Below are 144,179 nucleotides of genomic sequence, written 5' to 3' on the forward strand. Positions count from 1 at the left end.
CCGTCCCCTCCCTTCACCAGTGTGTAAGCACGCCTTGTGGCCATTTTAATTTGGGAGATTAAGTTAATTTGAATCCTGAGGGTCCCTAGGGCCCAACTAGCCCACTAGGTACCTCCAGTAAGCGCCACAGAGCTGCATTGCAGAGAGGTGTAAAAAGTTGCACGGCCTGGACCAACTCTCTGCAACACAGCACAGTGGCGCTTACTGGAAGAACCTGGTGGGCTAGTTAGCCCCCAGGGGCCCTCAGGATTCAAGGGGAATGATTAAACCAACTTAAAACGTGCCATAGTGCGTGTTTGCACACGTCACCTCAGGCTCCGTCCCCTCCCTTCCCCACCGTGTAAACACACCCGTGGCTGTTTTAAGTTGGGAGATTAAGTCCCCTTGAATCCTGGGGGTCCTTAGGGGCAAATTAGCCCACTAAGTATCTCCAGTAAGCGCCATTGCAGAGAGGTGTAAAAAGGGGCACAGCCTGCAACACCTCTCTGCAACACAGTGCAGTGGTACTTACTGGAAGCACCTGGTGGACTAGTTGGCCCCCAGGGTCCCTCAGGATTGAAGGGGAATTTTTTCCCCAACTTAAAACGCGCCACAGGGCGTGTTTGCACATGTCACTTCAGGCCCCGTCCCCTCCCTTCACCACAGTGTAAACGCGCCCTGTGGCCGTTCTAAGTTGGGAAGTTAAGTCACCTTGAATCCTGAGGGTCCCTAGGGTCAAACTACTCCACTAGGTACCTCCAATAAGTGACACAGAGCTGCACTACAGAGAGGTGTAAAAAGGGGCGTGGCCTCTGAACACCTGTCTGCAATGCAGCTCCCTGGCGCCATACGACATACGGTGACTACGTTAGTTATTTTAGCTTATTTTGTTGAAAGTGACTACATTGATTTTCCTCTTCTTTCTTTAATACTGTTTGAAAAGTTAAGGGACAACATACATTCTGTCAGATTTTGTTACATATATAAGATTTGAATTATTTAATTAATGATGGCTGCTTCAACAAGCATGTCTCAACCTCCACCCTTTCTTTCAGAAAAAGGTGACCCCATACTTCCATGGAAAAGGTGGAGGAATTTATTTGATTCCTACATTGTTGCTATAGGAGGGGAAAAGTTTTCAGCCATCAGAACGCAAGCTATTCTACTACATAACCTGGGGGTGGAGGGGCGAAATACATATGATAGCATGGATCCTATTCAGATTGGAACAGCAGAGGGAGAACCTAATGATGTTTATGAAATGTCCATGATGATGTTGGAGAGGTACTTTGGCCCTAGGCTAAATGTAGTTCTTGAGAGACATAAGTTTTTCACAAGAGTCCAGAGCAGCAATGAACGAGTGAAAAGTTATGTTGCTTCTCTTAAAACCCTGGCACGAACATGTGAATATGGAGATCTTTCTGACTCTTTAGTCAGAGACCAGTTAGTACGATGCACAAACAGCACCCGCGTGCAAGAATAGCTCTTATCTAAAAATCCTACTCTAGTAGAAGCAGTCGCAATCGTAGAGGGCATAGAAAACACCTCTTCTTGGGTGAAAGAAATGAAGAAAAACCATGAAGAGAAGAAGGAAACTAGTGAGGTCCATGTTGTAACAGAAACAGAGGACCTAGTGGATTCTGATAATGTGGCAAAAGTTTCTTCTCAAGAGAAGTCCAAGGTGCCTGGAAAAGACTTACGCACTCATAATTCCTATAAAAGTTTGCCAACTAGGAATGACAGGGAAATTCGTCCTAACACTGGTGACAGTGAAAAGAAAGCCATGGACCAATCTAAAATGAAGTGTTTTAGGTGTGGCAGTTTCTCTCATTTTTCTAGCTATCCTCGTTGTTATGCCAAAGAAGCCACTTGCATGAAGTGTGGGGTCAAGGGCCATTATGCAAGGGTTTGCAGATCAACTCACAACTCAGGCAAGAAGACTGAGATCGTACGCACAGTACTTTTGCATATTGATGGTGGCAATGGGGATATTGATACTGGGAGATTAACGATGCCTGAATGCAAAATCGGGGTGGATAATTTTGACTTCATAGTCCTAGCTGATTCCGGTTCTCCTTTCACCATGATCGGGAATAGACAGTGGGATGAAGTAGTGGGTTTTGACAATGTTGTGCTCATTCCACCTGACATTAGTCCGGTCAGCTATGGAGGTGCAAAAATAAATGTTCTAGGGTATATTGAAGCGCACATTACATTTAAGGATAGGAATACTGTGGGAAAGGTCTATGTAGCAGAAAGAGGGGACAACCTATTAGGATGGAGACATCAACGTGACCTGGGCATTATGCTTAATCCCAATGCCAAAGATCCTAAGGATCAGGTCATGCTGGTGGATCGTGAGGTTGACAAGGGGGCACCTGTTGACCAAAATTGTGTGTATTTTGACAAATTCCCTGAAGTCTTTACTGAAGAGTTAGGGTGTCTGAAAGGCTTTGAGCACCAAATCATTTTAAAAGATCGAGCCATACCTTGTGTGCATAAAGTGAGGAAAGTGGCAAACATGATGATGGAACCACTGAAGTCTGAACTTGATAGGTTGTTGAAATTGGGGGTTATAGAAGAGATAGAATCTTTGGAGTGGTTGGCCCCGATTGTTTTGGCCCCAAAGGATGGTGGTGCGGGTGTCACGATGTGTGTTGACCTGAGAGGCTTGAATGAGTGGATTTGGATAGATCGACAACCCCTACCGAATATTGCAGAATCGCTCAGTACACTGAAAGGGGCTAGATTTATCGTCTGCTTACCACCAAGTTCTCTTGCATAAGGGCTCAAGACATCTCACCTCGTTCGTGACACCTCTAGGGGCATTTCGCTTCCTGAGGATGCCGTTTGGCTTGGCATCAGCAGCAGCATGTTTCCAGAGGGTCATTAAGAAAGTTTTAGAGGGCATAAATAACATCATGTTTTTTCAAGATGATATCTTGATATATGGGAAGAATGATGAAGAGCATAGTCGGACATTACTAGAGGTTTTAGGAAGACTAAAAGAAAAAGGTCTAACAGTAAAAAAGGAAAAGTGTCGCATTAGGGTAGAAACTGTTTCTTACTTAGGACATGTGATCTCTGGTGAGGGCATTCAACCGAAATTGGAATTGGCACAAAGCGTGGTGAATGCCCCCACACCCAAGGACAAGGAGGAAGTAAGGTAATTTTTAGGCCTTACTGAGTTTTATGCTAAATTTGTTCAAGGATTTGCTTGTGTGACTGAGCCTATCAGAGCGCTGTTGAAGAAGGGAGCACATTTTGTGTGGTCTAGTGAGTGTCAGAAGGCTTTTGAGGCAATCAAAATTGAGATTGGAAAGATGCCTACTCTTGGGCATTTTGATGCTAATAAAAAAACAATATTGACCACTGATGCTAGTCTTAAGGGTTTGGGTGCAGTTCTTTCCCAAGTGGTGAATGGAGAACACAAAACAGTGGCGTTTGCATCCAGGGTTCTTAGGGGAGCTGAAGCAAATTATTCCTGTATTGAAAGTGAGGCCTTGAGTATTTTCTGGGCAGTGCAACATTTTAAGTTTTACTTGTGGGGGATTCCTTTTCTAGTAAGGACGGATCATCGTCCTCTCACCCAAATATTTTCTTGCAGACACAGTGAACACATCACTCCCAGGATCAAACGCTGGAGCGAAGGGTTGCAAGAATATAATTTTCAGGTGCAATATATACCTGGGTCTAGCAACAAGTCCGCAGACTGTCTCTCTCGGTTACCTTTGGTAGAAGCGGGTGATGACGATGATAGTGATAATGTGTGTTGGGTCACTGAGTCCTCTATGACACAAGAAGCATGGACAGATGGGGTAGACAAGGATAAGGAATTGGAATTGTTGAGGCTGTGGATTAATCAAGGTTGGCCGGATTACAAAACTTTGGAGCAGGAGATGAGAGGTTATTGGCCTGTCAGGGATGAACTTTCGTATATTAGTGGGAACCTGGTGAGGGGTGAAAGACTTGTTCCGCCTGTAGAATTCAGAAGCAAGATTATCAACACAGCGCATGAAGGTCACCTAGGAAGGAGTCTCACCAAGGCTCGAGTGAGAGAGAGATACTGGTGGCCTGGCATGGATCGTATGATTGAAGATGTTGTCAGAGAATGTGTGTCCTGTGCCTCAAGTGACAAGTCTCATGTGGTCAGTCGGGTGCCCTTATCTCCTGTTGAGGTTCCTGATGTTGTTTGGTCAAAATTAGGACTGGATATTGTCGGACCATTTGAGCTATTGCCGTCAAGTGAGTGATTTGTCATTCTTCTAGTTGATTACACCTCTAAGTGGGTAGTCACGAAAGGTGTCTCCTCTGTGAGCACGAGAGTAGTTATTGACTTTTTGAAGGATGTCTTTGTCTCCGAAGGTGTGCCTAAGTTTTTGATAACAGATAATGGAGTGCAATTTGTATCTCACGAGATGCGAGAGTTTCTTGAGGATCACGACATTGTACATCAGAAGACGGCGCTGTATGCACCTCAAGCAAATGGGTTGTCTGAGAGGATGAATCGTATAGTGAAGGATTGTGCAGAGCGTTCTCTTAACTCTAGAGTTTCATTCAGTAGTGTTCTGAGAGACACATGGTGGGCGCATCGTACGACGCCCAACGCACTCACTCAATTATCGCCTTTCGAGGCTTTGAGGGGAAGGAAAGCTATTTTTAAGTTGAATCCATCTTGGCTGCCTGTGAGCTCGAGTGTGGTAATTCCTGTAGAAGAGAGACATAGGAGGATTTTGAATTATCAACTTTCATCTTGGCAAGGACTTATTATTACAGTGTTCTATAAACTAAACTGAGAGCATTTTTTCTGTAAATTCACATTATCTTTCTCAGTCATGTGAGAATGAAGTCTGACATTCTCAGTAAAACATGTACATCCAACAAGGGCAGAGACTGTCAGTTGATTCCTTTGTGTTCTACTGCAGCTTCCCAGAGTGTTCTAAAGAACAACTAGAGCGCTAACAGTCCTACTTATGACAAACGTATTGCACACCTGAAACCATCTTGATTGGAAGAAAGTGGTAACTTTTAAAACATTTAATTTAAAAAGGAGCAAAATCAGGGGGTTCATTTTGCCATAGAAAGTATGATTAGTGCTGCAGAAAAAAAAATTAGGGCACATTTTGAGTGACTTCTCAAATCCTCTTCTATTTCATTAAACAATTCTGACATGCAGATTGAAACATAAACTTTCAATACCAGCAGCAGACTTCCCTGGTGAGCAGTAGCTTTACCACAGTGATCTAATAAGCAACTAGAGTACTAACATTCTGAATTTATGGCAAATGTGTGACACATCTGAATGCCTTCTTAAAGGAATCAAAGTAAAAAACTGAAAGTATTTCCTACTGAGGAGACTGTACTAAATAAGGAAATTAGGAAACTTCATAACAAATAAGTATCCCAAGATGGCCACCAGAGACAAAAGAGCCCAAATGTAGCCCAAATATCACCCAGATGTAGCCCACGTATAGCCCAATGACAGAATGTCCCAGAGTGTTCTAACGAACAACTAGAGCGCTAACAGTCTTACTTATGACAAAAGTATGGCACACCTGAAGCCATCTTGATTGGAATAAAGTGGTAACACTTAAAACATTTAATTTACAAAGGAACAAAATGAGGGGGTTCATTTTGCCGTAGAAATTATGATTAGTGCTGCAGAAAGAAAAATTAGGGCACATTTTGACTTCTCAAAGCCTCTTCTATTTCATAAAAAAATTCTGACATGCAGACTGAAACATGCACTTTGAATACCAGCAGCAGACTTCCCTGGTGAGCAGTAGCTTTACTACAGTGATCTAATGGGCAACTAAAGTGCTAACATTCAGAATTTATGGCAAATGTGTGACATATCTGAATACCTTCTTGATGGAATCAAAGTAAAAAACTGAAAGCATTTCCTACTGAGGAGACTGCAGTAAATGAGGAAATTGGGAAACTTCATGTGTGCAAATCACTTATTTTTTGTGTATTTGCAGTTTTATATAATGCAGACTTGTCAGGTATTGGAGTGCTTTACATGAGCATTGGTTACATCACACAAGATCAAATTCATTTTGGTTGTAGACATGGGGAGATTAAGTGATTTGACCAGAATCACAGAATGTTGAGCTGAGTAGAGACTCCAACCTCGTTCCCCAGTTGCAAAGTCTGCAGCTCTGGAAGTAACACCACATCCACTCCCCTAAGTACAACATTTAATCAAGTGGTGAACTGGAAAAAAAACCATAAAGATTACAAATAATTTAAAAGTTCTTTGTCGCTATTTGAAAACTCAGAAAATATGTCCACATTTTAGTTTTTTAGAGCACTAACCATAATTTTGATGCAAATAAGACCCTCTCATATATGTAATTTCTAAAGGAAATGCTCTAGTTATTACAGTTTTGATTACATCAAGATGACGTCAGGCGTTCCACACTTTTGTAATAATTATAGAATGTTAGCAATCTAGTTGTTAATTGGGATACTGTTGAGAGGCAGAGGCCAGGGGCACGGACTCTGAAAATTGAAGGCAGGTAGGAGAGTGCAGAGGCAACAATTTGAGCGCACTGGGCAGGCAGGAAGGGCAGTGGCAGCACAACAGACTATGGAGGGCAGTGGAAAGGGGGGCAGAAGCAACAAACCAACAACACAGGACTGGCAAGAGAGGCTGTGGCAATATAACAGACCATTGTGGGCAGAAGGAAGAGGCAGTGGTAGTACAACCATACATGCCAACAGACCCATTTCAGCCAGGAAACGTCCAATGTTTTTAAGCTCAAATGGGCTTTATTTGATCTGTCTCCTGTCTACAATCTCCTCTTTTTCAATGTAATTCAAAGGGGAAAATCAATACCCCAGTATTTTTTCAAAATCTCTCTGTTACCAAGTTCAAAATGTTCGCAAGTATGGTACATTGGATCATGGTAGGCAGGAGGAATTGGGGTAGAGACATGGACTCGGATAACAGAGGACACGAGGGACATGAAAAGGTGCACCAAACTAACCCTACAGGGCAGGCATCAGGGTTTGCAGCAGCACAATACACCACACAGGGCATGCAGGACGGGAGTGCAGCACAGCAATCCATAGAAAGCAATAGGGAGGGGACAGGACCATGCAAACAGAGAACAGAGGGGAAAGAGGCAATGGTAGCTAGCTGATCATAATGGACAGACAGGAGAGAAAGCTGCAGCATAACAGACCATAAAGGGTAAGAGGGACGGATCAGGGGCATTACAATGGAAAAGACAAGCCAGGAGGGAGGGAATAGGGGTCTGCACATGGAAACATAGGGATGGGGGCAAGGGGGCAGGGCAGGAGCAGCAAGATGACCATGGAGGTCAGGCAGTATGGAAACTAGAAACAAGACACACCATGGAGAGCAACAGTGAGACTATGATGGCATACACACAGACCATGGAGGAAAGGTGGGAGGGGGTCAGGGGCAGCTAGCTGACCACACAGGGAAGGTGGGAGGGGCCATGGCAGCACAGAAGACCATGCATGGCAAGCGGGAGGGTTAGTGGCAGCACAATGGCTATGATGGGCAAGAAGGAGGGTGCAGGAGCATGCACAAAGGTCCCTGGAGGATAGAAGGGAGGGTCAGGACCTGGGCACAGACAAGAGAGTTCAGGGGAAGGGGCACTCACAACAGACCATGCGGGGCAGGCAGGAGGAGCAGTTGCAGCACAACAGACCAGGGAGGGCAGAAGGGTGTAGCAGTAAAATGGACCATGGAGGACAGGAGGAAGGGGATAGGGGCATGGCATGTGGACAGGCAGGGTGGAGGTGGCAGGGAAAGGTTACAGTCATCTGAAAATGCTACGCAGGTGGGAGGGGAGTGGCAGCTCAACAGAACACTCAGAGTAGATAGGAGTGGCAGGTCTATGGAACATGGTGGGCAAAAAGGATGGAGCAGGTGCATGCACAAAGACATCGGAGGGCAGGTGGAAGGAGAATAGGGTCAGCAAGCTAAGCACAGAGGCTAAGCAGGAGGTCAATGATGGGCCATAGAATTGGGCAATGGAAGGCAGGAGGAGTGGACTGGTACATCATGCTAAATGGAGGGCAGTGGCAGCACATCAGACCATTCGTGGCAGGAGAGAGGAGGCTAGTCCATGGATTCAGACAACAGAGGATAGGGAGGAGGTGGATGGGGCAGCAAGCTAACTGTTCAGAGAAGGCGGGTATTAGGAACTTTATTGTTTTTAAAATGTGTGTCTGTGCGAACTACTTAAAATATGAACAAGTATGCAGCATAATCACACTGTTATTCAGGAAGAAGAGGACGTTTGTGACTGTGACTCCCGGCTCACTTGGCAGAAACACCCCCTAACCCTCCACCCCCATCGCAAAATGTAATGCCTGTGAAAAGGGTAGGTGGACGCAGTGTTATATAGAACATAGTCCTGAGTGCACGATTGAAAATGAAAACTAGATATAGTATATGGTATAAACTATGCACCAAAAAGTGTGATATAAGATGAACCGGGACGTGAAATATATTATGCAATACATTGTGCGCAATGACAGATTCATTGGAGAGCGCGAGATAGCACAGGCACTAGCGCGTGCTATGCAATATGCGCCTTGGAGTGTAATATGCACAGGGCTGTGTTGTGTAACCTAACTAGTCTCTAAAGTTGTAATATAAAATATGTGCTGGGGAGTGTAACGTTGCATATGCACTGTGACAAAGATATGGATCCCAGATTGCAATATGTATGGCATAGCGCTGTGCGTTATAACATAGGCATCGAGGAAGGCACGTTAGATGGGGCAATATAACCCGTGCGAAGGCAAGTGTGGCATGACATGTTCACGGGTGGTGTTACAGTGCACATGGGCTAGAGAGTGTCATAGCATACGCACTAGCTGGTGGAATACAACACAGAGGTGTGTGGCACTCGCCGGGCACTGGTGGGTGTAACACAGCATTGGGCTCAGCCAGGAGCACGCTGTGACTCTCAAGTGAGGTTTGTCTCCTTTCCAGAGAGTAAAATAAAAGTATTACACATCCGGCGATGGATGTGTGTTTTATTAACCGTGAGGGGTGTTTCTTGCATAGTTTGGTCGAATTTTTGTCGAATCCCCTTTGAATGGGTTGGTGTGCGTGTGTATTAAATGTGCCCGTCAATAGCTACGCATGTTTGTATAAATAAACGACAAGGGTGTCTACTTGGAGAGTACCCACCGACGGGGGCGCCGGGATTAGGCACGGTAGGGCGTCAGACACGTCAGAGCTTCACTAGTGGTGTAAACACATTCCACGTGGGTTCATTGTATGCATAGTCACCTTTTAATGAATATCGCACATATCATCATGGTGATAGGTACATACGGTTTGTCCAGCATGTCCTAGGTGTGTCTATAAATATATATTTTTATAAAATATTAAAAAACAAAGGCCGGCCCTGGGGGATGGGGTCCCCGGGGCCATAAGTGGCCTGAGGAGGGGGGCAACGCAGCCCCCCTCCTAATGAATAAAAAAAAAAAGACGATGACCCGGGGTTTGGGGTCCCCGGGGCCGATTAAGGCCTTGGGAGGGGGAGCATGGCACCCTTCCAAATTAATTTTTTTCCCCCCAAAAAAATTAGGGTGCAGGCCCTGGGGGATGGGGCCCCAGGGCCTATAAATTAGAAAAAGAAGGGGGGCCACACAGCCCTCCTTAAAAAAATAAAAAAAATAAAAGACTGGCATCGCACCAGAGGTCATGCCCCCTTCTTGCAGCAGTCTGCAAACGCGCCCCCTGGCCAGTTGTAAGTTGGGGAATTAATTCCCCTTCAATACTGAGGGTCCCTGAGGGCCAACTAGCCCAACAGGTATCTCCAGTATGCGCCAGGGAGCTGCGTTGCAGACAGGTGTTCTGAGGCCACGCCCCTTTTTACACCTCTAAGCAACGCAGCTCTGTGGCGCTTACTGGAGGTACCTAGTGGGCTAGTTTGACCATAGGGACCCTTAGGATTCAAGGGGACTTAATCTCTCAACTTAGAACGGCCACAGGGCGCGTTTACACAGTGGTGAAGGGAGGGGCCGGGGCCTGTGGTGACGTTTGCAAACACGCCCTATGGCACGTTTTAAGTTGGGTTAATCATTCCCCTTGAATCCTGAGGGCCCCTGGGGGCTAACTAGCCCACCAGGTTCTTCCAGTAAGCGCCACTGTGCTGCGTTGCAGAGAGTTGGTCCAGGCCGTGCCACTTTTTACACCTCTCTGCAATGCGTTTTAAGTTGGGGAAATAATTCCCTTTCAATCCTGAGGGACCCTGGGGGCCAACTAGCCCATCAGGTCCTTCCAGTAAGCGCCACTGCTCTGCGTTGCAGATTGGTGGTGCAGGCCGTGACCCTTTTTACACCTCTCTGCAATGGCACTTACTGGACGTACCTAGTGGGCTATTTTGCCCCTAGGGACCTGCAGGGTTCAAGGGGACTTAATCTCCCAACCTAAAACAGCCACAGGGCGTGTTTACACAGTGGGGAAGGGAGGGGACGGGGCCTGAGGTGATATGTGCAAACACGCCCTATGGCACGTTTTAAGTTGGGGAAATAATTCCCCTTCAATCCTGAGGGCCCCTGGGGGCTAACTAGCCCACCAGGTGCTTCCAGTAAGCGCCATTGAGCTGCATTGCAGAGAGGTGGTCCAGGCCGTGCCACTTTTTACACCTCTCTGCAACGCAGCTCTGTGGCGCTTACTGGAGGTACCTAGTGGTCTAGTTGGACCCTAGGGACCCTCAGGATTCAAGGGGACTTAATCTCCCAACTTAAAACGGCCACAGAGCGTGTTTACACAGTGGGGAAGGGAGGGGACGGGGCCTGAGGTGACGTGTGCAAACACACCCTGTGGCGCATTTTAAGAGGTAGTTTTAATACCCTGCACTATTATATACTAGGGGCTTACAGAGGAGGTCATGCTAATCACAGGGGGACCCAAACGCATAGTGTTCCCTAGTGTATGTAGGTGTTTTCACTGTATTCTGAGTGTCTTTTAACATAGCACTGGCTCTAGGACTGGTTAGTCAGACTCAGTTACCACCATTATCCGTCTGAAAAAGTTGAGGGTACAGGATGATTTTGCAACAAGGCTTCTTTCTGCTCTTCTTCTGTTTGTTCTTTCTGCACGTTATCCTTCTTCCTGCACTTTTCTTCGTCTTTGAGGACTTCTGTTGCTTCTTTCTGCATTTCTTTTTTTTCTTTCTGTGCATTTTTTCATCTCTCTTCACATTTCCTATCTCTGTAGGCATAGTTAGAAATTAGCATTTAAAAAACCTTTGAACTTCACTGAAAACACCATAGGTTTCAGCCACGTTATAGTTAGGAATTAGCATTTAAAAAACCTTAGAAATTCACTGAAAAAACCATAGGTTTCAGGGGCGTTATAGTTAGCTGGACTTTTCACTCGTACAAAACCATTGAAATTCCCCTGTTATAGTTAGTTCAGCTAACTATAACTTGCGCGCCCGCAATCCACTGCTGATGACGTCACTTATTACATCACTCATGACATGGTCAGTGACATCACTCATGACATCACTGATGACATCTCAAATGACATCACTGATGACATCATCCTTGTGATAGAGTGGCAGACCTCCTCTCCCCATAATATAACCTTTGATACAGACATTCAAAAATAGAAACTAAAATTTTCAAAAAAATGGACATACCAATACCAGTTACAACAACCTATTCAGTAATTCTAAGATCCACATACACATCCACTCATTCACCAACAGTCCTATACAGTCACTCATACATGTACTCACTCATCATATGCACTCATACACCTATACATCCTGTTACACAACGCCACTCATCCATAGAGTTACTCACACACATAGTCACTCATGCTAATAAAGAATCAAACATCCATTTACTTGCATATACAGTTATGCACACACCACCACACTTACTTCTACAGAAACTTACACATACTTAGTCTTTTAAACAATCACTTATAGGAACACATACTTATTCATACAGGAACTCTTCCAATCTCTCACTCTCACATATACTCATTATATACACCAATAGTCGCATATACTAGTTTAAAACATATGTAGTTACTCTTAAAGACACTATTGAGACAGTCATTCACTCACTAACACATCCATGCACACACTCATCCACCCATACAGTCCTACACACATGCTTTCTTCAACACATACAAACAGTGAGTCACTCATTCATGCACCTATGCACTACGTAATACCCCCCACCGAACCATAAAGACACTCAGACACTCATACTGATACTCAAAAAACCAACTAATAACCTATATAGACACTCATGTAGCTACTCACCAACCCATGCAGCCACTTATACACAAAGTGAGAGACTGATACAGATTTTTACATATTTAAACATTACTCACTAAGCCATATATTCACTAAGATACACTTAATCAGTTAGTTATACAATCAATTTTTCAAAAACAAATCATCCATTTAGACACTTATACACCCATTTATTCTTCCATCAACCTTGAGATATACATATATAAAACATATGTAATTTACAGAAAAACACACATTCACTGGATGATGTCATCAGTGATGTCATTTGAGATGTTATCAGTGATGTCATGAGTGATGTCACTGACCATGTCATGAGTGATGTAATATGTGACGTCATCTGCAGTGCATTGCGGGCGCGCGAGTTATAGTTAGCTGAACTAACTATAACGGGGGAATTTCAATGGTTTTGTACGAGTGAAAAGTCCAGCTAACTATAACGCCCCTGAAACCTATGGTTTTTTCAGTGAATTTCTAAGGTTTTTAAATGCTAATTCCTAACTATAATGTGCCTGAAACCTATGGTTTTTTCAGTGAATAGATATATATATATAGATAGATACGGATATAGATATAGATATACTGTTTGAATGCATGTGGGGATGCCCCAGCTGCACCCACCAGGCCGGCTCCGGCTATGTCCCAGGGTATATATATATTAATTTAAATCACAACTTCTAGACTCAGCCTAGTCTTCAAAAATTACATCTACTTATGATAGGTTCAGTAATCAACGTAGATCGTAGATTTATTGCAAATTTATTCAAATGCTTCTAGGCAGCATACACCCTCAGACAAACCCCATGCATTTCGGCAGAACACACACACCTTGCTCACGGCTTATGTGCTTGTCTTTTCATGCAAATTAAGTAGTAGAAACTTACATAGACATAAAAGAAGGTCTAAAAGGCCTAGAGTCACACCCATATTTGGTGCGGCCATCTTACAGTGTTACATCAAGTATATGCATCATGGGAGCAATCGATAAAAAACTGAAATGATCATTCTTATTCTTAACTTTTTTTCCTGCCTAATATATACAACATATATTTTCAAGTTTTCCACATAGTAATCATAATCATTATAACTCATCTGCAGTACAAATTCATATAATGCCAATGCTCAATTTATGGACACTATATAATTTAATATATATTTTGTGACCCCTGATATGATTGGCACCCATGATTGTTATATTGTAGTATGGCAAAAAAATATAACTAAAAATTATAACATAAATTATGTTCAATCACACACTCCCCATCCGGCCTAGTAAATGAGCTGCTATTTGGGAGCACTATTGTTACTGCTATTCAACTGATCATCAACCCGCACAAATAGAACAATGCCATGTGTCTGATAATATTCAAAGATAGGTACTGCTGATAAAGCACATCAACATTCAGCACAAGTGGGCATCTGTTCCAGCTAAAAAGAGTTTATGCGATGTTAACTATGGCTAAAATTTAGCCCCAGTGGGAAATGTATATAGCAGACTGATAATAATCGCAAAAATATACAATCGGCAAAAAAAAAACTCATTCAGCTCAAGTGGGCATACTTTCCACCGGGAAAGTGTTTACTATTGCGTCTAATATGATTACAATACAGCCCCAGTGGACAGTCAAGAACAATGTTTAAAGTGATCAAAGTACCACAAAAGGAGATCCACTCAAATATTAGAGTTGTTCATCTCCTACCACCAACCATAGTCTGGGTGTCATGAATAGAAAGTGATAGCTGTAAATAGATGCATGCTTCAGATTGTATATCATAGTGGCTTCCGGTAAGAACATTTTGCTTTTTATACAGGTGCAGAGCCTGTAGAGACAAAAAGATGAAAGACAGAAAAGCAAATGTGTTAATCTCACCCCAAATGCAAAAATATTAAACTTAATTAGGTGATGAACAGAGATCTTACTCCAAATGATACGGATCTGTCTTGAACATAATTATTTTATGTTTTATGACACTCTTTTTAAGCAGAGATGGGACTGCGATGGGTACCTACTTTGCTCCTAGTTTTGCTTCTCTCTTTATGGGATGGTGGGAGCAGCAGGAATCCAAATCCCATGCAGAATTCACTATCAAAGTCATGCTATGTGTACGTTACATCAACAACCTATTCGTCATCTGGAAGGGTACCCCGACAGAGGTGACGAGGTTCATCCATAAAGTCAATAAAAACTATTCAATATAAATCTTACAGCTCAAATGGACAGAACAAAGGTGGACTTCTTAGATATTACCGTTGAAGTCGTGGATAACAAACTAACTACATGACTCCACAGGAAGGAGACAGCAGGTAATGCGCTGCTACATGCAACTAGTAGCCACACTAAGGCCCACATAGCTAGCATCCCCTATGGAGAGTACTTACATGCTAGCAGAAATTGCAGCCCTGACAGTGCCTTCAGAGTGGAATGCAAAGTCATGACACAGACATTCCTACAAAGAGGGTACAAACATGATATTCAGAAAAAACCCAAGACTAAAGCATTGGCAATTAAAAGGGAGACATTGCTTATCTCCCAAACAAATCCTAACAAGGAGCCTATTACCGTAGGTAGATTCATAACCAACTATAGCAACAGTGCAGGAGAAGTCAAAAGGATTATGAAAAGACATTGGTCGACTTTGACGATAGGAAGAAGCCTGGCCGATTACATTGATGAAAACCCTAATATCACCTTTAGGAAAGAAAAAACCTTAAAGGATCGACTTAGTAAGAGTGATGTAGGAACTACAAACATCAGGGCATCGACCATTGAGTGTTTCTTTCCTTGTAGTTCCTGCAAAGCTTGGAAATATAGCTCGAAGGTGAGTGAATACAAATCACCCCTTACAGGCAAGACTACCAAAATCAGGTCGCATTACACTTGTTCATCAGAATTTACTGTTTATTTCCTGCAGTGCCCATGTGATCTGCGGTATATAAGCAGTACAGTGCATCCTACTAAGAAAAGATTTCTTGAACATGAAAGAGCCATCAAGCACTTGAATTTACAATATCTGATAGCTAGACATTATAATACCTATCACAACAGAGACATATACAAACTCATTTTTTTTGTAATAGATCAGTTTCCAAGAGGGGAGGCGATAGAAGCAAAACATTACAAAAGCTGGAATCTGAGTACATTATTAGTCTCAATACCAAGGAACCTACCGGTCTCAATACAAAAGAGAAAATATCTATACATCTGGGCTGAAATAGATTGGGCGATCTTTATCAATTAATAAAGTGTTTTAAAGTTTAAAAACTTGCTCTCTGAGAGACAGGGAACTGCATGTTTGGCAGCTCATTGTCTCTGAGAGGTTCTCGCAGACAGGGAGCTGCATGTTTAGCAGCTCCATGTTTGTGAGAGCAATGCCAGCTCCCACAGGAGGTGGGGAGCTGGCTGGGACTGCGGGGGCCTTGAGGACACCTCCATGGTCTGGAGGAAAAGAGGAGAAAGAGGCAAAATAAAGGCTGAAAACAAACACAAAGATGCAGGATATAGGTAAACAATTAGCAGGAAGAGGCAGAATAGAGGACAGAAACAAGCAGAAAGAGGCCAAATAAGGGTCAGAAACGAGCAGAAAGAGGGAGAATAAAGGTCAGAAAGAGGGAAAATAATTTTTTATCATGCACCCAATGACAGATCCACTCATGCATCCACTCACAGACACACTCATGCACACATTCACAGACCTATTCAGAGACTCATGCATCAATTGAAAGACATGCTCATATACTCAAGCACCCACTCACAGAGCGGTTCAAGCACTCATTCACTCCCTCACAGACCCACTAAGAGGCATTCACACTGACAGACCCGCTCAGAGACTCACACATATACTCACACACTCATGCAACCAATCACACATCCACTCACAGGCCCACTCAGACACTCACGCTCCCACTCACAGATCTACTCAGACACTCACATACCCAGTCACAGACCTACTTAGAGACTCTTACATGCTCTCCAGACATACTCAGACAGACCCCCCAGGATATAGCGGCATGGATTCGCAAATTTAGCGGCACAAATATGGAAATTTAGCGGCACAAATATGGAAATTTAGCGGCATTTTTGCGGCACTTTATTTTACTCATAATCATTCATTTTCAGCTTTAAATCAATGGAAACTCTTTTAGCAGAGTATTCCACAGTCCAGCCCGAACTGCCAAGCCAGGTCCTCCCTGGACTGGAAACAAGCATCCTAGGACCGGTTTCGGAGTTTCACCCCTCTACAGCCAGGATAGCTTGATTCCAGTGGCATGGAGAGCACGGGTCTCACATCTGGGCATACCCTTCCCACTCAAGGTGACAAATGCAAAAACAACAGTTGATGGACAGAATGCAGAACAAACTAAACTGGGGTGGCATGGTGAGCAAAAGAATGATGGATTCCGTCCATCAATTGTGTGTCTTTTACATAGTAACCAGTGACAGAGGCTGCAGTACTAAGAATATTTTTTTTCTTGTTTGTGGCACATAGATATGTCACTGAAGTATTTTGGAGTTCATTTTTAAATGAAACTAATATGAATAGAAAGAAAGCGGCAAATAAAATACGTCGCGAATCTGACAGTTTTAGATTGCCTTGCAGGGCCAGTAGTTCACACCCATGAAGGAAAAGTGAGAATGCAAAGTAGGTGTGGGTACAAAACTCGGACCAGACAAATGTGGTTGAAGGAAGGTCATTGGCAACGTCTACGTCTCACACCTTGACTTGCTACTTTTCGCTTGCTCTCCTAGGATTGGTAAGTCAGTCTTGACAGTGCCCTTGCCATATCCCTATCACTGGTGCATATATGTCCATCTCCAAAGGTGCCAACCTTTGAACATGATTAGATGGCAAGAAGGTACTTAGTCGACAATTGTGCTAGAATGTAGCTCATTCGTAACCAATATGCTGTTATTGCTCTGAGATGCTGTATTGAAACTCAACGGAAGGTGCAGCTGTAGGTAACACATACATAGTTGCACAGAGCAAACCGGAACTTGCTGGTAGAGAGGAGTTTATATAATAAAGTCCCTGCACCCGGACTAGATTAGCACTAACGTGTGTCTAATATTCTTGTTGCATGCCTTCGACCAACGCGCGACGTCCCCCTTTCTCTCTTCGATGCCTCTGCCCTTTGATTTGTGACGACAGGCGGCTGCGCTTAGCCCCAGCACCAGTCACTGTTCAGAATCAATGTGTGTGTTAATGACATTGTGCGCGGATGGATACGAGGGCAGCAGTCCAGGTCGCACGACAGGGCTTACAACACTTAACACCATCCCTGCAAATGGCATATTCTTGGATCGAGTCCGGAGACCTCGGTCAAAGGATGAACTTTCCCTGACTTCGCGATACGTTAACATCCGGGGCTGATCTGATTACATCATACGCACTCTGTAATCTACTTGGTACACGTTCTTTGCAGCAGGCCTATTAACCCTCTGCACTAACTCCAGGGAAGTCAAAATCTCAACTATAAAAAATGCTCATGTCTCTCCAGGAAAATTATTCTGGACATTGCCGATTCCGCAGGCACTTCTGTAAAAATTGCGGCATTTTTACAAAAGTGCCTATTTCGCGGGCACTTTTGTAAAAATCGCGGCATTTTTACAAAAGTGCCGATTTCGCGGCAAACCGCGAAATCGCGAAATCGCGAAATCCTGGAGGGTCTGCTTAGACACTAATGCACCCATTTGCAGACCTATTCAGAAACTCACGTTCCCATTCACAGACCCACTCAGAGACTCATGCACCCACTCACAGATCCACTCTGAGACTCATGTACCTACTCCCAGACCCAATCAGAGACTCACACATTCACTCACAGCCCCACTCTGACACTGACACACCCACTCACAGACTCACTCAGAGACTCATGCACCCAGTCACTGATCCACTTATAGAATCATTCAACTACTTACCGACCCATTAGACACTCATGCACCCACTCCTAGTGCCACTCAGAGACTCATGCATCCACTTACAGACCCACTTAGAGACTCATGTACCCACTCACAGGCTCACTCAGAGTCACACTCCCACCTACTGTCAAATTCCTACTTATGTTTCTGCAGGAACGCAATGCAAAGATGGGAAGTCCCAACCTTCCCTGGTCACATATCATACCCAAATGAGCCAAAGTAACAACAGTAAACCAGGGAAAGAAGGGAAAACAGGGAAGGTAAAAAATGTCCCACAACGTACCCCACTCTAGGACAGGACCAGACAGACAGGAGAAATCTTTGTCGAACAAAGACAGAAAGTGTAAGTATGCAAGGAAATACTAAATCAAAAAAGACAATAAATAGAAATATGTGTGACCCTAAGATACCTGAATAGTTCCCTTCTTCCACCTTATACTGACAGGTTGTTTGAGTGGGGTGTGATTTTTTGTCTGCAGAAGGTGGAAGGAAGGGCGTAAATAAAGAGTACAATAAAGGAATGAAAGAAACATAAAAGGAGAGTACACTGAAACCCACCTAAGGACTAATAGTAAAGACCCAAGATGACAGGACTCCTAACTCAAGAACTAATATTCTAATATCAATCTAATGTAGTGTAGATGTGAATGAGAAATAGAGCTTTGCTAAATTCCACCTTAACGTGAGGTAGAATTATACTTTCAGGAATAATCTTTTTAAGAAATTAATAGAGACCAAAACAGGAAAAAAACAGATCTCCAAGGTCCAGGGTCCCAATCAGATAATTGGTAAGTATTATCACATAGTATACATGTTCACCGCAAACAGCACTGTTAAGTTAAAGAAGTAATTGCAGCTTTCTTTTTGCCTTTTCTTTTGTTATGTATTACAGAGGACTCGTCTAAACTGAAGTCATTCGGGAGCTGAGGACTAATCTGCAGTGCAGCAACATGGGAGCCGATCCTGGAAGCCACCGGAATATTGAGGGAGAGACCAGGACACCGTGAGTAGGAGGCACGATGAGGAGAGGAGCCAAAACACCGGCAATCTGATGAAGGATGCAAAGACACTGGAGGAACGTGCAGCGGAAGTTCAGGTAAATGAACCGGAAGAGCATTAGCTGATCCCAAAGCTGGAACGTGAAGCGTTTCAAGACGGGGTCAGAGGAGCTTTATGTCCCTCTGCCGGTGCCCGCGCATGTGCAGCAGCAAGACTGGCATTCATGATAGTTTGCCAGTGCCTGCTGCGTTATGCACACGTAACCAGCATTCATGACACCTACAGACCCATTCAGACATTCAAACAGCCACTCACAGACCTCACTTAAACACCCAGCCATAGCCCCACTCAGAGAGTCATACACCCACTCACACACCCACTCAGACACTCACACACCCACTCACAGAACCACACAGAGACTCACACACCCACTTACTCAGATATTCACTCACCCATTCACTGACACACTCAGAGACTCATGCACCAACTCACTCACCCACTCAGAGACTCATGCACCCACACCAAAATCAACACAGGTACTCCTACACCCACTTACACAGCCATGTACACATCCATACAGTAACTCACAGTCCCATACAGTCACTCTCACACCCACAGACCCACTCCCACACCCACTCAGAGACTGATACAGCCACTCACACACACACTCACCTACCTATAGAGCCACTCACACACCCATTCTCAAAGGTTACAGATTACAGTTACAGAGATGCTATAGTTAGGATATAGAATTTTTTTAAACTGTATAAATACACTGGAAAACAACAAAGGTTTCAGGGATATTATAGTTAGAAAATAGAATTAAAAAAAAAATAAAAAATTCACTGAAAAACCCAAAGGTTATAGTTTGGTTCAGATTTCACTCGTACAAAATCAGTGAATTTCAGCAGTTATAGCTACCTGAACAAACTATAACTTATGCCACCGCAAGCCATTGCTTATGACCTCATATATTACATCACTCATGACATGGTCAGTGCCATAATTTATGACATCTTGAATGACATCACTGATGACATCACACAGTCTGAGTGTAAGTGTTTTGTAAACGTTTCCGAGAGTTAAAGATAAATACTAGGCTACTGCTTAAGTTAAATTACTATTCTGTTTGTACTACTAATGAGTGATACTGTTTATAATATATGTCATCTGAGTGGCACCTTGACTGTCTGTATCAGTGTGGGAGTGGGAGTCTGTGTGGGTATGTGAGTAGGTGTGTGGCAACTCACAGGGTTTTTAGGTTATTATTTAACAGCAAATCCGTTTTCAGACGTGCCTTTATCAATGCTGGAAAATGCTTTGATTATGGTACACAATGTTCAATTGGCTTAAATGCTGTATCCAACATTCCCATTGGTGAGTTTGTAGCTAATGAGCGGACTGTTATTCTTTTGCAGTTGTTTTTACGTCCACCGGGCTGTTGCAGTGTCGCAACCACATCCGCGATCTTATACGCTTCCATACGGGCCAAATTGCCCAAATGATACTTCACTCTGATGGGTTGAATCAGATGTGAGTGGCTACACCCCATACAGATCGCTGGCCATTTTGTTAATACAGTCCCTTCATTACTTAGTGTCCCGCATAGGTTGCCACACCAATGAATAGGGGAAACCACGTCTTAATGCACCCTATTAAGTCCTCGCCACAGCCTCTGTGCTGTGCTGCCATTTCTGTGGTCCATGGGAGGGACCGGGTGGGTATACATATACATGTACATATATATTAAAACTCAACTCCTGATGGATCAGCCTCAGTCTCACAATGCATCCTGCGAAGACGGCACAAAGCTGTCCAATTGCTTCAATACATTTTATTTACTTGTAAAGTGCAGCAACACCTCACACAGGAAAAAAACTCTTTTCTTGAACTCTTTAAGGGTTCTAATAACCGTAGATTTTTACACTTTATTTTGAAAAGGCCTAATTCCTTTATGGAACACGCTTGTCCTTTTTGCATCATTCCTGAATCTAGCCATATTTTTCTTGATAATTTCTGTAAACTGATTTATCTGACTTACTAATTGAATAAAAAGACAAAAAGATATTTACTAATCTCTTTATGAGAATAATGGTCCTAAAAAATAATCTTAAACTCTCATTAAATACTGAACTTAAGTACTGTTTTAATAGAAGATTGCTCAGTAATGATTTGATTTAGCTTCCATTCAAAAAATGGTGGCCAAGATCTGTGGCCTAGAAAAAGGGTCTGACGCAGAGTTGGAGCCCATACTTCTCCGTGACATGTTGAACGGATACTGTTATTTGGAGTTTAGACTCTTTCCACGCTATTATCGTCAATGATGTCAGTACAGTTATCATCAGTGATGGTATCAATAATGTAAGGGTCCATAGACAGTGTATGGCTAGCGTGTGAGTTATAGTTACTATTACCATTCCCATTCCTTATATCCTTTTTCTTATACCAGTAGCACTGATATTACTGCTATTATTACTACTATGACAGACATCAATATCACTGCTGGTGCTCTTACTATGAATAGTACTACTATTATTAATAATACTTCTACCATAGCAGTAGTATCAATATTAGAGAGATGACTGATAAAACAAATGTAATAGTAGTGTTAGATGTAGTACTACTATGTCTACTACTATAACCACCACAACCAGTGCCACTTCTAGTTCTACCAGCAACAAAATGTCATTGGGTTAGTAGTAAAATTGCTATGAAAATTACTACTTATAGTGACTCTACTAGTACTACGTACACAAGTGTTTGCGTTACCTACTAGCAATAATGCTGTTTATACTATTAGTACTGCTTATAATGATGTGATTTGTGTGACCAATACAGCAGCACTCTTGCTGTTATCTCATTCATTGTATTACTATTACTATAGGTAGTACTAATCTCTAGCCTCCTCATCACCTCCTTGCTAGTCATTTTCATGTGAAGTGTTTTACATCCCAGCCCAGTGTTATTGGTTTGACTGAACTGGTCTGCTCTCCATTACATCCTTATGGCCCAATTACCCCTAACCTGCATGGCCTGACTTGACTAGATACCACTAACTCTTCTAGTCCTTCGTCCTGAACATAAATGGTTTGAAGCGTTACATAGAGCACAAAAAGGTGCTATTGTTCCTAGTCTTAAAAACCCCGATGAAGTTATGCTACAGGAAACCCACCTCACATAGACTGAGTCTGAAAAATTGAAATGTGATTGGGTGGTGAGGTTATTAGTAGCAATATGCTTGTGCATTCCATAGAAACATCGGACACCGCTGATGCTCTGTACTCCCCCGATGGATACGGTGTGGCCTTGTTATTTTAAAATCATTGCAACTCAATTATTGAGTGGGCCCCATTACTTATTGAATGGTTTTACTCTGCTAATTGATGTCTGAGAGGGTGCCTTGGCATGCAATTTCAATCCATGGGAGATACACGTGGGGTAGATTTTGCACTAATTGCATTTGGCTGCCACAGCATTTGGCAGCATTGGAGACAGGTTGCTAAGAAAAAAGTTGACCCCCTACACAAGTGACTACAATGTTTGTGTACATTTGTTGTCTGGCATTTTGTTGTGCTGGTGATGTATTCTGTTGTGTTTTGCTCTGATGTGTTTTGTCCTGCATTACTGTAATATGTTTAGTATTGTAGTTCTGGTTTGACTGTTTAGTAGCCCCTGTTATCTTCTAATTCTAAGGTGACCTGAGCCCAGGACACCCCCCACGCCGCACGGCCCTCCAGCTGTAGCGTGTCCCTGCCCAGGGGCCACAGGCTCGCTCCTGGCCTCGGTGCCCCTCGCTGCTGATCTTCCGATCTCTCCCCGCTGTAGCCCCCAATTACTGTGTCTCGTGCTGTACTAAATATTTGCATTGTTTCCTTATTTTCCTTTTAGGTTAATAGAGATTGTGCCCTCATTAGTACTGTACCCCTGGTGTGCCTTCCCGCTACCCGCTCACCCGCCGCAGCTCCCTCGCGGCCCCACCCCCTTTTCATTTCTGTATCCCCATTGGCCGCCCCGCTCCCGCCTCCCAGCTGCTCCTCCCTCCCACTTGGCCTCATATGCAGCCCGCGCGGTGCAGGCGAGTGTGACCTGACCCCAGGACACCCCCCACGCCGCACGGCCCTCCAGCTGTAGCGTGTCCCTGCCCAGGCGCCACAGGCTCGCTCCTGGCCTTGGTGCCCCTCGCTGCTGCTCTTCTGACCTCTCCCCGCTGTAGCCCCCTATTACTGTGTCTCGTGCTGTACTAAATATTTGCATTGTTTCCTTATTTTCCTTTCTGTTAATAAAGATTGTGCCCTCACTAGTACTGTACCCCTGGTGTGCCCTCCCGCTACCCGCTTCCCGCCGCAGCTCCCTCGCGGCCCTGCCCCCTTTTAATTTCTGTATCCCCATTGGCCGCCCCGCTCCCGCCTCCCAGCTGCTCCTCCCTCCCACTTGGCCTCATATGGAGCCCCCGCGGCGCAGGCGAGTGTGACCTGACCCCAGGACACCCCCCACGCCGCATGGCCCTCCAGCTGTAGCGTGTCCCTGCCCAGGCGCCACAGGCTCGCTCCTGGCCTCGGTGCCCCTCGCTGCTGCTCTTCCGATCTCTCCCCGCTGTAGCCCCCAATTACTGTGTCTCGTGCTGTACTAAATATTTGCATTGTTACCAAGCCACCCCGTTACGCTCCCACGGACCCTTCTCCTGCTAAACCTGCAAATTCACCTGCCTCCGGACTTGCATTGCGCCCACCAGACCTAGCGCCAAGAACAACCATCTCAAATGCATCCTGCTCAACACCCGCTCCATCCACAGGCACGCCGTCGAACTCTGGGACCTCCTCGACACAACAGCGCCGGACGTCGCCCTTCTCACGGAAACCTGGATGAACGCCTCCTCAGCCCCCGACATCGCCATAGCCATCCCGGTTGGCTACAAGATCACCGGGAGGGACCGCGTCAATCAAACCGGGGGAGGCATCGCCATCGTCCACAGGAACACCATCCGCATCATGTCCAACTCCAACGACACCCTCACCGCCGCCAAGCACCTTCACTTCCAGATACACACCGACCCCAAGACCACCCTCAGAGGCACTCTCATCTACAGACCCCTGGGACCACGCACACAATTCAGCGAAGCCATCACAGACTTCATCAGTCCACACGCCCTCACCTCCACAGACTACATCCTCCTAGGGGATCTCAACTTCCACCTGGAGAACAACAAGGACCGCAACACTGCTGCCCTGCTGGACAACCTCGTCAACCTCAGACTCAAGCAACTGGTGACCACTCCCACCCACTACGCCGGCCACACGCTTGACCCCGTCTTCTCCTCCAGCAAGCACATCTCCTTCAGCCACTCCTCCGGACTACACTGGACAGACCACAGCTGCGTCTACTTCAACTTCAGGAAAACCACGACCCACCACCACCCGCAACAGGTTCCCCGCAGAAGCTGGAGCAAGATCACCACCGACCAGCTCACCACCTCCCTCAGCCAGAACCCTCCCACCGACACGTCAGACCCCAACGAAGCAGCCCGCAACCTAACGAGGTGGCTCACCAACTGCGCTGACGATCTCGCTCCACTGAAGAACCCCCTCAGCAGACCCGGCAGCAAGCAAGCCCCGTGGTTTACCAACGACCTCAAAAACTCCAAGAAAATCTACCGCACCCTCGAAAAAACCTGGCGCAATGACCAGACAACTGAAAACATGACAGCCCTCAAGAACGCCACCCGCAAACACCACCAGCTGATCCGCACCACCAAGAAGACAGCATTCAAAGAACGACTGGACAACAACGCCCACAACAGCAAGGAACTCTTCAGCATCATTAAAAGAGCTCTCCAACCCCAGCGCCGGCAACAACGACATCGCACCCTCGCAAGACCTCTGCGACTCTCTCGCCTCGTTCTTCCACCGCAAGATCGCTGACATACACAACAGCTTCAGCGCACAGACCACGCACCCAACCACCGAACCAACGCCCCTACCACCATCCTCTGCACCTGGACCCCTGTCAGCACCGAAGACACCACCCGCCTGATGAACACCATCCACTCCGGCTCCCCAACCGACCCCTGCCCACACCACATCTTCAACAAAGCCGACTCCATCATCGCGCCCCAGCTCCGGAACATCATCAACAGCTCCTTCGCATCTGCCACCTTCCCGGAGAGCTGGAAACACGCCGAACTGAACGCCCTCCTGAAGAAACCCACCGCGGACCCCACGGACATCAAGGACTTTCGACCCATCTCGCTCCTCCCCTTTCCAGCCAAAGTCATTGAGAAGACCGTCAACAGACAACTTTCCGCCTTCCTCGAGACCAACGGATCCCTCGACTCCTCGCAGTCCGGTTTCTGAGCAAACCACAGCACCGAGACCGCCCTCATCGCAGCCACCGACGACATCAGGTCCCTGCTCGACAATGGGGAAACTGCTGCCCTCATCCTCCAGGACCTCTCAGCAGCCTTCGACACCGTATGCCACCGCACCCTGATGACAGCGCCTCAACACCACCGGTATCCAAGGAGCGGCACTGGAGTGGATCATCTCGTTCCTCGCCGGAAGAACCCAGAGTGTCCGCCTCCCCCCGTTCCGCAGCCACCGAAGTAATCTGCGGCGTTCCGCAGGGATCCTCTCTCAGCCCCACCCTCTTCAACGTCTACATGAGCCCTCTCGCAGACATCACTCGCCAACACAACCTTATCATCATCTCCTACGCCGACGACACCCAGCTGATCCTTTCACTCACCAACGACCCCGCCACCGCCAAAGCCAACCTCCAGGAAGGAATGAAAGACGTCGCAGAATGGATGAAGACCAGCCGTCTGAAACTGAACTCAGACAAGACGGAAGTCCTCATCCTCGGACCATCTCCCTCTGCCTGGGATGTCTCCTGGTGGCCCCCTGCCCTGGGCATCGCACCCAAACCAACAGACCACGCCGGCAACCTAGGCTTCATCCTGGACTCCTCCCTCACGATGACCAAGCAAGTGAACACCGTCTCATCATCCTGCTTCAGCACCCTGCGCATGCTCCGAAAAATCTTCCGATGGATCCCCACCAAAACCAGGAAGACGGTCACCCAGGCCCTCGTCAACAGCCGTCTGGACTACGGAAACACCCTCTATGCTGGAACCACAGCCAAACTCCAGAAAAGACTCCAGGGCATTCAGAATGCCTCAGCACGACTCATCCTGGACATCCCTCGCCGCAGCCACATCTCTGACCACCTGAAAGACCTGCACTGGCTCCCCGTCAACAAGAGGATCACGTTCAGACTCCTCACCCACGCACACAAGGCTCTCCGCGACACGGGCCCGAAGTACCTCAACAACCGCCTCACATTCTACACACCCACCCACCAGCTCCCATCCGCCAGCCTCGCCCTCGCCTCCGTCCCACGCTTTCGGAAGTCCACCATCGGAGGAAGATCCTGCTCCTACCTGGCAGCCAAGACATGGAACTCCCTCTCCACTCACCTACGGCTGACCCCGGACCATCTCTCCTTCAGGAAACAACTCAAGACCTGGTTGTTCGAGCAGTAGCGACCCCCCCCCCCTTAGCGCCTTGAGACCCCTGCGGGTGAGTAGCGCGCTTTACAAATCTGTTGATTGATTGATTGATTGAATTGTGTTGCTATGTCAATTTGCGTATGGTAGTTTGTTTTGTTCTGATGTTTACTTCGATATATCAACACATACTGCCACATTTTCAGCCAAGATCAGCATATGCATTTATGTCGATTTGCATTTGCTATTTTGTTATGCTCTAATGTTTACTTCAATATATCAACACATACTGCCACATTTCCAGCCAAGATCAGCATATGCCTTTAAGCATCTACTTACCAGCAGGAATATCAGCAACATCTATAACAACCTCGAGACCCAGGAGGCCCTTCCACCCTCTCAGCCCTTCTACCAATCGAGACAAGCCTCCTGAAACCCACCATGAAATCTTGGCCCACCATCAGCATGCAGTAAACCTCAACAACCATGCAGTCGAAGCATTCTGGAGCACCTCTGTGCTCCTGCACTCACCTAATCTTCACCAAGGGACTGGACCCTAGCAACTTAGCCCTAACCCTGATGCTGGACAACACCAACCGCATAGCCACTGTCCCTGAAAGCATACCACAATGCCCCCCTCCGAAAAAAGCGTTCAGCTGACCCAAAGACACTGGCCAACTACTCCTCGATCTCCTTGCTACTCTACCCAGCAAATATCCTGGAATAAATCATGAGCAAGCAACTAGCCCTCCACCTCAATGACAACCAACTCCACAACACTACTGCATCCGTATTCAAGCCCAAGCACAGCACTGATATCCCCCTCATCACCGCCACAGACAGAGGAGACACCACAACCCTCATCTCTCTTGACCTATCTACCGCCTTTGACTCTGCCTCTCACCCCATTTTAATGAAATGCCTCCCCGAAGCTGTCATACAAGGACCTGTACCCCACTGGATCTCCTCCTTCCTCACAGACCAAATCCAATCAGTCAGCTTGTCTTCCTACACCTCGAACACCACCAACTTCATCTGTGGAGTTCTCTGAGGATCATCTCTCTGTTCCACAATTTTAATCACCTACATGGCCTGCTCACAAGCATCCCAAACTCATGGAATCAACATTATCTCATATGCCGACGACACCCAACTCATCCTCTATCTCTGATGAAACACTGAGAGGCATATGTACATGCCCCTATTGCCACCACAATGTCCCTTTTATCAATGTTGTGGTGGCGATAAGGGCTTAGCTTTATTTACAAGGGGGCTTAACCCTGCCTTGTAATTAAGGCCCCCTTTCACTCTATGGTTAGTGTGAGAGGGGTGGGCAGTGGGTGTTCTGGTGGGCGTTCCACCGCAACACCCTTTCATTTTGATGCTGCACCTTATGTACAATGGCAGCATACATAGGAGGCAGTGCCAAAATTAAGATCAGGTAAAACCTGGTCTTAAGTTGGCAAAATTAGGAGAAATGCATTATTTATTCTTGTTCTTGCTTTCTCCATGTGTGCTGCCTTGTGCAGCACACATGTAAAAAGCAAAACGCCATGGATTGGTTATGTACAGGAAGGTCCCCCTTCCTGTACATAAACAATCTTTAAAAAAATGCAATTTTGTGAGTTTAATGTGTGCTGCATTAAGCAGCACACATGAAAGTGACAAAATGGCATTTCATGATTGTTTATTTGCAGGAAGGGACACCTTCCTACACATAAACAATTCTCCCCTGCACCCACACACCCTAGCACTGTGGTGCAAGGGTGCCAGTGTTGGCACTACATTGATAAGTGTAGCGCCATCGCAGGGGGAAATGCAAGGCTGCACCATATTATTGTAAATATAGTGCAGTCTTGCGTTTCAGAAGTGGCAAAGTGAGGCATTAAGCCATGACAGCTAATGCCTCAATCTGCCACTTCCATTGTACATATCCCCCTGAGTAATCAACCAACTTCGCCTCGAGTGGTGCTCTTCAGCTGAGATATATCACTATGGAACTCGACCTGGTGCCCTGCAGATCTCAGACTCACACCCTGCCTGGCAATCCAAGCAGAAAAAAAACTCTGAATAGTGGTGGACAAGCATCTCACAATAACCAGCCAAGTCAACACAGTAACCATTTTCTGCTTCAAAATCCTCAAGAAAATCTTCAAACAGCTCCTATTCAACACATGACCCATCACCCATGTCCTCATCACCAGTAAGCTAGACTACAGCAACAGACTCTATGTCGGCATCACTGCTCAACTGACCAGAGACTTCAGACCATACAAAACACAGTGACAAGACTCACACGCAGGATTCTTCCTCATGCACACATCACCCCACACCTCAAAGGCCACATTGGCAGCCCATTCATCAACACAAATCTTCAAACTCCTCACACAAACTTACAAAGCCATTCACACCGTTCCCCATCTACATCATCAGCCTCAGCAACTACCACACACCCACCAGACACATGCGCTCTGCCAGGCTCCTGCTTGCTCATAACCAGAACCACAGCTGAAGGTTGCGCCTTTTACTACTTTACTCCCAAAGTATGGAACAACCTGCACCTATTTATTAGAGAAGTCTCTTCAGTATTTTAGTTCCCAAAGAAACTGAAGACATGGCTCTTCACCTAAGTCCCAGACACTGCCAGGTATATCTTTTCTGTGCCAGGATACCCTCCCACGTAAGTAGCGCACTTTACATATACTCATAACGTAACTTAACATAACATAGCATTACACTGTCTGAGTTGGTAATGTAGCATTGCAACTGCTCTTCAAATATTTAAGACAAACTTTAGCCCATAACTATGGCTGAAACATTAGGGCAAATTTATCAAGAGCTTGGGCCTCTGCCAAGTCACTTAAAACTGCTCATTGTATTTACTTTCAGGTTCCAAACTTTTATTTGAGCGGGAAAGTTTCCTGTAAAGAACCAAAAATAGCATTTTGTGCTTCTCTGCGCTACTTTGCATCGCTGGACGTTCCATGGTCCAACAGTCCAATGTTACCACCCAAGGTTTTTGATACAAACACAGATTTACAAAGATTGTCAGACCTGACTTTGCAACAAAATAACACCGCCTCGAGGCAGATGAAGTTGAAAAAATGTTTTAGTTTCTCCTAACATATTACTCGTATATGTGCTGCACAGTACAACACACACCCATTTTGTGAAATTTAAGAAATTGATTATGCTTGGGTTCTGTTAGATGGAAATTGTGTTTTCCTCTTGGTCATTATGATATCAACACCATCAGCTGTTGTCCTTGCTATGAATCATCAGATCAAACCTTTTTGCATTTTCTGTTTTTCTGTTGGTATTACAAAGACTTGTCTAAGGGCCTACTCATCCCAGAGGTCCGAAAAGCGAAGACAAAAAGTTGCAGAGCCTCGTTTCTTTATCTTCAGTCATTATGTTCATAGGAATTATGTTTTAGAATGGGCTTATTTTTTAAATCAGTTGTTAAACTTAGTAACTCTATGCTTCTTTAAATATTTTTTTAATTTAATTTCAGTATTTTATAATTTTATGATATAAGTTATGCATTTTCCTTGCGATGGGTGTTTTTAACTTTATCGAGCCCGTATTTTGTCATTGATTACTTTTGCACTTGCATGTGCTTTTATGGCCCTTTTTGGTCAAAATAAGGATCTAATGATGTTGATGATGATGATTAGTTATAGGATTTTGTACTGGAAGGGTATCCTTCCCATATAAAACCAATGCTAGCGATCACTCAGACGCCTTTGCAAAGGTGTATACCTGGAGCTAGCCAGCATCATTGTGGTCCATTTCATTCCATAGACAGCAGCAGACCATAATTAGTAAATACATCTCTTCACTGCTCCTCCCCCCCCCCCCCCCCTCCGCGCAAGGCAGTAACTTTGGGGGTAAATGCACTAATCCTTTGCAAAGTGTTGTGTTGGGATTTACTGTCCAATTCATCATGACTGGAAAGTTTCCTACAGTAATGCAAAGTAGTGCTAAGAGCTACTTTGCACTACTTTTCATGAAGAAGGCATCGCATGGGTGGTTCATGGGCATTGCTAGGCAACCACCTATGAGATTTGATGCAAATCCCTGTCTATTACCATTTTTTGGCCAGGATTTGTGCCAAACAATTACACCTCCTCGGTGAAGGCATAACAGTGGAGTGAGTTTTAAGAGTCTCCATGCTTTTCTAAATTCCCATGTGTGCTGCTCTGTACAGCATGCATATAAAGTGGGACTGGGAGACGTATTAAACTATGTAAAGTATTGTTTTTGTACTAGAACGTTCCTCCTCCAGTAATCATCCCATGACTGACAGAACTCAAACATCCTTGTACGACAGTGCACGGGTGTGTGCATTGGCACATGGCACCCTAAAGTGCACCAGCGATGGGGGGAGATCTGTTTTTCTCTCTCCCTTTGATGCAATGTAGTGCAACAACTTTGGTTGCATTGCCTCATTGTGCCAAATGGTGGCAAATTTTGATCTTGATTCCTATGCTGCGTTGCGCAGTTTTTTCTTAAATCTCCCCTTTTGAATTAATACTGTGGTCCCACGGCTCACTTTACCGGATCCCACCCGGATGAAGTTGCCATACGCAGGACCCAAAAGCGCGTCCTGTAACTGATGCCTTTCTCGTCTAGATCACCACCCACTCCTCCTCCCCCGGATGTTACGTTATTGGTTTAGTCCACAACGCCACATAAATGGGTGCAGCTGCTGCCAGCCCTCCAAGATGGGTTGCTAATAACAAATCCGAGCATTTTAAGGCAAGCGGCCATGCATTAATAATGCTGCGCGTCTGTGCAGGACGGAGCAGTGTGTTAGAATTATAAGCAGATCAGCAAGAATCCAGACAGCTTTAGTGTGCAACCAACCTATTAATTACGGTCTCTTTGTAAGGATGTAAATGTCATTTCTTTCTTTTAACCACCGTCCCTTTCTGCAAACAGATGCACCGAGGTAGTACATCACTGTGGTTGCATTGCAGGCGTCCTCCTCAGGGTGAATTTATCTGTAATAAAACCAGAGAAAGAACCAAACACCAAAAATAACTCAAAAGCAGTATATTTATGAAAGTATTTTAATAAAAGTCAACTCGTGTTCTCGATTTCGAAATCATAAGGGAAGATTGCTTTTTCGGCTGCAAGGTGCAATAAGGGGCGATTAAAATGAGTGTGTGAGACGAAGGGAGGTGGGAGCGCAGTGAGGAGTAAGTAAGGAAAAAGCCAGACACCATGGGGCATATTTGCAATAGCCCCTTGGCTCTTCTATGCACGCTCCGGAGGGGAACTGTGCTGGCCCAAATTTGCAAGGCCACACAAAGCCACCCTGCGTGACTTTTCATGGCTTTGTAAATATGGAGTGAGGCAATGCCTTACCCTGCGCAGAAGGGTCGTTCCATGGGCACTACTGTGGGTGTTCCCTCACCTCTCCCATGGTTTTTGACACTGCCCCAGATTTACAACATAACGTAAACCTGGGGCAGCGCCAAAACTAACATCTTCTGTAAGCATGCGTAAAGAGGAGCAATATTTATATTTATCCTCATTGTTTCCTCTTTCCACTTGTGGTGCATTCTGCAGAGCACATAGAACGAGGAAAACACCTCCTTTGATTGTTTTTGTGCAGGAAGGTATCCCTTCCTGCACAAAAACAAACATGCCAACAACACAGAAAAACCCTTGCACCATGGTGCATGTGCGTTGGCCCTGGGCTGTAGTTCATGCGCCGGCACTGTCAGAAAGGACAGGAATGCACCGTGTGTTCTAGACACGGTGCATTCCTGCCCTTTTCTTTTGACATAGGGCAGTGCGGCTAGAAGGATTGCGGCGCTGCATATGCCAAAATATTGTAAGTATGCCCCCATGTACATTGTTCGCAATAAGAATAAGCAGGTAAGAAAGCGGATTGGAAAGGGCTGGTACGAGTGCCCTAGAATCTGGTCCATCACCCCCCAGCTCACCCTTCCCTGAAAATTACTCATACATGGTACATCAGTATTGCCTCTCTGGAAATTATTAGGGATTGTGAGGTGTACCCTAAGAGCATCTTCAGAAATAAGAAATTACCGATTCGATCCGAAAAACCTCACCCAAATGACATGGTGGTTTGGCAATTCACAATTTTCCCTCCGGAGTGTCACCTAGACATTTTTGGTCATCGGGTACCACGCTTACATCGTCTTATGTGATCCCTAAGGGCAAGAGTGTAATTTGTGCTGATGGTCATAGGTGGTATATACTGGCTTTCATTTTTGTGGCCTTATTTTTCATCAGAGCACTTCGATGCAGTGTAAGACAGAGAAAGGCGGAAGAGGTAGAAAGAAAAACTGGAGGAAGAGAGTGGCAGGAAAATACTGAGTAGGGAAGAAAGCAGGGATGAAAAAAAACGTGCCAAATTGAGATAAAAAGATAGGAAGTGTAGGGTGGAGGAGAAAAATGAAAGAGGGAATCAAGATCAGACAGCATTGATGTCTGGCAGCCCTTGTGTTCCGCAGCTCTGTGGTGCAGTGCTCCTAAACAAATGTGTCCCAGTAGGTATACATATTTTTTAAAATTAAGCAGATTTGTGAGTCCCATTCCTGATCTTCTGCCATTTTGATATTTCGATAAATGATGTCTGCAAACATTTGTTCTTGCAAATCAGATCCTTCTCCAATTACTAGCCTCGGAACGGGTTGAGGCGATTGTTTGCATTAATGTGGATGGCGTGTGTGCATCAATCACATGCAACAGCATAGTAGCCAGGTTTGCTGAATGAACCATGACTGTTGGAAGTGGGGGTCCTTATCGCTTACCGCCACCACCAAATGCTGGAGGCGGGTGTCCCTGACCCCTCGCTTCAACGTTAGGCTATGTAAGGACACCATCTGACATAGCCCTGATCACCCCCTTAGTAGCTTGGCACGAGCAGCTAAGCTTATCTCCAAGGCACAAGTGTTCAGTATGTGCAACCATGCTCACAGTAACCCCATGATGTCACCACAAATAGACTCCAAACAAGTTTTGATAAAATGAGTATAATCTTTATATAGGCAATTATATGATACAACCACACGATACAAAATCAACATATAAGAATGGGTAGTATTCTTTCCGGTGGGTTGGTAGGTTCTAATCCCAACCACCGCTTCTAACCAACAGTTAAGCTCACTTCTAACCGTTTCCAAAAGGTTAGGCAAGTCGTTTTGCGAGAATCACACACGTTGCAAAAGGAAACAAATACTGGAATGTGTAACTATATTCTCTTATACTGTGCAACAGAGAATCAATGCCCTATGTAAGCGCCACAGTCATGTACTTTGCAATGGAAGGAATAATGCAATGCGTATCACCACCAGCATGCCCTGTACCAGGAAGAAACAAATCAATACGTCATGCTACAATCCTGTTCGGTGCAATGAAGAAATAATACACTGCGCCACGTTATGTACAGATACTGTGCACTGAAGAAATAATGCAATGCGTCACATTACAATCAGGTAATATGCAAGGTAAAAATAACGCAGTGCGTAGCGCACGAAGCATGTAGTTCGTCAGGCACAAATGAGGTCAGGCATCATACGACAGTTCGATAGTTCGTTAGCAGCAATAATGCAAAGTGTAATACAACAGTTTTACATGCTCCGTTAACAGTGCCCCCGTCATGGATCAAATGAGGACACAAAAGTACTGCTTCCCACTCCGGCCCCAACACTCCCCCTCCTTGGGTCAGCACGGGCCGGGATCTGAGCCGAAGCAACGGCTCACGCAGCTGACTGAAGCGGGAGGCCGCGAGAGTGTCCCTCTGGGCCCGCAACCCACCCCAGGTGTTGATCCATGGTACCTGGGGGGGGCCGCGACCAAACTCTCCTCCCCGACGTCAACGACTTGGGCCTTGATCCAGAACTCCGTCACGGGTTGTGGCTGGCTCGGGCTGGCGGCGCGGCTCCTCCGGGGCTGCTGGTCTGGGCTGCTGCTGGCTTACTCCAAGGGCCTAATTACTTGGCCCTCCTTCCTGCGGTCTCAGTCAACACCGAGAGCCGCCCTCAGCACTGTGGAGACTTTACTTCATTTCAGTGCACACCCTACCCAGTGACACCTCTCTCCCTTTGATACTGGGGGTCTGGATCCTTAATCACTCAGCAGGAGATGGGTCAATTGGTTTATAGCACCAGCCCAGGTCTTTTCACCTCCCGGGCTTCTTCTCCCCCTACTGTCCAGATGCAGGGCAGCCTGCTGCCATCTCAACCCCTCCCTGAGTCAAGGCGTCTCCCAGCTCCTCTCACCTTTCAGTTCCAGACAGACAATCCACATTTCAGCAGAGACACAGAGAAATGCTCAGAGCACAAAACTCAGCCACTTTCTAAAATAGTGGTTTATAATCACACAGTGACAAAACCCCTTTCACAGAAAGATGTGTTATGACACTGTGAGTTCATACATACTAAACTTCACCTCTCCATCATAAACTGACAGGAAACTAGGCTAACAAACACAACACCCAGCCTACCCCATTCTGTCCTATGGGCATGATGGCCTTTCAGCCGTGAAAAACGAAATGGAAAGTTTTACACTGTCAGAACATAGCACACACCTCAGCATATGTTCTGCCTTTTATTTACATTGCACCCTGCCCACGGGTTACCTGGGACCTACCACGGAGGTTCCCAATGTGTATGTAAAAGGGAAATTCAGGCCTGACAAGTGGTTGCACTTGTCAGGACAACATGCTAACTTAACATTCTGTGCGCAGGCCCTACACTGCAGGCCTGATTTCCCTTCTCTGCGCACCTTTGCATTACTAGCCCTTGCACACACAGTGCACATCACTAGGGACTTTTACTAGTAAGGCAAACATACCAATCATGGCCAACCAATCACCATTACAATTTACATAGGGAACACTGGTACTTTGACACTGATCAGCAGTGGCAAAGTACCCAAAGCATCTGAAAGCAAAGGTGGTGGAAGCAAAAAGTCAGGGGTAATCACGCCAAGATATGTCCGGTCTCACAATGACTATAGACCCAATAAAGCCTTGCCTCCATTTTGTGCGTTACTGAGAATTTGTTTGGAAATGCTCTCTCACTTAAAACTGTTGGTGCCTCAATTTTGTATTTAGTTTTGATTAAAAACATTTGTTCAGGAGGTAACAGATATATTGTAGAACACAAGGTGCTGGATACTATGATTTCCCTCATTACCTCATAGATATTAAATTGTTTTCCTTAATTATTTCACACCCCCTTGAAGATCTCAGCTTTTGGCACCTTATGGTCTGCATTAGCACCATCTCATTCAAGCCTTAATGTTTCTGATGTCAAAAGTAATGTTGAGAGTGATGGCATGAAGGCACCGTAGATATGGCTTAAGATTTGAAAAAAATACATTTACTATAAACAACTGCAAATTTACATCCTAGCTTCATAGTCATACATACTAAGGGGACTATTTAAGAGCCCTGTTGTGTCGCTCTTGCACCATGCAATGTGGTGCAAGAACGACGCAACTCAAAAATTAGATTTATGAAGCTACGCAAAGCAACCTTGCATGTCGGTAAGAGGCTTCATAAATCTCTAGTAAAGAAACGCAGTGCAAATCTCTGCATTGGCTTACTGTGCACCAGGGAGGTGCTCTATGGGTGTTGTCCTGTGTTCCCATACAACATCCATGGATTTTGACGCATTCCCAGATTTACCAGAAGTGGTAGACCTGGAAATGCGCCAACAACCTATGCTTCCCCAAGTGAGGCATAACAAGGAGAAATATCTTTATTTCTCCTCGTTTTTTGCTCTTTCTATGTCTGCTGCACACATAGAAAAAGAAAAATGCCTCTGTGATTGTTTTTGTGCAGGAAGGTGCCCCTTCCTGCACAAAAACAATCCACTTTACTACACAGGCACCCTTATACCTTGGTGCAAGGATGCCTGGGTAGGGGCTAGGCAACCAGAACTGCGCCAGCATAGGGGAAAAAGGCAGGAGTGCACTATATTCTTTTAAATACGGTACATTCCAACCATTTTCCTGTCAGGGAGTGCAGTGCCACAAGGTGACTTGCTGATCTGCACTATTTGACAATCTCATATGTCTGGCCGTAGATGAGCATGACGATTCCAAATGGGATAAAGTACCACAGCCATAAATCGTAGGGCTGGTGCAAGCAAGCCAGTAGTTAAATAACCATACAGTGGGTCTAGGAAGCAACCTGAGTGGCTTTGTAAGGTCGCGGGAACTCTAGGTGATATGCAATATCCTTTTCATGTATGACTTTTTCATTTTGTTTCTTATGACAAATGACCATGGTCTATTAAACGATGTTTCCCCATCTACTTCCAAAGTTTCCTTTAAGTCCTCACATAACTCAGTATTTTAGTATGAAGTTGCATGATAATTGAATACCAAGGGCTAACTCTTTGTTTCTCAAACTACCCAGCATGCCTGTATCACCAAATTACCATTCCTCTTGCAGTCAGTATTAAGTGCTTCCATTGTGCCTCCGGCTGAAACACAGGGATTACTCACACAACGCATCGGAGTGTAGACCCTGGAGAGGTCTGCCAGAAATAGTCGGCACTACAAACAACCGTTGATTACAATAATCAATGATTACATAAACTTCCAAAACCATGTCACAGCCATGGATGATTGTCAGGGTGAGAGTCCTAAATATCGAGTTGGGAATGTAGTTATACCTTAATCTCGTTACCAAAATAATAAGAACAAAACTAGCGACAGGTAAGAATGTATAGCTTTTCTGTACCTAAATACACATACATGTATGCTGATAAGTAGATCTTCAAGGTACGCAGATGAGGGGTTAAAAATTAAATTTGCCACGTATTAGCAAGCATCCCGAGGGTGAGGGGATTCCTGAGGCACATTCAAATTCTGAAATATTTAGAACAAGGAAATGAAGGTCAGAGCCCAGTTTCAACTAACCCTCATTTAGCCCGTTTCAACCAACCCTCACTAACCTCAGCAACAGTCTGCATCTGACATTCTCAGACTTATACTACAAGTATCAATGAGCGTTTGTAGTTCCACCACACCTAATCCCCCAGCTCTAGCAGATATAAAGCTTGGGATCCAAATTGTTGATGGCTCGGAGGTGAAAGATGGGTGGAGGGAAGCCACTGCCTTTCTCCACAACGGTTAATGGCAGAGTCAAGAAACTTCCTTCATGACAGGGAGGAGGGACATTTACTTCATATATTATTGGCAATTCTCAAGAGAAAATCTTGTGTCAGTCCCCGGAACATAACAGATTGTTTATAAAGCATGAAGGATTGATCAACAGAACTTATAAATCGTTCAGTCCTTCTCAGTTTATATTTACAGACTAGAATGACTGAAAGCCAGGTTAGTAGGTGCAGACTGAGAACATCGAAAGGCTGTGGCTGGATATCCATTGAATTGCCCAGGAGGATGTCCCTTGAGCAGTCCTTCACAAGGAGAACATGAGAGGTAAAGAGGAACGTCTGAGGTGCCACGCTTTCTCCTCAAGATGACACAGACTGGAAGAACTGCAGTCCAGAAGGTGTCCTGCTAAGCACAACTTTAGGAACTTATTGTTACCTTCAGAGGAATTTGCATACTTAAAATGAAACTGTCTTGAACCACACTTTATCACAAAATATTCCATTCCGAGAAAGAGGAAAAAAGAACTAAGGGCCATATTATCAAGAACAGGCGATATCATTATCGCCGCTTTAGTGGCAGGAATCTGCCACTAAAGCGACGATAAGGGACTTGATAATATGCCCTAGAGAATTCCAATAGAAGCCCAGGTTTGATGTCCTTGACACCAGAACCTGGACTTCTATTGGAATTCTCTAGGGCATATTAACAAGCCCCTTATCGCCGTTTTAGTGGCAGTTTCCTGCCGCTGAAGCGGCGATAATGTTATCGCCCGTTCTTGATAATATGGCCCAAAGAATCTGTATATTTTTAGTCTGTGACATCATAAACAGAAAAACTGTGTCCTTTAGAGGCAAAGTTGGAGGCTTCAGATAAGAAAGTACTAACACATGGCTAGGAGCTTGCAGAGAATGAGTCCAGAGGGCCTAGGCTAACATCCACTGATGTGTTCACATGAACTGAGCAGTCTCTGCATTTTCTGAGACACATGAGAAAATTGGATCAAAGTACATTTTCCACAAGCCAATAGTTATTTTTCTTTTCTTAATTCTCAGCACCTTTCACACATAGAAGGGCGGCAGTTTACCAGACAATGCCTTTGTCAAATACATGTAGTATTTCTTTTATATTATTTTTTTAATTTGTTTTATAGAGAGAGAGAGGGAGAGAGTAAAAGGATAACAGAGCCAAACATTTATTGTTATGTTGCTGCCATTTCAGTGCTGGATGAGGTTCAGGTATTCTAGCCAACAAAGCATCTACTTATATGCTAACAATAATCAGGTCCACCAAAGGGTCACATCTAGCTCGACTTTGCCCCACTGAAGAAACACCTCAATACTGTCTAATCATTGATAGCCCAGGCCTATGGAAAGTTGAGCCCAACCAGCATGAAATTTGCTCTAACTGTTATTCATGATCACCAAGTCAAGGATGAAGATGCATGGCTTCACACCTCAACTTGGTAACAGCACCATGTTCCTTGATGTCCCCAAAAACGTCTCTCAGCCTCGGAAGCGTATTGCGCTAATGACTAAAATTACTTAGCATCAGGAGTCCTCACTCTGCAAAGTGAAGCCATGGCTTTAATCAGTCAATAAATCAACGAGGCTTGTATAGCACGGCTTCCCACCTCAGGGGTCTCCAGTCGATATGGGGGTTGAGAGATCCTCGGTCAGAGAGAGGTGGAGGTCGAAGAACCACCTGAATTCCCTCAAGGAGGGTGGACATGCGTAGGTGGAGGGGGAGGTCGTTCCAGGATTTGGTAGCAAGGAAAGAGAAGGAGCGGCCCCACTTTGGCTCAGATGGATGGGTGGGACATAGGCTAAGGCGAGGAAGGAGGAGCAGAGCTCTTTGGTCGGACGGTGGAAAGTCAGGTGCTTGTTGATGTAGGTGGATCTGGCTTCATGGAGGGCTTTGTGGGCTTGAGTGAGGAGTTTGAAGAGCCATCATTTCTGAACAGGGAGTCAGTGGTGGACCCTGAGGTGAGGGGAGATGCTGGATCTTCTGGGAATGTCGAGGATGAGTCTTGCTGCTGAATTCAGGATGGTTTGGAGGTGGCTTCGGAGTTGTTTGATGGTTCCAGCATAGTGAGTGTTGTTGTGGTCGAGTCGGCTTAAGATCAGGGAATGGGTTACTGTATTTTTTGTTGAGATGGGGACCCAGCAGACGAGATTGCAGAGCATGCAGAGGGTATTAAAGCAGGCGGCGGAGATAGATTTGATCTGTTGTTCCATGGTGAGGTGAGTGTCCAGGATGATTCTGAGGTTGTGGGTGTGATCAGACTAGGCGGGAGCTGGGGGGAAACAACCATTACAATGCAGTCATTACAATGCACTCCATTTACAACGCAGTCATTACAACGCAACTGCCTTTACATCGCATGCCATTACAATGCATTTTACAGGAAACAGTGGTCCCTGAAAGCAAAAAGAGTTTAGTGGTACAATGAATATAGCCTCAATCGGTTCTATATTACAGCCAGTGTCCAGCCGGACAAAGGCAACTTTAATATACAAAATTTAGTAATAATAAGCAAACAGATGTAAGTTAAATCTCAGTGGGATACAAGCCTGTATCCTACAACTTACATATCGCATGGAAAATAAAGTGCGCAAAAATCTTTAGGCATTTTACAAGGATGTTTCAAGCAGTAAATACTTCAAGTAGTGAAACATCTGATACATATAAGGTCACCTTCACAGTAAATTACATACAGTATATATAATGTGTAAGGTGGACAACTGTGTCGACGGCGTTTCGATCCTTATCAGGGGGATATCGGATCATCATCAGGACTAATTAAATAAAATTGCCCGTATAAAAATGCCTCAAGGTTTCATAGAGTGTCAATAGAAGCATCAGGGGCACGAGGCGATCTGTAGAATACCAGGTGTCGAATGACAAACTCAAGGGGATTTAAGCGGTGACGAGATTGGGTGGTGAACACGGCATCAGGGACACGGAAGGAAATAAGATGGGTCCCAGGTGTTGCGTTTCAGGCTCGAGGGAATATAATGGGCGGCGACTTAGAAAATCCGGAGAGGTGTTTGGACCACAGTAGGGAATCCTCCTCGTGGGTTCGGGAGAGTAAAGTTCCGTGGCCGCATCTGCTGTAGGATGCATGTCACTACAACGCAAGCCATTACAATGCATTACCCCTACCCTATCCAACACTTTCCCTACTGTTGCACTCACTGGAGTGGGAATAGTCAGTTTTACCCCCCTACAATATCCATCACTTACCCTACTGTTGCACTCACTGGAGTGGGAAAAGTAATTTTTACCCCTACACTATCCAACACTTACCCAACTGTTGCCCTAAAAGTATTATGCGTTGTAATGGTATGCGTTGTAGTGGTATGCGTTGTAAGAATGTGTTGTAAATGTAGTTTCTAAAAATGCGTTGTGATGGCATGCGTTGTAAAATCATGCGTTGTAATGGATGTTGCGATGTAAAAACCACGTTGTAAAGTCATGCTTTGTAAATATTTGCATTGTAACGTGTCCTATTCGGACCTGGGCCGAGTGCGGAGGGCCGCTGTGAGAAGTTGGCCTGATATATGCTATCCACTAGTTATAGTTGGCACCCTGTATCAGTCCAAACAACCCCTTATGGTGATAGGTTAAAGAATACCTTTATTGAAAGCTATCTTAGTGGTAGCTATGGAGAGCAGCCTTCAGGCTAAGTCTTGAAGGAATGTAAAGCAGCTTGTTTTCAGTCTATAATCTCTTGAATAACCAAATGAAAGGACAACCACACCAGGTATATATTTAAAATATATGTATTTAAGATAAAACACACCCCTCTACCGTGGGTAGAGGGGTGTGTTAAAAAAGAGACTTCATTATGAGACTGGAGTTCGAAGTACTTAGTTTACAAGTTATCAATCAACAGTATTAGCACACATACACGTTTGGGCCCTAGGGGCGTACCAAACCATACACCAATAAAGTGGTATAAGAACCATGACTGAACTAGACACAAGGCCTAGAGCCTGTAGCATCGCTGGGACCCCAAGGAACCACCCAAGGTAGTGACACAGGGGACCCACAGGTGCCGTGTGCAGTGTGTAAACACAACCGCGGGTTCCCGTTAGCTTCTATGGGCAATGTCGCGGTTGCAAAATTAAAGATTAGGGACACTTAGAATCGAATTAGGACCAAACCCTTTTGGACTTAGGCAGTTCTAGGGCTAGCACCCATGGGAGCACTGGAGTACTCGTGTTACCTCACCCAGGGAAGCCGGGTGCATAGGTGTCTTTTGGTGTCGGGTCGCATCGTCGATTTCAATGGAAGCTGGCGAAGAAGTGCTGCTGCCGTGAAGAGGAGAAGTGTACGCAGAGATACAAGCCTGGATCTAGGATGGAAGGAACCTGAAAGCAGAGGGGACAGAGTCTGGGTCACTTGCCAGTGACCAGGGGCACGATGGACCAATGCCCACAGATGTCAGGTGCTTCAGGTGAGATGATGGGTGTCTTGACTCTGCAGCCACGAGGTCCAAGAGGCATCGACGAAGTCCACGAGACGGATTCAAGCTATCCCACAAAGTCTGTCGAGTGCTGCAGTGTCGGTGACCAGATTGGACCCAACAAGCCTTGGCAACGGCAAGTGTCATGGAAAGTGAAGAAGGACGTTGGTGCAGACCAGCAAGGTCTGAGGGACTCACCCAGCAAGGGTAAGTCAGGGCACGTTTGGAGCAACCAGGGAAGCCCAAGCAGAAGAGGAGTTGCCTTCGTGGGGACCCATTAGCCAATGGGCTAGCGATCGCGAAGGAGCCTCGAGCGGTTGCACTGGAACCCGGTCCACGGGTCACTCGTGGAGTGGAGACCAGAGATCTTCGGTGCAGTCAGTGCTCAAGGCTGGGGCTACTCAGAGGCCAGACCCGGGTCTGTGGCAGAGGCATCCATTTTGTGATGCCAGGGCTGTAGAAAATCCCACCGGGTTAGACCATTGTGAACATGTCTCTCCCTCTTGAAGGGTGGAATGCTACCCCCGCCGCCAGAACTGGCGGTGGGGGTAGTATTCCAAAGCGTTTGACACCAAACACAACATGTTTCCGTGCAGCCATCCCAAAGTTAGAATTTAACGCAAGGTTATAATGCACTTAAGAGTAAATGGTCAGGCTGCACCACAGACAGCATAAGAGGAGGTACTCCGAACGCTGCAGAGGGGCTCTGCTCATGCAGGGGCACCCTCTCACATAAAAACCAAGGACTCTGCCTTCAGGATTGTTAAGGCCTGCCATAGGAGTGACTTATAGGTTTTATATGCGTGTGCAATGGTAGTGATATAGGTAGCCTATACCACTGTAAGGGGTGCAAGCACACCCTTACCCAGGGGTGGCATAATACATGCTTTAGCCACTGGTAGGCCTCTGAGGTACCTATGCCCTAGGTACATAGTATACCATATACTAGGGGCTTATAAGGCACTCCAGAATCCAATCAGATATGTACCTAATGTACATGGAAACCATTTTAGAGAGGAGGCAGCTAGGCTGGGGTCCTGATTAGCAGGGCCACAGCCAGGCTAAGGTCGAAAAACAGTGAAACACCAGCAAAAAGTGGGGGTACCCATGTGAAGCAGATGCTACTCTCCTACAGCTGCCATGTGTGGTCACAGGTGTAAGGCTTGTTTCTGAAAATGATGACCTCTGTCTTGTCCGTGCTGAGTTTAAGGCAGTTGTTTTTTATCCAGGTAGCGATGCTGGTCATGGTGGTTTGGAAGTTCCTAGGTCTAGGTCCCAGAATTCTTGTTTCCGGTCCAGGGACGAACTGGCTCGGCAGTTCGGGCTGGACTGTTTCCATGGGGAACTGAGTCGTGACAGATTTGCATACGGCTGGGTCTGAACTGATTGGCGAAGTGAGCAGAAGAATGATGATGGATTTAACCCAGATCTAATAGTGACTGTGGGTGAGTGTCTGAAAAGTTTCAGTGCCCTGTCCATCATCTTATTGTGTTTGTTTGGAAGTTGAGTCTTGTGGTGTCGGGGTCTCCTGAGAAGGATAGGACGAGCTGGATGTCGTCAGCATAGGAGTTGATGTCGAGTCCGTGGGTGCGGGCAATGATGGCCAGAGAAGTCTTCGAGAGGATTACTTCAAAACAGATGTTCAAAACAATATGCATCTGACTACTTTAGGTCCAAAACCTATATCCGTTTGGACTACAAGGAAAAAATAGCTAATGCAACTTACCTCAAGATGTAGCAACACATTTTCTGGTTATAACTAAGACACTGTTTCAATGTTTTAATGCAATACACTAAAACGAGTGAAGTAAAAAAGGAGAAAAATGACAGCTGGGACATAGAAAAGACAAAGTTATGTATGTATGTATGTATGTACGTATGTCAGTAAGTTTGTAGGTATGTATGTATGTGTGTGCCATTTACATAGTGCAAACATAGCCAAAAGGTAGCAGAGCACTGTACAGGGTCAAAAGCAAACATACAGTAAACAAGTGATAGGCCAGGGAGCTGGGTTATGAGAGTGCAAAGGGACAGTTACTACATTGTGATGTAGTGTGTGTTAAAGCGGTGCCTCTTCAGCTCTTTCTTAAAATGAGCAGGACAATAACTTATGTTCCGTCGTAGAATGCTTCAGTCTTTTTAGAAAGGTTTTTCATGTGAAACTGCATGCCACATTTCCAAACCAATCTATGTTGCACATGGCTTTGTGCTGCATGATTTGAGTGCTCGAAATCTAAGCTTCTAAGACCCCTCCTAAAAGAAGGAAACTGAAAAATCTTACAAAAGTGTCTTTATCCTGGCTGTGTGATTACAACCAAGGTTCAGCAAGCTACCACCCTTCCTAAAATTCTCAGATAAGCATGTTAACAGCCGGGGAAAGTTGCTTTGCCCATCAATTTACTCCTAGATTTCCTGCTCGTCATGTATACATTGTCAAAATTATTCAGTGGTGGAAGGAGCAAAAAGGATAAGACTGGGTTTAGAAAAGGAGGTCTCTAGTTGGTAGGTTGCTAGCCTGTCCAATTAGGGACACTTCTTCCTAGTCAGGATAAGGGAGTTACACCTCTAAAATAACCCCTGCTCATCACCTTGGTAGATTGGCATGAGCAGTCAGCCTTATCTCAGAGGCAGTGTGTAAAGCATTTGCGCACAACATTGAGTAAGACGGTGAAAACACTACAAAAAGACACCACACTAATTTTAGTAAAACAGACAATATGTATCTGTGTAAAACAAGAAAAAATGATAAGAATCCAATGTACAGTTATTTAAAAATATCAATAAGCAAAACTAACTTTAAAAACAGTTTCTTGCAGTTGATTGCTTAATCCTGAGCAATTAGAGTGTCAGGAACAAACAAATCCAACAGTCCGGCTGGCCATGGCATCGTGGACCAGCTACAGTGCTGGGAAGACCGCAAAACTGTACCTTGAGAAATGCAGGGAGTCGGGGCATTTGCAATGAGCTCTGAAGAGCCAGCGTCAGCAAGTGTCAGTTATGGAGGTTGGCGCAGCAATTTGTCAGGCCCTTGAATTCACATGCGTTGCAGGTCGGACTCCATGTGGTTGAAATTGGGAGTGCCAGCGTCGGCGGGCATCAGGGTTGGGGTGCCAAGCGTAGCGGAGTGTCATCCAGTGACTTCAGGTCGCGGTGCAGGCTGGGCCTCGGTGACGGTCATCCAGTGGCATAGGTGAGACCAGGGCTGCTGTGCAAAGTGGGGCGGGGCTCGTCGCAGTGCGTGCAGGTCACAGTGCAGGCAGCGGCGTTGTCATTGCTGGTGCATTGTTGGTGGGAGACCACAGACTGAGGTGTGAGATGGGGCAATGCAGAGTGCAGGCCCACAGGTCACAGGGTTGTGGTGTAAAGTGCGGCAGTGCCCTCTACGGTGCTCTCTACAGTGCGTTTGGGTCACGGAGCCGGCAGCAGCGTCGGGGACAGCACTGTGATGCTTTTTTCTCTGTGGCAATTGAAACACCTACTTCCAGATGCTGGTACCCAGAGGAGCTTCAAGACTTTGTTGTTCCTGAGACTTTTTGAAGAGGAGGCAAGCTCTACCTTAAGCCCTTGGACACGATTAGAAAGAAGTTGCAGAAAGTTCAGTTTAGTCCTCTCTCTGCCCAGGACAGACGCAGCTACCGCAGGCCAACACAGCAAAGCACACAACAAAGTGGTAGTCTCTTCTCACAGCTTCTCCAGCTCTTTTTCTTGGCAGGTTCCTTGATCCAAAAGAGTTCTAAAGTCCTGGGGTTTGAGCCCCAATATTTATACCACATTTCCCTTTGTGGTTCAGAGGTGTTGGCACAAACAAAGTTCTCCTGGCACACATAATCCATTTCTCTCCTGCTCATGCCTGGTTCACTACAGGAGGTGAAAACAGCACTGTGAAAGGCAGACACATTCCATTTAGGTGCATGTGGCAACTCCTCCCACCACTCTAGTTGCAGGACAGACTCATCAACCAGGCTATGAGTCACCCAGGTAAGGCAGGACACTCCTCAGCCCCCTTTGTGTCCCTGTCTAGCGTGAATACACAAACCAGCCCCTGTCAGTCTAAACCCCTGATAGCTAATATACAAACAGGCAGAGGCACATGGATGGTTAGACAAGGAAATATTCACTTTCTAAAAGTGGTATTTCAAACACAGAATATGAAAATCATCTTTACTAAAAGATGTATTTTTAAATCCTGGTTTCAGGCCTACTAATCTCCACTTTTCTATCAGATCCACCTGGACAGCTATGTTTGTGAACGTTTTACAAGGCACCTCCCATGTTAACCTATGGGAGAAATAGCCTTTCAACAGTGAAAACGAAATGCTCAGTATTTCACTATTAGGACATGTAACAAACTCCAGTACATGTCCTACCTTTCCCTCATACTGAACCCTACCCATGAGGGTACTTTAGGACTACCACAGGGGTGCCTTACATGTAAGAAACAAGAAGGTTAGGGCCTGGCAAGTGGGTGCACTTGCCAGGTCGACATGGCAGTGTTAAACTGTGCACAGACACTGCAGTGGTAGGTCTGAGATACCTTTTCAGGGCTACCCATGTGGGTGGCAAAATCAGTGCTGCAGGCCCACTAGCAGCATTAGGTTTACTGGCCCTTGTCACACACAGTGCCCTGTACTAGGGACTTAGTAGTAAATCAAAGAAGCCAAACATGGAACACAACTTACAGTAGGAGCACTTGCACTTTAGTACTGATCAGTAGTATTGGAGTGCGCAGAAACACAAAACCAGCTAAAACGATATCCAGAGTACCACCAAAACCAGTAGGTCAAAAGCAAACAGACTGGGGAAACATTCCAAAAGGTGCCAGGTCTAACAAAGGCATTGTAAAGATATGTGCTGCTGATTGGTGGGATTTTCACACCAGAAGGGTTTTGTTTTGCCATCTCACTGAAGAATCCTTGATCCTTTCAGGAACCAGTTTTCTTCCACCCATTACTGGATAACTACTCACAACAGCATTGGTTGGAAATAGCTGATCTATATGCACACATTCACCAGGAAAAGCTCAGAATTTTAGCATAAAACTTGGGCAGCGTAAATTACCCTTATGACAACATTTTGCTCCTTCCAACAAATTGTGAAAAATCACAAATGGCAACATTGTGGGACCGACTGATGTCTTAAATAGGTGAAGATCAAAAGAAGTGCTATTTAACCCCCTTAGATAGTAATACATGTGTGTTTGTCACAGAAACTTTAAAGGCATGTAACCATTAAAGGAATCTTCTGAGCATAACAGGACACAACACAAGATGTAAAAATAACAAAATAAAAATAGAAAAGGGCACAAAGCAAAAGAACAGCCAAAACAGAATAACACAGTAACCATCTGAAATGATCCACCATCCAATTTATTAAAAGGTATTTAATGTCTTAAAAATGCAGCACAGCAACAGGAACCTTCAGCTGCCCAGATAAGCTCAGTACAACTGACCCTCTGTGCAATCTCAGGTTCCAGCAGTACATTCCAAATGGAACTAGAATGTAACAGGACCAACACATCAAAGTAAATATACATGTAGATTACAACATACCTCCTTTTTTTACAAACAAAAAAAACAAAATACACTTAATACAGAACTGCTTGACAAAACAAAATTATCTGTCAACTAACAGGCATAATCTAACAACTTCCTGGGTAAAGACCTTGTTCGAGAATAATCCTTGACTCTCAAAGCAACAGAATCATTGTGTAATGTCGTGGTATCAGCAGTACAGCGAGGTGACTCCCTAAAACTACCATCATTATGTACATCTGAATATGAGCAATTAGAATTAGAAACAGGTCTAACATTCATAGGACACTTTGCAACCCGTCTAACATTCCACATCTTACCATCCTGAGTTATAAGAGAATTCCTAAAAAGATTTGTGACCTTAATAGGCCTAGAAAACCTGTTCGAACACTTCCTTAGGAAACCTGGTTTCTTAATCCTCACAAACTCCCCCACTCTGAAGTCATGCTCCTTTGTATTCCACTTCCTGTCAAACCATTCCCTATATTTCCTTTGTTTCTCTTCAACAACCAAACCAGTGTCCATGACATTGCAATCATTCCTGATATTATTCCCACATTTCTCCTTGAGCCACCACGGACAAATATGAGAAACAGGCTCTCTTCCCTTCAACAAGCGAAATGGACTAACCTCCGTAACAGAATGTGGTGTGATCCTATACATCCACAACCTTTCCCTTAAGGCATTCTTCCAATCACTTGTCTCCTTAAGAATCTCTGATACATAGTTTTCCAGTACACGGTTGAATCGTTCAACCAAACCATTCTCATGTGGTGCATACAATGAGGTAGTAATATGTTTTATATTGTGACAATTAAAATATTCTTCCATGTCCTTTGAAGTTAATTGAACCCCGTTACATGTAGATTACAACATACCTCCTTTTTTTACAAACAAAAAAAACAAAATACACTTAATACAGAACTGCTTGACAAAACAAAATTATCTGTCAACTAACAGGCATAATCTAACAACTTCCTGGGTAAAGACCTTGTTCGAGAATAATCCTTGACTCTCAAAGCAACAGAATCATTGTGTAATGTCGTGGTATCAGCAGTACAGCGAGGTGACTCCCTAAAACTACCATCATTATGTACATCTGAATATGAACAATTAGAATTAGAAACAGGTCTAACATTCATAGGACACTTTGCAACCCGTCTAACATTCCACATCTTACTATCCTGAGTTATAAGAGAATTCCTAACAAAATTTGTGACCTTAATAGGCCTAGAAAACCTGTTCGAACACTTCCTTAGGAAACCTGGTTTCTTAATCGTCACAAACTCCCCCACTTTGAAGTCATGCTCCTTTGTATTCCACTTCCTGTCAAACCATTCCCTATATTTCCTTTGTTTCTCTTCAACAACCAAACTAGTGTCCATGACATTGCAATAATTCCTGATATTATTCCCACATTTCTCCGTGAGCCACCACGGACAAATATGAGAAACAGGCTCTCTTCCCTTCAACAAGCGAAATGGACTAACCTCCGTAACAGAATGTGGTGTGATCCTATACATCCACAACCTTTCCCTTAAGGCATTCTTCCAATCACTTGTCTCCTTAAGAATCTCTGATACATAGTTTTCCAGTACACGGTTGAATCGTTCAACCAAACCATTCTCATGTGGTGCATACAATGAGGTAGTAATATGTTTTATATTGTGACAATTAAAATATTCTTCCATGTCCTTTGAAGTTAATTGAACCCCGTTACATGTAGATTACAACATACCTCCTTTTTTTACAAACAAAAAAAACAAAATACACTTAATACAGAACTGCTTGACAAAACAAAATTATCTGTCAACTAACAGGCATAATCTAACAACTTCCTGGGTAAAGACCTTGTTCGAGAATAATCCTTGACTCTCAAAGCAACAGAATCATTGTGTAATGTCGTGGTATCAGCAGTACAGCGAGGTGACTCCCTAAAACTACCATCATTATGTACATCTGAATATGAGCAATTAGAATTAGAAACAGGTCTAACATTCATAGGACACTTTGCAACCCGTCTAACATTCCACATCTTACCATCCTGAGTTATAAGAGAATTCCTAAAAAAAATTGTGACCTTAATAGGCCTAGAAAACCTGTTCGAACACTTCCTTAGGAAACCTGGTTTCTTAATCCTCACAAACTCCCCCACTCTGAAGTCATGCTCCTTTGTATTCCACTTCCTGTCAAACCATTCCCTATATTTCCTTTGTTTCTCTTCAACAACCAAACTAGTGTCCATGACATTGCAATCATTCCTGATATTATTCCCACATTTCTCCTTGAGCCACCACGGACAAATATGAGAAACAGGCTCTCTTCCCTGCAACAAGCGAAATGGACTAACCTCCGTAACAGAATGTGGTGTGATCCTATACATCCACAACCTTTCCCTTAAGGCATTCTTCCAATCACTTGTCTCCTTAAGAATCTCTGATACATAGTTTTCCAGTACACGGTTGAATCGTTCAACCAAACCATTCTCATGTGGTGCATACAATGAGGTAGTAATATGTTTTATATTGTGACAATTAAAATATTCTTCCATGTCCTTTGAAGTTAATTGAACCACGTTACATGTAGATTACAACATACCTCCTTTTTTTACAAACAAAATACACTTAATACAGAACTGCTTGACAAAACAAAATTATATGTCAACTAACAGGCATAATCTAACAACTTCCTGGGTAAAGACCTTGTTCGAGAATAATCCTTGACTCTCAAAGCAACAGAATCATTGTGTAATGTCGTGGTATCAGCAGTACAGCGAGGTGACTCCCTAAAACTACCATCATTATGTACATCTGAATATGAGCAATTAGAATTAGAAACAGGTCTAACATTCATAGGACACTTTGCAACCCGTCTAACATTCCACATCTTACCATCCTGAGTTATAAGAGAATTCCTAAAAAAATTTGTGACCTTAATAGGCCTAGAAAACCTGTTCGAACACTTCCTTAGGAAACCTGTTTTCTTAATCCTCACAAACTCCCCCACTCTGAAGTCATGCTCCTTTGTATTCCACTTCCTGTCAAACCATTCCCTATATTTATTTGTTTCTCTTCAACAACCAAACTAGTGTCCATGACATTGCAATCATTCCTGATATTATTCCCACATTTCTCCTTGAGCCACCACGGACAAATATGAGAAACAGGCTCTCTTCCCTTCAACAAGCGAAATGGACTAACCTCCGTAACAGAATGTGGTGTGATCCTATACATCCACAACCTTTCCCTTAAGGCATTCTTCCAATCACTTGTCTCCTTAAGAATCTCTGATACATAGTTTTCCAGTACACGGTTGAATCGTTCAACCAAACCATTCTCATGTGGTGCATACAATGAGGTAGTAATATGTTTTATATTGTGACAATTAAAATATTCTTCCATGTCCTTTGAAGTTAATTGAACCCCGTTATCAGTAACAATCGCTGATGGACCTGCTTCTCTAGCAAACACTTCTTTAAGGAATTCCACCACTTTATAAGTAGTAGCCATTGAAACAAATTTAACCTCTGGCCATTTTGAGTGGTAATCTATTAGCACCAGTGCATAACGAGAATCCACTGGAAGATTAATGAACGGCCCAGATATATCAAATGCCAATTTCTTCCAGGGTTCTTCCAGCCATTCAGTACTCTTAAGAGGCGGAATATTTACCTTAAACATTTTCTCATTTGACATGCAAACATCACAATCCCTAACAGTCCTGTCTGCCATGCGGTCCTTTCCTGGCCACCAAAAATATGACCTAATAAACCGTTTCATAGCCGACATCCCTGGATGTGACTTGTGAGCTAAAGTAAGAATCATTTCACGAACTCCAAAAGGTGGCACACACTTCCCATTTTTATAAACAAAATCACCTTCTAACTCCAACTGATCAGCCACATTAAACATAGGAATAAGCTCTTCACTGATCTCTTTCTTTCTTGGCTAACCTACCAAAATGTAATCCTTCACTAACTTCCATGACACATTATTCTCTTCAGAAGATTTCCATGACTCCTCAGTTATGTCTGAAAACGCACCTACCACTACATCCTGAATCGTAGTAACAATTTCTGACTCATCATCTTTTCCATCAGACTCTGAATGACAGGGATGACGTGATAAAAAGTCCGCTGTCACATTTTTCTTTCCTGGCACAAACTCTGACTTAAAACAATACTCTTGCAATCTGGATGTCAAATTAGCAATTCTAGCTGTGGAGTTCCAGCCTCCACCTGGAGACAGTATGTTAATCAAAGGCTTGTGGTCCGTTCTCAACGTAAACTTTGCTCCCCAAATATAATTTCTGAAATGTTCAATTGCCCACACGCATGCAAGTAATTCTTTCTCTACTACTGCGTAACGCCTTTCTGTCTCACTTAAGGTTCTAGATGCAAAGCATACATTCCATTTCCAGCCCTCTGCGAAAGCACACCCCCAATTCCATACAGACTAGCATCCACTGTGATAATACACTGTTTGTTCATGCAAAACGGTCTTAATATTGGCGCATTTAAAATATCGTTCTTAATAATCTTGCTTGCATGTTCCTGTTCCTCTGACCAAACAAAAACATTATTCCTTCTCAACAATTTCCTTAACGGTTCCATCTTACTAGCAAAATTTTGCACACATTTGGAATAGTACTCACACATTCCTGCAAAAGATAGTAACTGCTCCTTATTCTTCGGAGAAGGAGCATCCAAGATAGCATCAACATTTGATTTTTTAGGAATTACACCATTCCCTGTTAAAGTGTGGCCCAAATATTCTACAGATTTTTTAAACATCTTACATTTGTGAGCTTTAAGCATTAAACCATTTTCCTTTAACCTATCACATACCAATGAAAGATGTTTTAATTGTTCCTCATCATTTGTAGAAAATATTAAGATATCATCCTGAAAAAACTTTACAAAGCTATCACAGTCTTTGAAAATAGTAAACATTACCCTCTGAAAGACTGATGCCGCAGAGGCCAGACCAAAAGGCATTCGGTTATACTGATATAAACCTTGCGGCGTGATAAAAGCCGTCAACATTTTAGAATCTTCTGTTAGAGGAACCTGATGATATGCTGACCTCAAGTCAAAAGTGGAAAACACTTTTGCACCTTCCAATAATGAGACCACCTCATTTATATTAGGTAACGGGTGACAATCCACCACAATCTCAGCATTCAAAGCTCTCAAATCCACACACAACCTTAATTTTTTATCCTGTTTGCGGACTAAAACAATCGGAGAAACCCATTCTGATGAATTGATGGGTTCAATAATGCCCTCAGATGCTAGTTCTTTCAACATCTCCTTTAGCTTATCTCTTACATTTAACGGTACCGGTCTCATCCTTTGTCCAACAGGTGTAGAATTACTTTTGAGCTTTATTTGATAGACATAATCCTTAAGTTTTCCTAACGAGTCTGTAAAAACCTCCTTATAAGAATCCTTAATGAAACTTCCAATCTCCTCTGACCCTGTAAATGACACACACATTTTATCAAAAGATGGATCCAACACAACAGGTTCTTCAAGTCTTGGATTCAGCATAATACCTAGCTTCCACTGATCTCTCCAACCCAAGACATTAATACCTTTAACCGAAACATACAGTTGTATCTCTGCCTTCCTGGTTTTGAACATTATTGAGGTTCTGAAAAACCCTATCAAGTCAATCCGTGATCCATCATAACTTACAGGATTTATATCCGGTGAACATATCCTGCTGATATCAAAAACCTTGTTAAGTTTTTCTTCAAAGTATTGTCTAGATATTATTGTCCAGGGTGACCCAGAATCTGCCATGAGCTCTAAACTCACGATGCCTACTGAAACCACACACAGGGGTGGTTTTTTAACTGGCTCAAGTCCCTCATACTCAACTATAGCAATATTATCTCTGAGGGAAACAATAAACCCAGAATTTTGTGATTCCATACCATTTACCATATCACTTGCATCTTGTATGGAACCCTGAGACATACACGAAATTCTAGAACGAAATTGATTAGGAAATTTTCTCTGATCCCTACACATGTTCGCAAAATGCCCAATTCTCCCACAGTTCTTACATTCTCTTTTCACGGCTGGACACCCTGAAAAAAAAGCCATATGATCTTTGTTTCCACATCTGTAACACACACCATATTTTCCCATTCTATCAAATTTTCTAGGGTTATTTAAACTAGCATTTTGAACTGACATCGAATTTAAAATATGACTTTCATTCTTAATAGCAGGTTGGCGTTTAACAACCGCCACCTCTTCTTGTTTATCAGATTTGTTACCATTATCCTTCACCACATGCATCCACTTTTCCGTTTGTTCAAACGCTTTTGCGGTGGAAATTGCCTCTGATAACTTTGGATCACCCATCACCCATAGTTGGTTTTGAGTTTCCTTACACCTAACATGAACTATAATTTGGTCTCTTATCATTTCGTCTGTGATATTACCAAAATTACAATGTAAACTCAAGGTGAGCAAACTTGTTCAGAAATCATCAAATGACTCTCCTTCTTCTTGTACCCTAGTGTAAAACTTGAACCTATTTAAGGCTATATTACTTTTTGGTTTAAACCTCTTTTCTATCCTAAGCAAAGCTTTGTTGTATACATTCGTTGCTTCTCCATTTTCTGTTACAGTTATTTGCGGTAAAGCTCTGAACACCATTTGCCCTTCTGACCCTCAACAGTGTAACAAAATGCTTTTCTTTCTTTCCGCTCCCATCCTTTCTCCATCAATTGCTTTCATATAGTTAATGAATTCCTCCTTCCACCTTGCCCATGGAAGTGGTGGGTCCCCTTTAGATTGCAAAAACTTCGCTGGCGGATCAAATTGCATTTTTCTTTAGATTAGGTACTTTCAGCCTCAATCCGTATTTTTACCAGTGACCACTTCTGTTTGGTTTGTAAGCTTGTTAAATACAAATTAATTCTGTTCAAAAATTAGTGAAAGCACCCTAGATTGTATATACATTGAGGACTCTTACTTATGAACTATACAATTAACTCCCCCACTAGATGTTCCTAATTCCGCTTTGATCTTTTTTTCCAATGTACTCCGATGAATGAACGTACATTTTCCAATCACCTGACAGTTCCGACTTTGGTGACTCACAAAAACCAAACCTTTAAAATAAATATTTGCCCACCGCGTAGCTACAAATCAAATCGCCCATTCGCGAAAATACAGTCTTCCGTGTGGTTGCTAGGATACCAGGTGATACAAAAATGGCCACCGCGTCGTTTTGTCACGACGCACGTTCCAGTACCCAGGATACCATGCGTTGTTGTGACACCGATTACGCGTTGAAGAACGACAGTCTCCCTTCACATCTCGAACATCTTAGATCATGACGGTGTCTCGCTGCATGTCCTCGCTCCAGTCCAGCACGCGAAAACAAGCAGACTGGTATGATGATTCCACCCACGAAATACGTTGAAGTTTTTTTTCAAATATTTGTAATCCTTACGTGAATAACGTATTTGCTGTAACTCGTCGATGTTTAGCTCAAATGCTTTTAATCCTTTACATGGATAACGTACTTGCTGTAACTTCTTAAAAGCCCAATTTTCATTAATTTTCCTTCTTCTTTAGAAACAACGCTGTCATTTCCTTTCCGTTTTTTCATACAAAGTCTAAAATTCCTACTGTTTTCTTCCTCCTCCTTCTTTTAGCTTTCAAATACTGTCTTTCCTTAAATTTCTTCCTTTTGATAAATCCAATTATAACAAAATAATCCTTTCTGATCAAAATATGGGTTCTGGAACACTTGTCTTCTGTGCTGCTGTAGTATAAGTTGAGACAATGTTCCCCCGCTCGTCGCCAATGAAATGATCCACCATCCAATATATTAAAAGGTATTTAATGTCTGAAAAATGCAGCACAGCTACAGGAACCTTCAGCTGCCCAGATAAGCTCAGTACAACTGACCCTCTGTGCAATCTCAGGTTCCAGCAGTACATTCCAAATGGAACTAGAACGTAACAGGACCAACACATCACTGTAAATATACATGTAGATTACAACACCATCACAATGACTCTATGTAATAATGCAGCACAAAACAGAATGGTTTAGCTAACGCCAACACATTGCCACAGCAACAAATTGAAACACATTAAATATGCACAAATAATCATAGCGCACACATTAACACCTGCACAAATAAGCTTTCATAATGCATTTCATAATGCATTGGGGAAAGGTGATTGCAGCAGGCACTGCCTTAATTACCGCCAAGTGCAGCATACAACAAGGTGATGGAAGGAATGCTTGAGTCAATATCAGGCACTGGCGATCGCTCAGGGCCAAGTCCAAACCATCGTTTCTCATGCACTATGTCACTATTGACAGAGGGCTGCTACACGCCAATAAGAGCAGTTCAACCCAAAATGCCGGATCCCCTCCAGCAAAGGAGATAGGAAAGTCCAGTGCTGTTTCGAGCGACTAAGGTCTCGATAAAGTCCTGTGGAAGAGTGAGCCTGGGGCCCACACCTGGGCCTTCCTGTCACATTCAGGGCATCTACTTCAGCTTAAAACAAGGAGATGGAACGAATGCTTGAATGAATCTCAACCCTGCCATCGCGTGGGACATAAAATAGCGGCAGTCAAGAATGCTTTGTGATGTCTGCCCAAGGGAGGTGGAAAAAATGGAGGGACGTCGACAAAGAACAACAGGTCGGTTGACATACCAATCTTGAGGAAAGCATTTCCTCTCCGTTTGAATGCGCTACACAATGGACATACAAGAACCTCGATGCTTCCTCATTTTAGTGCTTTGTGTTTTATGAAAAGTCTAATTCATTCAAAGCTGATTCACTCATCCGTACCAGAGGTTAAGCGGTCCTTCCCTTTCATAAACATTGGTGTATGGCATTATTCTGTTCTCTGCTCTGCTTTTCCTTCAGTGTAATTACTTTTTCCCCGCCGCATACTTCAAGTAATAGAAATGCTAGCTGCATTGCAAAAGGACATTTTGACAGGCCATTGTTAATGCGAACACTGTACTTTCTTTCAAGATAGATAGTTCAGTGAAAAAAAAACCCTCAGCCATCATGAAGTCGCACATGAATATTGAGCAATAACCCAGGGGTTATTCAAGACTAAGGGGGATATGTACAAGGAAGTGGCGGAGCGCTGCGTTAGCCTCCATGGCTTAACGACACGCTCCGCCACTTAGGAAACGCAAGGATGCACCATATTTACAAGAACGTGGTGCACCCTTGCGTTTCCCCCTGCGATGGTGCTAAGTTTAGCAACTTAGCGCCAACGCAGGCACCCTTGTACCAGAGTGCAAGGGTATCTGTGTTCAGGGGAGGATTGTTTATGTTTTTGGGAGGTGTCTTTTCCTGCACATAAACAATCCTAAAATGCAATTCTGTCACTTTCCTGTGTGCTGCTTCATGCAGCACACATGAAAGTGACATAAGGGAATTTTTTTAAAGGTTTGTTTATGTACAGGAAAGGAAACCTTTTTGTACATAAACAAACCATGGCACAAGGCAGCACACGGAAAAACCAAAAACGAGGACAAATAATGCATTTCTCCTTGTTTCGCCAACTTAAGACCAGGGTTTTCCTGGTCTTAATTTTGGCGCTGCCTCCTATGTACACCACCCTTGTACATATGGGGCAGCGCCAATACAATGGGTGCTGCGGTGGAACGCCCACCACAACATCCACTGCACACCCTTTTCACGCTAACCATAGCGTGAAAAGGCTTAACGCTGCCTTGTACATAAGGCGCAGCCTATATCGCCAGCACAATGTCCTTAAAAGTGACGTTATGGTGGTGATAGGGGCTTGTACATATGCCCCTAAGTCTGGGTGACATTAACTTACACTGAATTTGTTGGTTCCAGTGGTTAATTTTTTTAAACAAAAGATACGTAGAGGTGCCCACGGTTTTTCGGTGGGCACGCCTATGGCCTTGTTGTGTACCAGGGTTGCTCTACACCAAAGTTGCATAGCCTTGATGCCACTTTGTGCAACTTTCTTCCACCAGCCTCTATTTCCTGGCTCTTTACCTTACCCTTGCAGGTTATTTTTCTTTCCTGCTATCCCCTTTGTCACTGTATTTATAAATGCATATTTCTTCTTCTCTGTCTCTTTTCTCCCTATCTCTTGTTTGCTCTGGGTCAAAGTCTAATAATGAAAAATAAATCCTGCTCCCATAAATATATGCTCTACCTCCCTGTCTCTGAGCATAGTGCGTGAAATAGAAGTATAGGGGCGCACGTGCTTACTATCCAAGAGTACTTGTTGCTACTGAGCGGAGCCAGTACCCTCCCAGTAAAAGCACTGAACTCCTGTTGAAAAGTGCAAGTACGCTCCATTTCATATTAAAGAAGTATAGTACCTAGTGCCTCAGTACCTGCTCCTTTAAACCAGTGACTGCACCCCTCTGCCTCCTTCTGCCTCCTTTCTACCTCCAGGATTCCCCACCTTGTTTTTTTAGCCCCAGCAATCAATGCCTCATATGCTTTGTAGGGAGGTTTGGCCTTACAAGTCCAAATGCATACATGATAAATAGTAACATGTATCTAGAATCAAGGCTGAACCCGTAACTTTCTTGCTTTATTGTTTTTCCGCTATCTGCAAACGCCGGCAGAAATTAAGCACTGGTTGGTGCAACACATATGGAAGTTGAGAAATATTACCCATCCTTTATGTTATTAACAGGGAGCACACAATAACACATTAAACAAAGAGCTTTCCTCTATACAGCTGTTGATTGTGTTGTGTTTCAACATTTATATCTTGCTTTTTATCTCTTACAGGGTCACAAGGCACTTAATTTGCATCGGGATCCTGGGTGTCCTTTTCCGAGAGCAGACCTGAGCAGGTTGTTTGTTGTCGATTGACGTTCATTGGAGGCATTGGCTCAAATTTCATTTTTGACTTTTTAACTAAACTAGGTAAAATGATGGCATATTCTCAGACTATTGCACCGGCACTTTGGTCTGTAATACGACTATCACTGTATGCTGTTAAAATACTACCCCACTGGCATTGACAAAAGAACATTTATACGAAATGGGACAACAATTTTTATAGTTTTTCCGGTATATGATATTCTGTAATTCAACCAGTTTTTGTTGTTGTTGCTGTATGCAGTTCTGCAAGCAGCCCCAAGCCAGCGCAACAGCCTGCCACAGCTGAGCACTGGCCCTATGGGGTCCTCTATGTCAAGATGCACTGACCTTTGTGCTTGTAATACATAGGGAGCAATGCTCTTTCCTGTCATTCATCACCTACACCTGTAATGACAAAAGCAAACATATGAGGAACAGTGGTTGAAACAGGGAGCGGTGAAGATTTCCACATGCAAATTTACTCACACCAAAATCGACGTGTAAATCCACAGGAGTAAATTTAATCGTGAGTACGTTTACATTGAGTAAATTTCCATTTGTAAATCGGCCCCTTGGTGAGCAAAGCAAAGCCTCAAAACCTTTCAGAAAGGTCACTTGCAAGTGAACAGGAACACCTGAAGATACCTGTAACTCCAATACCTACCGTCTGGGGACTGTGAGCCTCATTCATGAAAAGTGACGCTTCGCTGCGTGAAAACAGTGAATCAACACTTTTCAGTGTGCCCTCCTTGCAACACCATGGATGCCCTTATTTACTGTACGGCGCTCCATGTCACAAGGATTTACAGACATGTCAGAATGCCCCAAAATTTATTTCAGGCCCAGCACGCCAGTTTTGATCAGGGAGTGAAGCATTTTGCACCTAAGGTCCAGTCCCCGAAAACAGTGCCAGGAGCTTGAGGCTTCCCTGGCCCAGTATATCTTAGAGGATGCCTTCAGCCCCTCTTATCTGTCACCCCTGCTTCTATCTACTTCTAAACAAAATATGTAAGGGCTCTATGCTTGCCCTTGTGCAAGCCCTGGTAATCACCCAACTTGGTGTGTTTTATCAGTGGTGCTGTCACTCTGGTTTCTGTAGTTGGCCACTATATCTGCCTACACTTTCCTACCACACATATGTTCTTCTCGTGACTGGTGATTGTGCACAAAAGCATGAGTCCACATTGCCTACTCCTCAAGACATGACAGTAGGTCCAATACAACAGAACTCTGCAGGGCTCTTCCTTCTGAGCCCTTTGTAATTCTCCATTAGGCCTGGGAGAGAGCCAACGAGTTGGTGCTGTCAGCCTTTGTGAGTTTTAATAAAGCCCAGGCGTACAGGCAATCAGTGGGCACACACTGATGCTCCTGACAGGCATAATCACTGAGGGATCCATCCTCTGACCCTTCAGGCTTCTTCTTAGCTCTCTGCCTGCACAGGTAAATATGGATTTACTATACTAACTCCACATGTATGCACCTTGACAATTTTATGTATGCCCAAGGTATGTAGATGAGGAGTTAAAAATAGCCAACTGTATATATGTACCTTCATTATATTGTAGTGGTTGATATTTTGCTACAATATTTTGCAGCAAGATATTATATAATTCCATATTCTGCCAAACAGGCATTCTGACTTAGCAGAATTCTCAAGCGTCTGAAAATGGGCAGTAGAACAGAGAGATAGGAGGGATTGTTCAGATGAATTGCTTTAAAAGCAATGCAGCAGAGTTTAATGGTGAGCTCGGTTTAACAGGTAGTCAAGAAAGTTGTTTTTAAGATGAGGTAATCAATCTTGCTGTACAGTGGGAAATGGCTTTGGTTGGGCCAGAGAAGATTGAGGGGCACCACCTAGAGTAGAATTGCCTAAATCGAGGTAAGAAATTACCTAGGCATGGACTTCTATTTTCTAAAGGTTTTTAGAAATGAGATGTTCCATTTTCCGTAAGAGTGGAGTAAGAAATTCGAAGCTTTAGTCACATTATTAATGTGTGATATAAGCCTTAAAGATGGACCTAGAATGAATCCAAGGGATTTAATAGTTTTGTAGTGAATAAGGATAATGCATCACGTTTCATAGAGTAGAAAAAGTTAGGGCCAAGCTTTCAGGGAGACAAAATGAGGAACTTTGCTTTTATTGGATTGGTTAGATGGGCGTTTTCTAATTTTGAAGGATGAGTAAACAATATCATAGTAGTGTTGTCGGCAATGGTTGAAATTCTGAGGTACATTTGTGTCATCTGCATATGGGTAAAAAGACACCCCTGTTTTTTTAAGATCATGCTTAGTGGGTGTAGTTAGAAGGTTGATTACAGCAGGGGCTAGGATCAAGGATCAAAGTATACCACATGGCATCACTGCTTCACTAGAGTAGCAGGACTCCGCCCTCATCACTTGTTGTGGATTTGGTGAGAAGGATAAGAACCTACGTAGAACAAGGGTTCAAGGCTTTTAAATAGCAATCAGTGATCACATCCCGTGGCGGCTACTACCTGGAAGCATCAGTGGGGTGGGGGGATCGGGTTAAAAAAAAAAATAATCACTTACCTCCTGGCATCCTCTTCCTGGCTTCTTGGGGCAAGCAGAAGGCACCAGGGCTCCCATGCTCCCCTCAGCCAATCACAATGTTCCAATGCAGCATTGTGATTGGTTTGAGCACCATGCATGGCACTCAGCCAGGGGCTGGAGTGGCGGGCATGTTCTCCATGCAGGTTGTAATGCAGGGAGAACATTCTAGGTGTGCATGACTGTTTGGCCAGCCTGAAAAGGTTGGCTAATCATTCATGCTCACATAGGGAGTGCAACCCACTCCTCCCCCTGCTCTTGCCTCTATCCTGGGGGTTAAAGCATTCCAGCTGACTCCATCTGTCCATACGGGAAAGACTTTGTCCCCCTAGCCCCCGGAGGTCTAAATCGTGTTTTTGCGGCATCAATGGCACCTTATCCTGCAGGACAATCGGATCAGAGAGGGGCAGCCTAGCCCACCTTGGAGGCCCGTGACAACATGGGCTGTGGGTTAGCCTGAGGTCAAAGGCTAATGAGCCTTGAGGGGCTCCACTTCCATACACTCATTTCACCTGTCCCACCTTTACCCCAGATCGATGCTGCCGGTTCCCCTGCCATCAGCCAACCAGCTGCACCCACCTAGGATCTGGTGTTGCATGCGATCCATCAGGCCGGGAGGTGTGGGGCCTAGCTGGGTTCGCTCACTGCAGCACTGTATGCACCATCCCTCATCCACCATTGTCTTCTGCCCCTGCGTGGCTTGACTTTGGGCTGCACCATTGTCCCCCTTGCCGATGATACCTTGCTGTGGGGGACCTGGTGGCTGCACTTCATTGGAACCCGGGGCTGGCATTGCTGTACCCGCAGATGTCCCTATGCCCCGTGTGGCTGTGCGGGAGCCGAGATGTCCATTGATTCAGACTCCTCCCTTGGTCATTCAGGGGGGTTAGTTCCCTTGCTTGCCATTGCCAGTGCTGCTGGTGGAAGGTCATCGCATGTGAGTACAGCGCCGACCCCCCTTGATATTGTGTGGGCCTTATTTAAAGTAACACTTATTTTCTCCACCAAACTACCACATAGCTGTTGCTCCACATTACACTTTTCATCATTATCTTCCTGACGGTACTCCCTCTAATATACCATACCATGCTGCAGAGTCTCCTTGGCTCCCTGCTTGGCCTGCTGCTCCCCGAGGTTTGGCCTACCTTTCCCCTGCTACTATCTTACCATCTGCTGATTCTGTGCAGGTCAGGGACTGCCTCTGTGACTTTCCTCAGTCTTGCCACATTTTGCTACAATCGCTCTGACCTTTATTTTTAGCTTGGGAGCACCATACTTTCAGCTACAGGCCTAGAGGTGTTTTGTTGGGCCTTCCTATAGCCTTTAATCTGCTGGTCTCTCTGCCTTTGTCTCCCCCATGCAAGTCGCCCCTAATTTTGCTGCTGATTTTCCTCATGGTGCACCAGGGATTCTTTCGTCATGGGTCGTGGAGACCCTAAACAATGCAAACTTACCTTTGATAGTGCCACATTGACCGAAAGGCCCGACTCCCCATCTGATGTAGTGGATGGCCATGGCGAGGCTTGGGTACCTGACCCCCTAGAGGTACTGCTGCAATTATGGCAGAACTCCAGGCTGGCATCCAGGCAATTGATGCTCAATTTGACATCTTTGCCACTTGGCTGGATTGCATGGTGGAATGCTAGGAGCACCATGGCACTTGTCTAAATGCGACTGAGGAGTGTGTCTCCAGGCTCGAGGTTGTCACAACTTCCCTGATCCGGGGATTGAAGAAGTTGGCACCTATCCTGGAAACAGTAGCTATTAAAAATGAGGACCATGAAGCTTGCTCACGTTGAAACAACATTTGCATAGTTGGGCTTGCAGAATCCACCAACAAGGCACGTCCTGCCCATTTTACAGAAACTCTGCTCACCAATTTGCTTGGCTCCCAAAATGTTACATCCACATTTGTTGTTGAAAGGGCCCACAGATCGTTGGGTCCCCATTCCCTGCAGGCACCCGACCCCGCCCCATTGTGGCTCGCCTCTTGAATTATAGAGACTGTGACACTATACTCCGCTTGGCCCATGAACAAGGCCAGTTGCAGTATCAGGGCACCACAATCTCTATTTACCCTGATTTTACACTTTCCCTCCAAGAGGCGAGGTAGAAGCTTAATGATGCAAAAGCCCAACTTCACAAGCATGGACTTAGGTATTGTATGTTGTACCCAGCAATGTTGGGTGTGGATGGTAAGGCCCGATTCTTCAGTATCATGGCAGAGGTTATTTATTTTTGCAAACACTTGGGCCCTTGTTGACCTCCTTTATCCCGCACCACCACGGTGGACTCCTATCCGGACCTCAACATATCGGCTAGTGCTGACCTTTTCCATCCTGGCTGAACTGCTCAATGGCTTTTTTGCATTTATTACTGTTTCTCACTTGGCTAGTAGTCTGTCACGTTGAAGTTATCCATCTCTATACTTCCCTCAAATGTTCTTTTTTCATGTAACCTTAATATCTGTTGATTAATCACCACCTCTCACTTTTCATCATGGCCATTGATTGCCGCTGTGTTGTTTGCCCCGAAAGGAGTATTCGATGTCTCGAATGTTTGAATTTCTGTTTATTGTTTGGGTTTCTTTCAGATTCGCTGGACCTCTAATAACCAGTGTGGGGGGCTAATTTTGATCTCTATGAGTGTTGTTTTTGGTTTGTTTATTTCCTCTCATATAGGTTGGAAGATACTTTTCATGGCTCTACACACACAACTTGACATACATAATTGTTCCCTATATTTTGATGATGGGGTTGATAGATTACCAGTGTTACTTACATTCCTCACGTAGAATATCTGCAGCCTTAACAATCCCAGAAAGGGCAAACTAGCACTGTCCTACCTTTATCAACATGGTGTTAATGCTGAGTTCTTGCAGGAGACGCAGCTCTCTTCTCTATCTTCTCCTGCTTCGCAGCTTCCCGGGGGCCGCATACATACTTTGCCAACTACAGCACTTATTCTCGTGGAGAATGTACACTGCTTTATAGAAGTCTCCTCTTTAGCCATCACACTACTATCACTGACAGCCAAGGATGCTATGTCCTTGTGACAGGAACATTGATGGGGAGGCAAGTCCTCTTACTAAACATTTAAACCCCTAATGTGGACAATCCCCTCTTCTTCCAGGAGCTGTCGGCCTTTCTTATTCGATTTAACATGGACTTCATACTGTTTGGTGGGGATGCAAATTTCATTGTTGACCCCTCATTAGACATCACCACCACTTGTTCAGGGGGTAAAACACTTGCACTGTGTGTTCTACGAGAAATTATTTATACCCATTCCTTCAGCAATGCCTGGCATTTTCGCCACTCCAATGCTCCTGGATACACTTTTTATTCTGCCCCTCATGTGGTGTGGAGGTGGCTGGACTACTGGTTCCTTTCTGAGAAGGCTGGCTCATGGCTTAGGGACAAAAACATCTTACCACATATGTTGTCAGACCATGCCCCTGTGAAACTGCTTCTCACCCTCCCCTATGGTAGAGGCTGGGAACGACATTGGTGCTTCCCTACCACTGCTTTGTTGGATGCTGTTTTTCACTCTGAGCTTCGCGCCTCTATCCTTGAATATTTTGAGCTTAATTTGGGCTCCGTTAGTAGTCATGCCATCTTGTGGGACGCCTTCACTTTAAATATTTATATAGGTGGGGTCTGCATTTCGAAGCACAATTCCATCCACAATGCTTGAGGCGGTGATCTCTTTGCAGCTAAAACTTGGCAAAGGCCCCAGTTTATCCGCCTCCACTAGGCCACTCTCTTTGCTTTATTCTGACAATAAGATCTTGGCTAAAGCAGCCACCAATAGATCCGGGTTTGTCCCTCACAGGTACACTTCTGTCAAAATGGGTAAATATAATGTCAATGAATGTCCTGATATGTGCAGCCTGACATATCAGTAAATGCAATATGAACATATGCCACTGCTTGTAACTGCACAATGCCTGTCAATGCAATGTCAATGTATACTGTAACTAGTTCCCACACAGCAGTGCCAACATCAGCAATAATGATACTAATGTATTCTGTGATTCATATTCATATGATAATATTATTCTTGCGATTAAGAACAATGTCAACACTACATTCAGACCAGAGCAAATGTAACCGCAATAATATCAGTACAAATAATATCAATATACAAAATTACAACTGTATGTGTATTGATGATTATATTTACAAAATAATACCAGTGACTGCCATATTATTTTTAGGAGTTCCGATGAACTCATACCATTGCTGTTGGATTCAAGCAAGGTCACCTCTCAAAAAACCCAGTCAAAAATACATGGTCAGGCAGGTCCTGCGACCCATGCCCATGCCTATTGAGTAACAGGTAAAAGGTAGGATCCTCCATAAACCAAAGACAAACACACACTCAGGGAAAACCCTGATCGATTCCACAGATAGAGCTTTGCACCACAAACAAGTCCAAGATAATTGGCCCCAAAAAATCTTGTTTGGCCAAAGGCTTGCATTCCCCAGATACTCCACAAAGCTACATACCACATGTAGATAGGCACACTCAACCAATCAGGACATGACAGGCAAACCACACATAATAATCACAAGTTCCTCATGCCGTACATCTGGACACATTTACACTGGCCCACACCAGCTCTCCCCTAGGTTGAGAGCCATCTGTGTCCTTATCAGATGCCTGCATTTGTTGATTTACAAATTAGATGCTTTTTTGGAATGTAGAAAATTGTTTTATTCTACCTCATTAACTGTATAAATTGACGGACAACGCTTTGTACATCAAGCAGACACATTCTGTCCGGGCTTTCCAAGGCACAGCATTTAATTAAACCAACTTGTTCCTGTTTTACCAAATGCCTATTTTCTTCTCATTTATTTAAAGTAAATTCATATCCGAGCAATTTCATTAAATTTGCGTACCATGTTCTCCATTCTGAACAGGGTCTCCTTGGAAATACATGTTGTTATTACCCTTCTCTGTGTTTTTGGGATTCTTTAGAATGGCCCTTCCTCCATTCAATGCTGTGGAGGCTTGGGATGGCCGCTGGGTTTCTCTTCCTCATATCTCTCCTATATTCAGACCCTCCAGCCAGTATATGGGCAAACAGATCGCTTTCTGAGCCCTTCAGCATTTCCAGGGGCCCCAGGCAGAGGTGACCCCTTTCTCCCCTATTGTGTATTATAGCTATGGGCCCTCTGGTTTGTCACCTTTAGGAAAACCCCTTGCACCTTGGCCTCCACTTTAAATCTGGTCCACTTCTCATTTCTATGTACACCGATGATATGTTGTTGTTTGTTCATCATCCCTCGGTCAACTTACTACTTTTGTTGTGAGAGATCCTTCAGTTTGGCAGCCTTTCTGGTTTGCACATTTATTAGGTGAAGTCTAAACCATCCATTCTGTTGACGAAGCTGCTGCTCGAGTAGAAAATCTACTTGTGTGACAAAAAGAAACAGCGCTCTCCGGGGCTCTGCATTGTGCCATTCATGCTGATTTTCAAGGGAGTGACAAACACCTGGATCTAAGAAACAGCGCAAACAGCATGACCTAACGCATTCTGACGTTTTGCAGAACTCTGTTTTTTTGGTCACTTTGTGGAGTTCTTCGTAGTGGAACTGCACAAACTCGGCCCATGCCTACCTATTTTCTCTCTCTGGAGCATGACTCCCAGAGCTCAGTACCTCCTTCCCCTGCTGTCACGCCCTCCTTATATTCCACCAGTTAAGATACTATTGTATAGGGTATCCCCTCCCCCGATACATTTCCCATTGTCAGCTGCAATCTCCTGTATCTGATGTGTTGTTGAGTCTTGTTTTACTTCTTATATTTTGCAATCTCTGATATGTGATTATGCCATGACAATTCTCAAATTTTTGACATATTGCCATATGTTTCAGAATATCCACCTTTTGTGTCATGAAAAACAATAAATAAAGTTTAAAAAGAATCCAAGTCACAATTTCAGGCCAACAGCGATGGAGCATGGGCTAACTTTGGGGACTCAGTTAGGCCCGCTCAACAAGAGTACCCTAAATCCTGATTGCAGAGTGTTGGAAGGCCTTGAGTCAAGGATGCGTTGAGCAAAACTGCAATGCAAGGTACTGCGCTGTCATCGAGGATCCCATAATCGAGGGACTGTGAAGTGAAGTCTGGCATCGAGAATATAGTCAAACAAATGCTTCACTTCTTAAGAGCTGTGCGGCTGTGTTGCGAAAACCTATTTCATTGTCTAGGCTGCAATCGATGAGAGATTTGTGATGAGAAGGCGTTCGTCGGAAAAGTTTTGCACATTGGCTGTCCTAATGCAGGCTGCAAGGTCAATGCAGAATCCTTCCCCTGGGAGAACCCTTGCAGTAGAGGTGATGCATTGGTTCTGCTGCGTATTGTGGCATGCAGCAGAGGTGATGTGTTGGTTCTGCTGAAACCGCAAATGGGCTGGCAGAGCACCTCCAGGTCCACTTCCAAGGGCCCAGTACTGAGGTGGCACCACTTGGTAGGATAGGACTCACAGATGGAAGAGTCCATGTGCTGGGTTCAAGATCAAGGTTGGTGGAGCCTTCTGTTCTTGAGGCACTAGTCAGGAGGCCAGCCAACCTGCCCTTGGAGTCACACTGGGGTGCTGGACTCAACAGATGCAGGTCCTGTCCTTCTCAGCCAGGCAAGAGGGCAGCAGGTGTTGCAGGGATTCTGTTTAGAAACAGGACCATGCCTGGGACCACAGAACGTCAGTATGTAGTTACTGACTCACCAAAGCACATCAGTAGCTATGAGCCTCAATCCAGACTAGCTCATAGTGCTTTACCTTCAATATAAACAATATAAGAAACCCACCCTCACTCTGAAAACACAGTGTTATATTATAGATCTCTGGGATGAGTGGGGGACCCCATGCCTGTCAAGCATAAATAGTTGCTCTACATGTCAGCTGGTGGAACCCTCTTGTCTTCTTTCTGTTTTCACAATAGCCCATCTCTGTGAAAATGATATGAGGGGTCATCTTGAAAACAGCAGATGTGAATGTATGTTGTGTCTAAATGCTAAGCCATGTTTGCTAACCTGATCATAGCAAATATGGGGCATACTTTTGTTTGACCTTGTAAAAAATGTTCAGACAGTCTGACGCAATTACAAAAGCATGTGGACTGCTTTTCTGAAATGATGTTATAGCACAAATATAAACATGGCAAGCGTAACGTGTGCAAGTCAAAGCAGCCCAAATGTGTAAGGAAACTAAAATACAAGCCTACTAAGTGACCCCTAAAGGAAACACATGACACAGGCAGCAGGTCAGCACAGCAGGGCAGCAGTCCTTCAGAACAGCAGTACAGCAGAGTAGCAGTCCTTTCAGTAGCACATCAGTCCTTCTTCCTGGCAAAGTCTCCACATGTCCAGAAGTGTACTGAAGAGTTGGTCCTGGGGCCCAATATTTCATCCTGAGCTTTGCTTTGAAGTGGGAGAAACGTCTAGAGGTTTCCGTTTGAAGTCCCCAGGCATCCTGCCCTCCCAGTCATGGCTCCAGACTAACAACAGGAGATATGCAGCCCTTTCTTTGGAGAAAGGACACAGCCTATCCAAGTGTTAGTAGGGCTCCACCCTCCCATCCTGCCACTGATGGCCTATTCAGGCACACTTCAGCTCTCTATTTTGTGTGGCTGTCTAGGAGGAACACACAACACCCAACTGTCAGCTACACCCAGCCTTTTGACTCAGAGACAGGCTGCAGACACTACATAGCTAAGGCAGGATTCTGACAACTTTCTAAAAGTAGCATTTTCAAACATTATAATTTAAGATCCAACCTGGATCGAATGAGCTGGAAGAAAGATTTAATCAACTGTACCAAAAGGTGAAGGAAATCTCAACATGGTATTGGCTGATGATCGACTTGGCAAATGTAGGTTTAAGTTGCCAGGAGAGCTGTGGAACAATCACTAGCTGGAGCTCCAACTGGATAATTTATGGGAAGTATCATTGAGGCTGCTTTATGGTCTTGTGAAGCTTGTCAATTCAAGATGAACCATCTTTTTTTCCCTTCATAGGGCATATTGGAATTCACTGGTAATTCACTGGTAAGTTAAGTGAGTTGAACAGTGCTCTTTTGCGTGGGTCAGTATCATATGTGAAGCAGGTCTGTGAGGATATTGAGTTTTGTTACTTTGGGACTCAGCAAGAGAGTGAAGAAACTGACACATTAGTAGAACAAAATGTTGAAGACAATGTAGAACCCGTAATTACAGAAAAATTTGAGGATGAAATCACAAAGTTTAGGGTAATTTTAGGTGAAAGACCAAATGTTTCTTGTATTTGTTGTCGGCAAAGTCACTATAAAAATCAGACTAGGGGTGTCAATCTGTATTTAAAGAGTGAAATGGAAGATAATGATAAGTGGATGGAATTTGCAACTTATTTGCTGGTAGAGGATTGTTTTGATTTGGGATCTGAGCCGTGTATTTGCAAATATTGTTATAATAAATTAGATGAGAATAAAATGCCAGCTAGAGCTGTTCATAATAATCTAGAGTTGGTTCCTATTCCTCCAGAGCTGATAGATTAAAATACGTATGAGTCTATTCTGATACAATGTGTTCACCCATTTCAGGCTATTGTTCGTATGGAGCCCAAAACAAGTAAATTACCTCCATCAGAGTTGCAAAGAGGATTGAAAGGAAGAGTTGTGTATTTACCATTAGATTTAAGGAAAAATGTTGAAACCATTGGTTTAGATCATGCAGAAAATGAGCCACTAGTCATTCTGGTTAATGGTGTTCCTACTAAGTATAAGAAAATATGGCAAGAGTTAGTGGATGTTAGAAAAGTGCAAAAGGCATCATTGTATCTGTTAAAAAATAATAAGTACTATAGAAATGTGTTTGTTGGAGAAGAAGAAATAGATTTAGCAGAAGATAGTGAAACATTAAGTGGACAAATTGAAAAAGTGGACATGTTCAGATGAAAATGTCGACGAAAGTACAAGTCAAAGGATAAGTTCTATACCAAATGTCGTTTTGGATTTCCACGTCCTGTATTAGCCAAAGGAAGAGTGAACAGTTTCATGTCAGCTGTACGACATACCATCACAAGAAAGTCTCCGAAAAACACCTACAACTTAAGAAGAAGCGAAGAATCGAAATATATAAATGACTACAACCAAGTTATTTTATCCATGTGGAACGCTAACATGGATATTCAGTATGTTGCGGACAATTCTATTGCTGTTGCTCGATATGTAACGTCTTACATTACTAAATCAGAAAAGACTGAATTGAAAGAAATGTGGGAAGAGATTTATCACAAGAAGAGTCTAAGTAAGAAATTATACAGTTTCAGTTTGAAAATGTTATCGCATCATGAAATTGGAGCATATGAATGTTCAGATCGGTTATCATCTGCAAGTCTATATTCCAAAAGTAGCAGAATCATTTGGGTGAGTCTAGGTCTTGCAGGAATGCGAAGTCGGGTACTGAAATGTGTTCAAGAAATTGAATATTTAGCAGAAAATGGCCGTGAAAGTACAGACATTTTGTCTTGTGTTGTCACTGCTCCAACTGGGTTGGCAGCACATAACATTAAAGGAATTACTTTACATCGTTTACTAATGCTGCCAGTAGAGCATGAGAACAAATTGGAATACCACAAGCTATCTGGAGAAGCTTGTTGTGAAGTTTCAAGATTCCTGAAGAAAATGAAACTTCTCATTATTGATGAGGGAAGCATGGTCTCAAACTTGATGCTTGCCTTTGTGAATTTAAGAATGCAGCAAATTCTTAAAACAGACTATGACGTGTTATTTGGAGGAAAACACGTCATCGTTTTTGGAGATCTACTGCAACTGACACCGGTAAAAGGACAACCGGTATTTAAAACACTTGCCCATGAAGATACCAGAACGTCTCTTGGCAGTGTTGGTAATGTGAACATTTGGAGTAATTTTGAATACAAAGAACTGACAACAAATATGCGAGAGGCAAATGATGCTGAATATGGAAGTATTCTTCAAGATATAAGAATTGGAATTCTTTAAAAAAAAGGGAAAGAAGCTTTGGAGAGTCGATTACTTTGCAATGTCTTTCCAAATGAAAATGCAGTTGCTGCAAAAGTGTATGTGGAAATTGCTAAAAATAAGTCAGTGATTTGCTTAATGCCAACAACGAAGAATTATTAAAATTGGAAAATGAAGAAATTGTCAAAATGGAAGCCATCGATAAAATACTACATGAAGGAATCACTATTATTTTAACGGGTAAGTTGAGATCAAAACTAGATTGTTTAGAAAAACAAATATCTAAAACTGCTGGTTTGGAAAAGACACTGTATGTGTGTGTAAACTGTCGGGTAATTTTAAGGCGTAATTTGGATGTAGAGAAAGGTTCAGTTAATGGTACAATTGGCAAAGTGATGGATTTTGTGAATTATCAGAAGGAATTTAATTTTTAAAAATTAAATTTGATCAGATTGATGAAGTTAAAGAAATTGGTTGTTGTTCAGTTCGTTTTTTGCTTGTTAAAGATTTATATGTCCGTAGGAAACAATTTCCATTTTCTCTGGCATATGCAGTGACTATTCATAAATCTCAAGGATTAAGTGTAGACAGTGCATTGGTGAACATTGGATCTACTGTATTTAAAGAGGGTATGGCATATGTTGCTTTGTCTCGAGTAAGAACATTATCTGGTTTGTTTCTGATTGATTTTGATGAGACAAAGGTTACTGCAGATGCAAACTGTGTAAAAGAGTATAATAGGTTAAGAAGGGTGTATGCTCCAAATTTAGGTCAATATCCTGTATTGAAAAGCATGTGGTTGGTCGAAAAAGAAGGTTAGAGAATATCTGTTCTGAAGGTATCAAGAAAAGAAAAGAAAAAGATAATGTTGTGATTGCAGGTAAAAAGAAATTGGACACTGTTGAAGAGATTGTTGGTTATCAGTTTGAAAATAGTTCTGGTGTCAACTGCTATGCTAATGTAGTGGTCAATGTTGTTTTTCATCTTGAAGATTTGCAAGAGCAAATTATGGAGAATCGGCAAAAAAGATTTTGTTCTCTGTTGCACTCTGTTTATGAAATTGACAACAGATAGAAGTAAAATACAATCTGTTTCAGATGTTCGTAATCTTTTGGATGTGTGTTCTGGTTCTACACAATTTACACAAAATATCCAACAAGATGCTCAGGAATTTTTAATGTATATGCTTACCATTTTTGAAAATGAAGGTGTAGAAATAGAAAATATTTTTGGCCTTTCTTACAAATGGGAACATCATTGTGAAAATTGCACGTATACATGTAGCACCAATGTAGACACTGAGAGATTTCTGTATTTAACATTACCAGACTGAAAATCAGTGTCTTTCAATAAATTAGTGAAAGGTGCAAATCAAAACATGGAGTGTAGCCAATGTAAATCAGAAATGTTATCCACATTATTGTTAACAAATTGTGGAAAATACATAATTTTAATGATACAACGTTGTACAGCTGATGGAAGAAAATTGGATACTTTAATAAAACAATTTGTAGCAGCACAAATATCAATATCAGGAAGGACTTTTGTAGCAATTGCAATAATTCTCCATGATGGTCCTTCCACCACATCTGGACATTACACTGCCTGTCTAAAATGTGACAAAGGCTGGACACTTTGTAATGATGCCCAGTTGGTTTTCAAACAACGTTTGCCTAGGGAATTATAAAATTCCTACCTAATATTTTTGAAGCCAAAATTTTAGGAAGCTAATTTACTCTCTGAGGAATTTATTATTATAATTTAATAGAACTACCATTGGACAGTTTACATAAAGAAGAAGTGCAAAAATACCATTTGACCTCAAGGAAAGGTATATTTTTGAATTGTTGACTTTTTGGTGGTCATTTATTCCGTGATTATTTTAATGTGGCAACATTTAAAGTTTTTATAAGTTAAAGTTATAAAATGTTGTAATCTGTAAGCATTTCATATGTGTATGATTTGTATTTTCTGGTATTTTATTGAGAATAGTATGTTGGGTTTTTTTAACAATCTTTCTGATTGTTTTTTTTTTGCCCGCTGTTAAGTGATGAGTACCATTGAAATCACTATTTTGAGTGAAATTCAATATATTATTAGAACAGCAAAAAAGGCAAACAAATTACTTTGTGGAAATTATGTTGTGTTGTAAAAAAATGTATTATTATATGTTATAATTTTTATTTTATTTTCTTTCACAGATCCAAATTTTAAAATGAACAATTTTTAAGAATTTATATTTGAAGGAAAAATAGGCGAAAATGAATAACATTTTTTATTCCTATTACTGTGAAGGTAAGTTTAACTAAGTCTCAATATGGAGAATGAAGAGGCCTGCAAGAATCTACAAAGTTTCTTAAAACACTTTGTTTATGTAGTTTTGAAATTCAAGTCACCTGCAAAAAAAGAGATTTGAGGGGTTCATAATATTTCATCTTTTTAGCTGTTGAAGGACCGCAATTATTTCAATCATTCTTCTTTGAACATCTTTGCAGTCAAAATTCTGTGCTTACCTTCTATCATTCGCAAGGAAATTTAAAAACGGAAATATGTCACTTTTTGTAACATAGTTATTGTGTAAGATATTCTTTCATATTTTCAAAGAGAGGAAAAGGCACTCTGTGCACTTTTTATACTCCATGACAATAAAACTTCATCATGCAGACCACTTTCGGATGAAAGGGTGTTCTATAAGTGTTGTTGTGCATGATTGCACTTAATACTCATAGAACAAGACAGATGTCTAGATTTATTAGAAATCGTAAATCTCGATATGTGTGTGAATGGTGCACCATTCTACAATTGGTGTAGGAAAGCACAACAAAGAGAATTGTTTTATTTCTCCACATTTTTATTTCTTCAATGCATGCTGAAATGTTCAGCATACATTGAAGGAGAAAAATGCATTTTCACATTGTTTTTGTACAGGAAGGTGTGTCTTCCTGTAGAAAAACAAACAGCACATGACACAGATATCCTTGCACTATTGTGCAAGGGTGCCTTTGTCACCACATGGCTGCAGTTTAAGCAGCCGTGCAGAGAGAAGCATAGATTTGCAACATATTTATGTACATATGTTGCATCCCTGTGCTTCGGAAGTACTACAGCACACAGCAGTTAAAGAGGTTACTGTGTGATGCTGCAGCACTTCCTTATAGTTCTGCACTTATACATTCACCATACGCTACTAATGTATTCATTTAGTCAATTACGTACTACACATACATTCATCTAAACTTTCACACACTAACAAAGAAATGTAGCTCTTTTTTTAAACCAGGAAAGTTAGTTCTTAAAAGAACTTTTTTTTTCTTCTTTCTTCTTTTATGTTTTTTGGGGGTGTTTTTGAACAATTTTGTGGTTTTTTTGGTTTTTCTAAAAAAAAAAAAAAAGAAAAAAAACGGAGAAACCAAACAATGAACTTCTGGGAACCGTAAAAAAAAAAACTAGCAAATATGACTTTCCTGCCGGCGGCAGATGAGGTCGATTGACTGCTCACCATAGCACAAAGTCTTATTGCACTTAGTGCAGAGCACTTTTAAAAATTGAAATTGAGGACGGATGTCCAAGGTTGAGTCTGAGGGATGCACTCTTGACGTGCTCGGCTGCGATGAGGTGGATGGCGCAGGAGCAGGAGTGTCTCTCATGCGTCGGCACTCTTCACGTGCAAGATTGTTTGGATGAAGGCTCCTCATGTGCTTCATCATACTTGCTGTGCCGCAAGAGTATTTCTTGGTGGGATCCCCTCTCGATAAGACTCTTTTGCAAATCTTACATGTGACCAAGGTGGCATTGGTCTTATTCTGTCCTCCGGGAAAAGTAAAACATTTCCACACCACTGAAGCAAAACATTTTTTCTGTGGTTCCTCCGGCAAAAATTCATCCTAAGAGGTTTGAGGTGATGCAGGTGATGCCTGCTGCCCTGAAGCCATTTTTGGTTGCAAAAAGTTAGAACTAAGTGTATACTTAGTCTAAAAAAATCTTCTTCTGTCCAAAGAGATGGTTATCCAAAGAAGCTCAAAGAAGAGTGATTGAAATGGGTGGGGTCTTTCAGTAGTTAGAACAGGAAGTATAATGAACCAATCAAATCTCTTTTTTTTTGCAGGTCACATGGGATCCGCGCACCGTGCGCTTACGCAACACGCACCCAGCGCGCATCCGCGAAATTGAATTAAAAACAAATATAGCATTAGATGTCAAAATAAATTAGTTTTAAGACTAGTTTAGAGTTTGTCTCCAATTAATATTCACATGCAATACATAAATATGTGTTTTTAAATGTTAAATACTTCGCGGGATCCGCGCACCCATCGCGTCATGGACGCATATGACGTATCGCGGAAGCGCGTAAACGTCGCGTTACGTACATTGAACGTGTCGCTTATAGGCTGGGAGTCGCGTACCGGTCGCATAGCGATTACGCACTAAACACGTACCCAACCCATAACATGCGCGGATGCTATCGCGTACGGATCATGAACGGTGCGCATAGGGTGCGCGGATCCAAAAACATTTGAAAAAATATATATCTAAAATAAAGTTTTGCACTTATAGTTGAAAAAATATTTTGAAAAATATGTTTGAAAAACACATTAAGTTCAAATAATATTTTTTAATTTTTTAAAGAATTAATTGAAGAAATATGTTTAAAAAGTGATGATAAAAAGTATTTAAAAAAAAAAAAGAAAATGACACACTGAATTTGAAAAATATAGAAATGCAATCAAAATCATTAAACATGATATCTTTAGAGATAAGTTATAGATAGGAATTAGCATTTAAAAAACCTTTGAAATTCACTGAAAAAAACGTAGGTTTCATGCATGTTATAGTTAGGAATTGGCATTTAAAAAACCAAAAACCTTTGAAATTCACTGAAAAAAACAAAGGTTTCAGGGGCGTTATAGTTAGGAATTGGCATTTAAAAAACCTTTGAAATTCACTGAAAAAAACATAGGTTTCAGGGGCGTTATAGTTAGGAATTGGCATTTAAAAAACCTTAGAAATTCACTGAAAAAAACATAGGTTTCAGGGGCGTTATAGTTAGCTGCACATTTCTCTCATACAAAACCCTAGAAATTCCTGTGTTATAGTTAGTTCAGCTAACTATAACTCGCGCCCCCGCAATGCACTGCTGATGACGTCACATATTACATCACTCATGACATGGTCAGTGACATCACTGATGACATCACTGATGACATCTCTAATGACATCACTGATGACATCACTGATGACGTCACAAATAACAAAGTGTGGGCTACCTTCTCAGATCGCAAAATTGATAGATAAGATGTATAAGAATGCTGAAGCCAGGATCATAGTTAATGCCATGAGGTTGGCAGACTGCAAGTTCACCGTGGCACCTGGGCGAGATGTCCCCATCGTCAGCTTTGATTGCCTTTTTTATCAAGTAACTGGCCATTGCAATAAGGGAGAACAGAGATATTCATCATCCCATTGCATAGACGGGGAATTTAAAATTATATGCCAACAACATAATGTTGCTTCTAGATGCTAATAGGTGCTCTCAGAAGAAAGCCTTTGAGATTTGTTTGTTATATAACGAACAGCAGCCAAAGGGGTGGCAGAATGGGCTAAAGAACGGTGATGGATCAAACCCAGATTTGTTGACTGGGTGTGAGTGTATGATTGGTTCTGATGCTCCGTCCATCACCACCCCCTTTTGTACCGCTTTGTTCGCCATAAGTTGGCAGGGTATGCTCAGACGTGAGCCCCTTGCTCACTTTGCCACTGGATTCAAGCAAGCCTGGCTGAAGACGGCTGAAATGCCAGAAACAGGTCCTAGGAAGCTTGTTTCCGCTCCAGGGAAGGCATGGCTTGGCAGTTCGGGCTGGACTGTTCCCATGAGGCACAGGGTCAGACTGATTTGCATATGGCCATGTCTGAACTGGGTTGACAGAGTGGGCTAAAGAACGGTGATGGATCAAACCCAGATCTGTTGACTGGGTGTGAGTGTTTGATTGGTTCTGATGCTCCGTCCATCACCACCCCCTTTTGTACCGCTTTGTTCGCCATAAGTTGGCAGGGTATGCTCAGACGTGAGTCCCTTGGTCACTTTGCCACTGGATTCAAGCAAGCCTGGCTGAAGACGGCTGAAATGCCAGAAACCGGTCCTAGGAAGCTTGTTTCCGGTCCAGGAAAGGCATGGCTTGGCAGTTCGGGCTGAACTGTTCCCATGAGGCACAGGTTCAGACTGATTTGCATATGGCCATGTCTGAACTGGGGTGGCAGGGTGGGCTAAAGAACGGTGATGGATCAAACACAGATCTGTTGACTGGGTGTGAGTGTTTGATTGGTTCTGATGCTCCGTCCATCACCACCCCCTTTTGTACCGCTTTGTTCGCCATAAGTTGGCAGGGTATGCTCAGACGTGAGTCCCTTGCTCACTTTGCCACTGGATTCAAGCAAGCCTGGCTGAAGACAGCTGAAATGCCAGAAACCGGTCCTAGGAAGCTCGTTTCCGGTCCAGGGAAGGCATGGCTTGGCAGTTCGGGCTGGACTGTTCCCATGGGGCCCAGGGTCAGACTGATTTGCATATGGCCATGTCTGAACTGGGGTGGCAGGGTGGGCTAAAGAACGGTGATGGATCAAACCCAGATCTGTTGACTGGGTGTGAGTGTTTGATTGGTTCTGATGCTCCGTCCATCACCACCCCCTTTTGTACCGCTTTGTTCGCTATAAGTTGGCAGGGTATGCTCAGACGTGAGTCCCTTGCTCACTTTGCCACTGGATTCAAGCAAGCCTGGCTGAAGACGGCTGAAATGCCAGAAACCGGTCCTAGGAAGCTTGTTTCCGGTCCAGGGAAGGCATGGCTTGGCAATTTCGGGCTGGACTGTTCCCATGAGGCACAGGGTCAGACTGATTTGCATATGGCCATGTCTGAACTGGGGTGGCAGAGTGGGCTAAAGAACGGTGATGGATCAAACCCAGATCTGTTGACTGGGTGTGAGTGTTTGATTGGTTCTGATGCTCCATCCATCACCACCCCCTTTTGTACCGCTTTGTTCGCCATAAGTTGGCAGGGTATGCTCAGACGTAAGTCCCTTGGTCACTTTGCCACTGGATTCTAGCCAGCCTGGCTGAAGATGGCTGAAATGCCAGAAACCGGTCCTAGGAAGCTTGTTTCCGGTCCAGGGAAGGCATGGCTTGGCAGTTCGGGCTGAACTGTTCCCATGAGGCACAGGGTCAGACTGATTTGCATATGGCCATGTCTGAACTGGGGTGGCAGGGTGGGCTAAAGAACGGTGATGGATCAAACCCAGATCTGTTGACTGGGTGTGAGTGTTTGATTGGTTCTTATGCTCCGTCCATCACCACCCCCTTTTGTACCGCTTTGTTCGCCATAAGTTGGCAGGGTATGCTCAGACGTGAGTCCCTTGCTCACTTTGCCACTGGATTCAAGCAAGCCTGGCTGAAGACAGCTGAAATGCCAGAAACCGGTCCTAGGAAGCTCGTTTCCGGTCCAGGGAAGGCATGGCTTGGCAGTTCGGGCTGGACTGTTCCCATGAGGCACAGGGTCAGACTGATTTGCATATGGCCATGTCTGAACTGGGGTGGCAGAGTGGGCTAAAGAACGGTGATGGATCAAACCCAGATCTGTTGACTGGGTGTGAGTGTTTGCTTGGTTCTGATGCTCCGTCCATCACCACCCCCTTTTGTACCGCTTTGTTCGCTATAAGTTGGCAGGGTATGCTCAGACGTGAGTCCCTTGCTCACTTTGCCACTGGATTCAAGCAAGCCTGGCTGAAGACGGCTGAAATGCCATAAACCGGTCCTAGGAAGCTTGTTTCCGGTCCAGGGAAGGCATGGCTTGGCAGTTCGGGCTGGACTGTTCCCATGAGGCACAGGGTCAGACTGATTTGCATATGGCCATGTCTGAACTGGTTTGGCAGAGTGGGCTAAAGAACGGTGATGGATCAAACCCAGATCTGTTGACTGGGTGTGAGTGTTTGATTGGTTCTGATGCTCCGTCCATCACCACCCCCTTTTGTACTGCTTTGTTTGCCATAAGTTGGCAGGGTATGCTCAGACGTGAGTCCCTTGCTCACTTTGCCACTGGATTCAAGCAAGCCTGGCTGAATACAGCTGAAATGCCAGAAACCGGTCCTAGGAAGCTTGTTTCCAGTCCAGGGAAGGCATGGCTTGGCAGTTCGGGCTGGACTGTTCCCATGAGGCACAGGGTCCGACTGATTTGCATATGGCCATGTCTGAACTGGGGTGGTGAGGTTCTGTAGCGATCCGAACCCGTGAAATCGGTATCGTAGTACTGACACGATTTTGGTACCAATGAACCGCAAATGATCCATTATATGCATAACAGTGTTTTCGCTACGCAACTAGCATGAATTCACTGAGAAATAGGGCATTCTGTTGTAAAGTCATGGCATCCATTTTAGTTACGGCATCCATTTTGTTTCTTGCCCTCACATAGTCAATGAACGGCCGATGACCCCGGCAGAGTCACCTTGTTAAGGACACGTAAGCCCGAGCCCCGAGAAAGGCTGACGCTACATGACTAGGCAGAATCAAGCTGCCTCCCCTGCCTGAGGCCAGTCCTGCTATACTGGTTCTCGTGTCCGTTGTCCCGACTGAATGGCCAAAGACGGTAGCCATGCCTGTTTATGATCCATAAACACCTCTTATCCTACTTTACAATCCTTTGCACCTGGCTCTGCTCCTCTCCTTCTGGGCTTTTACAATGGGGAGGTTACGATTTTTATGATGGGGAGGTTCGGACAAAGAATGGAAAACTGTCAAGAGAATCTGATCGAATACCGAAATCCTACGACTAATTATTGTTTGATGTCTATTTACTGTTTGTTTGGGATACCAGGTTGGGCATGAGAAATATTTGTGTAATGTAGCCTAAAGACATTTTGCGTGTATTTAAAGAACAACCCACTTAATGCAATTTGAACAGTCTCGTAGATTCTGCCTCTGTGTGGTTCCTATGACTTCTGTGTCCCTGCAGTAAATAAACCTTGGTCTTTGACGCCACCATCGAGAAGCCCGTGTCTCTGTTTATTTGTGCACCGAGACAGGAGGAACTCAGGGGTCTTTGGGTGTTGTTTCCCTGACACCTCTGGACTCTTAAAAGTCCAGAACCTCAAATTGGCGCCCAACGTGGGGCGACGTCATCCGGTACCGGTCCAAAGCCTGAAAAGTTCGAGAAGTTTCGTGTGAAGATTCCGGAGGGAGGTACCCCGCTTCATCGATCCCTGCATGTCGTAAAAGTGGCCCGACGATCTCTTCCACGAGGGTTCCCGTTCCCAGACGGCTACAGAGGACTGCTGCCCTGACTGTCGCCCTGTCTTGGACCCGAGGTGCAGACCTTAGTACGGCGAGACGTAGACGGGTTCTCCTTGGTGACGTCTTCCACATTTCAGTTAAGTATTAAGTGGGTTACGTTCAGTTTGGTTGTTCCTTGTTGCTCTGGTTTATTCGTAGATTATCATTGGTTGCTCTTGTTTAGATAATCTTTGTTTTGGTATTAGTTCATTTTGGTAGGCCTAAGTTCTTTGCGCATTTTGGTTGGAATTTGTCTTTGTTTGTCATGACTACCAGTAGTAATTGTTTCCTGTCCTGGTTACGTTGCAACAAGGATTCCCGGTTGGAGGATTCGTGTTCGGTTCCTCCGATTGGAACTCCTACATATGAGCTCTATTGTAAACATGGTGTTGGTCCTATTACGTATAATGAAGTATGGGTCCGTTATACCAGAAAAGATGGTGTCCTTAGTTGGCCACCGCATGGTAGCTTCGAAACCGAAATTCTAGACAATCTAGAAAAGAAGTTGTTTAAGAGAAAAGCCCGGCCGGCAATGTTTGATTCTTTTCGAGTATGGTGTAAAGAAGCCAAACAGAGAGAAATTAGGAAGACGAAGAAAGAACAGAAAGAGAAAGGGTTGACTTTAATGGAGTCTGCTAGGCAGCTGCATGTCAACGAGACTGAGAAAGCAATGGAGATGGCGAATAGAAAATATAATTTGGCAATTGATAAATGTTACCCTGTATTGCCATCTTGTCCTACTAAGCCGATGGAGGATCATGAGAAGGATCCTCTGTTGTCTTACCTGTTGAATTCACCTCCACCGTATGCACAGGGTATTACAGTACCACAGTTACTACCTGTTGTACAGCCAGCTGCTGGTCAGCCTGGAATAGTTGCTCCACTTCCTGTGATTCCAGCTCCTGTCCTTCCCGTGGTTAATGTTCCTTCGGCACCCCCTCTTCCTGGGTCGCCTGCTCCGCCTTTGCCTGTCGTTACGCAAACTGCTTTACCTGCTACTCCTACCCTTACTATTTCATCTGCTCCAGCTGCCCTATCCCCGAACTCTGTGAACATTCTGACTCAGCTTTCCGTTCGTCGGAAAATAACCGACTCTGTAACTAATATCTTAACTCCTCTCTACAGGTCTTTAATTGGGACCCCCGTTTCTGACTCTATACAGAGACGTAGCCAGCTTCCTGGTCCTCAGGAACGAGACATGTTAGATTCGACAGCTCTTAGGTGGATGTCGAAAGCTGTGAAGTATGATGCACAAAGAGTGTTAGATACTTTTATGCAATGGAATGAACCTACTCAACGTTATGTTTTTGACGTGATGTGTTCTCTTGTGCGTGAAGAATGGGAAGATGATGACTTAGATTCCGTCCCCTCTGATTTGATAAATATTCAACAGAAGTTCGCCGCAGGAATGGTGATAGGTTCAGAAGTAAGGGGAGCGATAGAACTGATTTTAGCTCATAGGGATGATTCCCCTCTTCGAGCGACAAGAGACCCTGATGGTTCACCGATTACTACTAGGAAAAAACGAGGTCAATATCCGATGAGGGAAGTTCCGCCGATATGGCGTGATGCAGTTCAAGCTGATGGGGCTAATAATATTGTAGCTGCCCCGGCGCATTTCCAGAGAGTGTGGATACACATCCCTTGGAAACGGGCCGAAGTGTTAGCAGTAAAACAAGCGTTACCAGACCCACGTAAAAATCCTGCTGGTTATTACAAAGAGTTAACGCAGACAGTTCAAGCGTGCATCATGAATTTGGCGGACATTGAAATGTTATTTGGTAATGTAGTGCCACAGCCTATATGGGCCAAGATTCGGCAAGAGAACCACCCAGTCGCCTTAGGAGGTGATTGGCCAGTTATTGTAGCAGCAGATGCGCAACAAGTTGGCGGTGCTAAACCTGAACCTCTGATTGCTGCCTTGCCTGGCAGAATAATTAATCTGATGAAAACGCTGATGCCAGCGTTACGAATCAATTGGGATAAACTATCGGCATGCAAACAAAAGAAGGACGAAAGCGTCTCTGACTTTTTCACTAGATTTGAAGAGACCTTCGTAGACCACAGTGGGCAAGATATGAGTACTGAAGGAGGCCAGAGATTGTTTGTCGACAAGTTCGTGTTTAATTTACTACCTGAACTTACTAACAAGTTAAAGGATTCTGAAAGTGCATGGGCAGTGTCGACGACAGCACAGATACTTGCAACTGCTCAGTATTACGAGAATAGAGAGAAAGAAGAGAAGGAAAAGTCAGAAAAGAAAACAAAAGATTTAAAGACTAAAGTTCTTTTGCAACAGGCGTATCCGCCTCGTTCGAATCAGTCAGATTCACAGCAGCGACCCCAGTTTCAGCAACAGCCACAATTCCAGCAAGGGACGTCCCAAAGATTTAATTATGGTTTTTCCCGACAACAGTTAGCATGGAATCAGTGTGCCTATTGTAAAAAGGAGGGCCATTATAAGAATGAGTGTCCGGTACTGCACGCACAGACTAGTGGTGTCCCAGCTCAGAGAGGTACTGTTGGATCTATGTAAACTCCTAGAGGTAGAGGACGTGGTACTATGACACCACAGGCCGATCGCCAATCGAATTATTTCGATCAGCGAAATGCACAATCTGCGCAAGCAGGTAGATCTCCACAGTATCATGTTGAAGATTATTATGATCATAATGAGGAGATTCAGAGAAGCGAGTACTAGGACATCCACAGGCAAAGAGAGGGAGTAGTATCAGTTCCAGTTGATCAGAGTGGACCTTATGTCGCAGTAGTTACATCAGGCGTGGTCGAACCGTTTCTGTTGGATACTGGTGCGGCAAAAAGTTCAATTATGCATGCGAAACTCCCTGGCGCACCTTTGTCTGGCTTAACGAACACTTCAGTAGGTTTCTCAGGCGCCCCTGTTCACAATCCTGTTTCTAGTCCTTTGCCAATATCTGTTGGGCCATGCGAACTAGAAGCACCCCTTATTCTAACAACCGGTTGTAACGAGAATCTGCTTGGTTTAGATCTGTTGAAACGCCTACATGCGACACTGTATTGTTCTCCTTCGGGAGTACAGCTCACATTAGGCAAAAGAGTCATCTCTCCAATGTATATGTCAATGGATAAGCTCCCACCGGAGCTGCGTTCTCTCCCTGATACTCTTTGGGCAACTGGTCCTAACGACGTAGGCCTCTTGGAAATTGCCCCTTATGTGGTAAGTCTGAAAGCGAATGTTAAATTCCCACGAATCCCACAGTATCGGATTTCGAATGAAGGTGAACGAGCACTCTTACTGATTGTGAAAGACTTAATACAGAAAGATGTGATTGAGGAAACTAGAGGAAATGTCTGCAATAGTCCTGTTCTGCCGATTTTGAAACGTACTGACCCTTCCAAACCTCCAATCTACAGATTTGTGATTGACCTCAGAGAAGTTAATAAAATAGTGATTCCACAGTTTCCTGTGGTCCCAGATATCACTGCATTATTGACGTTGATTCCTGCCTCAGCCTCATGGTTTACAGTTATCGACTTGAAAAATGCATTTTTCAGCATTCCCATAGCCGAGGAAAGTAGAGACATTTTTGGTTTCTCCTTAGGAGGTCGCAGTTTCAGATTCAAGCGCGCTCCACAAGGTTATTGTGAGAGCCCTTCAATTTACAGCCAAGCATTGAAGAGTCAATTAGATGCTCTTGTACTTCCTCCTGGTGTTGCTCTGATCCAATACGTAGACGATCTTTTACTGGCTGCCGATGACAAGGAAACTTGCAAAGCAGCTACAATTTCTCTATTACGTCATTTGTCAGACTTACATCACAAGGTGTCACCTTCTAAACTGCAATATTGTTGCCAAGAAGTGACCTACTTAGGTCATCTTTTGTCAAAGGAGGGAAGAAGGTTGACCCCAGAGAGAATCAAAACAATCTCGCAGATGACTGTACCAAGCACACAAAGAGAAGTGCGTGCGTTTTTGGGTATTACGTCATACTGCAGGCAATGGATCCCAAATTTTTCTCTCATGGCAAAACCATTGGTAGCCCTGACTGGAAAAGGTGTTCCGAGCCCTTTGCCATGGACTGATGAATGTCAACAGAGCTTCTCCGACTTACTTGATGCGCTGTGTTCAGCTCCTGTGTTGGGTACTCCTGACTACAGTAAGCCGTTTACACTATATGTCCATGAAAGAGAAGGTTGTGCGTTGAGTGTTTTAACGCAGCAATTTGGTGACAAACAGCGGCCTTGTGCATATTTCTCATCCACATTAGATCCGGTAGCCAGAGCATTGCCAAGTTGTTTGAGAGCTACAGCAGCAGCTGCAGTGTCTATTCGACAGTCTGCTGGACTTGTCATGAACAACATGTTAGTAGTCATGGTTCCACATGCTGTGGATACACTCATGAATCGAACGAAAACTCAGCACCTCACCAGTGCTACACTATCAGGCTATGAGCTGACGCTTTTGGCAAGTCACATTCAGATCAAGCGATGCAACATATTGAATCCAGCAACGCTGTTGCCGACTACTCAGGAGTCGAGTGATTCAGAGCCCCATGACTGTTGTTTCAGAACTGAGGAAGAGACAAAAGGTAGGATTGATTTGAAAGATACTCCGTTACTAGATCCAGACGGCACCTTATATGTCGATGGATCGTGCTTTAAGTTACAGAATGGTGATGTGACGGCCGCGTATGCAGTTCCGACTTTGAGTACGATTGTTGAGACTGCAAGAGTAAGTCAGAATTCTGCCCAAGCTGCAGAATTAATTGCACTAACAAGAGCGTGTGTTTTAGCTGAGGGAAAGAGAGTGAATGTGTTTACTGATAGCCAATACGCCTTCGGCGTATCACATAACTTTGGACGTCTCTGGAGAGAAAGAGGTTTTCTCACGTCCCATGGAACTAAGATCCAACATGGACAGTTAGTCAGTGATCTATTGGAATCTCTGACCCTACCGAATGAAGTTGCGATTGTGAAGTGCAGTGCACATCGGAAGATTACGGATGATGTTGGCCGTGGGAATACGTTTGCTGATGAGGTCGCCAAAGAGACGGCCAAGAACATGACGAGCCGAATGTATGTTGCAACGTCTGCAAGATGGATTGCTGAATCAGGGATGTGTGAGAATACGATTGAAAGTGTGAAGGCAATCCAGAATGAAGCAACTGAAAATGAGAAGAATGAATGGAAGGAGAAAACGGGTAAAATGGATTCAAGTGGATGTTGGGTTGATTTGTCTGAGCAGCAACGTTGGATGTTACCTGATGCGTATGTACTTGCGGTAGTCACAATGGCGCATGGAGCGGCGCACATCAGCTCGAAAGGGATCTGTAAAATGTTAGCTCCAGTATGGAAGAACGATGGAATTACTAAGTGTGCGGAATGAGTGGTGAAAAATTGCATGATATGCCTGATGCATAATCCTGGCAAGGGAACCCCAACCCCAACTGGTCATTTTGCTCCCCCTTCTTGTCCCTTTGAAGTGATTCAGTTGGATTATATCCACATGGATAGGTGTAACAATCTTAAATACGTCCTAGTGGTAGTTTGTGCCTTTTCAAGATGGATTGAGGCATATCCGTTGAAGGATAACACTGCTATGTCCACTGCCAAAATCCTCCTCAAAGAATACTTCCCCAGGTATGGTATGCCACGGATTGTTTGGTCGGACAATGGAAGTGAGTTTGTAGGGAAAGTTATGAAGAGTGTGTGTGCGGGTCTGGGTATTAACCAAAAATTCCACAGTGCGAATCACCCACAGTCAGCGGGTTTGGTTGAAGGGTACAATGGCACCCTGAAGCTGAAACTTGCTAAAATTCAAGCTTCCACTGGTCTCTCTTGGCCAGACGCACTGCCTTTAGCTCTACTGTCCACCAGAGCGACTGTACACTCTCGAGTAGGGCTTAGCCCATATGAGATTGTGTTCGGTCGTCCAGCTAATGTTTGGGGAGTCCCTAGGCCAAAGGAATTCAAACAGATTGAATACCCAATGTTGATTGATTATCTTTATCATCTGACTGCTACATTAAGCCTTATTCATCAACAGGTATTCGAATCCTTGCCTAAACTGCCAGAGAGTCCAGGCCACACGTTGAAACCAGGCGACCAAGTTGTAGTTCGGAATTTCGAACGAACTCGGAACCTCCAGCCAAGATTCGTGGGTCCGTTCCAGGTACTCCTCACAACAAGAACTGCTGTACGCCTAGCTGGAAGGAAAAATTGGGTGCACGCTAGCCATACGAAGCGTGTCCCTCTCCCACTCCCCTATGACAATTGGGTTAGACAGGGATTTGGTGTATCCGAGACAGAACCTGTTCCTAGGCACATCTCTTTCAGTGATGCAGAGTACATAACGGACCACCCACGAACTGAAACACAGAACTTTGACACCTCAGCAGGAACCGCTCCTTTGAATCCTGGACCGAGTATTGTACAAAGTGAACATTTGCCACCTGTGGAGTCGAACATTTCCGCACCTGTAGACCAGCTATTTCAAGATCAGACAAGACCCGGAAAGTACAGATATAATCTACGTTCTCATGTTATGAACTAAAGACATTGCATAATTGCCTTTCTGTTTGAAAACTGTTTTGATCTTACTGCATTCCATTCAGTCAGGAAGTTTGCTCAAAATTTTTATCTTTTTGTTTTTATTGTTTCTCTCACCTTGCCGTCTGGGTTACCGTAGGGACGTAACGTGTGCCTTGTTTTAATTTGCAGGGAATCAGACATAAGGTCGGTTTTTTTCTGTCTATCTTGGGAAATCCCAGGGTAAACAGAGGCAAGTTTTTAACAGGTACAAACCATCCGTTGCGAACGGTTGTAGAAGATGGAGCTTCCTGAACTGCGACGGGTTAATGTCATAAATGTGCACAAGACAAAGCTATATGACATATTATATAGCAAATGTTTTCTAATGCAATGTACTCTGACACTTCTAATTGTTTTGATAACTTTGGTAGGCGGAATTATTTTTGGTATTCAGTTGATCTTTACACCTGTTACATCTACAGTATCTCCCCATGTTCCTGTTTCTCCGACTGTTGTTTCTCTTCATTCTTACCATCCTTTTCCTGCCCACGAGCAAGCTCGACGCTCTGAGTTTATAAATAACACTTTCATTCAGCTCTTGCACCAACATCAACTAGTGGTTAACACAACAAACTGCTGGGTATGTGGTTTGATACCACATACCATGGACAAGGGCATCCCTTACCTGGTTCTGCCCTTTAGTTATAATGGATCATTCTGGGCATTTCAGACCATGTTCGCTTATGCCCTAGAGACCTATCCTCCACGACCTCCGCGTTCCACTCGGTATAACTCTGCTAATAGAGCCTTGGTAAAAGGAATCACTGACATGGTTAGAGATGTCAATAATACTCCGTTCATTCCCAAGGATGAATTGCGAGTTTACATGGGTTGGAATGTTACGGAATATGGCATTACTCTGGGTGAGAACAAACGTAAAAGCTCGACTCCGATCTGGGTCGTACCCCACCAAGGTCAGGTCTGTTTGCAAGGAAATGGGAGGAATCCAAAAGCTCGACTAGGGAAGTGTGACTGTATCGAAACATATGTTTTCCCGTCACAGTCTTCCCCTGCATTCTTAGCTGCTAAGGGTACCTATTTTGTTTGCCAAGACAGAGCATACACATGGCTGCCTGCTGACTTCTCAGGCTCATGTTATATCGCTCAACTGCTACCTCCGACATACACTGCTGCACCGGACTATCACAAAACTAGAGTTGTGAGAGGTGTTTTCAGTAAGGAAGATACTACTGGCCAAGAAGCAGGAGACTTCTTCAAAGGTTTCCTTCCGTTCTGGGGGCCTATGGCCAACAGTAGAAACTTACGTCAACTAACACGGGTAGTTGAATCCACTATCACCGAAACTGCGGGTGCCCTTAGTAACCTGACAGCTGAGCTTCAAGCGGATCGCCTCATGACGTTACAGAACCGTATGGTTCTTGATGTGTTACTTGCAGATCGAGGTGGAGTGTGTAAGATGATCCAATCGAGTTGCTGTGTTTTCATCCCAGATAATGCGCCAACGGTGTACAAGGCCATCTCTAAGTTACATAAGATCTCTGACTCTATTCATGTAGAGGAAGGTGACTGGTCATTAATGGGATGGTTCTGGAGCCTGTTGTCTGCGTGGGGATGGAAGGTTCTGATAGTCACTGGTGTTGCGTTAGTATTTTTATTTTCGTGCTGTCTCATTGTTCAGTGTGGTCCTGCCTTATGTAACCTCTGCATTTCAACATGCGTAAGAAGAACACCTGTTTTTAGAGATACGCCACGGGATAGAGTAATGCTTCAACAACATATCAGTGACCTGATGAACATAGAAATGGATTCTGACATAGAGTGAGTTATTGCCTATGTAAGGGCAAAAGGACGGTCTGAGGTTCTGTAGCGATCCGAACCCGTGAAATCGGTATCGTAGTACTGACACGATTTTGGTACCAATGAACCGCAAATGATCCATTATATGCATAACAGTGTTTTCGCTACGCAACTAGCATGAATTCACTGAGAAATAGGGCATTCTGTTGTAAAGTCATGGCATCCATTTTAGTTACGGCATCCATTTTGTTTCTTGCCCTCACATAGTCAATGAACGGCCGATGACCCCGGCAGAGTCACCTTGTTAAGGACACGTAAGCCCGAGCCCCGAGAAAGGCTGACGCTACATGACTAGGCAGAATCAAGCTGCCTCCCCTGCCTGAGGCCAGTCCTGCTATACTGGTTCTCGTGTCCGTTGTCCCGACTGAAAGGCCGAAGACGGTAGCCATGCCCGTTTATGATCCATAAACACCTCTTATCCTACTTTTCAATCCTTTGCACCTGGCTCTGCTCCTCTCCTTCTGGGCTTTTACAATGGGGAGGTTACGATTTTTATGATGGGGAGGTTCGGACAAAGAATGGAAAACTGTCAAGAGAATCTGATCGAATACCGAAATACTACGACTAATTATTGTTTGATGTCTATTTACTGTTTGTTTGGGATACCGGGTTGGGCATGAGAAATATTCGTGTAATGTAGCCTAAAGACATTTTGCGTGTATTTAAAGAACAACCCACTTAATGCAATTTGAACAGTCTCGTAGATTCTGCCTCTGTGTGGTTCCTATGACTTCTGTGTCCCTGCAGTAAATAAACCTTGGTCTTTGACGCCACCATCGAGAAGCCCGTGTCTCTGTTTATTTGTGCACCGAGACAGGAGGAACTCAGGGGTCTTTGGGTGTTGTTTCCCTGACACCTCTGGACTCTTAAAAGTCCAGAACCTCAGTGGCAGAGTGGGCTAAAGAACGGTGATGGATCAAACCCAGATCTGTTGACTGGGTGTGAGTGTTTGATTGGTTCTGATGCTCCATCCATCACCACCCCCTTTTGTACCGCTTTGTTCGCCATAAGTTGGCAGGGTATGCTCAGACGTGAGTCCCTTGCTCACTTTGCCACTGGATTCAAGCAAGCCTGGCTGAAGACAGCTGAAATGCCAGAAACCAGTCCTAGGAAGCTTTTTTCCGGTCCAGGGAAGGCATGGCTTGGCAGTTCGGGCTGGACTGTTCCCATGAGGCACAGGGTCAGGCTTATTTGCATATGTCCATGTCTGAACTGGGGTGGCAGAGTGGGCTAAAGAACGGTGATGGATCAAACCCAGATCTGTTGACTGGGTGTGAGTGTTTGATTGGTTCTGATGATCCGTCCATCACCACCCCCTTTTGTACCGCTTTGTTCGCCATAAGTTAGCAGGGTATGCTCAGACGTGAGTCCCTTGCTCACTTTGCCACTGGATTCAAGCAAGCCTGGCTGAAGACAGCTGAAATGCCAGAAACCGGTCCTAGGAAGCTCGTTTCCGGTCCAGGGAAGGCATGGCTTGGCAGTTCGGGCTGAACTGTTCCCGTGAGGCACAGGGTCAGACTAATTTGCATATGGCCATGTCTGAACTGGGGTGGCAGGGTGGGCTAAAGAACGGTGATGGATCAAACCCAGATCTGTTGACTGGGTGTGAGTGTTTGATTGGTTCTGATGCTCCGTCCATCACCACCCCCTTTTGTACCGCTTTGTTCGCCATAAGTTGGCAGGGTATGCTCAGACGTGAGTCCCTTGCTCACTTTGCCACTGGATTCAAGCAAGCCTGGCTGAAGACAGCTGAAATGCCAGAAACCGGTCCTAGGAAGCTCGTTTCCGGTCCAGGGAAGGCATGGCTTGGCAGTTCGGGCTGGACTGTTCCCATGAGGCACAGGGTCAGACTGATTTGCATATGGCCATGTCTGAACTGGGGTGGCAGAGTGGGCTAAAGAATGGTGATGGATCAAACCCAGATCTGTTGACTGTGTGTGAGTGTTTGATTGGTTCTGATGCTCCGTCCATCACCACGCCCTTTTGTACCGCTTTGTTCGCTATAAGTTGGCAGGGTATGCTCAGACGTGAGTCCCTTGCTCACTTTGCCACTGGATTCAAGCAAGCCTGGCTGAAGACGGCTGAAATGCCAGAAACCGGTCCTAGGAAGCTTGTTTCCGGTCCAGGGAAGGCATGGCTTGGCAGTTCGGGCTGGACTGTTCCCATGAGGCACAGGGTCAGACTGATTTGCATATGGCCATGTCTGAACTGGGTTGGCAGAGTGGGCTAAAGAACGGTGATGGATCAAACCCTGATCTGTTGACTGGGTGTGAGTGTTTGATTGGTTCTGATGCTCCGTCCATCACCACCCCCTTTTGTACCGCTTTGTTTGCCATAAGTTGGCAGGGTATGCTCAGACGTGAGTCCCTTGCTCACTTTGCCACTGGATTCAAGCAAGCCTGGCTGAATACAGCTGAAATGCCAGAAACCGGTCCTAGGAAGCTCGTTTCCGGTCCAGGGAAGGCATGGCTTGGCAGTTCGGGCTGGACTGTTCCCATGAGGCACAGGGTCAGACTGATTTGCATATGGCCATGTCTGAACTGGGGTAGCAGAGTGGGCTAAAGAACGGTGATGGATCAAACCCAGATCTGTTGACTGGGTGTGAGTGTTTGATTGGTTCTGATGCTCCGTCCATCACCACCCCCTTTTGTACCACTTTGTTCGCCATAAGTTGGCAGGGTATGCTCAGACGTGAGTCCCTTGCTCACTTTGCCACTGGATTCAAGCAAGCCTGGATGAAGACGGCTGAAATGCCAGAAACCGGTCCTAGGAAGCTTGTTTCCGGTCCAGGGAAGGCATGGCTTGGCAGTTCGGGCTGGACTGTTCCCATGAGGCACAGGGTCAGACTGATTTGCATATGGCCATGTCTGAACTGGGGTGGCAGAGTGGGCTAAAGAACGGTGATGGATCAAACCCAGATCTGTTGACTGGGAGTGAGTGTTTGATTGGTTCTGATGCTCCATCCATCACCACCCCCTTTTGTACCGCTTTGTTCGCCATAAGTTGGCAGGGTATGCTCAGACGTGAGTCCCTTGCTCACTTTGCCACTGGATTCAAGCAAGCCTGGCTGAAGACGGCTGAAATGCCAGAAACCGGTCCTAGGAAGCTTTTTTCCGGTCCAGGGAAGGCATGGCTTGGCAGTTCGGGCTGGACTGTTCCCATGAGGCACAGGGTCAGGCTTATTTGCATATGGCCATGTCTGAACTGGGGTGGCAGAGTGGGCTAAAGAACGGTGATGGATCAAACCCAGATCTGTTGACTGGGTGTGAGTGTTTGATTGGTTCTGATGCTCCGTCCATCACCACCCCCTTTTGTACCGCTTTGTTCGCCGTAAGTTGGCAGGGTATGCTCAGACGTGAGTCCCTTGCTCACTTTGCCACTGGATTCAAGCAAGCCTGGCTGAAGACAGCTGAAATGCCAGAAACCGGTCCTAGGAAGCTCGTTTCCGGTCCAGGGAAGGCATGGCTTGGCAGTTCGGGCTGGACTGTTCCCATGAGGCACAGGGTCAGACTGATTTGCATATGGCCATGTCTGAACTGGGGTGGCAAAGTGGGCTAAAGAACGGTGATGGATCAAACCCAGATCTGTTGAATGGGTGTGAGTGTTTGATTGGTTCTGATGCTCCGTCCATCACCACCCCCTTTTGTACCGCTTTGTTCGCCATAAGTTGGCAGGGTATGCTCAGACGTGAGTCCCTTGCTCACTTTGCCACTGCATTCAAGCAAGCCTGGCTGAAGACAGCTGAAATGCCAGAAACCAGTCCTAGGAAGCTCGTCTCCGGTCCAGGGAAGGCATGGCTTGGCAGTTCGGGATGGACTGTTCCCATGAGGCACAGGGTCAGACTGATTTGCATATGGCCATGTCTGAACTGGGGTGGCAGAGTGGGCTAAAGAACGGTGATGGATCAAACCCAGATCTGTTGACTGGGTGTGAGTGTTTGATTGGTTCTGATGCTCCGTCCATCACCACCCCCTTTTGTACCGCTTTGTTCGCCAACTGGCAGAGTATGCTCTGACGTGAGTCCCTTGCTCACTTTGCCACTGGATTCAAGCAAGCCTGGCTGAAGACGGCTGAAATGCCAGAAACCGGTCCTAGGAAGCTTGTTTCCGGTCCAGGGAAGGCATGGCTTGGCAGTTCGGGCTGGACTGTTCCCATGAGGCACAGGGTCAGGCTGATTTGCATATGGCCATGTCTGAACTGGGGTGGCAGAGTGGGCTAAAGAACGGTGATGGATCAAACCCAGATCTGTTGACTGGGTGTGAGTGTTTGATTGGTTCTGATGCTCCGTTCATCACCACCCCCTTTTGTACCGCTTTGTTCGCCATAAGTTGGCAGGGTATGCTCAGACGTGAGTCCCTTGCTCACTTTGCCACTGGATTCAAGCAAGCCTGGCTGAAGACGGCTGAAATGCCAGAAACCGGTCCTAGGAAGCTTGTTTCCGGTCCAGGGAAGGCATGGCTTGGCAGTTCGGGCTGGACTGTTCCCATGAGGCACAGGGTCAGACTGATTTGCATATGGCCATGTCTGAACTGGGGTGGCAGAGTGGGCTAATGAACGGTGATGAATCAAACCCAGATCTGTTGACTGGGTGTGAGTGTTTGATTGGTTCTGATGCTCCGTCCATCACCACCCCCTTTTGTACCGCTTTGTTCGCCATAATCTATCTAACTCTCATGCCAGATTAATAGTATTGGGGGATTTTAATCTGTGGCCAGATGGGCCAACAGATTCAGCCTATACATGCCTTGCTCAGGCATGTAGTAACATCAGTCTGGAGCAGTTGGTGGCCTCGAAAACCCATCAGAAGGTTCATATCTTAGATTTGATCTTTTCCAATTCTGGTCAGGTGAGAGTGGGAAACATCCTACCGCAATGCTGGACGGATCATGCCCTAGTTCTTTTCTCCGTAGATCTTCCGGTAGGCCACTTAAAGAGCAGTAGCACGGGAAATGTCAAGATTGGGAGACAATGGTCAAGGCTCTTGAGGGGTGAACCCCTTCCTGATCTGCTCTCGAAAACTTTTCATCTGGAAAAAAATGTGGAGGAAAGTTATAATACCCTTATCCAGTGAATTACGGCTTCTCTAGACAAGCTGGCTCCACTAAGAAAAATGCGAGACAGAACAAGAGTAGCCATGCCTTGGTTTTCGAGAGAGCTCCTCCAACTTAAACATCAATGCAAACGGGCAGAGCGGAGATGGAGGAAACACTATATGGCATCAGATCTAGCACTTTTTAAGCAAGAGCTGGCAGCTTATAAATCACAGATCAAATGTGCAAAAGCAAGATTCCTAGAGGAGACTTTATTGTCAGCCTCCAATAAGGCTCAGGCCTTGTTTAAAATTGTCAACGAGCTGTCTCGACCGGCTAGTGCTTCTACAGTTATCCCTGCTTCTCAGTTACTCTGTGATTCGTTGGCTACGGCCTTCGAAGATAAGATCGCGACCATCTTGAGTAAAATGAGCCCTAATACTTCAGAGGCTGCTCCCCTGCTTATTTCTGAGCCAGAGGCTGAGAGAGCAAGGTTGGACAGCTTTCCCTCCCCCTCCTTTACAGAATTTGTTGCCTTGGCAAATAGTGTGTCTTCAGGTTCTCCCCTTGACGTTCTTCCGCACAAGCTCTGGAAGGTGTTTGGCCAGGAGTTGTTTCCTCCTCTCCATGCAATCTGCTGTCAGTCTCTTGGCTCTGCCCAGGTTCCGGACAGCTGGAAGCTTGCGGTAGTCTATCCACTGTTGAAGAAGGAGTCACTGGACCCCTTATCTCCCGCTAATTACAGACCTATTTCTTTGCTTCCTTTCCCGATTAAGATCTTGGAGAAACTGGTCACGAAACATCTGTCCAGTTTTTTGGAAGTCAATGACTGTCTGGATACAGCGCAGTTTGGGTTGAGGCCAGCACATGGAACTGAATCGGCTTTGGTGACCGTTTTGAGTGACCTTCGTTCGCGTGCCGACTATGGTCAAGCAGCCTTTTTAGTGCTGCTTGACATGTCGGCGGCGTTCGATACGGTCAATCATGCCATTTTGACCAGGAGATTGGAGGAGGCTGGCGTGATGGGTCTGGCCCGAGATTGGCTATTTTCATACTTGGCCAATAGACATCAGGTGGTTGCCCTGCCTCCCTTCAAGTCCACCATCAGAAGGGTAGGGCAGGGCGTACCCCAGGGATCAGCCATCAGTCCCATCCTTTTCAATCTTTACCTCCGCCCCCTGGTCGAATTAATCAAATCTTTTGGCATAACGGTCACCAATTATGCTGATGACACCCAACTTATCTTTTCCTTTGAGGGGGAGAAGGCGGTGTCACTGGAGACCTTTCACCATTGTATGGTCTCCACGGCAACATGGCTAAGTAACAACTCGCTGCAATTTAACAGCTCCAAGACGGAGGTGCTGCATTGTTCCGCGGACCGTGCTCCACGACCTCTACCGCAAGACTTCTGGCCTCCCTCCTTTCAGGGCACGGTAGCAGCGGCAAGCTCGGTTCGTAACCTGGGCGTGACAATGGAACCCAATCTCCAACTCGAGGGTTTCATTGATAAAACAGTGTCTTCCTGTATGGGGCTGCTGCGCTCTCTGCGGAAGATTCTTCCTCTGCTCCCCGCCCATGCCAGACCAGAAGTAGTGCGCAGTATGATTCTAAGTAGACTTGATTACTGCAATGCACTGCTTCTGGGGACACCTACCACGGCACTGGGCAAACTTCAACGGGTACAGAACTTCGCTGCTAAGTTAGCACTCTCTCGCCGACGCTCTGACTCGTCATCTGCAGTACTTAAAGATCTGCACTGGCTGCCTATCTCTCAGCGGGTTGAATTTAAAGCAGTATGCTTGGTCTTCCGGGCCTTGCATGGTTTGGGACCACTCTCCCTACAGGAGATGTTCTCCTGGTACATCCCCACCAGATCTCTCCGCTCTGCTTCAGCTAATTTGGTAACTGTCCCCACAATCCGGAGAAAGCGGATGGGGGGGACGCTCCTTTGCCTACATGGCATCTAAGCTGTGGAATAATTTGCCACTGCTGCTTAGATGCACTGGAGACCTTTTTTCTTTTAAAAAAGAATTGAAAACTCATCTGTTCCCTAGGACTGAGTAGCTTGCCGATGCAGTATTAACTTTCTTGCAGGATTAGCTAGATTACAGCGCCGGGATGCCCGTTGGGTGATTGGAGCGCTATACAAATATGCCATACATACATACATACATACATACATAAGTTGGCAGGGTATGCTCAGACGTGAGTCCCTTGCTCACTTTGCCACTGGATTCAAGCAAGCCTGGCTGAAGACAGCTGAAATGCCAGAAACCGGTCCTAGGAAGCTTGTTTCCGGTTCAGGGAAGGTATGGCTTGGCAGTTCGGGCTGGACTGTTCCCATGAGGCACAGGGTCAGACTGATTTGCATATGGCCATGTCTGAACTGGGGTGGCAGAGTGGGCTAAAGAACGGTGATGGATCAAACCCAGATCTGTTGACTGGGTGTGAGTGTTTGATTGGTTCTGATGCTCCGTCCATCACCACCCCCTTTTGAACCGCTTTGTTCGCCAACTGGCAGAATATGCTCAGACGTGAGTCCCTTGCTCACTTTGCCACTGGATTCAAGCAAGCCTGGCTGAAGACGGCTGAAATGCCAGAAACCGGTCCTAGGAAGCTTGTTTCCGTTCCAGGGAAGGCATAGCTTGGCAGTTCGGGCTGGACTGTTCCCATGAGGCACAGGGTCAGACTGATTTGCATATGGACATGTCTGAACTGGGGTGGCAGAGTGGGCTAAAGAACGGTGATGGATCAAACCCAGATCTGTTGACTGGGTGTGAGTGTTTGATTGGTTCTGATGCTCCGTCCATCACCACCCCCTTTTGTACTACCCAGGATTTTGAGCAGGTATCCTGCATGACTTTTGTTTTTGAGGGTAGACCTTGTGTACAAGCAGACAGCCTACCAACCATAGTTCACGTAATATGTGCATTTTTATTGCGAAAATTACATTTATTATGCATGGAACACGTATTATGCATGCTCAGTATTGCCCATCCCTTTGTTATGATTCATTCCTGAACACCGTAACTTGCGCGTCTAATGTATATAAATCTGTGGCCCCTGATTGACAGATGTATATGCTACTGATAGTCTATGTGCATTGATTACTGTATGTGGGCATATGTTGGTGCATTCATTTCAGAATGTCTGTTGGATTTTCTGAAAATTGGTGGGTTTTATGAAAATGGGCGTCTGCTGTACTGTGTGCATGTGTGGGCATGTACCACACTACAGCCAAGCCTATTTTGTTTGTCAATGCTTGTTTAAAATCACAGACCGACATACCCTCCCAGTGCGAGGACAATACCGGCTGCAAACACCATCCCGCCTGCCTCTTCTATGCCCTCCCTCGGTGTCTGAACCGCTGCTGTTAAGTATTGATCTGCCACTCTGCAGTAACATGCCCTCCACTAATGAACTTTAAATACGCGGCGAGCCAGGGCGCTCCGCTGGGGATCAATTAAAGTGCAGAGAATAGGCAGAAATAATTATTTTCGTGACCTATTTATTTTTTAAACAGCAAGGATATTGAGTAGGTGTGCAACCTTCGGTTGTCAGATGTAATCTTCTTGAGAAATCGATATGTATCCAACAAATATGCAAACATTGTTACCGAGTCAGACCTTTCGTTTCTTTTGCTGTTGCACGTATACTTTGTTGCGTTTTAAATTCTAGATAATACATTTGAGATCAGCGTGATAACATTGTTTAACTCATAATGGGGCATATCAACAAGGGCTTTATCTCTGCTTTTTTGGCTTTAAAAGCCAAAAAAGCAGAGATAAAACTAGCACCCTATCAACAACAGGGTGCTAACACGCAAATTTGCATGTTAGCACCCTTTTACTCTATGCTTCCCCTTGCATCTCTAATGAGATGCAAAGGGGGCGTTCCAGAGTAAAATAATAAGAGAAATGTCGCTAAGCGACATTTCTCCTATTATCAAGAATGTCGCTAACCCTGTTAGAGACAAAAAAAGCAGCGCTAACCGCAGTTAACGCTGCTTTTTTACGTCTGCTAATTTTCAGACTTAGCCATGATATCCTATGGAAGGAGGATATCATGGCTAAGTTTGCCTGTCCCTATCAACAAGGTAACGTGTGATTATCGCTGGGTTTCCAGCGATAATCTCACGTTAGCCTGTTAGCGTGTATATTTTTATCGCTATTGAGATAAGCGTTGCTAATAGCACGCTATCTCAGCGATAAAAATTCACGCTAGCCGGCGATAATTATCCTCACGCTAAGAGCGCTGAGCGATAATTATCGCCGGTTGTTGTTGATATGCCCCAATGTTTTTTAAATATCACCTAAAAAATGAGCCACTGCATTCACAGTGGTTCTATAACCAGGTCGAAAGACTTCCAGCTAGGTAAAAAGAGACAAACGTTCTTAAAAATAATACAAGCATCAAAGGACATGCAATGAAGGCAGCAGATGGTAGCAGCAGGCAACTTTAACCACCCTCAACACAGTATGATGCAATCATCCAAAGGTCGTTGACCAGAGGCTTGATTATATGTGGTATTTGCTTAAGGTTTGACATTCTTCTCACAGTGGCATAACAAAAATTGAGGGGCCACCTCTGCAAAGTACACGTAGGGGGGCCCCCATTATAGGCCCACTGTCTACCACTTTTGCTGACAGGCCCCTGTAGCTTGGGGTCCCCACGCACCACTGGGACTGCGGGGGCTTATGTTAAACCATGGTCTTCTCACCTTTGTTGTATTTCAGGTATATGGATCAATACAGATGGCCATATTTGTAATCCAGATTGTGTGGCTCTTGCACCACGTAAGGTGGTGTAAGAGCGACACAAACCTGAAGTCATATTTTTGATGTAACACAAGGCAACTTTGACGGGCTTAAAAAATGTGGAGTGATGCACAGGAGGAAGGCATTCAATGAGTGTTGTGTGGGTGTTCCCATGAAACTCTCATGGTTTTTTATGCAGTCCCTGATTTACCAAACCTGGTTAACCTGGGAATGTGCCAGAAAGTTAATCCTCCCCAGGTGAGACTTAACGGGGAGAAATATATTCTATTCTATATTCTATTTGTTCTGCATTCTGCAGCACACATAGAAGGAGGAACAATCCTTTCAGGATAGTTTTTGTGCAGGAAGGTGTTCCTTCGTGCACAAAAAAAATCCTGTCTCCAGCACAGGCATCATTGCACCATGGTGCAAGGGTGCCTGCATTGGCTCTAGGATGGCAAAACGGTGCCAGGAGATTGGATAAATACGGCACATTCTTGCCCTTTCCCTGTGATACAGGGCAGTGCAGCAAGGTAACTTGCTATGCTGCTATGCACCATAAGGGTCATAAACATGGCACCAAATATTTTGCACAATTCTTTGGCACGTGACTGGAAAGGATTAAACAGCAATGCTTCTTGAGCCCTCCATTGGGGACCTTGTGGCAGAAAAGGGTCTGATTAAGAGTCAGTCAGTGTATTGCAACTCATGTGTAATTCCCTGTTTAGACATGGGTCGGAATTAAGAGTTAGTTAAATTCCGCTGATATAACCTGCCAAACTTTAACAGGGGAAAAGCATGTAATATATACTGTATCCTGCAGACTTTGATGCGTTAAACACCATAATCCACATGTTATACCCCACAAACTCACCAGATAAAAAGCATAGTCCATGGTATCATTATTTATCAAGTGCAATAAATAGCCCCAATACTCGTAATCAGGATGGCCCAGGTTTATGTACCCAATCTCTGTACACTGCTGATGACCGCTTCCTAGGTCAGATAGCACTTGATAAAGCATGGCATCAACGGAACAGTACAGCAATCTGGTGAGCATTGGGGATGTCTAGAAAATAATAAACATCTCCAACAACAATGGTTCCCTCGATGGAAGCTATAAGCCTACAATTTCTTTGCATCAGAAATTGTATCAACATACATAACTATATTTGCAGTTCAAGTGCGGCCCCTCCGTTATGGTGGAGGAGCGTCGCCCCACTGCTGAGAGGCAGCAGAGGCAAACGTGAAAAATAAAATGATAATAAAACCATTTTCTTTTCTTTTCTTTTTAATTACCTTGCCATTGCCAGCCGAGTCTTAGGGTGGGGGCAGGGCCATCCTGGGAGTGTCACTGTGGCAGCAGGACAGAGGAGGCATAGTGGGGGCACTGTCAGTGTGCATGTTGTTTTGGCTGGCCGTTTTTCTCCAACCCAGCTGTGTTGCACAGCCGAGTGGAGAAATGGCACAGGCTCCCTGTGCCTGAGCCTGTGACAGGTCAGCCTGCTCAGGCCAATCACGGCATAGATCTCATGCTGGGACCAGCACAAGAGCTGGGAGCCTGTGCAGTGCACCGGCATCAGGAGATGCCGAGCACTGAGTACCAAGGTGGCAGCCGAAGAAGCTGGTAAGTGAATTAATTTATTATTTCCCCTCTTCCCCGGCACATTTTCGTTGTCCCTCCACTTTCAAACTAGAGCAGCCCCAACTGATATAGGTATATTATTTTGTTGCACATTATTATCCTGTACATAGACATTCAATAAGTAGGTGCTCCAAAAAGCTGCACAGTGATTGTGAATAGTGCCAAGGTGAATAAGGTGATTCTTACTGGTCACAGTCATCATCTTGAGTTTCTGCCCCAATACAGGCTGATGGAGATGAAGGAATAAAGGGTTGCGATATATATTTCAGTTAGCAGGAAATAACTATGTCAGCATGATGGCAAATTCCCTTCATGTTTTGTGTGACTAACAGAGCTCTTGCTACTTGTTGGGTGCTCTTGTTAGTATCAGACAAACAGCTCTTAACTTTGGAGCAATAACTTGGAGGTATATGTTGTCACACTCCACAATCTCTGGCAGTTTTCGCACAAATCAATATTTAGAAAACCCAGAGGAACCCCACATACCTGAAGTTTGACCACACTAGATGGAGGGAAGAACACAGAGTGACCTCTACCAGGAACCAATGCTGTTTCAGTGTGGCTGCTTTGCGTGAATAAATGATGATACTAGGAGCAATGCCCAAGATATATATATATATATATATATATATATATATATATATATATATATATATATATATATATCAATTACATCGAGACTAGGTTTGATACCTACAAAGCCATACGCAAACTAAAGCTTCGTAAATTTCATGGTCTGAGGAAAACAAACATTGCAACACCCGAAACAGGTGCCACACTGGATACAGGATATGTCTCGGAATCACAGATACCCAAAGAAATTTTTGAATTATGGCATAATGATGAAGCAGGCTCACAGACTGTCTTACAGACACAAGGAGGCAATTCAAATGGCCAGGAAACAGCCAAGAAAGAGATCTCTCCTTCAACACCATTCAAACCAATCTCTACCTTTGTCCCAATACTTTTACGAGACTCAATAGATATATACAATGAGATTGTTACAAACCAGATCAAAGACTTACACAAACAAATCAGCAACAAGAAAAATCCCTTTGATGCTAAGCAAGCGAGATACTATGCTCTTATTCAAAAATTGAAAAATGATAAAAATATGATCGTAAGGGGCAGCGACAAGGGAGGAAACATTGTGCTAATGCCTAGAGCCCTATATGACAAAGAAGCATATTCACAGCTGAACAACCGTCAACATTATGAACGTTGTAATATGTCCAATTTGAAGACCTTGCAATCAGAATATCACAAGAAATTGCTGAAATGGAAGAACAAACTTTTGTTATCAAATGATGAATATGCATACTTGAAAACAGATTTCCCAAGAGTTCCGTTCATTTATTTTATTCCAAAAGTGCACAAGGACATGTCTAATCCCCCTGGCAGGCCAATTATATCAGCTAGGGGAGGCCTTTTGGAAAAAACCTCTGTATATATTGACTATTTCTTACAAGGTTATGTAAAATCACTTGACTCATACATTCAAGACACTGGTGATTTTTTACTAAAACTTCAAAGAATTGAATGGAAGATGGGTTATTGGATGTTAGCGCTTGATGTTTCGTCCCTATACACTAGCATAGTACACAAGGATGGCCTGGCAGCGGTGAATTTTTATTTATCAAAAAGGGACGAGGATTTTTCTGATCATACCAATATGCTTTTAGAGATGTTGCAAATTTGTCTCAATAATAACATATTCATGTTTAACAATTTGGTATATCGACAGCTCCAAGGAGTAGCTATGGGGGCCAGCTTCTCCCCAAGCTATGCATGTTTGCACATGGGGGCCTGGGAGGAGCTGGTCCTCAGGATGGAACACAAGGATGTAATGGACTCCAATGTTATAGCATGGTATCGATATATAGATGACCTGTTTGTGGTATGGAGCGGTACTAGGGAAGCTGCTATTGATTTTGTGGGCTTGATTAATACAAATGATTACAATCTCAACTTTACAGCCAACTTAAGTCAGACTAATGTCACGTTTTTGGACACTGAAGTTTATATCCTCAATGGGGCTATTGAAACCAAACTGTATAGAAAGGAAACAGCAGGCAATACTATCCTGCACGCTGCTAGTGCACACCCCCAACACCTCATCACAAGCATACCCTATGGTGAGATGCTTCGGATTCGAAGGGTCTGCAGTAACCAAATTGAATTGGAAGCGGCCCAAGAATCCAGTAAACTCAGATTCCTTGAACGTGGCTACTCCATTAAAACTATTAAGGGGGCCATAAGCAGATCCTTAAACAAATCTAGACAGGAGCTACTCAATAAATATGACACCACGATTGACAATCAGTCTACTAGTCAATCCAAATCTGAACCTCAAAATGCTTTTAGGATTATAACAGGGTACAGCAAACAACACTCTGACCTATATCGTATATTCAATCGAAATTGGCCCATTCTTTTAAGTGACCCTATTTTAGGTCCTACTTTACCCCGCAGAGCAACTGTGACTTTTAGTCGGGCATCCTCTTTAAAAGACCATATTGTCGACACTAATCCTGAGGTGATGGAAAAAACTAGCTGGCTCCAATCTAATGGGGGTTTCTTTAGATGTAAAACGTGCAAAGCTTGCACACATGGGGTCAACACTAAATCTTTCAATGATGGGTTCAGTGACAGAAAATATACCATTGAGAAGGTTTTAACATGTAAAACTGAATACGCTATATACGTGCTCCAATGTACATGTGCACTTAGATATGTGGGGAGCACAAAGCTGGAGGTACATAAACGTATCCTACAGCACCTGAGGGCCATTACGAACCAGGACAACACCTACCCTGTGGCGCGACATTTTAAAGATGTACACCGTAGCAATAACAAAGACTTAACTTTTTTTGTTATTGACTCAGTGCCACCGAGTAGACGTGGGGGGAATCGAGAATCTAAATTAAGACAGATGGAAACGAGATACATACTCCTGCTGAACTCAAAATCCCCAATTGGTCTTAACGTCACAGAAGATTTGCACACCATTTTACATTAAAACCTTTTTAGATTTTATATTTATATATTTATGTATTTATTTTTATATATTTACGTATTTATATATCTATATGAGCTGACAGAGGGCAACATACAGTAATAATGCAATTTTAGTCCGGCTATATGATTGGTATCTAATTGACCCATTAGTGGTCATTACTAAGAGGGTTATTTTTTAATGTGGGAAATTATTTTTTTACCTTTTTTGTAACCTATTTATTGTTTTAATGTAATAAATAGTAACCAATCTTGACAATCGGATAGAGTTAACTATACTGAATAACTAGTTCCAACACACTCTACTCTCTTGTTAAATTACTGAAGCCCTAGCATATGAGTTTCATAAAGCACCCATAGTACTTGAGGATCTATTACCTTTAGTATTGGATGACCACTGAGTTGGATGTACCGTTTTTTTTAATAAACTCCCGGAGGATAGACTATTCCATCACTTCTTGCAACATCAGACACTGTTCAATTATATCTTACTCTACATCAAATAATGGAAAGTTGGGTCAAAGGTTCGAAAAAAGATACCCATAACTGGGATCAGCTATGGATATCCTTCCCCTCTTGCTTTATCATTGCACTGAGTTTTTAACCATATCGTCAATGTTTATAAATGTATTTTTATATATTTTTAGGTTGTCATGTATAACAATTTTTAATGCATTTTTTGATTGAGTGTTAAATTATTGAATACAATGTTAATTTATTGGCATTTGTTTGCACTCAATTTTCTACCTCAAACTTGCGCACAATTGCAGGGATCTGCAATTAGATGGGTATTAGGATTACGACACATGGAGACTTTTTGGAGTACGATTGTGGATTTAACACGTTATTTGATTATACAATACTCCATTGATGAAAGGCATTCTTGTGGGTATTTTTACCAATCAGTTTATGCAAGTATATATAGCAAGATTGCAAAATAGACAACGTAAATGTTTGTTTAAGGTATATTTGCACACTTAACACAAGTCTGTCTTCCCTTTCCATGTTTTAACCACATCACGTGTCTAGCAAGGTTCTTCCTATTTAAGGAAATGATGTATTTTCACTTGTTGTCATGTGATCAAGGCTCAGGGAGAGCCGAAACGTTATGACGACATCGCTGCTTTTGAGTGAATAAAACTCTTTGCACTAGAGAAGGTGGTCCGTGTTTGTGTTGTTGAGCGGAGGCTACGAGGAGGCAGCCCGGCCAGGGATACAACTGTACTGATATATATATATATATATATATATATATATATATATATATATATATATATATATATATATATATATATATATATATATATATATTCCAACCAAACCCGACTGAAATAAAATCGGGAGATGCTTTTAGCCATCCGGCTTGGGTTTTATTCTTCTTTCGCTACGCGTTTCGGCACAACTGCCTTGTTCACACAGTTTATCGCAAACGAATCAGTTACATATCAACAGAAGTCACAAGGTCACATGATCACTTTCTAAATAAACACGGAAAACAGACTAGCATATATTACTGGTTCGAAATACAATTGTTTGTTTTGTGACATATTGTCTAACTCTCATTACTCTTAATTTGCTTAATTCCTATGAAATTCATTCAAAGTTATAAAAGTTAAAATTTAAAAGTCACACATTATTTTATAAATTGCAATTCTCCAAAGGATTAATAAAAGAGAGAGAGAGAAAAGAGACACTATTTCAAACACAAGTGCATTCAAATGTTTATACAGTAATACAATATTTATACATTCTGTGTTTTTAATTATCACACAAATAGTACTACATTGCTGGTCTCCTGGGCAAGTGCCCCTGTCACGAGACCAATTACTTATTTATCTTTGTTTCAATCAGGCACATTGCAGTGACTATATCCTGTCAATCCGCCATTAGACCCTTGTCAAAAAAATCAGAAAGAAGAGACATGTAATAAAATCTTAATAGGTCATATGCTTATTAAAACAGTCAAACTTTATCCTGCTTAATAATGTGCAAATCTTGCTAACATAAAGTGCTAGTGCTTTATTCAGTGCAATAATCGCAACACATAACGTGCAAACCTTGCTCAATAAAGTGCTAGTGCCTTACTATGTGAAAAAACCGCAATTTCTAACAAGGTGCAAGTGCATCACAGTACTTTATCTTAGGAAAAAGTAAAATGGCTTATTGAAATTGTTTTTTATGACCTATCACGTCTCCACAAATACATCAGGCAAGAGATCTCATTCTGACAGTGACTTTTCAAATATAGGTATAGAGGAGACTATCTGTTCATTTGTGACTTCTGAAAGTTAAAATATATTAAAAAAAGCTTAAAAAAGCTAAAAATGTTCATAATGGATACCAAACTATACCAAATGTACATGTAAATCTTCCTCAACGTTCAAACCATGTGGACTTTTTTAATTAAACATCAGTATATATTTTGACTCCAGTTTGCGTAATTTTCTTTCTCTGTCACCCCCTCTTTGATCCTTGGGGATTTGATCAATAGCAAAATATACTAGTTCATTGGTATTGCCTTTATGGGTTTCGTTCATATGACGTGCCACTACATAGTTCTTATCGTTACTACCAATCGCCCTAAGATGTTGTAGAATGCGTACGTCAGGGGTCTCCAACCTTTTCGGTAGTGAGAGCTACTTCTGATCAGTGAAAATCGTCGTGAGCTACTAAAGGTGAAGCAACGCGCACATTTTTTCGAGGGACCCCCCACACCGAGCTTCATTGATTTTAAGTCTAATTTCTTTGGAGCCCATACTGTAGTTTGAACAAAATACTTAGAGTTCCCTAGAATATATGTTCATGTGGCAAATTTGACTCTAGGGCACATGAAATGCTTTTAAAAAGTCTGCTTTATTTCAATGATTCCATAGTACTCATCCCATCTTCGATTTCTAAAACATCGCAAGTCACCCTCACACTCAAGTGGTACACTCTCCAATTGATCCACAAACAAAGCAGAGAGTGTTTGGAGGGGAAAGGAAAACACCTGGATGCTGTTATAAAGGGACAAAAGCTCCTCCCTGATTAGACTGGTCAGCTGAGTATGGGGTTCTGATCCCTGGCAATAGGAAGATGGAGGCTGGTACTGAAGGTGTCTCAGTATCCCCATATTGAGTTTAATGTGCTCTTAAAAACAATACCTTGGACCACAACACTTATTGAACAGTAGGAGAAACAGGGTTTTCCATGTACCCCACATGTACAGCCTCGTGCGTGCCTGCTCCCTGCATCTCACATGTGATGTCATAAGTTTGTTCCCCGTATCTTACATGTAGTCGTCTGATTGCTCCCGCTCCTCACACGCAAAGCATCATGCCAGCTTGTCCTTGTACTTCAAATGCACAGCCTCATGTATGCCTCCCTGCTTTGCACATGTACAGCCTCTGTAGCTGCACCTCACATTCACTGTCATGTATATGTGTTCCCTGCACCTCACATGCAGTGTCATCTCTGCTTGTCATCACCATGTGTTACAGCCCCTCAACGCAGATTCTTAAGTGACCCCCTCCCTGTGCCCCACATTTGCAATATCAGAGTGTTCCCTACACCTCACATAGCCTCATGTTTATCTAACCATTCACCTCACATACAGAGATCCCGCTCGCTGCTGCACTTCAAATATTCAGCCATCATGTCTGCCTGTTTCAGAAGCCAGCAGCTCATGTGCAGAGGGGCATGTCTGCCTATGTTGTACGAGGCTAATATTTATTGTGGGCAGAACGCCGGCCAAACCAATTAGCCAAACGATGTGGGCCTGTGTGTCCTTGAATTATGGCAGCGGTTCTGGGATGTCTGTAAATAAATCAGTGTGACGTATTACCTACTCACGGATCTCAAAGCTTATGTCCTTGATAAAAAAGAGTTTGCTATTGCCTCCTCATAAATGAAAACATTGCCACTCTGCACCTTGCACAACACTTTTGGTGCTGCTGAGCATTTTGACTAGCCCAGTGTACAATTAGCTAAATGTATATCTGATTTGTAGACGAAAACACACACCACTCTCAAATTAACGGAGGACACTGCAATGCTGACTGAATGAAGGATGGTAGCTTCCAGTTTACTCAACTGCCTAAACTTGCTCTGCACACGTCACCAAGGAGACAGGAGTCGTTTCGGCTCGGCTTCTGGTCTAAGTAACCACCTCAAATGTCTGTGATAACGCCCACTAACTACACAGAACACACACATGCATCCGACATTCAACATGTGCAGCAGCAAAATCCAAACACATAATCAAGGGGCATGGATATACCATACCGTAGGACACAACACTAGTCCCGCTTCACAAAAGAACAACACACACACAAGATAAAAAGCATAATGGCCCACGCAGCGTATAGTCATAAAACACAAACATACATACAACAATAGCGTTCGCAGTGAATTGTGCACACACTTTGTTGTGGAATGAGCCAGTTCACAAATGCATACAAATACCTTGGTATATCCGAATTGTGGAAATCACAAATTCATTGCATACCTTTGTTTAATTCACACGTGCATCATCAATCTCTTCTCCCCCTCCTCACCCTCTCCACGACACGCACTCTCCTCTTTATTGACAGTGGCTCTAGGAAAGAATATTTTTGGCGCCTGGGATTGAGAAAGACTAAGGATAGGGCAGGGGTTAACAATTATTCAGCAATTAATTCAGTGGCCAGGGTTCCGCAACTAATTCAAGACAGGACTTACCTCCTGAAAGACTCGGAGTCGGACTGGAAAAGACAAGTGGTGCAGGCACCGATAGGGGGGTAACAGTTCAATCCTGCCTGTGCCACGCCACTTGCACGGCAACAAGCTTTTCAGCCCCTGCTGCTCCGCACCGGCAATGCACACGTCGCGTAGGCTGTAAGTGCAGTGCAAGGCTCCTAAAGGCAGTGGGAGCAGCTCCATTCCAGCAGTGCACACATTGCACACGATGAAAAGCGCGGTGCCAGGCTCTTAAAGGCAGGGGAAGTGGATGGGCTACGTCGATGACTAAGATACGTATAACGTCATCCTCTTCAGAAGGCTAAGCGTAGGCCTATCAGAGCATCTGGTTAGGGTGAGGGCGGGCAACGGCTCTTAAAAAACGGCCCAAACAACAATAAAGACTATAAAGGGCTAAAAACTGAAAATGCCATTGCGAGCTACTCACGGGGCCTCGGGGAGCTACTGGTAGCTCGCGATCGACCGGTTGGAGACCCCTGGCGTACGTGAACCATATGAATGGTACTACCTATATACATCTTTGGGCAAGAGCATCTCAGAATGTAAACAACAAAGTCACTTATGCAATTCAATGGTTTTCTTAATTTCCAAGGGCTACTGAGGAGAGGGGAAGTGACCTGTTGTGTGTTCTTGCCATATCTACAGGCCTTACATTTAAAACATTTGTAAAAGCACGGGCTAACTTTTAGCCAACCACCTCCTTTCCTAGTTTCTAGATTAGTTTTGAACAAATCATCTTTCATCGATTTGGCCCGATTAAATGTCACCATCGGCCTTCTTGAGACCGTCCCTTGTAGTATTGGATCCTGTTTAACAAAGTGCCAGTGTCTACTCAGGCTGTCTCTCACCTTAGTCTGGTATGCACTGAAACCTGTTATCATACGAATCTCACCCTGAGTGTGTTTTTTCTTTTCCTCAACTTTTTTTGTATCTGGTTTTAATAATGCACTCCTCTCCAAACGATCTACTTTTGATTTTGCTTGGTTTAATGTTTCCAAATTATACCCGCTTTGCAGAAATCTGTGAGTTAAAGCACCCTAGGCCTGACCCAGAGTGTCCACTTCACTACAGTTTCGTTTCATTCTTAGATTTTCCGCATATGGGATGCTCATTTTTTATTTGGTTGGATGGAAACTAGCCGCGTGCAAAATTGAGTTGCCCGCGGTCGGTTTCCTGTATGTACGCGTTTGTATTGATTTCTGTGCAATATATACCTCCAGATCCAGGTATGTCACACTATCTGTACTTCCGACACCCATCTGGGTTAAAGCATGCCACACTACAAGGACCACAATTCTGTGGGAAAAGCCAGAAAAAGCTCACATGAGCAACAGCCTATCAGAAGGCAGCTGAATGTACTTAAAGGTGTGGCCTATAATGTCGTGTGAAGCAGACTAACAAGCCTTTGAAAAAGAGATTTCACTCGAAACGCGTCAGGCTGTATCTCCTGAACTGGCAGCATCTACATAGCATTAGCTGTTCCCCGAGTGCGCTCCCGCCACGTGGGCAACTTTGGAGCTTTGATCTGTACGCGGCGGGCCCTGCCGCGGGGAGCGCACCACCGCTGGATCAGAAGCGGGACGATGGCTGGGAATCTTCCCAGCTATTCGAGAGACCAGCGCTGAAACTGTGATGCACCGGTCCACGAGGCCCATCCAGGGCGAACATTAGTGACTCTGCACTTCCGACACCCATCTGGGTTAAAGCATGCCACACTACAAGGACCACAATTCTGTGGGAAAAGCCAGAAAAAGCTCACATGAGCAACAGCCTATCAGAAGGCAGCTGAATGTACTTAAAGGTGTGGCCTATAATGTCGTGTCAAGCAGACTAACAAGCCTTTGAAAAAGAGATTTTACTCGAAACGCGTCAGGCTGTATCTCCTGAACTGGCAGCATCTACATAGCATTAGCTGTTCCCCGAGTGCGCTCCCGCCACGTGGGCAACTTTGGAGCTTTGATATATATATATATATATATATATATATATATATATATATATATATATTCACTTAAAAAACCATATGTTTCACACATGTTATAGTTAGGTGGACATTTCACTCGTAAAAAACCAATGAAAATCCCCCGTTATAGTTAGTTCAGATAACTATAATTCGCACGCCCGCAATCCAGTGCTGATGACGTCACATATTACATCACTCATGACATGGTCAGTGGCATCACTCCTGACATCAGTGATGACATCATCCTTGCGATCGAGTGGCGGTTGCGCTAATTATAGTTATCTGAACTAACTATAACGGGGGAATTTCATTGGTTTTTTTCGAGTGAAATGTCCACCTAACTATAACATGTGTGAAACCTATGGTTTTTTAAGTGAATTTGCAAGGTTTTTTAAATGCTAATTCCTAACTATAACGTGTGTGAAACCTATGGTTTTTTAAGTGAATTTGTACGGTTTTTTAAATGCTAAGTTATGTATGTATTATTATATATTTTTTTAAAGGTTTTTCACCGTGCGCGCACCGTGCGCGCTCCCCACGATTTGTTAAAAAAAAATGTTTTTTTCACCCTTCGGGGTCCTTCAGGGACCCCCTGACAAAGGCTAGGGGGTCAGGAACTCTCTACCCTGTCCCCTTTTCACGTTCGCCACCTCTCTTTTTCAGTGTCGCACCCAAAACAAACAAAATGGCGGACAACACTTCCTGATTTCGACCGATTCGAATGTTGACTGACATGTAACCACCAATCAGAATTACGCTCACGCACGGCACGGCGCGCGCACGGTGCGCGCACGGTGCGCGCATATAGATATTTATGTACTTTTAACTGCAATTTTGTCAGGAACTACTGTGCAGATTGACTCCATATATGCAAAAGGCACATGCCTGACCTGAGGACTACCTCTCTGCCAAATTTCAAGTAATTCTGTTCAGCCGTTCAGGCTGTACCTTCGACTAAAGGTCCTATGGAAAATAAAATGGGGAAAACGCGTTTTGGATTCCGTGAGGTTTCATCAACCGGCGCCAAAGTTATTCAAAATAGAATTTTCAGATTTCCTATAGAAACACGGTCCTAACTATAACTATCTACTGGCGACCGCCAGTAGATAATATATATATATATATATATCAGTTATCCGATTATCCTCTGTAAATAACCACGCAGCACGCCAAGGGATTCTTCAAAATGGGTCTCCTTTATTCCGACGAGACACTTATCTACGCGTTTCAATAGCTTGACGCCACCTTGCTCACGACATATATATATATATTATATTTACTTTCTGAAGCCTCTGGCTTTCCTTTTTTCTAGTCCTACTGAAGTAAAGGGTATGAGGTGGGAACATGGACCCTGGAAATTAATTTGGGGTTCAGTGGTGTGTGATGCCACTTCCACAACCTTCAGCATTCTGCTGATTAAATGTTCACAGCTCTTTCTTTTTTAACAGGGAGGTCTGAAGAGATACGGATAAAGGGTCCAGTCACAATAATTGGCGAGGTAGGTTACAAATTGAACGTCAGGAAATCCAAAATTTGCATTGTTAGACATATGCTTTCTTAAGGGAAATTACCACAAAACTTTTAGCTTTTTCCTCCTAATCTTTGCTGACTTTTTCCACATAAGCTTAGGAATCTGGGCATGTTCCTACTGAAATGCAGGGGAAAGTTGTGAGCACCTGCCTTGCCCGCATTGGGCCGACGGGTGCATACACAAGGTTTTAGATGCCTGGGGCAGGGACAGCACTGGCTAGTAGATGGGACGTCACCCTGATGTGCCAACCATTGGATAGCCTGTTAACCCTGTATCAGGCCTACCATTCCAAGCCTATGGAGCATCATTGCGACTCTGCCTAGGTTGGCATCACTTATGCCTCAGCCAACCCTGAGTGGGTTGTCCCATACCATGAGGGCCCCCCCAGGAAAGCCCTGATGGGCACAGGGGTGGTCGGCTGAACACCAGACGAGTACATGGGGATGTTCCCTGCTCAGGTAGTGAGGACCCCCCACAAGGGTCTTCCCCACCTTGGAGTTCGATTGCTCCCAAGGGATACTCCTGGGGTGTTGCCGATTCTCTTGTGTGTCCTCCAGGCCTTGAGCATGTCCTCACTGTCAATGCAGGGTGGAAGTGTGAGTGCCATCCTACACAGATTAGGAAGAGGCGCTGACACAATGCTCCAAAACATGGGCTAGTCTGTCAATACAGACCGGGGTGTGTGCACCATCCCTGTTGTAGCTTCCAATACGTGTGGCACCTGCCCTTACAGGCTGAAGGATGTGCCCTGGCTTCAATGGCATTTTGGAAAGGTGCCCAGCTTGCCATCACTGGCTGGTAAGCATATACCTGTTTCCCCGGAGTTCTAACCTCAGGGTCAGGCACATGTACATACGCTTGTATTTATGGTGCTATGTCACGATGCCCGGTCTGCTGTCGCTAGCCGGGGGTGCACAATCAAACCCGTAATGGGGTCAGTCCATGTCCGACTGGTCATGGCAGGGTGGTTTGCATGCATGCACGTGGACAAAAGGTGGCAGGGCCTGGGTAAGCCAAATGCCTGGACTGTCCTTGCTGCGTGAAAGTGCGTCCGCCTTCCTATCCATGTTGGGAAGTGGCTCTGAGTCAGTGTTTTGAAACACTGGTCCATTTTGCATTGCAGACCGGTGGTTGCACACTGGCGTCTATTGTGAGTAAACTGATGGACAGCTTGCCATTGCACACTCGCCCCTTTGGTGCCCATGATTGCGTGTACCGCCTGTCAACACAGGCCAGTGTGTGCGCATAGACCCACATGTTAGTTAAACCCGTGTCTAGTCTGCCATACAGACTCGGGAGGGAGCACTTACTCCCCTAGTTCTGGGAACCATGTGTCCCACCTGCCATCACAGGTTGGTGTGCGCACTAGCGCACGTGCTTCCATGTAGTGAGGTATACCAATGTGTGTTTTCACTCCCTATGAGGCCTGCTCTTCCCATAGGTTAGCATGGGGAAGTGGTTGACATTACTTTGGATGGCAATTGTGAATTGTAGTGGTGCAGCCTCATGTTGGTTCATATTAATAGATTCACTGTGCCAAACCCTTTCCTTTGGTAAATGGAGTTTTGGCTTAACCCACTTAGAAAAGGCACTTATAGAATATCGAAATTTCTGTGCTATAAGAGTCTTGGGGATTGTGGTGTCTGGCTCCTGTGGACAGAGCACATCTGTGCAACTCAAGTGACAACCATAAACCATGGGCTTCCCACTGGAACAGCAGCCCTCTGCCATTAGAGGGCCCAATGGAAGAGATTGAAGATAGAGGTGGTGACACTAGGGGCCGGATTATGGCCCCACTAAAGATTAAAATCGGCATTCCACAGTTCCATGGCAGACAGGCCTACAATCTAGGGGAGACATCCGTGGTTCAAGGGGAAAACCCCATAAACCACCCAAACATTAAAGATACGCAACAACATATAACAAAGGGTGCGATCCTTCAGCAAAGGGTCAGATACACTTGTGGGTACGTGGGACGGGAGAAACTAGACTGTGTGGTGCACATTGCCAGAGGACTCTGTTATGCAAATGGAGGATAATTGTGTGAATACAGGCTGGCAGGGGCTGAGGCACTGCTGAAGTGTGACGCTCTGAAGTGTGCTCTCCAAGTGCCCAACCGTGAGACTCCTGTTCTCCAGTAGATCTCAAGGAAATCAAAAACCTCATGTGAGGGTCCTACACATCTACCTTTGGCATCTAGAGAGCAGTGCCCTCTGAAGTGCCCACCTCAATGACTGAATTTCAATGGGTAGTGTGGTGTGAGCGTGGAACTAATACATGTGTCTGGAAATTGTAGTGTCTAGTGCAGAGCCCCAGAAATGTGGCCCTATCTAGGATGCGTGGTTCCTGTACTCCAGGGACCCTAACACTCATGAATGTCTAGTTGGTGGTGAGCGGATTTACTAGCTCCAGAACCCGTGTTTGGCCTGTTTCATCTATCGTGCCACATCTCTCTCATGTGACATGCCAACTGCAAGATCATTGCGTGTGGTATCTGATTCACAGGGTGCGACCCTCGGAGGTGGGGGTGTACCCATATTAGTGCCTCACTCTACCTCATGTGGCTCTGCTGAATTTGCACTTGTGTGTGTCTGACCAGACTGGTTTGGTGCAACCTGTATCATTGTGCACCGGACATTGTTCCTTATTTTCAGGGAAGTTCGGAATTGCATCTCTTCACTTCCGTGTGACCAGAATTGCCTAGTGCAATCCATCTCAATGTGCACTGGTCTTTGTGGCTCCTTTCCAGGGATTCCATTGTGTTTGAAATCTGAAGTGTTTGGTGCATCTCATCCCAACCAACGTGACCCGGATCATTGTGTACCGATCGGAGTGCCTCATCCTATTGAGAGGCTCCCCTGTGTTACTGTCCATTCATCGGTTTTTCCCTTTTTGACCTAATTACGTTGGACCAATCTGGTCCCTCTCAAAGGCATCTTGACGCTAAATAGTAGCGAGAGAGATTGACTGAGTTGAAGGGACGCTTCTGAGACAGTTCGGAAGTGGCTCAAAAGTCTGTGTGACTCCTTTTCGTTTTGAGACATGTGGGTGAACTTCCCGAGTGGCTGTTAAACTCCCCTTTGTTTATGTCTACCACCTACCTAAAACTGCTACATATTCCTGCCTCCTTCCTGAGGACTCAGACAGTGTGACTTCAGCCATGTGCAGCCCAGTATCTATGGTGGAGGGTTGGTTATCTTGGGTATAGGACAAATGGGGTGAGCGAGAGGGTGGAGGGAGACTTGGGCCACGGAGTCTGTAGAGGGTGAACCAGTGATCTGCTGGGTACCAGTGGCACTGCATTGGGGTGCTAAATGTACATGCGTATGTAAGAGTGCATCATAAGGACTGGATGATACATATTTCCCTTGTAGCGGTGTGGAGTGAGTGGGTGTGAGTGGGAGTTATCATGTGCGGCCCGCCTGTGATTCATGACACTGGCCTGCGGTGCCACTTTATATGTTGATTACTTGCCAAAAGCACAATACCTGTGAAACTGGATTTCCCCACGTGGCTCCGGCCCACTCAGCTGCTAAAAAGTGTTCTATTTTTGTGTATGTACATAATTTTGTTGTCTTGCACAGCATAAGGGTGCTCTCTCTCAATTGGGTGGGCGGAGGTTAGATTAGGAATTGTCCACAGTCTGCATACTATTGATTTTATAAAATTACTATTGGGCCTAGTACTGCTAGTAATATTTCTGAATGTGATTTATGCCCTAAAACTATATGATGTTCATGTTATAATGATTAAATATGTGTGTTAAATATAGACAATTTTACATACATCCTGTGTTAAGTCTCATTTGTGCTGCTCAGTGTATTTATCACGTGTGGCTGGTGTACCTTTGCTTTGCACATTGCCTTTGTTGTAGGCATGACTGCTCAGAGCCAAGCTACCCAAGGATGAGCACGGGTTGTACAGTGAGTGCAAACACCTGGTTTTCACAGGTGCGACAGCTCTGCCTGGCTGGCGAACATCTTCAGCCAACAAGACACTGCCAGTTCCAACATGCTTCCTAAATGTAATATTCCTGGGATATGATGCATCTTGTGAAGGAAATGGACTTACTCCAGTGTTGTGGTAGAAATGTGTGGTGTAAGAGCCTCCAAAATTCAATTATAAGCATTAATAGAACTTCTAAATGTTGGGCAAATGTATCTCTCACTTTAAGTGGAGAGGGTAAAGCCACTATACCAGTTCATTTTTTCCATGTTTACAGGGAAAAACTGTAGTGAAGAACGCACTCAAATCCTTAAAAAAATGCAAAAACATATGGTTAACACAATCTAGTGATAAAAAACTACAGTCAGTTAGGATACACATGTATCATATACAATGAAGGACAGACCACATCAACTCTGTACAGGTCACATTTATATTCTGTAGCAGAATAGCATTTCGCTCTGTTAGAAGAGGTTCTCTCAGAAGTTCAGACAGTGATCATTAAAGATGGGCCCACCAGTGCAAGGTCAAACAAGCATTGGTAAATGCATTAGGTTTCACTTATGTGATTAATGATAAAAAATGTCATTGTAAATTTTAGCTTGGCGAGCAGTTGTGCAATATAAGTTACAGAAACTTCATAAAAGTGTTATGACTTGCTTATTGAGAAAGGCAATATGTGTAGTTATGATGTTTTTCACACAATTGGATTTGCCACTTTTGCCATATAACCATTCTACAGATAATCTGCAGATTTGTTTTAAAAAAAAAACGTTTTGTGCCCAATGGCTCAAAGGTTACTGAAAACGCAATGACGTGTTGCCACGCAGTGGAATGCTCTTTGCAAAGGTTGACTGGTCACCTTTCTGTTGCTTATTGGTATATTTGGGAGTTGAACCAGTACTAATTAGCTGTGACCTATGCCCAGACAGTGTGAACAAGTGTAACAAGTGCTGGATGTCAGCACAAGTTTAGAGACAAACACCTCCCCCAGCAGGCACATTCATCCTTGCTACACCTCTGCAGGATGTGCGTAAAGCGCCCTCTGTCAGACAGCTGAAGAAAGCAAGGCTTGGAGTAAGTGTAAAAGCTCGGATGTAATGCAATGGTGAACAGCCAAATTTGGATCTGGGGAAGCAGGCTTGAGTCTTGGCGTTGGCTCAACATCCTGTGATTCTGTACAAATCACTTAATCTCCCCATGTCTAACCCTCCAAAAATGTATGTATTGTCGTGTAATATTACTGGTGCTCAACAAAAGCGCTCCAAAACCTTTAAAGCCATTGCGCTGTCTAAACAAAAGGAGGAAGTCATTTTTACACAGGGGTTGTGGTGACACTACAGGAAGGGGGACAGATATGTAAACAAGCAGTGCAGCGCTTTGAGAACTCTTTACACAGAAACAATGTTCCCAAAAAAGCACAGCTCCAAAACGTACATACAGTCGCCAAAAGACATTGATTACAAAGTAAAAAGAAGCTCCAGCAACAAAAACAAGTCAGTTGCGCTGAGGTTCCCCGGGTTGAGGCATCGCAGTAGACACCTCCAGCAGCTGTAGATTACAGTTCCTATGAGAGGGGGGCGCTTTAAGGGGTGTTTGTGAGGTGCGGTAGCGAACTGAGCCAAGTGTAAGAAATAAAATGTACAGAGCAAGTGAAAATCAAACCAGATAAACTAATGAAAGACATCAGATGGCGAAAACTTATGGCAAACTAATTAAGGCTCCGTACAGGAAAGGGTAGCACTTTAAAAGTAAAAACGAGGCAAAACCTTAACAAAATTGTTTCGCAAAAGCAGATGGAAACAGTACTTGTTCACTGGGTAACTGTTAAGAAAAATACATTAGGAACAACAGGAAACAGTATGCTACAGCCAAAGGAACGGGAGGGAAACTAAGTGGCAAGCAAAGGAACCAATGAAAGTCAAGGAAAGCAAGGTGGTGGGATCCAATCCCCTTTTAAGACCTAAAAAGAGTTGTGGTTGTGCTTCTACCATCCCTGGAAGCTGCCACTAATGCAAGTATATCAAATGCTCATGCTTTAAATGTGCACTAGGTGTAATAGGCCTGAGTCAAATGAATACAGATTTACACTTAAAATAGGGTTATGCATTAAAAACACTGGCATTCCTTTAATATCAGCAAACAATTTGTGAGACATTGTTTTGATATCGAAGGATTTGTACAGCATGCAGTAGGCACTAAACAGTAGTACTAGGCTGCTTATGCAGTCATGTAAGGGTTTTTTACGAATTCAGAATTTAAATAAAGCATGTACATGTGTAGCCTTAAGGGACTCAGCTTTATAGATAACAGAATTAAAAGGTGTCCTCCTGGTTTTCCAGAACACTAACTCTTCAGTTCCTACCTTAATAATGTCCAACTCTTCATTTTGTGTTCAAAATGCAGTATTGATTTAAAACATTAGGAATCCAATTGTTACAAAAACTCATCAGAAAAGACAAATAGAGCCAAATACTTGAGGCATGGGTAGATGGCTTTAAAAGAGAACTTCGACTGATAGAAATTCAGAACAAAATTGCGAATCAGAGTACGGGAATACACACCAAAGGAAACTCTGCCTCTTATAAGGCCGCAAAATCTGCTGTACAGGTGTAGATAGGTAAAGTAGAAGCTGTACCCACTTGCAAATGAAAACTGACCAGAAGATACCCTCAGCTGTCCAATTATTATACAAAAATAAGTCCAGTCTGCTGGTTTTATGGAGAAGTACAACTACTGGCTGGGATAAAATGGGATCACTAGACTTGCGATTCTGAAAAATGATAATTGAGAAATACCCTTTCAGTCAAACCAATGTAACTTGATTAGAGCAGTCCATGAAGGGGTAATCTTGATGCATACAGAAGTTTCAGATACACTTCAAATTTTACATGAGCAATAAATAACGAGTCAGTATGTCTCACAATGTCAAATTTGCCACCAAATAAACTACTCTACTGTAGTAAGGGCACCGCACCTCCAACTTTATAGACTAAGTAGGGAAATCTTTTCTGGCAATTTACTTGAGTCATAGGTGGCTGTTGAAACAAATAAATACAAATATATATTAGTGAAGGTAGATTCTTGCATATGTTTTATGTAGATGTAGCCTAAACACTAGAACACAGTTTGTGCAGTCTCAAAAGTCTTGTTTTCCTTATTAGTGATAGGTTAAGTTCATATCTTTCACTCAGATTAGGAGATGGCTTTTAATTCCACAGTATTAGCAGAAGCACTTCCAGAAGTGTGAGTAGGTCGCCAGTTTTCAAATCCCATTAAGTGTAGTTCGAGTCAAGTTGGTGAAGAGCCAACTGCATGCTTAAAAAAGTCTTGAACATGTGGGTTTTAAGTAGTGGCTGACCCTCACTCATCAAATTCTGTAATGCACAAAGAGTCTTAAATAATATTCAGATTTGTTGAACGTATGAATTATAAAATGTGGTTTAACTTACATTTATCTACCTGATCTTCCAGAAGGGGAGAATCCATATAGTCAGTCACACTTTCATCTGTTACAGGATTTACAGTTTAGCTATTGAAACCTGAGTGAGGCTGCAATGATCGGCTGGTCAACGGTGGTCAGATAACTTTTTTTTTTTTTTGTGTTTAATTTTCATGCAATGATTCCAAGGAAGGACAAATCATGACAAAGCACTACAATTGAAACCCCAAGGGCTAGAAGAACCACATTTAACCTATTCCTAATTACACCGAACAGGATAGTAGGTTACATCAACTATTTATTTTCACACCTGGGGCATGCCTTAAGTATAAACATACAAGAACCCAATCAAATTCTCTTCATTCTTTTCTCCGCCCTTCTAAGAGTAGCACCAATTAATTAAAGTGCCTGTGCTCCTTTGACATTGCAATTATTCTAAAAAAAGGAAAAGACCACTACATCTCAACCCCAATTCATTATATGTTCTAAAGTGCCTAAGTGCCCTTCAAAGTGCATTTATTCTAAAATAAATCAATTCATCCCACAGTACATTCCGTTCCATACAGCAGGTCATTCTCAATAAAAATAAGGCAGAACAGATAAATGATTACCTAAAAGTGACGGTGTATACTCACATTGGGCATGCTGGGGTGTCATTCAGCACCTCTACAAGCTAGGCTAGGGGCGGGGAAAGACCTTCCCCCTTCCAAGTACCATTTCCTCTATTTCCTCTAATATTATGATGAAGGGTTAACTGTGGAATGGTACCAGGATTCTCGCTTACCAACCCTCCTCATTTTTTCCTACCAGCCTACCAACCTGGGAGCAATGAGATTTTCAAAAAGTGTTAATAAAAAGAGCAAGACATCAGCATTACAATCAATTTAAAGTGCTCTATGTCCTTTTGCCCTATCCTCTCCCCATCCCAGGACCCCAAAAGTGCAGTTCCTCAGGTTTAGTGCATATCCCTTTCAGTTCTCTCCTCAAATGCATGTAACACACCCCTCCAGAACGTTTTCAATTGATTACAAGACCCAGAATATATGCAGCCAATCTCCCACCGGACCACATTTCAGGCAGTTTCCAGACAATCCAGTGAACAACTTGTTTCCATGTTGTGAAGTCCAATTCTGGAGTCCGATACAGCATCCACTCATTAAACAAGCCCTTCAATGGAAGTCGGACCCTCTAAGGGTGTAATAGCTAAGATTGAAGTATCTTTCCCAGTGCATTTCTTTTAGATTTATCCCCAAGTAATCATCCCGTATAGATCTGAGGCAAGATGTATGACCATTGCATTTTGCAAGTCTTAAATTGTGAAGTTTTCGGACTCGCAATTTATGACTAGCAAAATGGAATGTACAACATTGTCTCAGACACTGTTTGAGATTCCTAATAGGCTTCCTAAAGACCCACCTCACTAACAGTAATGAGGTAGGTAGCAATTTGTGACCCCTTTCGGAATCTCACATATCACAAGAATGTTGGCATGCTGGGGATAGTAGACCACCATGCCTGTATTTACTTTAAATACAGCAACTTTATTTTTCAAATGCAGCCCATTTTCCTGAAAGGAAAACGGGGTGTGTAAAAGTAAAAAGGAAAGTTTTCTTTTCTATTTTAAGGGCAGGCAGTGGTCCGTGGGACCTGCCAGCACTTTAAAAATATTTTCACATACATTCACAAAGGGGTCCCCTGGAGACCCCTTCCTGTTTGTGAGTGGCTTACCATCTACTTGACGTAGGTGGAAACTACAATTGTTTTGCGACAAAAAGGGTCGCACATTTGGCCCCTAGTATTCAAAGCCATTTCATTTGTCCCCTGATGTAATTCCTTGTGCCCATTTCTTAGAGACACACTGACAGTATTTTCCTGGAACAGCTGTTTAACCATAATTTCAAAATAGTCAATATCCTCTCATGATAAATTGAGTATACATAAAAAAGTGGAAATGCACATGAGATGTTTTCCAAAAAATAGGGTCGGAGGGTATTTCAGTGTAGCCTCTTCAAATAAATCCCCTACCTTTGTGATTGATAAGTTCTCCCATTTTCCTCTTTTTTCCTCAGTCAAGGCGGGTGAGAGAGACTTACAATAACACAAGGGAGTCTCTGCATTGATCTGGGAGATTCTATTTTTTCTAAAAACTTTGTTTTTCAATAACCAAATGAGGTTTAATAAGTTATACCTAACTTTCAGGTGATTCAGGGATTAAAACACACCATCTAAGGTCCGTTGCCCCCAACTTTTCCAGCATAAGTAAGAAAATGGAATTATCAAAATTAGAAGACATAGAGAAGCGCCGCAATTTTAAAATAAAAATTTCTGGAAATTGGAGAGACCCAAGCTTCCCTCCTGCTTAGGCAATCGTAAGACTTTCATCTTCGCCCGTGGTCTTTTCTGGGATCAATGAAAATATGAAATCTCTTTTCCCAATTTCTTTTTTTTTTTAAATGAACCTCTATCTTGCAGGACCTAGATTGGAACAAAAACTGGAACAGTGGTAGGATTGACATTTATTCAAGGCAATCTAGCCAATAATTGATATGGGCAATCTTTGCCATATTTCTAAAAGCTTAGTGACCTTTATCATCAATCTTAAAATTATTGGTAGAAACTTCCTCTGGATTCTCTTAATAAAACCCTCCCAAATACCATTTTGAATCTACTTTATGATTTTACTTCAGAGCTGTGGCAGTGCTTCTGGGTAGAAATTAAACTGCAAGCATTTGTTTATTTGATTCTTTAATGTTATAACCCCCTATATGGGTGAAGCTTTTAATCGTGTGCAAGGCCCTATTACTGTTCCTAAATGTTGGGGTTACAACTAGGACCATATCATCTTCAAATAACTTTATTTTAACACCTGTGGATAGGGGAAGACATAATAAGTTTATCCTGTTGGATGGCTTGGGCCTAAGGTTCCTTAAAGAGGGCACATTATAATGGAGAATGAGGCCAGCCTTCATGTGTGCCTCGAATTAGGATGACGTGCCCTGCTGAGGAAAGATTGATCAATAAATGTGCTGCTCCCCACTTAATTTACCAGCTGGATGGATCCCGTAAATAGGGATGGAAACAAAACTTCTCCAAAATTTGGAATAACTACCTCCAGTTTATGAGATCAAAAGCCTTCTCACCACAATGATCACCGCAGAGATGGTATCTCCTGTTACCATATCTATGAACTCAAACATAAAATGAGTAATCAAAAATAAATTATGGCCCCTAAGAAAAGGATTCTGATCATGTGCTATAAGAACTTACCTCATCAATCCAATGCTCTGGAATTTTAGCAAAGATCTTATAATCATAAATTAGCAGAGTAATAGGTCTTTAAGATTTTGGCTCAACTGCCTCATTCCCTACTTTTAAAAAAATCACCAAAATCCCTCACTGAAATGAATCCGGAACCTGGCCACCAGCTAGCAGATGATTAAGAAGAGTCGATAAAGGGCCCTTTAGACAAGCTACAAAGGTTTTATGGAACTTAGAGCCAAGGTAGGGAAGACATGACTGTTAGAAGCCTGTGTAAGTGCTAGCAATGGTGATTTTACCAATGTTATTGGGGAAATAAAGAAGCAACTGGTGTTCATTGATGCCGTGAAACTATATCGTATGACCCATCCTGTACAGCCAACCACTGCTGCGTTCTATGATGCTGTAAACTGCCCCAGTTAAAATCCTCTCTAAATGAAGAGAAACCAAGGCTAAGCGTAGAAATCAAGGAGTAAGTACTGAATTGACTTAAAATACTGTAGCAACACAACCTGCTCAACTTTTAACACTAAATTTAAAGTTTACTAAACTACAACCATCAGAGAGTTACTAGACTCTGATTTTAAAGTATCAGTGCAAGACTTTTGCTATCAATGATTTGTCTACACATGAGCCAGTTTATGGATTTGAAATACATTTTCCAGAGAGCCCACAATGAAATACATAGATATAACATAGATATGCCAAGAAACCATACACATAGCGCCACTGATCTTATGTCTGAATATTATTTACGGTGTTCCTTTTTCTGGTGACTCATGATGGTGTTCAACCAATTGAGGATCCTGATCCACCACAGGAAAAACCAAATTAACAAGCATGCTAAAAATACCAGCATCATCCAAAACTGTGGTGCATTTGAGAATTTCTGACCTTAGAGTTTTCATTCCACCGACATGCACCTGCAATGAAATAAGGCCAGCCTTTTTTTATTTGCTAATAATGCATGTTACATGCAAGATTAGTCTTCTTGCATGTAAAGAGGATGCATTCACCTTTACAGATGATGCGTTTAGGTATACGCACTAGATGGAAGGATTAACTGTTTAATGTGTGTTTGATGGCCATGCTCACAAACTCCACCTTTTCTGATATTGTTCAAACTAAAGACACAAAAAAAATCTTTCCACTTCTCTGGTGCAAAATCTAATTACAGATGTAGAGGAAGATGACGTTGCATAGATGCATTTTGGAAGGAAGAAGGAAAGCATCACCAGTTTCCTTAGCTTCCATATTCTTCTTTAAAGGGGCATTGTTGGCACATATTTGTAGCAAAGCAGGAGATGAGCACAGGCAACACCTCCTCATTTCATAAGACATGGTTGCAGAGGCAGGTTAGAAATAGGCGCATGAACCACTTGTTCAGGAGAGATGCTGGATAGCTGAATTCCTACTGCTGACTCAACGACAGCAAAGGGTATGCAGGGAAATTATTCTTGCTTTGACATAATAAACCTTAGTTAACTAATCCAGGCATTTTGGCTGGATGGCTGGAGCCATTACAGATACATTGAACAGGAAATAGACTAACAGGCAAAAAAGGTGTGATGAAATATGATTGGGACTGTCCAGAATTGGAGCATTAGTGAGAACACACCACAAATAATAATCACAGTCTTTATAAGGATGAACCACTGGAATCACTAAATATACTATCCAAATGCTTTACTTGCTTGACACAGAGAGCATTATGACTTAACTTAGAGGAAATGTGTAAAGTATTTATGCAGTCCTCAAACACTAATACGGTTAAATCCCAACACAAGAATAATCCCAAACCAAGTTAGAAAAAGAGAGAATATTTTAATAAATAATATGACTACAAAGTGACAAAAATCCAATAAGAAAAACTTAAGATTTGCATTTTTAAAGTGGCAACCATGGTAAACTAAACCAGGACAAAGTTGATTAAATTCAATAAATCTTGATTCAGACGAATATTCAACCATAAAAGAACGTGATAAAAACTATTTAAAAAAAATCAGAGTTCAATAGAAACCATTAAGAACATGAGTCAAATTTGGAGTATAAACAAGTTAAAAACAGTCAAGAATTGGTGTTCATAATACGTACCTTTTCCTTAACCTCAAAGCCTAAGTAATAAAATTAAAAACAGCAATACATATCCTCGGGGACTCGAGGCGCTGAAAGAAAATCAAACTTTCTTGATGCGATTTGTAATATTTCCCTCTAAGTATGGGACATATGAATTGTGATCTGTAAAATGTCAAAAGTTAAGGCTGATCACAATGACCCTCTGGTTGAGTACAGGGACAATCTTGGTCCCCATGGAAAGTTAAACTTCTGACTTAGAAAGTGTTGTGGAGAAAAATTGACCATTAGCAAGTCTTCGGCATTGCAGGCTGCAAGCTGGATCCAAGAAATGTCTTGATGATGATGGCGAGCCATTGTTAGAAGTCTTTGAGCGATTGGAGGCTGCTAGGCGTTGAATCTAGAGTAGCCGCCAACAAAGGTTATCAGCATCGATTGGATGCTACCCAACCTTGTGTCTGCAGAAGCCACTGATAAAGGTTGTCAGCATCAAGTCTGGTGGAGCTTATAGTTAAGCAGGGATGTCTACATTCTGATCACAACTAAGGGTCAAGGACATTGGGGTACGTACTAGGGTTGAGGACTTACAAAGGCCAGCAGAGGGGATCAGGTCAGGTTCAATTGCCACTAGCTGTCTGGGAAGCAAGAAAATGTCTCTGGAAACTTGTTCTGTCCCTGTAGCTCAAACATGAAGTCAGCCAACTGACCATTGGAGTGACTTCTGTGGCCCTGGGTTTGTGGCAAGTGGGACCAGTTTCCTTCAGAATTCAGACAGCAGGACAGTCCTTCTTCTGATTCCTCTTAGGTGCAGAAGTGTTCTGAGGAGAGTTTTGGGTACGCCACTTTTATGTCTTGTTCCAGCCTGTGTGTGGACGGCAATCCTGTGTCAACATATTCCACGAGTTCTGGTCAGCTTCCCCTCACCTCGCCTCACACCCATCACTAGGTTTGAAGAAAGACTGACTAGAAAGACAGAAGGGAGGAAGGCCTAGATATGAGCTTCATCTGCCAGTGACAGGCGAGGCAACCTTTGAAACTCAGAAAGGGGCTGGGTACAGCCCCCAGGCCACCCTGCCAAGGAGGGAAATTCGCTGCACACTCCTAGTGCCGTTTGTCCACTGTCTGGAAGAAATACACATCTTACCACAGGGGAGCCATCAGTAGTCATGTGACAGTTGGGCACCATTAAGTTAGATTTTAAATTACCATTAAAATGAGCATTTGAATCCCTTTTCTAGCAGCTCCCAAACTAAAATTATGTATTATTAGTTGGTATAATGCAACCCAGTATTTTTCTATGAGAGAGCCAGCCATGCCACAGTGGAAAACAACTTTGGTTTTATTTTTACTGCTAGGACATGTAAAACATTAAATACAGATGCCCTACTTTTACACACCAAGCACTCTATCCTGTGGGCATTAAAGGTTTTTCTTAAGGGTGAGTTATAAGTTTTAAAAAGGAAGGTTTAAGCCTGTGAAAAGGGTGATTTTGACAGGCCGAAAGGGAAGTTTAAAACTGCATACGCAGCCTACAATGGCAGTCTGGAGGCAGGTTTTTACACACTACTTTAGTGGGTAGCACAATGTGAGCTACAACCCACTGATAATATTTAATTTACAGGCCCTATGTACATGTAGTTCCATATACTAGTGACTTACAAGTAAATTAAATGTCAATGAGGTGTATACAAATTTTGGCATGTTTGAAATGGAGAGAACAAGTACTTTACATATGGTAAAAAGAGTATGGTGTGCACAACCCTATGGAAAACAAAAGCAAATTCAGCTAAAGAAGAATACATCTGGGAGAATAGCAAAAGATACAAAATTTGCAACCCGGTCCACTGCAGCAGAAGGCAGGTAGAACTACCCAACCTCATGGAAGTTCTCATCACTAAGGTGGAAAAATCTAGAAAGACCATCAGCAGTGACGTGATCAGTTTTAGGATGATATTCCACTGTAAAGTTCATTTACTGTCGGTAGGGCTCAACAATGATTGGGAGCCACTGTGTGACGTCTTGAAGTGACTGGAAACTGCATGGTGTGGGGCTCATTGGAGTGATGAACGAAGATTGATGGCTTCCCCAGATGAGCCACCTAGCTGCACCCAAACAATTACTTCCCTAGACTAGATGCAGAGCAGCATCCAAGGAACGTTGACAATCTCAGTGAAGAGCTTCACCAGGCTCAATGCCAAGCAGCTTCAGATCGACCTCAATACGTCATGCAGTGGCTGATTGTAGTTGTCATTTTCATATCATTTGATTCAGTACAATATATTCTCTATTTTTCTAAATCAGTTTGAGATTTTTCTTATGGTCTGTTTTCACCTAATCACTGATTGAATACTACATAAATACATTATACATGGCCTTTATTTGGTTTACTGACAAGATATGGATGTTAAAAATATAGAAGTAAAAAATATAGATGCAAAAATATCGACTCCCTATACTTAAACAGGTAAGTCCCAAAATATCGTAAAACAAATCAATGTAAAAAATATAGTTGTACCAAATATCGAAAGTAATACATATTAAATATGTTAAATAAAAAAATTAATATAAAAATATAAAGTAGATCTAATAAAAATGTAAAAAATATAATAAATTATCTTAATTAAAAAAAGTTAAAAACACATACATAATAAGTGTGCCTTTCCATTCCCTGACCCGGAGGACACCGTCAGTGAGTGCACCCCGTCTTTGTGGGCATTTGTGGTTTTGAAAATACAGACGGCCGGCGCGGCCGTGGGGAGCACCGCCGCGTATGTCAGCGGCTCCGCAGCTGTGCCTTGGATAGCAGAGCGGAATGAACAGGCAAGTGGCTGTATGGGGGAAAGTGCTTATGGCACACTCAGGATTGATAAACTTGGACATTTATACACTTGGATGCCAGCAGCCCACATGGGTGTTATTGTACAGGACTTCCAGTCCTAGGATTCATTGCAACAATACTCACCTGAGTTTCATTTAACAAATTATTAAAGGGATGAACACTGAAGTCAGTGTGCTGGTGTTTCCTTGTGTAGCAGTAAGCCTTTGAAGAAGGGAGGAATACTGAAACACGGCAGGTCGCTGCAGACGCTGGGTTTGCCTTTCCCTTCCCTGACCCGGAGTACGCCGTCAGTGAGTGCACCCCGCCTTTGTGGGCATTTGTGGTTTTGAGAATATATATATATATATATGTATATATATATATATATATTGAAAATTTCGCCAGGATTCGTCAATCAGCGCCAAAGTTATTCAAAATAGAAGGTTGCGGATTTCCTATGGAAACACGGTCCTAACTATAACTACCTACTGGCGACCGCCAGTAGGTAATATATATTTATATATATTTATATATATATATATAGATATATATATATAGATATATATATATATATATTTCCTACTGGCGGTCACCAGTAGGTAGTTATAGTTAGGACCTATTTTCCGTAGGAAATCTGCAACATTCTATTCCCAATAAGTCTAGCGCCGGTTGACGAATCTTTGCGAAATTTTCCAAACTTTTGGCCAGCTCCGGTCCACTCCTATCCTGAAAGTTTCGTGGTGATTCGTCAAGCGGGGGCTGAGATAAAAGGGGGATCCCAAAACACGTTTTCCCCATGCAATTTCCCATAGGACCTGTTGACGCAGCTACAGCCCGAACTGCTGAACTGAATTACACCAAATTTGGCAAAGAGGTAGTCCTTAGTCTTGCCTTTTGCATGAATGGTGTAAATCTGTTCAGTAGTTCCTGAGAAAATTAGACTAAAAAAGATAGATATATCTATGGCCTCGGAGGATCCGAGCACCCTATGCGCACCCTAAGCACACCTTTCCTGAACCGAGCGCTCACCCTCCCGATCACGCGCTGAATGCTAATTGGCTGTGAAGTGTCTGTCTACATTCGAAACCAGGAACTGTTGGCAGCCATTTTGTGCCTCGGTAGAAGCGAGGCTGAAAAAGTAAGGGGAATAAGTGTTTAAAACATATAAAGGGGGCAGGGTAGAAATACTCTAACCCTCTAGTGTTGCTTAAGAAGGGGCCCCCTTTTTTTAAAAAAAACAAAATCGGCGAAATGCGCGAAATGCGCGAAATGCGCGCAGGGTGCGTGGATCCGGCCGAAATAAAAATCCAGAAGCGCGGGCTTCCGCGCTTCGTTAATAATTAGCCCCCGGGTGGGCCAAATCCCCGGGGCAAAATGCTGGAAAATTAATAGGGGGAGGGGGCTGCGTGGCCCCCCTCCTGGAGCCCTCGAGGGCTCTGGGGACCGCCACCCCCCAGGGCCGGCTCCTACAGTGTCCTGGGGTGCCCACCCCCAGGACACTGTTGTTTGCTATGAGAGGGCGGGAGTCTCCCACCCTCCCATAGCAAACTTTGTTAGGATTTTGAAAGCGAGAGCAGGGAAACCTGCTCTCTCTTTCAAAATCCAAACGATATTGCTTTTCTACATGGGGAGCTGCATGTCAGCAGCTCCCCATGTGGAAAAGCAATGCCAGCTCCCGAAGGACGCGGGGAGCCGGCTGGGACCGTGGGGGCGTTGGGGCTCCCCCCACGGTCTCCAACGTTTTTTTATAAGCCCCGGGGGATGGGGTCCCCGGGGATAATAAAAGTTAGTGATAGGGGCGTTTTTTTTTTTACAGTAAAATTAGGAGTCGCGCATCCTAACGCGTTGGGTGCACGGTTTCTCTCGCGTTGGGTGCGCGGTTCCTAACGCGTTGGGTGCGCGGATCCAAGGGAAAAAAACTGGCATTTTTGGGAGATAAACATCAAGCTTAAGTGTTTTGTTCTTGAGTGGCTCTAAAAAGAGCCGTTGTGTTCATTGAGAGTTTTTGGTACTTATAAGTAAGTACCTATACAGAGTCTAAAAATGTTGAGGAAAACTCTGTTTCCTTCATCAGTAAAGTGTACTCCATCTCTCCTATACATCTCTTGCATATGAAAGCGCAGATTGTTATTGTAAATGGACCCATTGCATAGTCTCGGAGAAAAGCAGAAACAGATTTATTCACATGTTTCCTAGCTTTCACAATTTGTGGACAAAAATGATTGGACCAGTTCCATGTCTGCCTTTGGCATATGTTAGAATACACAAAGACAGTTTTGGGAAAAAGTGAAATCAATTCTGCAAAGGTGTCCTTCATAAGCATTTCCAGACCTACCCCAGTCAAAGTGCCTAGGTCATTGCCACCACAGTGCACTATTATGAGGTCAGGGTGTTGGATATGCATAAAGGATTTTACCAATGGCATCAATTGGTGCCACTTAAACCCTCTCTGTCCAATCCATTTAATGTGGCAAACTAGGTCTTTGTGAATGCCTTTGTTTTCTGCATACCTTTGGCTCCAGAAAATATAAAATATAGCTGTGTCCCACAATCCACACTCTAAGCATCTTGAAGGGAGGTCTGGATGCACTCAGATGGTCTCTGTAAATGAAATGGCAGTTTGAAAAGTAAGATTTTTCTAAAATGGTGGCTAAGATGCAGTTTTGAAAAAAGACAAGAAATCATTGGTTGTTTGACAACCTTCTACACTGGAAGGTAGGGTGCATGTTTCTGTTTTTTAAACGCATGATTCTTATTGGTTAACAAAAACTGATTGAAAGGAACATTATATATGATAAACTGATATGTTGAAAAGTCAAGCACACTTGCTGTTTTGATTAGCAACATTGTGTGCTGAACTTGTGACCTGTGTGCTCAGTTAAGTGTTCTATGACCTGTTCCTATGGTAGCAGGCAGAAGGCAGATTGGGGGTAGGGTTCAAATTTATGTCATTTGGAAAGGGTTGAAATGTTTAACCAATAGAAATGTGTGTTTGCTTTTGAATTTATGTGGGAAGGAATGTGATTTGATGTTTACATGTATATGTGTGCAAAATGAGAGGGAAACTTTGCCATTCTTTGGTTTTGCTGACAGGTGCACAGTGCAGAGATTCTGTATAAGAAAATCTGGTGTGTGACTGATATACTTCTTAATCTACAAAACGACTTGAAAGGTGAGTTATTTAATTGTGAGGGGATGTATGTGCTGTATTTTGATTTTAATCAGACTAATGTATTTCTCCTGGTAAAGTGCAGGGAGTACTTTTTTTGTCTACAATCTTATTGACAGTGTGTGTGCATGTAGAAATCATTCTGTGATAAGCATTTGTGTTTTTCATGTGTTTGCAGAAAGATAACTGTGCTGTTTTTATATTTTGGTACAATTAGAAATTAGTCATTGTTTATAAATTTGCAAAATGAGTCATGTTTCTACACTAAAATGTAGTATTCGTAGACTAAGAAATGTGTTTTGGTATAGTGCAAGGGATAGTGTTGTTTGCCTAGGATCACACAGTGAGTCTGTGTGCATTTAGGAATCATTTTGAGAGAAACATTTTGGTACTAATCTGTAGTAGTAGATTTTCTGCAATGTGTGCAGTCACTTTAGATCTTGTAGACTAGTAATGTGTTTTGTACAAGGAATAGTTGTCTGTCTACAATCACACTGTGAGTCTGTGTGTATTTGGGTAAGCATTGTGAGAGAAGCATTTGGTAAAATTATGTATTTGCTGACAGAAAATTGTTTTAAAACCTGTCATGTTGTCAAGTTTTAGTAGCATTAGAAGCCAGTCCTTTGCTTGTGCATTGATAAAATGAGTCAGGCTTTGCCACTAAAGTGCAGTACTTAAATATGTGGATTGTGTGCAGTCCCCTTACCCCTTCCATAGTAGTGAATGAGTTTTGGTAAACTCCTAGTGATAGTGTTGCTTGTCTAGAATCACACTGTGAGTCTGAGTTCCTTTCGGGTAAGGATTGTGAGAGAAGCATTTGGTAACATTATGTATTTGCTGACAGATAACTGTTTTAAAACCTGTCATGTTGTCAAGTTTTAGTAGCATTAGAAGCCAGTCTTTGCTTATGCATTGATAACATGAGTCAGGGTTTGACACTAAAGTGCAGTACTTAAATATGTAGATTGTGTGCAGTACCCTTACCCCTTCCAGATTAGTGAATGAGTTTTGGTAAACTTCTAGGATAGTGTTGCTTGTCTAAAATCACACTGTGAGTCTGTGTGCATTTGGGTAAGGAATGTGAGAGAAGCATTTGGTAACATTGTGCATTTGCTGACAGATAACTGTTTTAAAACCTGTCTTGTTGTCAAGTTTTAGTAGCATTAGAAGCCAGTCTTTGCATATGCATTGACAAAATGAGTTAGGCTTTGACAATAAAGTGCAGTACTTAAAAATGTAGATTGTGTGCAGTCCCCTTACCCCTTCCATAGTAGTGAATGAGTTTTGGTAAACTCCTAGTGATAGTGTTGTTTGTCTAGAATCACACTGTGAGTCTGTGTGCATTTGGGAACCAATGTGAGAGAAGCATTTGCTAACATCATGTATTTGCTGACAGATAACTGTTTTAAAATCTCTCATTTTGTCAAGTTTTAGTAGCATTAGAAGCCAGTCTTTGCCTATACACTGATAAAATGACTCAGGTTTCACACTAAAGTGCAGTACTTTAAAATGTAGATTGTATGCAGTACTGTTATCCCTTCCAGACTAGTGAATGAGTTTTGGTAAACTCCTAGGATAGTGTTGCTTGTCTAAAATCACACTGTGAGTCTGTGTGCATTTGGGTAAGTATTGTGAGAGAAGCATTTGGTGACATTGTGTATTTGCTGACAGACAACTGTTTTAAAACCTGTCATATTGTCAAGTTTTAGTAGCATTAAAAGCCAGTCTTTGCTTATGCATTGATAAAATGAGTTAGGCTTTGACACTGAAGTGCAGTACTTAAATATGTAGATTGTGTGTATTCGCCTTACCCCTTCCACAGTAGTGAATGAGTTTTCTAAAATCCTAGCGATAGCATTGCTTGTCTAGAATCACACTGTGAGTCTGTGTGCATTTGGGAACCACTGTGAGAGAAGCATTTGGTAACATCATGTATTTGCTGACAGATAACTGTTTTAAAAGCTGTCATGTTATCAAGTTTTAGTAGCATTAGAAGCCAGTCATTGCTTATGCATTGATAAAATGAGTCAGGCATTGACAGTAAAGTGCAGTACTGAAATATGTAGATTGTGTGCAGTTCCCTTACCCCTTCCACAGTAGTGAATGAGTTTTGATAAACTCCTAGGGATAGTGTTGCTCGTCTAGAATCACACTTTGAGTCTGTGTGCATTTGGGAACCACTGTGAGAGAAGCATTTGGGTACTTCATATCTTTGAATACGCATAACTGCTTAAAAACTTTCCTGTTCTCAAGTTTTGGTAGAATTAGAAGGCAGTCATTGCTTATGTATTCACCCAGGAACTGTCCTTGCTATACTGTAAACATTCAGTTAATATTCAAGTAGTAACGGAGTGAGGCAGGCCTTAGCACATGCATTGATTCAAATGCTTATCCACTATGCATGCAGTCCTCTAACCATCTACCCAGTTCTCTTTCACACCTTTAATTCCACAGTCAGTATCCATACACTTCAAGCAAACACCCTGTCACTCCCCATGTACTCCTCTAGTGACCCATTCAGCAGCATATACTAAACCATTCACTTCGCCAAAACCCAAACACTTATAAATTCACTCAGGCACTCTCTTTGCAGTACTCTCATCATTCAGTCACTATCCAAGTACTCATGAAGCGAGCCAGGCCTTACAACATGGACTGCTTCAAACCCCTATCAAGTATGCATACAGGCCTCTAGTCACCTACACACTTGTCTTTTACTTCTTTAATTAAATAGTCAGTATCTATATACTTCAATAAACATCCTGTCACTCATCTTGCACTCATCCAGTGACTGATCCAGTACCATGTACTAATCTTTTTACTGCGCCAAAACTGAAAAACGTAAAAGTTTTATCCAGGCACTCTCCTAGCAGTAGTCAGTAGCGATCCGTGGAGGGAGTTCCGTGGGGCGGTGAGGCGGGGCGGGGGAGGGGCAGGGTGGGGGAATGTAAACACCGGAATATGGGTGAACAGAGGTAAGTTCACATTTAAATAAGTAAAATGAATTCCTTTGCGCGCGCAGCATCGCCAAATGCGATGCAGCGCGCGCAACGAAATTCATTTTATTTATTTAAATGTGTACTTACCTCCGTTCATCCATATTCCGGTGTTTACATTTACCCACCCTGCCCCTCCCCCGCCCCGCCTCACTGCCCCACGGAACTCCCTCCACGGACCGCTACTGGCAGTAGTCTAATGATTCAGTCAGTTTCTAGGTACTCATGTAGTGAACCATGCATTACCACATAGAGGGCTACAAATGTCTATGCAGTATGCATGCAGTCTTCTAACATACTGTACACTTGTCTTTAACAGCTTCAATTCCCCAGTCAGTATTCATGTACTTTCAGCAAACATCCTGTCACTCCCCTTGCAGTGTTCCAGTGACTTATTCAGTACCATGTAGTAATGCATTCACTGTGCCAAAACTGAAACACTTGTAAATTCACCCAGGTACGCTTCTTGCAATAGTCTAATAATTCAGTCAGTACCTAAGTACTAATGGAGTGAGGCAGGCCTTAGCACATGGATTGATTCAAATGTGTTTTCAGTATGCATGGAGGCCTCTAACTGCCAACACAATTGCCTTTCCGACCTTCAATTTCTCTGTCAGTATCTAAAAACTCCAATAAACACTCTGTCACTTTAATTGCACACCTCCACTGACTCCTTTGGCAGTAAGTACTAACCTATTCACTGCACTAGAATCCAAAATCTTAAAAAGATTCACTGAGTCACTCTTTTTGTAGTAGTCTAATGATTCAGTCAGTACTCAGGTAGTTTTGCAGTGATCCAAGTGTTACTCTATGGACTGTTTCAAACGTCTATCCACTATGGATGTAGGTCTCTAGCCACCTACAAACTTGTCTTTCACACCTTCAATATCCCAGAGAGTATTCATACAGTTCCCGCAAACACACTGTCACTCTCCTTATACTTCTCCAGTGACCCATTGAGCACCATGTACTAATCCATTCACTGCGCCGAAAGCCAACCACTTATACATTCACCCAGGCACTCTCCTTGCAGTACTCTAATCATTCAGTCAGTACCCAAGTACTAATGCAGTGAGCCAGGCCTTAGCACATGCATTGCTTCAAACTCCTATCCAGTATGCATGCAGTCCTCTAACCCCTTACACACTTGTCTTTCACATCTTCAATTCCCCAGTCAGTATACATACACTGCAGCAAACACCCTATCACTCCCCTTGCACTCCTCCAGTGACCCATTCAGCACCATGTACTAATCCATTCAGTGCACCAAAAGTCTACCATTTATACATTCACCCAGGCTCTCTCCTTGCAGTACTCTAATCATTCAGTCAGTACCCAAGTACTCATGCAGTGAGCCAGGCCTTAGCACATGAATTGCTTCAAATGCCTATCCACTATGCATGCAGTCCTCTAACCACCTACACACTTGTCTTTCACGCCTTCAATTCCCTAGTCAGTATTCATACACTTCTAGCAAACACCCTGTCACTCCCCTTGCAGTCCTCTAGAGACCTATTCAGCACCATGGACCAATCCATTCACTGTTCATAGAAAAAGAGAGGGAAGGTGCACTTCATCAATAGTTGTAGTAACCAGACACTTGTAATTCAGAAGTCTTTTTTTCGTTTTCTTTATTATTCGAAGTTGATTGACATGGAAACGGCACACAGCCAACGCGTTTCGTTCCCTTGTGCCTTGGGAACTTCGTCAGGGCAATATGATTTCAAAAGATATTTGCGGTAAGAACCCCTCAATCCATGTGATGTGGATCCTTATATTTCCAAAGGATTCTTACGTACAACCAAAGCCCGCAAATGAGACCTGTGTTTCGACAAGTGTCACCGTCACTGCTTTCCTTCTTGAATATCGGCCTATATTCAAGAAGGAAAGCAGTGACGGTGACACTTGTCGAAACACAGGTCTCATTTGCGGGCTTTGGTTGTACGTAAGAATCCTTTGGAAATATAAGGATCCACATCACATGGATTGAGGGGTTCTTACCGCAAATATCTTTTGAAATCATATTGCCCTGACGAAGTTCCCAAGGCACAAGGGAACGAAACGCGTTGGCTGTGTGCCGTTTCCATGTCAATCAACTTCGAATAATAAAGAAAACGAAAAAAAGACTTCTGAATTACAAGTGTCTGGTTACTACAACTATTGATGAAGTGCACCTTCCCTCTCTTTTTCTATGAACTCTATTGTTTAAATAGCATCCTTCAACAGCAGATGCTGGAAGATGTTGCACTCACTCTAAATTTGCACAAATAATTGAACTTAAGTGCTTGACCTTGGTCTGCTGTTGATTGCTTTGTTGTTACAATCCATTCACTGTGCCAATACCCGAACACTTATAAATTCACCCAGACACTCTCCTTGTAGTACTCTAATCATTCAGTCAGTATCTAAGTAGTATTGGAATGAGACAGGCCTTAATATATCGATGGATTCAAACATGTGTCCACTATGCATGTAGGTCTCTAATCACCTACACACCTGTCTTTCACACCATCAATATCCATGTCAGTATTCATACACTTCTAGGAAACACCCTGTCACTCACCCAGTGTGTCTCCTTATAGTATTGTGATCATTCAGTCAGTTAGCATGTAGTCTTTTAGTGAGGTAGGCTTTAGGGCATGAACTGCTTCAAAGTAGTATGCACTATGCATGTAGTGTTTTATCCATCGTCACACTTGTGCTTCAGGGCTGTAGTTTCTTAGTCAGTTTTTATATAAAATGTGTTTCTACAGTAATAGAATAGTATACATTTGAAAGTTATTGTTATACTTTTATTTGTGATTCTTTTTTACAGATACTGCTTTTCAACGTTAAAATAGAGAAATCATGCCAGAAAAAAAAAGAAAAAGAAAAGAACAGAGACAGGAGAATTACGTGAAGAAACATCAACCACAAGTATTGAATGTACAAGATAATGTGGCTAAAAAGAAAAAATCTTCTGGTAAGATCACAAAGCAATTTATTAACAATGTTTGTAGGAGCAAACAGAATGTACAGAATGCTGAAACCACTGAGAATGTTTCAACTAGAAAAAAATGTTCAGTTAAAAGAGACAAAGTATGCTAAAAGAAGGCAAAATCAGTATAAGGAATTACGCAAATATAAAAAGAGAGCTCTATTTTATAAAAAGAAGAAGCATTTTGAAAACATTGTTGAAAAGGCTTTTGAAGTAAAAAGGAAACTATTCATTTTAGTATTAAACAGAATTCGATCACTAGATAAACCAAGCAATTTAATGAAGGCCAAAAGTAGGAGGAAAAGAGTAATTAATAGAAAAAATGTTTGTGATGTTTTTTTAGGAGAATGGAAAAACAGTTCCAGTTCAGAGCCTTTCTTTAATGAAGAGAGTTATTTACAGAACAAAAAATTACTGTTTTCAGTTGACACCAGTGGTAGAGGTTATGATGTTAGAGATGGTTGTCCAATTGAGAAAGAGATAATGGTTGAAAGAAATACAAAAGAAGTGATAGCTGATGAAGTTCTACGGAGACGTCCTAAACATCTTGTGTATACTTGGGATTGCAGTAGTATTTGTAGTGTACGACAGGAATCTATTGATAAATTATGTAGTTTTTTACGAGCATATAGTAAAAAAAGAGTTAATCAAAAGATTAAGGTGTTGCAAGGACTAGACCCTTGCAGAGTGAGAAAAAATACTAATTTGCAAGGTTATTCTCTGGCTTGTCTTTCTATGAAAGTTTGTGAAAGTGTTTTTCACCATTTCAGGATGCTGGAAGTACATCATACTCAAATGCGGAAGTTAGTGAGAACATTGTATTATGCGAAAAGTCCAGCACTAAAGTTAAATTAGTTGAACAGTGCTCTTTTGAGTGGCTCAGTATCAGATGTGAAGAAGGTTTGTGATGATATTGAGTTTTGTTACTTTGGTCCTCAGCAAGAGAGTGCAGAAACTGACACATTAGTAGAACAAAATGTTGAAGACAATGTAGAACCCGTAATTACAAAAATTTTTGAGGATAAAATCACAAAGCTTAAGGTAATTTCAGGTGAAAGACCAAATGTTTCTTGTATTTATAGTCGGCGAACTCACTATAAAAATCAGACTAGGGGTGTCAATCTGTATTTAAAAAGTGAAATAGAAGATAATGATAAGTGGATGGAATTTGCAACTTATTTGTTGGTAGAGAATTGTTTTGATTTGGGATCTGAGCAGCGTATTTGCAAATATTGTTATAACAAATTAGATGAGAATAAAATGCCTGCTAGAGCTGTTCATAATATTCTAGAGTTGGTTGCTATTCCTCCAGAGCTGATAGATTTAAATACGTATGAGTCTTTTCTCATTCAATGTGTTCACCCATTTCAGGCTATTGTTCGCATGGAGCCTAAAACAGGTAAATTACCTCCATCAGAGTTGCAAAGAGGATTGAAAGGAAGAGTTGTGTATTTACCGTTAGATTTAAGGAAAAATATTGAAACTATTGGTGTAGACCATACAGAAAATGAGCCACTAGTTATTCTAGTTAATGGTGTTCCTACTAAGAATAAGAAAATCTGGCACGAGTTAGTGGATGTTAGAAAAGTGCAAAAGGCATCATTGTATCTGTTAAAAAATGAGTACTATAGAAATGTGTTTGTAGGAGAAGAAGAAATAGATTTAGCAGAAGATACTGAAACTTTAAGTGGACAAATTGAAAAAGTGGACATGTCCAGATGTGAAGAAATCTATGAACATTACAGTGTACATCCACTTCATTCCAAAGAGGTGATGGGGAATACGATTGAGTTGTTCCAAATGAAAAAAGCAACAGGAAGTCCCATGAGTGTATGGGAAGAGAGCTTGGAAGCTCTTTGTTTCCCGCAGTTGTTACCAACAGGAAAAGGTGGGCGATATGATGAACGTCCTGTGCAGATTCCTGCATCTGAATATCGGACAACAAGATTATATGCAGAAGATCCAAGATTTCTACAATGTATCCCTTATATGTTTCATCTTCTGTTTGAAAATGACTTGTCTGGACTTACATATGCAGTAAATCACATTTTAAAAACTGGAATGCATCTGCAAAATGTAACTGCAAAGGATTTTATGGATAAAGTGCATCAGAGAGATGATCATTTAGAATCTCAGTTGATTAATCTGATGGCATATCAGCGTGGGACTAATGAATATTGGTACCGTCGTCATGGAGAACTGAAATGTATGCTACGGAACTTGGGAACTCCTACATGGTTTGTTACACTAAGTTGTGCTGAGTATGCTTGGGATGATTTACTTGAATTTCTTCGAGAGGCAAATTCCAATATAAAAAATATTGAATAAAAGACACCTGGAAAATTGTGCTCATTGGATCCTGGTAATGTATGCAGATATTTCAATCATAGATTTGAAGCTATGATGTCTTCCATCTGCAATAAAAAGAATTCTCCTCTTGGAGAAGTGTTGGATTTCTTTTGGAGAAAGGAGTATCAAGCAAGAGGTGCTCCTCAGATGCATATGTTGTTATGGATCAAGGACGCCCCCAAATTTGGAACAGATTCAGATGAAACTGTTTTGTCTTTCATTGAAGATTATGCCACATGTGCTGTACCCAATAGCAGAGAACATAAAAACCTAAAACAACAAGTCTTACGATTCCAAAGCCATTGATGTGGAAAATACTGTCGACAAAAGTACAAGTCAAAGGATAAGTTCTATACCAAATGTCGTTTTGGATTTCCACGTCCTGTATTATCCAAAGGAAGAGTGAACAGTTTTATGTCAGCTATGCGACATACCATCACAAGAAAGTCTCCGAAAAATACCTACAACTTAAGAAGAAGTGAAGAATCAAAATACATAAATAACTACAATCCAGTTATTTTATCCATGTGGAATGGTAACATAGATATTCAGTATGTTGCGGACAATTCCATTGCTGTTGCACGATATGTAACGTCCTACATTACTGAATCAGAAAAGACGGAATTGAAAGAAATGTGGGAAGAGATTTCTCACGAGAAGACTCTAAGTAAGAAATTATACAGTTTCAGTTTGAAGATGTTATCGCATCGTGAAATTGGAGCATATGAATGTTCAAATCGATTATCATCTGCAAGTCTATATTCCAAAAGTAGAAGAATCATTTGGGTGAGTCTAGGTCTTGCAGGAATGTGAAATCGGGTACTGAAATCTGTTCAAGAAATTGAATATTTAGCAGAAAAAGAACCAGAAAGAACAGATATTTTGAAAACAAATATGTTGGACACATATTACACAAACAGAAGTCATCATCTTGAGAACATGTGTCTCTATGAAGTGCTACAAAACTACACTTTTAAACGGAATACTACAGAGAACATCAATGATGGAAAATATGCATTGATTGGTTCTGAAGGATGTCTGGTGAAACAAAGGAAAGGAAATTTAATTAATCACAGGAAACTCAGGTGCGAAACTGCTGATAAAATGGAATTTTACTATTTAGCCCTTTTGCAAATGTTCAAACCATGGCATTCAGAACTGGAATTACTTGGAGATTTTCAGAGCTATGAAGATTCATTTAATGCTTGTAAAGATAGCATGCAATGCAGTGCTACAATTGCAGCTGAGATTGCTAGAGACAGTTCTCAAGACAGTCAAAGTTCTGCTGCACTGAGTCAAGATCCACTTGGACAACCAATTGTTGAAAATGAAGCAGCAACTGTCTTGAATGAGGTGGAAACAGCAATGTATCAAGCTCAAGAAGATGTAATACAGTTAGGAAGCTAGGAAGAAAAACTAAATGTTGAACAGAAACAAATATATCAACAAGTGAAAGAGCAGATTGACCATGGATTACTTCATGAAAAGAAAGAGTTCTCTTGTACATCATTTCAACCTATCCGAATGTATATGAGTGGTCAAGCTGGAACAGGAAAAAGTTTCTTAATTAAAGTAATTACAAGTTATCTGCAAAAAACAACTGAGTCGCATTTGTCTTGTGTTGTCACTGCTCCAACTGGTTTGGCAGCACATAACATTAAAGGAATTACTTTACATCGTTTACTAATGCTACCAGTAGAGCATGAGAACAAATTGGAATACCACAAGCTATCTGGAGAAGCTTGTTGTGAAGTTTCAAGAGTCTTGAAGAAAATGAAACTTCTCATTATTGATGAGGTGAGCATGGTGTCAAACTTGATGCTTGCCTTTGTGCATTTAAGAATGCAGCAAATTCTTAAAACAGAGTATGACGTGTTACTTGGAGGAAAACACGTCATAGTTTTTGGAGATCTATTGCAACTGACTCCAGTAAAAGGACAACCGGTATTTAAAACACTTGCACATGAAGATACCAGAAAGTCTCTTGGTAGTGTTGGTAATGTGAACATTTGGACTAATTTTGAATACAAAGAACTGACAACAAATATGCAACAGGCAAATGATACTGAATATGGAAGTATTCTTCAAGATATAAGAATTGGAATTCTTACAAAACATGGCGAATAAGCTTTGGAAAGTCGATTACTTTGCAATGTCTTTCCAAATGAAAATGTAGTTGCTGCAAAAGTGTACATGAAAATTGCTGAAAATAAATCAGTGATCTGTTTATTGCCAACACTGCGCAGTGTTCCATATTCAACGAAGAACTATTGAAACTGGAAAATGAAGAAATTATATAAATGGAAGCCATCGATAAAATAGAGCATGAAGGAATCACTATTATTTTGACGGGAAAGTTGAAAACAAAACTGGATTCTTTAGAAAAAAAAATATCTAAAACAGCTGGTTTAGAAAAGACACTATATGCGTGTGTAAACTGTCGGGTAATTTTAAGGCGTAATTTGGATGTAGAAAAAGGGTTAGTTAATGGCGCAATGGGTAAAGTAATGGATTTTGTTAATTATCAGAAAAAAGAAGGAATTGAATTTTTAAAAATTAAATTTGATCAGATTGAAGATGTTAAAGAAATTGGTTGTTGTTCAGTTCGTTTTTTGCTTGGTAAAGATTTATATGTCCGTAGGAAACAATTTCCATTTTCTCTGGCATATGCAGTGACTATTCATAAATCTCAAGGATTAAGTGTAGACAGTGCATTGGTGAACATTGGATCTACTGTATTTAAAGAGGGTATGGCATATGTTGCTTTGTCGCGAGTCAGAACATTATCTGGTTTGTTTTTGATTGATTTTGATGAGACACAGGTTACTGCAGATGGAAACTGTGTAAAAGAGTGTAATAGGTTAAGAAGTGTGTATGCTCCAAATTTAGGTCAATATCCTGTATTTGAAAAGCGTGTGATTGGTCGAAAAAGAAGGTTTGAGAATATCTGTTCTGAAGGTGTCGAGAAGGGAAAAGAACAAGATAATGTTGTGATTGCAAGTAAAAAGAAATTGGACACTGTTGAAGAGGTTGTTGGTTATCAGTTTGAAAATAGTTCAGGTGTCAACTGCTATGCTAATGTAGTGGTCAATGTTGTTTTTTATCTTGAAGGTTTGCAAGAACAAATTATGCAGAATCGGCAAAAAATATTTTGCTCTCTGTTGCATTCTGTTTATGAAAAATTGACAACAGATACAAGTAAAATACAATCTGTTTCAGATGTTCGTAATCTTTTGGATGTGTGTTCTGGTTCTACACAATTTACACAAAATATCCAACAAGATGCTCAGGAATTTTTAATGTATATGCTTACCATTTTTGAAAATGAAGGTGTAGAAATAGAAAATATTTTTGGCCTTTCTGACAAATGGGAACATTATTGTGAAAATTGCATGTATACATGTAGCACCAATGTATACATGTTCCACTAATGTAGACACTGAAATATTTCTGTATTTAACATTACCAGACTGTAAATCAGTGTCTTTCAATAAATTAGTTAAAGGTGCAAATCAAAACATGGAGTGTAGCCAATGTAAATCAGAAATGTTATCCACATTATTTTTAACGAAATATGGACAATACATAATTTTAATGATGCAACGTTGTACAGCTGATGGAAGAAAATTGGATACTTTAATAAGGCAGTTTGTAGCAACACAACTAACAATATTAGGAAGGACATTTGTGATGTCATCAGTGATGTCACTGACCATGTCATGAGTGATGTAATATGTGACGTCATCAGCAGTGCATTGAGGGGGCGCACGAGTTATAGTTAGCTGAACTAACTATAACGGGGGAATTTCTAGGGTTTTGTACGAGGGAAATGTCCAGCTAACTATAACACCCCTGAAACCTATGGTTTTTTCAGTGAATATATATATATATTCACCCAGATATATATATATATACCACTATATAAGTCGTCATTTCCAACTCGATCTTCTGTCTGAGCACCCTCTATTATTGTAAGCTTGGCCACTGTATGTCATAGATACCAGGGAACTGAACAAAGGTTGTTTTCTGACTCTCGTGATTCATCTTGACAAGAATTGTGATTAGTATTTGAGATGGCTTCGCACTCCCCTCAACTAATATTGCAATTTCTTGCAGGGACTTTCTTAACCTTCACCCTAGTTTGCATTTTATCTGCTGAGTTATTTGAAATAATCATGATTATTCTGATACACATGTTTGTAAGTAATGTATAATAACTAGCCACATGATTGTGAAATACCATTCATTGTGTGTGCAGAATGATTTGAGGCACGAAGGTAGGACTCTAATTAATCATCACTTCGAGATAAGAGATTCTCTGACACGTGTCTGTTTACTAACACTCCTCATACAGCAGAGCTGAAATTAGCAGAGGACGAGTGAGGGTCACAAGTTAGCCAAGGACGAGTGAGGAACACCAGATATGTCTTGTTTTATTCTGAAAGGGTACAATGACCTTTGGGGCAAAGGAGATCCTCCGGGATCTATCAAGTGTGACCCTAATAATTCTGGGGTGAACGCAACACCATACTAATGCCAGATTTTTTATTTTCCCACACTCTCTGTAGATTAACATTGAGAGTGACAGATGTAATCCTAATTTCAGTCAGAACTTGATGGGCATCAGATTTTGGTTTGCAGAGTTATGAGTTTTATTAACTCCTCATCCCTAGCCTCAGCACAAGTGCAAAGATGCTTTTCACTTGAACTGTTTTCCACCAACTTTAATTAGACAAAGGAAACACATCAACTCTTTACAAAAATATAATGTAATATTGTCAACTACAAACAGAATGAAAATGTGATCATATAAAGACCCAGGGCTTTAAAATCCTATAAATGATCAGTGATTCAAAGTGATCCAACAGAAAGGGGTAGGGGGCATTCCTCTCTTAACTAAACTGATTTAGAGGTTACGTGCGTGTCATTTGTTTTTCAAACTTTTTTTGAATTTATTTTTACATTTTCCAACAAAAGAAAACCAAAAATGACAGTAAAGAACAAAAAAAGGACAAAAGTGTGTTTTCATGGCATGATTGCACAGTAGAATCACAGTGGCATTAAAGAGCCATAAGCCCTCACCTACCTTAGCATACTGACACTCAATAGTTACAGAAGGGCTGTTTCAGTTAGGCTCTAGTGGCATTTCTACACCACCCATTCTGCAATTATATGCCCACAGAACCAAATATGCTTATTGTCTGGCAAATAGAGTTGTGGGTGTCTAAGGAGATGGATGGAATTCTAAAATTAATCTCAGCCACTAACAATCACTAGCATCACATTCTAGTCCATTGTTTTTCTTTGCTCCTGTTCAGAAAGGACCTGCTTAGGCAGTTTGTTCTGGGCTGTTCCTATTAGAGCAGGAACAAGAATGATTTGCATATGGCTGGGTCTAATCTGAGGTGGCATGATGAGAGATGGATTGGAATGCTAACCTGAGTGATTGCCAGAGGTTAGACTACTTGCAAGCATTACTTCCATCACCTTTTGTATGTTTGGTGTTTATTGGTGGCAAGTGTTGCTGGCTGCGACGATATCCTTAGACGGAGGGGCAGTAACTCAGTTTACACAGATGTTACAGTCTGAA

Source organism: Triturus cristatus, chromosome 1_2 (assembly GCF_964204655.1).
Source record: "Triturus cristatus chromosome 1_2, aTriCri1.1, whole genome shotgun sequence".
Classification (NCBI taxonomy): Eukaryota; Metazoa; Chordata; class Amphibia; order Caudata; family Salamandridae; genus Triturus; species Triturus cristatus.